We start from the raw sequence: 144,179 nt of genomic DNA on the forward strand, positions 1-144,179 counted from the left end.
GGTGCCCATGCCTGAGTACCAAGAACCTTGTCCCGTATCTTCTACTCTCAGATCCAGGCTCTGAATAAACTGAGTTTTCCTATGTATGCCCATGTGGACCACGACTTCCCAGTTATACAAAAGGTCAGCCAAAGCCTGAAATAGATGGCCATGCCCTGTGCATGGCACCTGTGGAAGTGTGTGCCCTTGGAAATTTCTCCAGGAAAAGAAATGATGTCAAATAAAGACGTGGGGGGAGTTCCATGGTGGTCCAGTGGTTAGGACTTGGTGCTTTCACTGCTGTGGCTTGGGTTCAGTCCCTGGTCGGGGAACTAAGATCCTGCAAGCCGCACGCCACAGACAAAAAAATATAAAAAAGACCTGGGACTGTAGTTTAGTGAACGGGTATATAGGTAAATAATGAAGACACTAAAGCTTCTTGCTTGCTTGTGTTTCTGGAGTGCCCAGTAGAGTGTTTTTCACATAGCTGTTGTTCAGTAAATGTTCTTTAATAAAAAAGGGAAAACGTATTTGATTAAAAGAAATATTTGCTTAATGTAATTTAAGAACCCTCTGAGCAGTTTGGATTCACGTAAAAGCAGTTTACGCAGAGTACACCGATTTCGTTGAACAAATAATATCTTGGGAACAAGACAGTGTGTGCACTGTACTTAAGCCAAGATGAGATTAAAATATCCCTGCAGGTGTAACCTGGACCCTGAGACTGAAATGTGAAATCATCAAGGAGACCAATTTCTACCATGCTTTCATGTACCACTCTAAATATTTTGAATGTGAATACTCTTTTCCTCCTTGAACCATTTCTTCTAAATGAATTCCCAGAATTCAGTGGAGACACTGAATCAAAGGCGGAGTATGAACAACGTCCTGGTTCTTATACGGATGGCCAGAATGCCCTCTGCGGGGATGGCCCGGTGAAACGTATCAGTTTTCCCGCTCCATCCTTCCGTGAACGCCACGTAGGTAGCACCAGGCTGTACACTAAACACGTGTATGTGGGCGGCACAGGAAAGAATTGAAGGGAGACAGTGATGCCCCCGTTTACAAATACATGACATACCTGACGTGTTGAATCAAGGAGCGGAGACGTGCAAAAGTAGTTGCTCCGAAAAGTGGAAGGAAATTCTGACACATGTTACAGCGCGAATAAACCTTGAAGACATGAAGCTAAGTGAAATAAGCCAGTCACAAAAAGACAAACACTGTACGGTTCCACTTCTCTGAGGTATCTAGAGTAATCAAATTCATCCAGACAGAAAGTAGAAAGGTGTTGCCAGCGACTGGAGGGGAGGGGTGGGGGCGGGGGAATGGTGAGCGGTTTAATGAGCGCAGAGTTTCAGTTTTGCAAGAGGAAACATTCTGGAGATTGGTTGCACAACATTGTGAATATACTTAACACTACTGAACTATACAATTAGAAAAGGTAAGGTGGTAAATTTTATGTTACGTGTTTTTTACCTTAATTGAAGGAAAATAAAATTCATTATAGCTCATAAAAGAGCCTGCCAACTGATGTCTCTTGCTGTCTGCACTGCCCTCTGCTGGTCAACGATGCCCACGACGCAGGGAGGAGCGCTCCCGGCTTCCAGAATAAAATCAACTGCTCACCACTAGGGGGAGCCTTTTATTTTATTGCTACTCGGCTTTTAAAACTGGCAGAAGTATGCTCAGAGGGTAAAACCTCGATCGAAAGCCTGCACCATAAACCAGGAGGGTTGAAAGCTACCGCCATCCTTCACGTTTTCTCCCCTTACGCTTGCCCCTGTGGTTGTATGCCCACATCCTCTCAAAAGTTATTCCAGCCTCTATCAGATAAACCATAACCCAGTGACTTGAAAGATTAAAAGCTACGATTCCAGGAGAAGGGGGATGGGGAATAAATTAGGAGTTTGGGATTAAAATATACACAGTACTATATATAAAATAGATAACCAACAAGGACATACTGTATAGCACAGGGAACTATATTTAATATCTGTAATGACCTATAATGGAAAAGAATCTAAAAAAGAATATATATATATAATGGAATCACTTTGCTGTACACCTGAAACTAACACAACATTGTAAACCAACTATATTTCAATACAAAAAAATTTTTAATAATGAAAGTAATAAGATTTAAAAAAAATGTAAACGCTCTCAGGGGAATTTGCTGGTGGTCCAGTGGTTAGGGCTCTGCACCTTCACTGCAGGGGAACTAAGATCCCGCATGCCATGCGGCAGGGCAAAAAAAAAAAAACCCAAAAAACAAAAACCTCTCAGGATATCAGGATGTATCAGGATAGTGATTTTATCAGCGTAACGCACATTTGATCTACTGGCTTGCAGTGCACATCACAGATTGTTCTGACCCTTGGTGGAGTTTTCCCTAAATTGCTAGTCTCACCTAAAAAGGCCCATTGGCCGCAAAACAGGTTGAATTCATGGAATACTCTTCAGGAGGAGACCAGAAAAAAATCAGTTTCCACTCAGGAAGCTGAATGTGTTCCTTTCGACTCCAGCAGGGAACTAGGTGATTTCTACTTCCCACTGTGGAAATGGGAAGGCAGTTGAGTGAGACAATGCAAAAAGCCCATAAAGGAGTGGTTTTTGAGATAAGGCTTGAAAGTTCATATTTGGTTGACTACTGCTGTGTAACTAGCCACCACAAAATTTACTGGCTTCAAACAATAATTCTTTATCATTCACTCTTCTGTGCTTTGACTGGGTTCAGCCGGGCACTTTTTCCTTCCATGGGAGGTTGGCTGGGAGCTCCTACATAGCCTCCATGGAGACGGCACGAAGGCTGAGCTAAACCAGGACACTGGCAGAGCAGGCCGTGCATCTCTCCAAATAGTCACATGGTCTCTCCCTCTCTGTATGGCCTCTCCAGGAGAATAGCTGGATGGTTCAGGGCTCTCAGGAGTGCAGGTTTCCGGGTCTTACATTTAGGCCCTAGTGAGGACACAGCTTACTGTCTGCCACATTGAATTAGTTAAAATGAGTCACAGGGCCAGCCCAGATTCACTGTGGGATAGGACCTCACAGGGGCATGAATCCTGGGAGGGGTGGTTAATTGGGGACCATCACTGGAGACTGGTTACAATAACGGTGAGAAAAAGATGCTGAGATATAGAAGGATGAGCAGAGAGAAGAGCCTGGATAAAAGCACAAAGTATCTAAAGACACAAAAGAATGGGCTAAAGTGTATGGTTTGTAAAAAAGAGTCAGTGGACAATTGGTTTGTAAGTGAGGCAACAGTCAGACTACTGGGGACCTTGTACGTTAGGCTCAGCAATTTGGACTTCATTTTGTCCAGTAGTTCGCAAATCCAACTCTGCCATAGAATCTCCTGGGGTCCAGGGAATGCCAGCTCCCCAAATACCATCAAAAAATAACCAGCTGATGAGACAGGGAGGACTCCATCTCAGCAGAGGTTTGGCAGTGTCTCAGAGAGGGAAAGGCAAGGCTAGAATTAGTGAGAACTGGAAGTTTGGTTTAAGGCAGGTCCCTCAATGGAGAGGAAGGGTTGTCTTGACTAGGACTGGGTAGAGGTCACAACACAACAGTCTAAGGCAGGCAGCAAAAGCAAGACAAGGCAAAGGAGTTGTGCGTTCCTTGAGGCGTTGATGGATATTCTGAAAAGAATAATTAAGCAACTTGTCTAGGCAAGAATCGCCTGGTATAGTAAAATTATGCTAATGAACAGATTGGAATACTAGGTTAACATGAAGAGTAAGCTCTGTGGAGTACAGGTAGTTTGTGTCTCAGAACCTTGTCAAAATACAGATTCTCAGAACTCATCTTCAAAAGTTCCTGTTCAGTGGAACCCAAGAACCTTTATGTTTCACAGGCTTCGTTGGGAATCAATGCTATAAGCTGACGGGTAGCAGGGCGGACTGTCCCCAAATATGCTGCTTTGGTATATTGCTTATTTCAAGCTAAAGGCATTTGGAAAACAGCAAATGCAGGAAGAGGCTTTCTCTGAACTTTCCTTATCTGTCTAAAGAGAAATCTTCCAAAAGGAACTCAATTGTCATAAACCCCCCTCCCCAGGAGCTCAGCATCTAGGAAAGATGTACTACTCAGCACAGGAGAGGAGACTACAGGTCAACACCAGAACCAGATGAACTTTATCACAATCACACCTCCCATCTGTCTTCTAAGGACCCATTCATCTTTCCTAAAAATCACTTGTTCTCCCTCAAGAGGCCTTTGTGGCCACCTCTTCTTTTCCTGTTAAAAGGATATGTAAGCCTAAATTCTAAAGCCAACCTCTCTGAGCTATTCATTTCCCCCTGGGTGTCTCCCATGTATCCATGAGGTAGACATATTATAAACCTGGTTTTCTCTGGTTAATCTGTCTTTTATTACAGGGGGTCTCAGTCAAGAACTCAGAGAGGTGGAGGGACATTATTTTTCCTGCTCTACAAAGCCGTGAAGCACTGTAGGTTAAGATGTAACGACGGCATAAACAGGTTAATTCAGTGACGCTGGTCAGGGTTTTCTAGAGTCTGTACCCACTGCCAGCTTTCCTCATCTCTTCGATGATTCTGGATCTTCTCCAAGCTAAGTTGCAGAGAATACGTGTATCCGTCGCCAGGTGAGGCAGACCCGGGAAAAACCCACGAGGAAAAGTATCACAGGAAAGGCAGGGGTTGTGCAGGAAGCAAGGATTCCCAGGTGTCTTTGGAAGGAGGGGAGGAGTGGGGACTGGAAGTTTCTTTATCCTACGAGTCCCTTGGTCAGATGACTCTTGGGCGTCGATGGCAGAGTGAGGGTGGGTTTCCACACAGAGGCGATAGGAGTCACTTAGAAGTTTAACCCAGAATCCCCATCAGCTTGAATTCAGGACGATTGAGTCCTTAAGACTGGAACTTAGGACCCCTGGGCTGCCCCTGACATTGAACACACCAGACTAAAAGTCCCCCAGACTTTTCAGCCTCTCTCGCCCTTAATCGGCATAATCTTGGTTAAATCACCGTGCTCCTCTCCACCCCCTCACATTCACAGATGTTTACAGAAAAGAAGTTCAAGGAGATTAAGTCACTCATCGAAGATCCCAGAGCCACTAAGTGCCACGCTCTATCCCAAATCCAGTTCTGCCAATCTCCAGCTAACTTCCCCCTCTGCTTCTTTATCATTATTGCCTCTTTCCCTTCGACAAGCAGCATGATTTTTTTCAAGCAGCATGATTACTTGGTCCTTGTCCTTATTTGAAAAATATATACGCAGATAATGCTGCAGTTAATAATGTTGTGATTCTGTTGAAAGGAGTTTCTTCCTCTGTGTTGTTATTTAGGACCACTTTGCATCCTCCTTCATCCATTCATTCATTCATGTATTCCCTCCTCAGATAAGCGTCTAGAAACAAGTAGGGTGTGGAATGAGACTGAAATCAAACAGGACTCTGGAGCTCTCCTGGGTACAGAAGCCCCTCAATGTCCCCTGTTTCTTGTTTGTAGGAAAAAAAAAACAACCAAGTTTTGAGTCTTCTAGGCCTTCCCCAAGTTCCAAAGAGTAGGCTCAGCAGTTAATAGGCTAATACAGTCACAAGACTCCTAGTTCCTCCTGAAAGGCTATAGATAACAATCTGATACACACCTCTCAGTTCTTCTACAGAAACTAAGATCCACCCACCCAGGTGGATGATAGTGACCACCTGCTGACCACAAGCATGTAGACCCCAGACTAGCTGGAACCAGAAGGTTGAGACTCCGGAGACATCGCCCTGTTACTTCACCACCAACCAATCAGAAGAAAGTCACACAACCTGAAGTCCTCATTCCAAATTCTGCCTTTAATTCTTCCCCCAAGACTATCGGGGAGTTCAGGTCTTTTGAGCAGCTCGCTGCCCATTCTCCTTGTTTGGCGTCCTGCAATAAACCTTCCTGCGCTCCAAATTCCTCACTGGTGTCGGGCACACAAACTCGGTTTCGACCATAAGACCCCTACATGCAGGGGCCAATATTTAGCCAGTAACCCCAGGAAGGCCACTTGCAGCTAGTGTCCGTTCTGACTGGCTTCACCGGCAACTTGCAGGGTGTTAAATATTTGGACTGTTGTCTCTGCCTATCTGCCAGGGTAATTGCATGTGTGTCCCCTAGGACTCTCAACTGGAATTGGCACTGCCTCAGGCTGTGAAGCAGGGTGGGGCCTGGACCGAGCCTGGTTGTCAGGACACAGGGACTCAGATCTGGCCCTGCTACAGTCCTTGCGCACCACACGTTCCCTGGGAATCCATTTCTCCACAGTAAAATCAACATACGGCCTGGTACCATTTGCGCAGAAGAAAACAGTATGTGTCCATGAGCCTGGGTTCACACAAGGAGACATGTCTGGAAGGATATATACCCGCCTGATCACAGTGGTTATTTGTGGGGAATAGAACTGGGTGAGGAGGACCTTTTCACTTTATCTAATCTCTTGACTCTTCATTTTCCACAACAATCATTTGTTGTGATTTTTAAAAGTGAATAGCTAGAAAAGTTCTATTTGTTCCTGTTTTGCAGGAAGTCACACTTTTCATCCCTGGTCCCACGGGGGCCTTGACGTCTGACTCAAGGCTGTCCTGCCTGCGTGTTCCTTACGCTGCCTCTGAACAACCGGGGGATGTGAGTGCGGAGCACCGTTTGACCCTCTTGGTCTCGGCCAAGGCTGCCCAGGGCTGGTAACAAAACATCGTCACGATTTTCCTCGCCCTCCTCTTGCTGGCATCTGATCCACGTCAGCAAAGGCTTAGCCACCATTCAACCAAAGCATGCTTATCTTCTCTTGTATCCACTGCCATAAAACACACACAAACCTGCCCAAGGTCCTGGGAAAGAGCTATCACCCAACGTGATACATTTCCAGTTGCTTTGAATTTATGACTTGAGGTGTTTGTTCCTAAGTCACAAGCGCGGAACGTGGGAAAGCAGTGTGATTACTTGTCCCTGTCATAGGAAGATACACCGGGGGGTGGTGGTGGGAAGCTTTACTGCTTTCCCAGAGAACGGGAATTTGCTTCTCTAGCAAATTCTCCATCCTAAACTACCTTAGGATAAATAAATGACACTTTTTGATCAAGGAATTGCAAACATAGAGATCAGAGGGAACCACACGGTGGTAGAAAGAGCACTAGACTTTGGATTCAGACCAACTTGGGTGCAAATTCAGACCTTAAACAAGTCACTTAACCCATTTCACTGAATGAACACCCTATTTTGTGCCAGGCAACTTGCTGGGCATCTTACATCCAATAGCTCAAGCCTGAAGAGCTTTGTATTGCTTTCATCATGTAACAGAGGAGGGAAGTGGGACTCAGAGAAGAAAGCCACGCTAGTGGGAGGGCTCAGCTGCTGCGATGACGGAGCCCAGACTCCAATTCAGATCTTGAGATGTCAAGGCCAGTACCTATTCTTCCAGAAATTACTGTCTTTCCCATACACGATGGGGAGAAAAGACCTCTGCCCCAACCACACCACTGCAAACAGGTGTAACCAGGAGTGATACCACAGGGTTCAGTGATCCCACATGCCCTTTCCAGGAGCCTTCTTTTTTTTTTTTTTTTTTTTTGCGGTAAGCGGGCCTCTCACTGTTGTGGCCTCTCCCGTTGCGGAGCACAGGCTCCGGACACGCAGGCTCAGCGGCCATGGCTCACGGGCCCAGCCACTCCGCGGCATGTGAGATCTTCCCAGACCGGGGCATGAACCCGTGTCCCCTGCATCGGCAGGCGGACTCTCAACCAGTGCGCCACCAGGGAAGCCCCCAGGAGCCTTCTTGAGCCCCAAAAGCCCTAGGAGAGACAAAAATCAAGATGACCCTGACACTGAATAGGAAGAAGAAGCCCTGAGCCCAGATCAGTGGATGGAAACTGTGCTTTGGCATCAGATGAACCTGGATTCGAATGCTGCCTCCCCTGGGTACCTAACTGTGACACTGGGTACTTCCCCTGACTTCTCTGGGCCTGTTTCCTAATGTGTAAAAAGAGACTGGTGAGATCTTAGAATGGGATTATAAAGCACTAGCTCAGGGTGTCATTTAGAGCAGCTGCTGACCGCAGGGGGACAGGGGCCCTCGAGAGCTCCAAGCAGATGGAAGAGGAGGAAAATTCTTGGGCCCTGGACTGTTTGTGAAGTGTGCTAAGCCCCCTTGAGAAGCTCTGTCCTGCCCATATGTCAGGGCTGTGGAACACTGGCACAGCCATACTTGATTTTTTTTTTTTTTAGAGCTGCCCTGAACCTGCTCTAGTCCAGAAAGGGGCTCTTTTCTGTAATATCTGCTGAAGGCCCACAAGGAAATCAGCCTGGAGTGAATGTGACCTCCTAGACACAGTGCCCACAGGTCAGCTGGGGAAAGGCCCCGTTTTCCTGGGCTACTTCCTCACCGAGGCTGAACTTGACACTTGGAATAATAGGACCCTAACTGCGTCCAGTGGCTAAGAGAGAGGTGGAGACTGAAATACCAGGTATTCAACAGATGAGGTTGGATTTTCTTCGCAGAGATGAATTCAAGAGGGCCTTCGGGCAATTCGCCACTCTAATTTACTCTTCCCGGGCCCAAAGCCTGGAATTAGTTTCACTCCCCTTGGTGCTTCTGATAGGAGACCTGCCTGCTATTCTTTCCTCTGAAGACTTCAGGAGAGGAACCTGGGAGGGGCTTGAGGTGGGCTGAGTCACTGCCTTGAGGCTTAATTAGCATCAGCTCCCAGGCTGAGAATTCCCCCTCTGCGACCCCAACCCTGGAGGAGCTAAGGCGCAGCAGGCTGCCCAGGCGAAGCCCTCCTCCAGCCATGGCCCTGTGCCTTACCTTGCGCCCTTGCTGGTCCTCCTCTTGGCCAGGTGCGGTGTGATGGGGGAACAGAGGGCGCCGGGCTTCCAAGGCTGCAGGCAGACCCTGAATGTGTCCGTGCTGGGGGCGCTGCCAGGAGGCGGCTGGGACAACCTGCGCAACGTCGAGCTGGGGCAGGTGCTCAGGAGAGACTATTCGCAGTGCCTCACCACCGAGGACGGCGAGTACCTCATCCCAGACCGCGCACAGGTGGTCCCGCGGCGGCAGAGTATAGTGGAGACCCGCACGGAGCTCATCGACCACCGGGTCAACGACACTGACGCCTGGGCCGCCTCCATCAACGCTGAGCTCTCCTTCCTCCCCGACCTCAATGCTAAGTTCTCCGTGGACTGCCGGAACGTCAGGAAGTACAGCCTGGAGTACCAGACGGTCACGACCAGGGTGCAGATCCGCCACGTTATCTACTCTGTGAAGGCCCCGGAGAACCCCGACTTCCAGCCCGACTTTCTGCGACATCTGCTGACCCTCAGCGACCACCTGGAGAACAACCAGACCCGGGAGGCCAAATACCTGGCGGAGATGCTTGTGCTTAGGTACGGCACGCACGTTCTCACCGACGTGGAGGCCGGGGCTGCCTTGGTGCAGCAGTACCAGGCGAGGCGGGAGCTGGTGGATAGCGAAGCCCGAGACAAGATCAACATCACGTTCGCCGCCTCAGCCTTGTTCTTCCACGCGGTCAACGCTGGGGATGGGGTTTCCTGCAGGTGCAGAGCCGGCTTCTCCAGAACTACGGGCGGAACACGGTGGCCTCCAAGATGCACAGCCACGGTGGCGTGCCCTTCTACCCGGGCATCACCCTGCAGAAGTGGCAGGAGGGCATCGGCAACCGGCTGGCGGCCATCGATAGGTCGAGCCCTACCCTGCCGGTGCTGCTCCAGCTGGAGGCGCTGCCCGAGCTCCCAGAGGCCCGCGTGGCGACCGCGCTTGCGCCGGGTGGCGGCCGTGCGTGCGCCGGGTGGCGGCCGCGCGTGCGCTGGGCCATCCACCGCTACTACGCGGTCAACACGCGTCCCGGATGCTTGAAGCTTGGGGCTCCCGTCTTCGACCCCCAGGCCAATGTGGACGATGGTTCTTGCGGAGGCCGCTGCCGCGCCAACTTCAGCTTCGTTGGTGTCTTCCAGGAATGCGAGGCCGTGTCCGGGCGGCGTGCCGATCACCTCTGCCGGGCCTATCACATCCCGAACCCGCTCACCGGCAAACCCTCTTGCCCAGCCAACTACACGGCCAGCGCCCGGAGCGGCGGGCTGAAGACGTGGAGCGACGCCGGTCCTGAGTGCCGGCAGCACTGCCGAAGGTGCCGGCTCTTCTTCCGATGCTGCTCAACGGTGTGCGCCACCCATGAGCATCGGAATGCCGTGCGCCTGGCTGCCTCCTGGTGCGAGCCCTCGGGGGCCTCCCTGCCCACCACTGCGGGCCTCCTCTTTGGAGGCCTGTATAGCCCAGGCAACCCAAACCCGCTCACTGGGTCCCAGGCTTGCCCCTCCCACTTCTACCCACTGACACTCTTTGGCGACCACAAGGTCTGTGTCAGTAGCGACTCAGAGCTGGGTACAGCCCAGGCAGTCCCCTTTGGGGGTTTCTTCAGCTGCCAGGCGGGCAACCCCTTGGCTGGCCTTGTGAAGGGCCAGAGCCCTGGGCTCATGAAGGAGGTGTTCTACCAGGACAGCCCCACGGATTTCCCCATGAAATGCCCAGCAGGGTACGGCCAACACCAGGCTTACCTCAGCCACGGCTGCCAAATCCTCTGCTGCCTCAGGGCTGGGGTCCTCTTGGACCAGCAGCAGGCAGCTGTTCGGATGCCCCCAGTTATTCCCCGTCCCCCCTTGCTCGACAGAAGCAGCACCCCCAGGCTCTCTGTCCTGGTTGACTCCAGTGGTCAGCGGGTCTGGGCGAGGCTGCAAGGCTCTGACCGCTGGCAGCAGGCCAATATTAATGACCATCCCGGTCAGCCAAGCTCTTGAGCCAGGCTGGCTGGGGACCCAGCGTGGGGGCCATTGTTGGCTCCTGGGTGGGTGCCACGGTGGCCTTGGTGGCTCTTGCTCTGTGGGTAAGCTGTGGCTTCGGGTTCTATAAGAAAGGGGGTCACAGGAGGCTGCAGGAAGGCATCCTGACGGAGGAACAGAGGGCCTATGGGGCCACAGAAACCACTGAGAGCCCAGCTCGGTCTGAATGCGTACAGAATGACAAGAATTCTGTCTCGACTTTAACAAAACAGGACTGCTGCATCATTGCTAGTCAGAGCTCTAGCCCCTTCTGTTTCTTCTACTGCCTAGGTAAAAAGATGTAAGATACCTAATAATAGAACGGGCCCCACTTCCTGAAGGTACCAGGACTAAACTGTACTTCCTCAAGCCCGCCTCCAAATCACCTAGCCCAAGCTCAAGTCCTGTAGCAACCTCTCCCTAACGCCCTCCTGCTGAGAGGCGCCCCATTCTCCTTGGTGTGCTCCCATGTTGGGCGCCTCCCTTGCTGCAAGGAGCCAATAAACCCAACTTTGTTCAAATACAGCTCTATTCCTGGTGTTCTCTGCTGGAGGGGTGGGCGAACAGGGGAGACAGAATCAGCATTGACCCCAGGACATATTATGTAGCTTTGAAGTTAGAATTTTTTTTTTTTTGTAACTGTTATAAAATTCATTCTGTCCATTTGTTTTCCCAGAATCATTGCCTTGAACCCAAAAAGTTTCCTCTTGGGCTTGGTTTAACTCAGAGGGTCTTTTTGTTTTTTGTTTTCCAAATAGGACCTGACCTACTTGTGGATGAATTAAATTGTAATCAGCAAAAATGAATTAAGTTGTAATCAGCAAAATTTTTTTAATGACAGCAAAAAGTACATTGCATGAAACAGCTATAATAATTATTTTGTGAAATAGGTTAATCACATAAAATTGCCCATATCCAATATATTTTTCTTTTTTTTGGCCACGCCACGCAGCTTGCGGGATCTTAGTTCCCCAACCAGGGATTGAACCCTCAGCAGTGAAAGCGTGGAGTTGTAACCACTAACCACTGGACTGCCAGGGAATTCCCTCCAATCATTTTTGATTCACCAAAAAATGTCAGTTTTGTATGGTTTATATGGGATCACAATGTAAGATGTGATACAAACTATCAAGATATGATCACAGTCAAAACACTGGAAAGTCAAGGGAAAACTCTTCCACTCTTCCATTTCATTCTATGTTCCATGAAACTTAGCTTTGGAAAACTAGAGTCGTCACCCCCAATGGAAGAGTTTTTCCCTTTGGAGATCCTGTTTCTCTCAAGTACACCAGAGTACATTTTCATTCTTTAACCCAAGACTGCAGTCTCTTGGGACCAGTGTTCAGTTTTGCAACGTTCCTAGAACACAAGCCTCATCGCAATTTAAGCCCAGAGTGTGGGTCAGTAGTTGTCACAAGGACAAACAGGGTGTCACATTAAACCCTAACCTTGGAACCACAGGGCATGCAGGACCTAACCCAAATGGGCCCCTCATGTGTGAATTTTAGAGCCAATTCCAAAGGTAGGTGGAGAGACCCTAGGGAGCCGGCAAGCGTGGCCTCACAGGGTTGACAAGACCCCATTTCCATGACCTGAGTGACCTAAGTGAGTCATTTTTCTTCTTGGTGTTTCATCTACTCTGGCTACAAATTGGAATATATCAGGATATTGATGAGATAGTGCAAACTCTGAGTCCTGAGAGGAAGAGGCAGTTGAAATCCAAATAACTCTAGATGTTTGAGATCATTTCTCCTACTGGTCTGATACGGGCACATTGGAGCCGACTGTGAGCTAAGAACTGACCGACTAGTGGCTCTCCTGAGCCTTCTCCAGACTCGTGGTCACTACCATTTGTAGAGACTTTTTCTGTTTTCCACAGAACTTAAGGTAGATAAGTAGTGCTTATGCTATGGATGAGGAAATTGAGGCTCACAGAGGTTGACTTGCCCACAGTCATGTGACAAATAATAAGAATAATAGTGGCTAGTGCCTACTACAGATTTAGAATTCATTCTTTGCAAAGATTACTTCATTTATTTCTTTGCTTAGCACAGTAGTAAAGCTATGGGCTTGGTCTGGGTCAAATATGGGCCTCTGGAAATCCCTTGTGCCTCAGTTTGGTCCTCTATAAAGTGGAGTTAGCATGTTAAATTCCTAGGTTACTTGAGAAGATTAAATGAGCTAATGGACACAAAGCACCTTGGAACAGCCTGGCCTTTCTAAGTTTGAAATTGATGACACTAACACTTTGGGATCTTATTTGCCACTGCTTTAAGAGTGGGATACCAGAATCAAATCTGACAAACTGGCCTCAACTCCCAGCACAGCTGCTAACTAGCTCTGTGATTACGAGAAAATTGTCTCACCCCTCTGAGAACTAATCTCATCTATAAAGTGGGGATAATCATAAGACTGATGTCATACATTGTTGCAAGGATTAAATGAGACAATGCAAAGAAATACCTTGGTACAGTGCCTCACAGCTGGCATGTCACAATGTGCGGGACTGGGTACACAAAGTTGTATGATTGGGGCTCACAGTTGAGTGGGTAAGACACCCACAAAACATAAATTACCCATTGTAAAAATGTCATAGAGCTTCAAAGAAAGCATTATGGGAAAATGCATGAGGGTCGCAAATTCTAACTGGGAGGGTGCTGATAATGTTTCTAGCATGGGACGGGACTCTTGTCTCAGCCAGGCCCATTTTCAGATTTGCTCAGTTCTGCTGGCCCAGGAGAATCCTTTCAACAGAAACCGAATGCCCATTTCTGATGGTCTCAGTTCATTTCCTGGAATAGCCCTCCAGGCTCTAAAAACTGAGCTCTCCGACTGATACGAGCAAGATGGGGATCAGGGCATAATAAAAGATTTTGATGTGGAATAAAGAAGAAAAGGGGCAAAATGAACCATCCTATGAGTAGGGTGGCTATGTAAGTGATCATCGAAATCTGGACCCTGTTGAGACCAAAAGGAGGCACTATAAATAATTATATAGGACATGTCAATCAAAAGATACGTCGCTCCACTTTTATAGGTGACTGTTTGCCATTGGGTCCAGGTCCACTTTATCACCCTGATCTCCAGCTAGTCTCTCCCCATGATACACATTCCCTGTGCTGATTCCCACATCATGTCAATTCCTGGCTGATGAAATATATATATATATATATATATATATATATATATATATATATATATATTTTTTTTTTTTTTTTTTTTTTGCGGTACGTGGGCCTCTCACTGTTGTGGCCTCTCCCATTGCGGAGCACAGGCTCCGGACGCGCAGGCCCAGCGGCCATGGCTCACGGGCCCAGCCGCTCCGCGGCATATGGGATCCTCCCGGAATGGGGCACGAACCCGTGTCCCCTGCATCGGCAGGCGGACTCTCAACCACTGCGCCACCAGGGAAGCCCCTGGCTGATGAAATCTTGCTCATCAATCAAGACTGGGTTCAAAGGTCACCTCCCTGAGAATACACAAGAATACATTTCTGTTCGCCCCCTCTCCCCCTACCCTCACATACTCCTTCAATTTCCCAGGAAGAATTTGTCTCTTACTCCTCCTAACCTCTTTAGCAGCATGTAACTACGAGCCTGTCACTTTGCACGAGTTCTCCTTCCAACCCGCTCATGAGCTCTTTGAGTGGGAGAAAAGGAAGGTGTTGTGTTCATTGCAGTTATTTCCAGAGCTCAGCATCAGGCAGAACACCTGGTAGCTGCTCTACAAGTTTGCTGAATGAAAGAAAACCAGAAGAGATCTTGGGAGGCCCCAAGTGATTAGACCCAGCTATCAAATCCTTTTAGTTTATCTGCCCTTCTGGGATTCTTAACTGTATTATTTCATGATTGAACAAGTTTTTTTTGTTGTTTTTCGTCTTGAGTTTCTTTGGGTTTTGGTTTTTTTGGTTGCACCGCACAGCTTATGGGATTTTAGTTGCCCTGGGATCGAACCCGAGCCCTCGGCAATGAGATCGCAGAGTTCTAACCACTGGACCGCCAGGGAATTCTCATGAATGAACCAGTTTTAAGCCTCATTTTGCCCAGTCTAAGTGCTTGAATAAATACAAAGATAAATAAAACTCAGTTTTCACTGTCTCAAAATATTCTAGGCAAGTAGACAAAAAGTAAAAATAAAAAGGATGGGAGAGGGAGAGGTGGTGGCATGGGGTAACCACCACATCTCCAAGTTCCTTTTAGAGCTCTGAGTAACAGGGTGGACAGCCTGCTGAAATTCCATCCCAGCTGATGATAAAATGGGGGCTGATGGACAACTTGCTGTCACGGAGCTGCTCCTTGGATATCACACAATGTCCCCTCCTGGAACAGGCTTCTCTTGAGCAACTGGGTTGTTGCGATCTTACAGACACTGTAAGTCATATAAAACAAAGAGACCTTTCTCCTTATTTTGACTTCCAGAGAGCCTAGAGCCAAATTTTGGCCCCTTCTTCAACATTCTTGTTGCTAAACTCAACCTTAGTCCCAATTTTTCTGTACTTATATTCCCTCTTGATTAACTCATTTTTCAAAATTTTGTAAGATAGGCATTTACATAAAACACCGTGTATTATTTTTAAAAACTAAAGAAATGGATAACAGAACTGAGCAGTTGTGGAGGAAGATTCACGAGGGTGAACCTGGGAAACCTCTGAGCCCCAGCTTCCAAGCCCTCTCCTTATCCCAGTCGCAGTTTCACTACCTATAGCTTTAGCCTTGGTCCAAATCATCCTGTGGTGTTTGTTCTCTGTACTTCATAGAGAGGGACTGTTGTAAAGCAGATAGTCTCTGGTTATCTCAAGGAGTTCCTGAAAATTTGACAATGAAAGCGAATTTTAAATTTAATTTTAAAACTATGGTGTTGTTTTTAAAACAGGTTGGAAGGGGACTTCCTAGGGGTCCAGTGGTTAAGACTCTGTGCTTCCACTGCAGGGGTCACGGGTTTGATCCCTGGTCAGGGAACTAAGATCCTGCATGCCATGAGGCAGCCAATAAATAAATAAATAAATAAATAAAATAAAACAGGTTGGAGGTGCAAATAAAAGTGGCTGTGTGTTTGTTGTAAAAAGAATGTTGCAGCATTGAAAGGCTGGGAATCACTAAGTTATAGGCAAAAAAATCAGCAAGGTTGGGGGCTCAAAAATCAGACTGGGGTTCAAGGAACCTCTGCTGAGCTTCATGGTTTGGAGAGTCCAGGATGGGGAGAGCTCAGGAGGTAAGGAAGAAAGAAGGGTTTTCTGTTCTTTCATTTAAATCATTCATTTATTCATTCTTAAGGGGCTCCTAAGAAGGATGACCCTTTACTAAGTGGGGAAGATAAAAAACACTGGAGGAAAAAATATAGGGGAAAAATCTCTGTGACTTGAGTTAGGCAAAGATTTTTAGATATGATACCAAAAGCACCATTCATAAAAGAACAAATTAATAAATTGGACTTTGAAGGAAACCAGAAAGTCATCCCAAAATATGCTCTTTGACATAAAAATGATTTTGAACTAAAGGCAATTAAGAAGCAGCAAATGCAGAAAAATCTCCCCCTTTTCTGCCTAAAAGCGGAATATAAATTCTATTTTTACTAAGACAGACTCTTATCAGCCCAGAGAAGGCACCAGGGGAACCTGCAAACAAACTTTACTCCATTAATTTTCCTCCCATATATTTATCTTCCCATAGTTCCCCCCCGCCCCCAGAAGCCTAAGCTTTCCTGTGTCGCGTCATTTCTCTACAAATTTATTATTCTTGTTGACGATGCTACATAAATTGGAATTCTAAGCCGCCATTTTGAGTTACTTCTGGTTCAGTTTTCTCCTGAGTGATGTACACTGTATGCTTTTTTAAAAAAAATATTTATTTATTTAATTTATTTGGTTGTGCTGGGTCTTAGTTGCAGCAGGCGGGCTCCTTAGTTGTGGCATGCAAACTCTTAGTGGTGGCATGCGAAATCTTAGTTGCAGCATGCATGTGGGATCTAGTTCCCTGGTCGAACCCAGGCCCCCTGCACTGGGAGTGGGGAGTCTTAACCACTGTGCCAGCAGGGAAGTCCCCACTGCATACTTTAATAAACTGTTGTTTTTCCCTTTTTGTGAAGGGTCTCAGTTGAAAATCTAAGGTGGGTAGCGGTAAAGTTTTGCCTCCCTTGCAACTTCCTCAAAGTTAAAAACTGGGCTGAGAGGAGAAGGACCCAAAGCTCTGAAGCATAAAATTCATACAGATCTGGGGTCAGCAAACATGGCCAAAGCCTGGGACCTGTTTTTGTAAATAAAGTTTTATTGGCACACAGCCACACTCATTTGTTTACGTGTTTTCTATAACTGTTTCCATGCTGCAGTGGCAGAGTTGAATAGTTGCAACAGAGACCTCATAACACAAAAGTATAAAATACTTACTATCTGGTCCTTAAGAAATAGTTTGTTAACCCTTCATATAAAGCACAGACTGTCCAATGGATGCCAAGATGTACTGATCCCTTCAACACTACAGTAACTAATTGGGGACTGAGGTTGCCAGATTTACAGTCCTTGTCATGGTCCACTTTCCTCCATCCTAGAGCACCCTTCTCCTAGAACCCAGATCCTCTCCAAGTTAGCAACATTATCATTTCTGTCAAAAAGGTTGGGAAACATCAATATAAACAGCGATCATTCTTCTACTACACACCACCTTCCATTCCCTTCATCACTATATCTACCTGCCTCCCTCCTCTCATTCAGGTAACCTTTGATGAGCATTTACATGATGCCAGGGAAAACACAGTCCCTGGCTTCAAGGAGCCCACACTCCAGCAGAAGAGAGACATAGACATAAATAACCAATATGCAGGGTACTAAGTCGTATAATAGCTATGTAAAGAAAAAATGTATATTTTTTGTATATTCAAATACCTCAGTTTGAATCCCAGCTCTGCCAATTCCCAGCTCTGCAACTTTGGGTGAGTCACTTAACCTTTCTGAACTTGAGTTCTCTTATCTGTAAAGTAGAAATGATTATAACCTTGAGTGTGATGGGCTGTTGTGAGGATTAAGTGAGCTGCTTTGTGCAGAGCACCTAGTTCAGTGTCAGAGCTCCATATTATTATTAGCAGCAGCAGTGGTCGTCATAGTAATCAGTAGTAGAAGCAACGGTGATAGTAGATGGCGTACCAGGTGCAAGTCACAGCAAAGACGAGAGGGCAGTGATACAGGTGTATAGATCAGGGATGTTTTCACAAAGCAAGTGATATGTGATCTGGATCCTGAAGCAAGAACGGGAGTTAGTCATGTGGAAAGGGAGGTAGGGGCACAGATAGAATAAAATGAATAAAATGAAACACTTTAGAGATGCAAATTTTCCCAAGACAGGAGATGTAGAATGGGGTGATTTCCTGATGTGCCTTAAGTCTAGTAAAGCTGTAGTGACCATCAGAATCAGATCTGCACTTGGATTTGGACAAGAGAACACTTTCAGTTCCCATTACGACTAAGGCAGAAGAACTGACCTGACCTTTGGTGATTTTTATTTTTCCTTTCCTTCCTTCTTGTCAAGGTTTCTTTTATGCTGACTTTAAGAGGGTCATTGATCTAAAACCTTGAATGGTTCCTCACTGCCTATAGAATGAATCAAGATTCTTTAGCATGGGGTTCAAGACCCTTATTGTTGAGTCCCAACATTCCCAACCAGCTTCAATCTCAGTCACTCACCTCCCAACCCCTTCCTCCATGCTACCTGTGCTCCACATTCAACTCAACATATGTGAAAACCAGGCTTGCAACCTCCTGTTACCCCCAGTATCTGTTCCGCCTTCTGTGTGTCCTGCCTAATTTATTCACTCTCCTCCTAGTTGGGAGGGGGTGTTTTTGGGTTCCTCCCTCTTTCTAGGACTCACTATCCTTCTCCCCATCTTCCCATTCCAAACCTCTGTCATGATCTTCAGAGATTTTCTCTTTCGTCCACTCCCACTGTCAGTTTTAATTCAGGTTTTCCATCATCTAGATAATATTTTGCTTCTAGTCTCGCCCCCATAAACCTATCTGTGCATAGTGGCTTGAGCGCTCATTTTAAAGATGTCAACCCTAACATGTCACTTTACAGCTTAAAAATTGTCAATGGTTTCCCTTTGCAGTGTTGATCCCTTTAGCCAAAGACCTCCAGGACAATACCTATAGTCAAACAAAGTTGAGTTTATTGGCTGGTTGCAATGGGCACCTCAAAGAAGAAGGGCTAGAAGGGATTTGAAGCTATAAGCTTTGGAGTTGGGTTAGTTAGTTTTGGGAAGGATTCAATGAGGCATAGTTTTGTTCTGGAGTTGGGTGCTGTCAGAAAGCAGGGCCGGTTCTATGACTGGTGTCTTGGTCATTTTTATCTAGGAGGAGCTGTTCTTTGTTATCTACGTGGAAATACTCTTCACACATTGACTTCTGTCAGAGTTGGCTGTAAACCTGTTGCCTGTGTTCAGCAGTTAGAAGAAAATCCAGTTCCCTTTCCTCACAGAATCTTATTAGTAGTGAGGGAGAAAAAAGGTAGCCTCTGATGTCCAGAATTGAAATGACGATCACAGCTGGTCTGCCATAGTGTTAGAAGTCAGCCTGGGGCTCACAGCCAGTGATCCTAAACACGTTAAACAACCCCATAGAATAGCGACCTCACACAGCTCCCTGAGACCATGATAAATGCAGCAAAACAAGGTCACTTTATAGTTTTATCTAATCACACACAAAAGCAAGGTCACTGGGCCACCGACAAAATACCCAGTCATGGACTAGAGCAAATTCCTTAGGCCCTCCCCCAAATCACCAGCCAAAGACTAAATCCTATATAAGTTCTTTCTAGAACTCTCTTGCTGAGAGAGAGTCTCCCACAGTGTGCGTGCTTCCTCACTGCAACAGGTGATAAACCCACCTGTTTAATTACAGGTGTGTTTCTCCTGGTCTTTGGCTGAGGGCCTTGGCACAGGCATGGTTCCCCTGCTCACCTGGTTTCAGCCATGTTAGCCGTCTTTCAGGCTAATGTGGCTTTGAGGACAGAAAGCTCATTCCTGCCTCAGGGTTTGCACTTAACCGTTCTCTGGGACTTCCCTGGTGGCGCACTGGTTACGAATCCGCCTGCCACTGCAGGGGACACAGGTTCAAGCCCCAGTCCAGGAAGATCTCGCACACTGCGGAGCAACTAAGCCCGTGCACCACAACTACTGACCTGCGTTCCAGAGCCTGTGAGCCACAACTACTGAGCCCGTGCGCCACGACTACTGAAGCCCGTGCGCCTAGAGCCTGTGCTCCGCAACAAGAGAAGCCACTGCAATGAGAAGCCTGTGCACTGCAACAAAGAGTAGCCGCCGCTCACTGCAACTAGAGGAAGCCCACGCGCAGCAATGAAGACCCAGCCCAGCCAAAAATAAATAAATTAAAAACAAAAAACAGTCCCCTGTGATTGAAATACCTTCAGGTCTACTGGTGGCTGCCTCCTTGTCATCATTCAGATCTCAGCAGGAAATAACCACTTGAGAAAGGCCTTCATGGCTCCTACTCCCAGTAATTCTGTATCACTTTTTCGAGTTCCTATATCATTTTTAACACTTGGTTATATTATTGTGTGTTTCTGTCTTCCCCCACCAAAATACAGATTCTAAGAGATCAGGGACTGTGTCGTGTTCACCTCTATCTCCTAGTGCTTCTAACATTTCCACAAATAGCTGAAACATATCTTACCTTGAGCAAAAGAGCATCTTCTTAATGGGTCTCTCTGCTTCCAGCAGCTTTCACCTCTAATACAGCTCTGACTTAGCTGTCTGAATTCCTTTTCTGAAACAAAGGGTAGATGCTAGCATTATCCCTCTTCAAAAACCTTTCATAGATTCTTTCTTCAAGGCATCATCCCCTCACTCCTTGCACCTCATCTTCCACTGGGGCTCTTGGGGGAACATTCTGGAACATGCCACATGCCTTCCAGCAGCCAAATTTTGACAAGTGCTTCTGCTTCTACCTGAGATGTTCTTGCCCATCCCTCACCCCCCCCCCCCTTATTTTTTCCTGAGGGCAAAATCCTAGTCATTTTTCAAAGCCTAGCTCCCAAAGTGCCTCTTTTTTTTTTTTTTTTTTTTTTTGCGGTACACGGGCGTCTCACTGTTGTGGCCTCTCCCGTTGCGGAGCACAGGCTCCAGACACGCAGGTTCAGCGGCCATGGCTCACGGGCCCAGCCGCTCCGTGGCATGTGGGATCTTCCCGGACCGGGGCACGAACCCGTGTCCCCTGAATCAGCAGGAGGACTCTCAACCACTGCGCCACCAGGGAAGCCCCCAAAGTGCCTCTTTTGAGAGGCTTCCTCCAATCCTTCCTTCCTCTGGGCTCCCCCAGCCCCTGTTTAGACTCTGGTATGACTAACCACACCCCGATTTCTGTCACAGTTGAGTGTGTACCTGTTGTCTTTCTCAGGAGACCATGAATGTTTCCAGGGCAGGGAAGCATCAGCTCTCTCTGTGCCCCCGTTTCTTCAGTTGTAACATAAAAATCTTTGTACCTACCTCATTGGGTTCTTGTGGGGAGTAAGTGAATGAATGCACATACAGCGATTAGATGGATGAATGGCTGAGTAAACACCATACAAATGTCTGCTACTATCATTAATATTCATTTCCGTATTCTTAGTGCTGGTCCAAAGTAGGTGTCATTATGCATTGTTCTTGAATTTGGTTGGAGTCTGGTAGAATGCTTCTGAAAGATTTAGAGCTTTATTGCTTAGAACCAGGTTGGGAACTTTTATTGGTCTATTTAAGTTATTTATGTAACTCCCAACCCTCCTTCCACCCCAAGCTTTGGGGATAGGAACTAGGGATTGCTAAGTAAGAAAAGAGAAAATAGTCCTAAACCTTTCCTAGTGGTGTCGCCTAACGGTTGGTCTGACCTAAAGATAAGAAACCTGCCTCAGAAATTTATTTTTAAAAAATTTCCCTGGGCCCTTTGTTCAAATGCTACTCACCTGGAAGAAATAACATATTTAACCGTTACCTACGAATGTGTCCCATTTTCCCCATAATATTAGGGGAGGGATGGGATACGGGACCACCAAATTATAGTAGAGATGGGGTCTGGGGAGGCAAAAGAAGTCTGGGTTATGAGCTGCTGTTCCCAGAGCTTCCAAAGGCTTGTTAGAAGGAAGGGTGCCAGAGAGCACTGGATGCAGAAGAGTGAAAGGATGCAAACAAAGAGAACTGAGGCTTCCTGAGATGATATTGGTCTAATGGAGAAGCAGGGAGGCCCAGTGGGGAATGCGCTGGACCAAATTATACTTGTAATTCTACTTTGTAGCCGGGACACCAGGGCACCTCTCTGGCTTCCTTGTGCAATGTGTTTAATGGTGAGATTGAACTAAATGAAGTTTGAGTTCCTTCTTGTGTTGAGGAGGGTGCTGGCCAATGGCGGGGTGACTCCGAGTCTGAATGCATGCTTTAACACATCCTGGGCTTGTGTGTTTCCTTGGTTCTTTAGAGAGCCAGCCAGGCTTCACAAGTCTGATGCTTGTGAAAACCATCTTAGTGGATGTGAACAGCCTGGTCTCACCTCTCCAGAGAGGTGGATGATTCCTGGAGGCTGTGCGTGAAACTGGGTCGGCCTCTAATGGCCAAAGGCCCATGGGCACAACAAACAGGGTGAAGTCTAGGCTGTGACCAGATGGATCCTGGGAAGCAACTGGTATTTCTAAGATAGTCTCTCCTCAGTCGAAAGTCTTCTGTTAATCCAAGCTATTTGAGGTATTAAGTATACTTGATGTTTGTATGTCATTTACAAGTTTTGTCAGATTCTCAGATTTGTCTAAACCATGTAACAGCCTGTGAAGTCATTTCCATTTCATAAATAAGGGAGCTCAGAAAAAGTGACTTGCCCCAAAGTTTGGAAACATAATAGGGTTTGTGACGGAGAGTGATTTTGTACAAGTCTGTAGCTGGCTTTATCCAAGAGAAGTGAATTACAGAGATGGAGAATGGATTTCAGTCTTAAGATGATCTCGATTACTAGCTGTACCGTGGCAGCTGGCTATAGTGGAATGAGCCTTGGAGCCAGAACTCTCCAAATCTGTCCTATACTAGAGGAGGGACTGTGGACAAGTTAACACTCATTCTCATTTCCCTTGTTTGTGAAAGAGGAGCAAATGACATAAGACAGGGTAGAGCTGTCTGACATAGTAAGTAAATGCAGTATTCCCTTTCATACGAGTTTGAACATGTGGATAAAAATACTCTTAGCCATGCTTTATATTTTCTCCTGTGTATTTTCCTCAACTTAGTTTCTGCCTTCAAACTGACTAGAAACAGGCTAGTAAGGATCCTTCTGTTTCAAAGGCTTGATTAGGGTTCAAATACTCGAAATTAAACCATATAAAAGGAAATATTTCTCATCTACAGGCTAGCTGATAAATGTAGGGGGAATCTACGTTTTTGAGGCTGACTGGCCTTGGGAGTTGATGCCCGTGGCCTGGCATCATAGAGATTTACCTAGCACGCTTGAGTGAGCCTGGCCCTGGCTGGGAGGATTACATTTCATCCAGTGTTGAAATCACTTGAAATTCCCCTTATTCATCCAGATACAGAAATAAAAGGAGCAACTCGTGGTCTTGCTGAGGCAAAATCTTTATTGTTAGCAATTACTGAATCCTTTATTCTTTCATTCTTGCATCTATCTGCCAAAAACAGACCCATCAAAGTAATCTATTATATAAAGAATCACATGCACATGGATTTTCTTATCTCACACCCCACAATCTCATCAAAAGATCAAATTATATCTTTACTCCATCTTTATCTGTAGACCTTAGAGCTCTATAGAAGCTTTTGAATGAAACAATGACATTTTTATCATTTTCACTTTTTAAATGTACCAACATCCAGAAGGTTCATTCTTGGGTCTGATGCTTGAAGCTGAGGTAGGATGAGGCAGGAGGACAAGCCACCCTTTTAAAATGCCCTGGTCTAAACATTGTTGGTAACACACACACACACAGATAAATCAATTCAAGTGATATCCGAAAACTTTTTTTTTTTTTCCTTTTCCTCTTCACCAATCCCTTTCTCATTCTGCTGGAGGCCCCTCTGCGTCCTGCATTTCTATTTTACTCAATAGGAGAAGTTGCTCAGCTACTTCATGAGGAGTTGAGGATTCACAAACAGAAGTCATTCTAAACAATTTGTCAGGTATGTCTCCCACAAATATTTACTTGTCCTCTCCCTCTCTGACCAGCGGTCACAACAGTGAGTCATCCATTGGGCTTTAATCCACAGCAGCATGAAATAACAGCAATTCCAGGACTATGACCTGACACTTTCCATTTTTATTAAAATTCTCACTTCCCTCAAAACCTGATTGTCTTAAAGTCAATTTTATTCCATGCTTGGACTTTCAGTTTGTGCTAATTTGCAAGTCTTTCCCAAATTATCCTTGTAAATCAATGCATGAAGTATTTATCAACTCTCATACATACAATTCCTTGACAGATTCAGGAGAACTGAATCTCTCCCCATAGAGAGGACTTTTCTGGAGGGAGTGGGATAGAAGGAATCCCCTTTATGAAATAAGAGTTAGGGGATGGGAACTAAATTTATGCCTTTTAAGACCTTATTAATATATAGAGTTATATGTATATGGCCTATTGTCAGTCCCTTATTCAGTTTGCTTCATCCATTTTAGATGAGCATGATGCAAAGTCTACAAACTCAGAGCCACACGTTTATGTCTTTGTCATTATGGCTAAGATCCCACATGCTGCAGAGCAACTAAGCCCGTGTGCCACAACCACTGAATCCCGCGCACCTAGAGCCTGTGCTCCACGACAAGAGAAGCCACCGCAATGAGAAGCCCGCGCACCGCAACGAAGACACAACACAGCCAAAAATAAAATAAATATAATAAATTTATTAAAAAAAAAAGAAATTTGAGTCATGCCTTTCTTCATTAAATAAAAAAGCCTAAAAGTACTATACAGATAAATCTAAGCGCTTCACATTAATAAGCAAGTATTTTACCAATCAAAATACTGCTCTTAAGCACAAGTAACAACTCAAACAAGGAAAAGCTCGAATGAAATAAGCCTCTATGCATTCACTGCAAAATTTTATACCATTACCAAAATTACAAACAAAACAAAACGATACACTTCTAGTGGTAGTGGACCCAAATGTTTATTATTGCCTCATTTTCTTCTAACCAGGCAACTCTTCTCTATTTCTCCCCTCATGACTTTTCTCTTTGTTTGGTACTCAGCCAACCTCTGAGACACAACTGAACTCCTCCCTCCTCCAGGAAGCGATTTCTGGCCCTCACTGATCTCCTTCAGCTCCATACCGCTTAAACCCATCCTACGATTCAGGTCTACCAATAGTATTGATCTCCTGTATGCCTACCATTTCCACAGATGCATCCTGGGGAACAGGGCCATACCTCCCCTGTATTGCCACCTTGCCTCACCCAGAGCCCTCTCAGAATATTGACTTCATGGAGTTTTGGACATAAACCCATGCAGGAAAGGACACAAGCTATGGCAGCTAGCCCCGACTCATGGTCCTTTTAAGAATATAGAAGCCTCAAATACGTGAACCAAATTGATTTGGGCCCCCCACCCAAGACCTTGAGTTTGAATTGATTGGTAGCGTGAAATAAATGATACACCTGAGAACTTCTGGATTCCCATTTGCACCACGAGTTCATAGGCCTGACTGTAAATGACCTTTTACATTAATGCCCACATTTACTAGTTGGTGCTTTTCATACCGTTTCTCTCAAGAACGTTAAATGCAGAACTGTGCCCTTTGTTCTGAAGCATGGAGGCTTTGCTCTGTATTGTTTCAGAATCACTGGCATTCCCACTGGGAACAGAGTGGGCCTCATCCTCTGCTCATGACTAAGTCCAGAGACTCTGTCTGGTGAAGGAGTTCTGTGACTTTTTAACCTGAGCAGTATTCTACCCATTGCCCGTGAATGCCCGGGTTACAGTGCCTGTATCACTGCACTGCTGATTACAATAAATGTGAGGTAACCTGGTAAGCTGTCCCCAACCCCAAACTCAAGAACATTAGTGGATACTTGAAAGCAAGCTGTATGACTGCACACTCCCAGCTTCCAAAGTTCAAAAGTCTGGTGGACTAATCTTAAGATCTCCACTGCTCTCTTCTTTGCCAAATATGGGCAACAAATACTGCCTTTAACATTATCAGGACACAGTTGGGGGTTGCTTTTTCAGTGCTGGGGATAGATTACATGGATACATTTTCCAACTCTCTGCAGCAAAGAGGTGCAGTGATAGACGTTCATAATCAGGCCCTTAAAGTGAAGGGCACTAGGCTTTGGAATGAGAAAGATCTGGGTTCAAACTCAGGGTGCCATTGGCTAGATGGGTAACCTTGAACGAGTTATAAATTTCTGTGAGCCTGTTTTCTCATCTGCCAAATGGAAATAACACCACCTCCCTCAGCAGGGTTGTGAAAATTATGATATACATAAAACTCCTGACATATTGCTTCAATATAGTAGATACTCAATAAATGTTAGTTACTGTTTTTATTATCCAAGAGTTTGAATTGACTAGAGTCCATGATTTTTAATTCACTATTTCAGTCTTTTCAGAAGAGTCATCCAGGACTAAAGTTAAAAGTATATGGGAGGCTGTTAAATGCCTGTAAAGGTTATTTAGTGGGTAGGAAAGATCACAGCACTGAGGTGGAAGGATGTTGTCCCTGCCCCCACTCCCTTATGGCCCCAACACACACACACACACACACACACACTCACACATCCCTCCCCCCCGCTGATGAAAATGCCTGTGGTTTTAAAGGTTTTCGAAACTAAGAATGGGAAAGTGAGGCCTCAGAAAACTACATATATTCCACTAGAGGAGAAAGCAAGTAAGAGAGAGAGAGAGAGGGGTAACGCTACATTTTCTTGTCCTTAGCAGTATAATGGCCCCCACGTCCTGGGATCCCAGTTTGACAAGATGAAAGGACTCGAAGGTCATGGACGGACCTCACTGTCCACTGTGAAAGCTCTTGCAGCACCTTTAGGCCCCACAGCTTCTTCTCAAAGAGACCACCATCTCCAACAATAAGGGGCATCCCATCAGCCTCACTGGAAGGGATCTTGTGTTCCAGGAGCACCATTAATTCTTCCAGCTGGTAAGCAAAGGCAGCGACTTGGAGGAGAATGGTATGTATTGCTTGATGGAAGTCATCTTCAGCTGGAGTAAAATGCACCCGTTGGTCTTCTAACATTCTGGCCAACATAACATGGAAGGTACGGTAAGCTTGGAGGTTCTCTTGGAGTCGCTCTGCCTCACTAAGCTCGCTCCACCGATCAGTGCTTGCCACTGGCACACCACGCACAGAGTCCAGGTTTATGTTCTCGTTCAGACCTTGGTGCTTCACCTGGTCAAGGATACAGAAAAACTTCACATCTTCTGTAATCACTCCACCAGTCTCACTCAATCTCTAAATCTCATATAAAATCTTATTCACTTCCCTGGTCAAGGATCCAAATTGTAAAGAAAATAGAGAGTCTAGATGAGGAACTCTTCATCTGGGAACCTTGACGGACTTTAGGAAGAAGCTATCCTCCCAGAAACTATCCATACTGCTTTGACTACCTGTTCATTTCTCTTGGGAGAATGTACAGCTTTCACTAGGTTCCAAAGGTTGAAAACCACCCACTGACTGTCTAGAATAATTTTTCCTTCCCACTTGACACTCCCTCCTGGCAACTGGAGTATTATAATCATACTGGAGTTTAAGTATTTTAAATATACCTGAAGACGCTGGCCACACCTAAGTTCTAAAACATAGGCATCGTAGAATTTCTCTAACAGCCTCTCCATTGCTCGCTGTCGATGGCGAGGACAACCCTTTATTACAGGAGTCAATTGCAATTATTTTTTGAAAAACTGGTATTTCAAAGAATCTGATTTCTGACTGCTGGGGTTTTATGAAGATAAACCAATTCTCAGAGAACCTAAATTCCGAACTCTCCACGGGGGCCTGGAGTGTTTCCACGGCAGGCCTTAGATGAAGACCGAGGGGGATCTTCCTCTATCAGAAAACCTGAGATCCATGGTTAGCTCCCTAAGAATCGGACACTTCCCCAGGTCCCCAGTGATTCTTCTACGAGACTTTTTTGATAGTGTAGGTGACCTTTCTATTTAGACACAGGAACACTTTTGATTGTATAGGGTGGCTAATAATGTAATAGGAGAAACTGGTTGGTTTATACTGTTCTTCTCCCAATCCTATAAACCTAACTCCATCTTTCGTTTCTAAGCTCAAAAAATCAGAACAATGTACATGAAGAACCCAAGCTTAGAGGCCTCATGGTTAATCTTTTCTGGCAGAATTCAGACAAGTAATGAAATTAGGAACAGCCTCCAGGACATAAAGCCAATTCTACATAGAACCCCATGTATATTTTCTAATTCAAGGAACAACATGTCTCCTGAAGAGCCTAGAGAAAGTAAGGTCGTATGACTTTCCTTAAGGGAAGGGGCCATGTCAAATGACAGGTGCCCAATATATAAATGACTATATGATTAGGGCTTTTGTAACTGATAACGGGGCTGGAACATGATGGTAAAGGGCTGGATCAGAAGAGATGAAGTGAAAATAGACGATAGCAAAATAGGCAACTTACATAAGATTCCGTAAGAGCAGTCAGGTCTGAACGGATCTTCCTTGCTAGCCAGACAGAGCGGCTACAGAGGTCCCGGCGGCGAGGGGTCAGCGGTGAATGCTCTGTGAAAGCCATCCCCTAACTCAACTGTTCCGGGAAACAAGTGAGCTGGGTTTGTTTCTGTCTATACTGGTCCAAATAAGAAATGTGACTCTCGGGCTAAATCCACTGGGCATTTCCCTACTAATGGAATTCGGCACCCACGCCCCCTGCCTGACTCAGAGGTGGCAGCAAATTCCTGGCTGTGGATTTCTGCGCCTGTGGAATCAAAGGCCCCTTTTCACTCAGCTTTCTGTCCTGCAGCGTCTGCCTCCAACTCTCTCCTCCACTCAGGGCCTAGTGTACTTGTTTTCATGTCATTGTTTTGCTTTTGCACTTGACAAGGTCATTATCACGCTGATCCTCATGACACCCCTGCCTGATGGAATCTATTTATATACACTTATAATCAGTTCATTTTACTATCACCCTCTCTGTGCTCCCCATGTCCTTTTCTTTCTTGGCCTGGTAAATTATTCAATAATATTAAGTTATTATTATTGATATAGCTGCCATTCATTAAGCATCTACCCTAGGCCAGACACTGCTAACAGCTTTAAAGCCTTTATTTGATCTTTAGAATAATTCTACAAGATAGTTTCCTCATTTTACATAAGAAATGGAGGCTTAAAGAAATTAAATAATGTGCACAAAATCTAATAACTAGGTTCAAAATTTAAATATAGGTCTTTGATTCTATAACTGTTTCTCCCACTGAGTTTCCAATATCATTCTCTAGGTAGTTCATATTTTGTTCCAAGACACAAAGTTTACATGAAATAGATCCTGTAAAACTACAGCATTTTTTCATTCCCATCCTTTTGCTGAGTATTTAAATTTACACTTGATTAAAAATCAGTTAAGGAAGCATCTGTAATCTCAATCATGGTGCCTTCCTTGTAGCTATAGGATGAGGAAGGTACTATTTTAGGCCTGTTCTCTTCCAAAGGACAGGAAACACCCAACCCTGACTTGGTAACATTTCTGAGGCAGTCTCACTTAAGTGACAACATGCTTTTCTTTTTCTTCCTTATCCCAGTCATACCACATTGCTTCTTAACAAAATAAGAGAATGAGCTGGACTGTGAAATGAAGGCAGAGTTTAAAAGCACTTGGAGAGTTGTTGTTCTATTGCATTTAACTCTGTAGGTTAGAGGATGACGCCAATTGGGTAAGAGTTACAAGTTTCATCCCCAAATGAATCAGTTTTCACTATTTTGTATCATGGACATTACCTCTAAATTGAAACACATGCCTTCTCAGGAGGAAATTTCCATACATAAACAATAATCGAGGGGGCTTCCCTGGTGGCACAGTGGTTGAGAGTCCGCCTGCTGATGCAGGGGACACGGGTTCGTGCCCTGGTCCGCGAAGATCCCACATGCCGCGGAGCGGCTGGGCCCGTGAGCCATTGCTGCTGAGCCTGCACATCCGGAGCCTGTGCTCCGCAACGCGAGAGGCCACAGCAGTGAGAGGCCCGCGTACCACCAAAAAAAAAAAAAAAAAAGCAATAATCGAGGGACATAGGGGAGAAAGAAATGAGGCTGGGGTGGCTGTCACAGTAGGCTTTTTAAGAAGGTAGGAGGATTCTACTTTTTTCTTTTTTTTTAACTTTGTATGGACATTGAGTTTTGTGAAGAAGCACTGATATTAAATGCTATCAGGGTTTTGTCATTATCAGAGCAAAATTAACCCCACAGCTTCCTTAACGTTCTCTTTACTAGATTAAGAATCCACCTTTCCTAAGGTTGAAACATGGAAAGGATTTCCAACTTTGTCAAATGATCATAGGATCATATGGCATCTCAGCATTAGAAATCAAGAACTGAACTAAGTCAAAAGTTAACTACCTGATTCTCAACAAGAGCAAACAACAGTATCCGCCACATAAAACCTGCTCTGAGGGCACTTGTTTTTCTTATTTGGCAGCATCAATTATTTCACCCCAGGATAACTGCAACTCAGTACAACCAAGGAAGACCAGTTGCTTCCATGAAGACAACTTTTATTTTTCTTCTTTACATATTTATTTTGGATATGCCTTACCTAGATTAAGAGAAAACAAGAATTTGAAAAGCAGAGTATCCCTTTTATTATAATTTCTTTTTACATAACCTTTTCAACCTAGATTCAGGTAACTACCTGTCTCTCCCACCAAAGGAGAAGGGTCCTGCATATTACAACAGGCAAAAAAGGCTTCTAGGAAATAAAATATTTTAAATTGATTCATTACAATTTTTCAGTTTTCTTGAGTACACTGGAAAGTGGGAAAAAGACAGGAGGGAAAAATGGTGCTTCAAACAGCCAGACTGTAATAACCTTAGCTAGGTTTAGTACACTCTTTATATTTTTTTCTCCAAACAGGTTCTAAGGAAGTTCAAGTGCTCTATGTGAATGCTTTTCCATACCTCAATATATCTATTTTTACTCTCAGTAATCTTGGCCAGTGTTTATCTAAATTCTCTGAAGCATATTAAGTCTCAATTTTACAAAATAACCCTGGGCAACCACAAACAAGGGGAAAGATGTATTTCTACAAGATGTATTTCTATATCTTGTAGAAATAATAATTGTATTAAGTACATTTTCAGAATTTAGAATTGCTAATTCAAGATGGAGAATATGCTGTGGGAAGAGTTATTAAAAAGGTAGCAGAATTTGATTAACAGTAGGAAATGTTGGGCTTCCCTGGTGGCGCAGTGGTTGAGGGTCCGCCTGCCGATGCAGGGGACACGGGTTCGTGCCCCGGTCCGGGAAGATCCCACGTGCCGCGGAGCGGCTGGGCCCGTGAGCCATGGCTGCTAAGCCTGCGCGTCCGGAGCCTGTGCTCTGCAACGGGAGAGGCCACAACAGTGAGAGGGTCGCGTATCGCAAAAAAAAAAAAAAAAAGAGTAGGAAATGTAGAATTTTAAGATTAAGAGTTCCTTAGAAGGACAATGAAGTAAACGTATGAGGAGCAGAATGGAAAAGGGAAAAGAATCTAGTATAAGATAGTTTACTTTAACCAACTCTTTACTTTGCTAGCACCCCTTTTCTCAAAAGGAAAAAATCTTAAGTCTGTGAAAAATATTTTAAAATTTATCGCAAACTGCTGTAATAATTTATTGAAACAAATTACAGGCAAATGAAGATGAGTAAAAAACAGAGAAAGGAGAAAGTTTCTGAGAACTAGCTAGCTGCTTTTGGTGGGGAGGAGTGTGATACAGGGAAGAATATATTTTCCCTCTATCTCATAAAGTTTTTTTTTTTTTTTAAATGCAGTTTGCTTTTGTGTAGGTGGCTAAAACATCTGATGACTAACAACTGCAAATGTAATTTATGGAGACAAAGGATAAGATAAATGTGACAAAGACAAAAAGTAAAGTGGGGTATAGATGCTAGCTAGTGAAACAGTACAAAATGGACTTAATACGGGAGTGGAACAACTTTGTTTTAGACCCATCCAGTCAATCTTATAATATTTTCAAATTTACTCAACATACCAAAGTCATCTCCAAATCCTTACTGTGGGCAGGAAAGCATACTCTATATCCCTTCTAACCTTATTCCATTTTCTACCCTCACACTGAAGGGGATGGCAAATCTGCAACACTGAAAAGAAACAACAGTACATTTAAGACTGCTCACTGTAGGTGTTTCACTCCCTATTCCCTGGCATCCCAACCACTGACACTAGGTGGGTGTAAAGTAAGCCTCTTTCAGAGATGACGTTTTGTTACCCTTCTTCTTGGGGAAAAAAAAAAATCAAGAGAGAAAACTGATAAACTTTGTAGTTTTAGTGTTTGTGAAAAACAAGCTGTTCCTTATTTTGTTCTCAGCAAAACTTCATTCTTTCCAACAGCCATCATACATTTCTGACAAACAATGAATAGGGCAAGCCTTTAATTCCAGTTTCTGAGGTACGTAGGAGAGACTGCCCTTCTAATTCTCTAAAAATGGGCCAAAATATGCTTTTGGTCTTCTGGAAGTTATGAAGTTGTACAAAACTGTCTTTCCCATGGACAGTAAGTAATCCACCCCATGAAAATCCCTACCTCGAGGGAAATGATAATTCCTACAACTTCAGGTGAAAACCAAAGCATTATACAGATTATTAACTTTGTTGAAGGTTTTCTTCTTCTGAAGTGTTATTAAAAGGGAAACAAAACAGAGCAATTTTCTTTTACTTACAACCGTATGACTCAGACTATTCCTTCACTGATGGCAGTGTCCTTCACTAATTGGGAGCTGGAATCAACCAATGATAAAGCAAAGCAAAGCCAAAGCCAAAGCCAAAGCCAAAGCAAGCAAGGGGCCAGAGCTGGGGTAACAGGGAGGTCTGTACAAAGAAATGATGGGGACAAAAAAGAAAATCAACAAATTCACAAGAGAAAACCTTTTATCTATAATTCAGACCCTGAACAACCTTCCTGACCCCCTCAAAGTTCCTAAATCTCGATGCTCTAAAAACTCAGACCACTAATTACCACAAACCTAACATCCTTCCCTAAAGAGGTTTCCGGAAAAGCACTAGGCTACTGTAGTGATTTTGTTAGTGCTGAGGACCAGCTTTCTTTAAAGGCCACTAGAGAGCTATGATTTTAGAGGCTGGCTGTGCTTCTTCAACCCTATATCTTGCCTTCTACAAGTACCTCTTATGCAAAGGACCCCATGTCAGAATAATCTAATCTCTCCCAGCCCCACAAAATATAGCAACAAAGACAAAAAAAAAAAAAGAGAAATCAGACTTTGTTAATAAATAAGGAATCTCAGGTTCCACAACACAAAAACACACATGTTCAAAGTGCAAATTTCTGCCACTAGTCTGGGACTTTTCTCACTGATATAGAACCCTGTCTTATGGTCAGAGAGACCATGTAGACAGTAGTTCCCTCCCTGTTGGGAGCCTGCTTGCAAAGCAAGTGAGCACCACTGAGAACCTTATGGAGGTGTTGGGAGGGGGACTGAGGAAGGTGGTGAGGTGAAGAGGCAGGAGGTGGTCCCCATGTATCCTTCCTTTCCTAAACCCAGGGGGAATAGAGGGAAAGGGGGTGAGAGATGTGTGCTGTTTTAACAGCTCACCCTGCTAAGGGGCCCTAAAGTGCCAAGTCAAGCTGTCAGCCTCCAGAGATTAGAAGTATATGATACTTTGAAGATAAATGTGCTGCAGGGGATAGAAGCCAGAACCATAGGGAAGCAGTAAAGGAGGAGAAGGGGTTTAGAGAATATTAATATATTATTAAGAGTTAAAAGCTGATCCAGAGCACATCAGAGTTACAGGCTGAAAAGGGGGATCTGCTGATGAGCAGGAAGTCTGCCTGGCTGGAACTGAGTATAAGAATAACCGTTACTTTAAGAGCTGCTGCTGCTTTTTCTTTGTCTAGCTTTCTGGTAAAGGCAACATCAATTTTATAAAGGGGACAACAGAGGGAGAAGAGGGGATGTGTGTGTGTGTGCGCGTGTGTGTGTGTGCATGTGTGTGCGCACGTGTGCTGTGATCCACAATGGAAAAAGCAGGCCCTTCAGTTATTTTACGAGATTTTAAATGCTTTAAATTTTTTTTTTTTTTGTCCTTTTTGTCTTTTAAATACAAAGTCTTAGCTGTCCCAGTGCCCAAAGTCTTCCCTTCCTCTAAGGTCCAGTAGAGTCTGAATCTTCAATCAGAACCTCTGTGGTAGCACCGAGTATATCCGAGTTCATGACCAGCCCTTCAGTGCCCCCACTGCTGCCACTTCCCACAAAGATCTTCCCATCAGCCATCAGGCTCACCCGTTCTGTCCCACTACAATATGACTTTGACATCCCTTCAGCTTCTAGCAGAAGGCACTCTCCAGACGTGGAGTTTCCCAAGGGCTCAGGAAGAAGAGGAAGACCCTGACCGTCTGCAGGTTGTGTCAGGGACTCTGGATTAGTGCCCAAGATATCTGTGCTGGTGATGAGGGCGCCTGCATTGGCAGCCAGAGCTTCGGCAATCAGCACCTCAGGGTGGCTTTTTGCTTTGTGAGCCACTACGCTGTCCTTCTTCTCAAATTTTTTGCCACAGATATTGCAAGAAAACTGGTAGAAGGAGTCTGCATCATGCTTCTTCATGTGCCAATTAAGGGATGCCTTTTGCCGGCAAGTGAATCCACAGATCTCGCATCTAAGGAGAGTGAAAAACGAAATAGCTGATCAAATAGAGAAATAAAGAGACTCTAATTTAGCGTCAGGGTGAGAATTTAGAGGTTACGTTTATAAGCAACAGTCAGTAATATATACTTCTTGTGAAAGATTAGGAAAAGTTAATAGATAGAAAACTAATCTGATTTTTTCCCCTTTCTGTTTGTTTGAAAAAGAGGAAAACAAAAGAAAACATGACTAAGTAGCTCCCCTAATCAATACCCACTCTTTTTTTTTTTTTTTTTGGCGGTACGCGGGCCTCTCACTGTTGTGGCCTCTCCCGTTGCGGAGCACAGGCTCCGGACGCGCAGGCTCAGCGGCCATGGCTCACGGGCCCAGCCGCTCTGCGGCACGTGGGATCTTCCCAGACTGGGACACAAATCCGTGTCCCCCGCATCGGCAGGCGGCCTCTCAACCACTGCGCCACCAGGGAAGCCCAATACCCACTCTTTAATTTGGTAGAAGTAAAATAGCAGTGCCGGCTGAAATGTCTGTAAAGGGTCTAACCCTCAAGTGGGGTATATGCACTGAGACCCCAGATGTTCACCAGTAAACAAGTACTCACTGTAATGGCTTCTCGCCAGTGTGAATCATCCGGTGCACTGCCAGATTGTGGGAACTCTTGAAGGCTCGAGCACAGTATTCACAGATATAATCTCGCTGATCTAAGAAGAAAAATAATGTGGTTATTTAGTGTTCCATTTAGAATCCCTCTTAAGTATTTTTTCCTAGCTTACAACAAGCAGATGATCAGGCAGGTGAATTTAGAGGACAAGCAATACTGTTTTTAATATATAAGCACTCTGGATAAACAAAACTTATAATAATATCATTTTTATCTCTTCTTAGTCCATTCTTTCAGTAGCATACGAACCTATTTTAAAAAACAAAAATAAAAAACACAGCTAGACAGAAATATGAGAACTGGAATCCTAATCTCAATTTTACCAGTAATCCAGACCTTGGATAAATTGGTTAGCAAGTAAACAACTACATTTTACATAAGTTTTATTCTTAAAACAGCTTTTTTCACAGACTGTGAAAGCTGAATGCTTACATATAAAGAATCTAGCGTTCAACAACAACAAAAGAAGTTGGCATTCCCTAAAGAAAAGTGACCCAAATATAAAGTGCTACTCATATCTTCTATTTCAGATTTTTTAAAAAGTTACCCAAGATAAACAATTTAAACTTCTCTCAAAAATTCTATGGGGCAAAGGAACACTGGACTTAATTTCTTATCAACTGGTTGGGGAGAAAGTGGACAAACAGATGCTCAACATACATTTGTTGAATAAATGGCCACTACCCATTTTCTATGCCTTTCACTTAAAAATTACTAGAAATAGTCGCAGTAAAAACACAAGGCTAAGTCAAAAGGCAAACAGTATCCAATTTAATCTTACATTCTATCCCAAACAGTTCTAAAACCAAGTGTGGGAGAAGAGTCAAGTTTCCCCCTGAGGACTCACCTGGGGATCTTATTAGATGCAGACGCTGATTCAGTTGGTCTAAGGCAAGGCCTGAGATTCTCCATCCCTTAATGGAGCTAAAGTCTGGTCTATGTTCTACATAATGAGTGGTAGGGTCTCAAAATGCATACTTCTAACTCAGGGACAATTTCTTAGTATCTCTCAGGTCTTGTCCACTTTTCCAGCTCCACAGTCGCATGACAAACCCATGTGGGGCATTCTACTTGCTTAAATAAATTGTATTTTCAAAGGGAGCCAGTAAACACTAATTTGGAAAAGGAAACCTCTCTAACACTGACATCATAAAACTGTATCAACCAAATATAAATATCTAGAATGGACTGAATTTCTAAAACACTGTTTGTCATAGTAGGCTTGTAATATTTAACTAAAACAGTCTAAACTGGTTGTCACAAATTACTTTTCTATAGGATAAAACAGTGTAGCAGGGAGAAGGAGTGGAGAAATGGCAGCTTCTATCAAGAAACAGTGGAGACAGCATACTCTCTGAAGAAACATAGTGTAATGCAAAGACAGTAGACTTTGGAGTGACTAAGACCTGAGTTTAAATTGCGGTGCTATCAGGTGCCCGGCCCTGTGCAGTAAACAGTACTTTATAGGTTATCTCATTTCATCCTTGTAATAACTCAGTGTTACTGGTAACATTATTAGCTTTATTTTACAAATGAGGAAAAGTGAGAAGAAATTAAGTAACGTTCCTAAGTCACACATTTAGTAAATGATGGAAAGGGTATATATATGACACTGACCATATAACCTTGTGCAAGAGACATGAAATCTCTGCTACTGGAATTCCTAGTCTTACCCTCCAAGGATTATTAAGAATATCAAGTGTCTGGCATATGCTCAATTACCACTAATACCCAGCCTAATTTGTTCCTATTAGCTACACTGCACTGAGACTGTCAAGTGGATAAAAATGAATGACGTCTGAATCCATTCTATAACATGAATTACAAAGACATTCAGTTTCTCTTTTTGAGTCAATAGCTCCTCCTCCAACAGGAGGTTACATGTGAATTTAGTAGCTAGCCTTTACGATTCCAATAGGAGCAGAAGTCGAGAGCTCCTCAGTAGGTAACATGAACGATGAGCAGCCCTCCTTCCCGTTTCAGCTTTCTCCACATACTCCTCATTTTCAGTCCAGGTAGTTACTACGAGTATCTGTTTACCTGAGACAGAATTAGAAAACCCCGGTTCTGCTAAAACTAGCTGTGTGACCACAGGCAAGTTACCTAATGTTGCTCAGCCTCTGGTTTCTTAGCTGTAAAACAAACTTGGTGATGTTGAATCAGTGAATTTAGCTACTTGATAAACATTTTATTTAAAAAATACCTGTATGATGTTTGGCATGTCGTAGAAGTTGCTTCTGGAGCCTGAAGAGTCGCCCACAGGAGGGATGGGGACATACGTATTTCTTCTTCAGCAAATGCTGATATTTAATGTGGTGCTAAAACAGTAAAAGAAAGTGAAGGGGGATAAAAAATAAGGATTCCAGAAAGCTTAGCTTAGCTCATTCCTTTGCTAAGTCAAAAGTGCTGAAGGAAAACCAAATACTCTGTATATGAACAGGAAGCAGTATAATAAAATGATTACGAACATAGGCTACAGAAACAGATAGACGGTGATTCCAGACTAGGTCTGTCATTCACTAGTGGCATGATCTTAGAATATAATACTTCCAGATGGAAGTATTATATGGAGGTAATGATAACTGTGTTGTAGTGTTGTTGTGGGAATACAGAGATCATATATTGTACGGTGCTTAGTGCAGCAAATAGTACATGACAAAAGAAGTGTAGCTATCATTATTATAGTAGAACCAGAATCAGAAAGTAAGGCCTTAGTCCATGTTATACTTGCTGCTAAATAAAGATCAAACACTTCTTAAGCTTTAGTAATTATTATTTCACCTTCATGTTTTCTGCCAGACCTAAATACAAGCTGTATCTTTACTCATTAAAAAAAATCTGGGACTTCCCTGGTGACGCGGTGGTTAAGAATCCGCCTGCCAATGCAGGGGACACGGGTTCGAGTTCTGGTCCGGGAAGATCCCACATGCCGCGGAGCAACTAAGCCCATGCACCACAACTACTGAGCCTGTGCTCTAGAGCCCGCGAGCCACAACTACTGAAGCCCACATGCCTAGAGCCCATGCTCCGCAACAAGAGAAGCCACCGCCATGAGAAGCCCGCGCACCGCAACAAAGAGTAGCCCCTGCTCACCACAACTAGAGAAAACTCACACGCAGCAACGAAGACCCAAAGCAGCCAAAAATAAATAAAATAAAAAATAAATTTTTAAAAACATGCAGAATGCCCAGCAATTTATAAAATTATTTTAAAAAACCCTGCTCACTTAAAAAAAAACACCTAAAAACTAAAAATTTTAGAATCTATTCTAAATAGGATTCAAAAAGTCATTGGTTTTAGTTGCTAATTTTATTCTTTAAAAATACACATTAAAATAAAATCTGTTCCACTGTGTCTTGGTGTGTTGTTATGCAATCATTTCTTGTATCAGGAGTATTTACACCATGAACACTGGAATATTCCAAGATCCCAAGGAAATATTTAAGCTCAGGTTCTAAATCACTTAAAAACAACAACATAAAAAAAAATAAAAAAAAATAAAAAAATAAAAAAAATAAAAAATAAAAAAATAAAAAAAATAAAAAAATAAAAAAAATAAAAATAAAAAAAATAAAAAAATAAAATAAAAAAAAAAATTAAAAAATAAAAAATAAAAAAAAAAAAATAAAAAAAAATAAAAAAACAACAACAACAACAACAACAACAACAACAGAAACTCAACTGAAGTAATTTGACGTTTACAAAAAGATTTTCCTTGACATTACACATTTAATGATAAAGCCTACACAAGTCCACAAATTGTAAACTCTCATGAAGTATGAGAACTAGAAATGGAACGTAACCTGCAAGGCTACCTTATTTAACAACTTCACTGACCTGCAAATAGCGAGGGTGAGCAAGAACAGTTCCACATCCTTCCATCTCACAACGGACATACTGGATTGGAGGCTTTTTTCTATTAGCAATATGTAGGAGAAAAGTTAGCAACAGAAAAGAGGCATTCTGCACAGTGGCCAAACTGCACTATAGGGAATAGGTATTTTACAGTATGAAGAATTAAAATCTCTAAGTTTATAGCTTGCACAGAATTTATGTTAGAAGTAACCAGAAATTGCCAAATGTTTAGAGTTTTTAGAAAAGAGCACAAAACAAACTAGTAACTCCCCAAAAGGCAAAGAAGTGTTAAAATTTTTAGAAACTTTAAGATCCTGCAATGGAAATAAAAACATAGTAACTCTGCATCAAGGACACTAATGAAGTTGCTTTTGTGAAATTTTTAACTAGCCATTCCCACAGGATAATTATGAGGGCTGAACATGTGAGTGAAGTGCCGACCACCAGAAAGAAGGCACAACACAGCAGGAGTATAAATTACTCACCTCCTTTTGGGTAATCGTGGACTTTTGTCATCTTTTCGCCTTCTTCCTCTCCTATAATTAAAGAGCAGAGTAACTGTCCACATATTCCAGATTGAAGCTTATATAGTAAAGAAGAGCTGAGGACATACCCTCAAGACCAAAGAGCAGGTGGCAGAAACAAAGGATAACCCAGAATACATAAAGCCAAAGACATATCTGGCAAACCAAACAAAGATTTCACTCTGAAGCAATTTCACTTACAAATAAGTCTGCACCACAAGTTAAAATATATACCTTTCATAAACTACACATTTCTATGGAAGATTTGGATAAACCTCAAGGTTACTACTTGAAGACTTGTTTCAGTGAGAAGTCTATCACTTATATTTAATCAATTTAAAAAGTAGAATAAACAAGTCTATTATCTAAAAACCCTAAGAACATAAACTAGACTCTCCTTGCAATAGAGACAAAAGCCTAGACACTTAAAAAAGCTATTTCTGCAACAGGAAATAATTGCTAGCCAAAAGTTTTCACCTGATCAAGGTTATTATTACATCATTTGCTTTATTTGCCCCTCTTCTGAGGATCCATATTTGCCATACTCTTCTTGCTGCCTCTACCTCCTCGGCACCCCTAGAGCTATTATTGTCCTACCCACTCAACTGAACGTCTCTTAAGTATTGCTTTGAATTAAACTTTTGAAGCTTTTGAGCAGAGTCTTTCCAATGAAATTGTCAGCTGCTTGAGACAGCAATATGCATATGTCAATATCATTCCTCACACTCCTACCCTTTTTCCACTAGTGGCTTGAAAATCTGTTAAATTTCCATTTTTAGTAGGAATTGCCTACTCACTTCCTAGGAGGCTCCTCATCTTCTCTAATTTCATTCTCTTCTTCTTTCACCTCTACCTCTACTTCCACTTTTATTTCTTTCTTCTCTTTCTCTTCTTTCACCTTCCCTGATTTTCTCCGTGGCTTTGGGGTTTCCCTGAAAATACAAATACATTTCAATACTGGTATCCAGCAAAGGACCCTTTCAAGGACAACTGTGACAAAAGGGTAAAGCCAGGAGTTATCAATGATTTATTATAAAATTATGCTCCTCAGGCTTCCCTGGTGGCGCAGTGGTTAAGAATCGCCTGCCAATTCTGGTCCGGGAAGATCCCACATGCTGCGGAGCAACTAAGCCCGCGTGCCACAACTACTGAAGCCCACACGCCTACAGCCCATGCTCCGCAACAAGAGAAGCCACCGCAATGAGAAGCCCGTGCACCGTAACGAAGAGTAGCCCCTGCCTGCCACAACTAGAGAAAGCCCGCTCGCCACAACTAGAGAAAGCCCACACACAGCAATGAAGACCCAAGGCAACCAAAAATAAATAAATAAAATAAATTTTAAAAAGAGAATATGTTCATAATATATAAAATGAATAAATGCAAAATTTAAAAAATTAAAATAAAATTATGCTCCTCAGTCCATGAAATGTGGTTTCCAGCCAGCTATTCCTCATATGTACATCATACATATATTTAGAGCCTATGAGACAACCCGCCCCCTCTGCAAGCTAACAATGCCTTAGAATCAAATCTCACTATAGCTGTAAAGAGAAACAAAAGTAAAAAATTCTAAGTATTCAGGCAATTCATGATACCTTAAAACAGGCAGACATCATAATAATCTGAATATGATCAAAACAAAGTTCTATAAATGGAAGAGAGGGCTATATGAGGGAGTAATAAGATAATGTTAGATTCGCAAAACAAGTGCATAATTAATTACTCATTTAAAATTAAGTCCATATCCATTAGTTTGGCAACAAGGTGAAATAAAAGCATGCAACGATGCTTTCCTAACTTATTTTTCACTGACAAATCTGAGACATACCTTTCTAAGTGGGGTTTGTAGGTCTCATCCCTTGGATCATCTTTGAACGGTATTTCTTCTTCACTGATCAACATCTCGTCTTCCTCCTCTTCCTCCTCATCACTGCTAAAAAGAAGCAAACAGAGGTTAGAAATTCCAGCTGTATGAATTATATCTGACTTGATTTTATTCAGTAATTTATTTAGAGGTAGCTGAAGATTTACAGTAAGTTATCTAGGATTTTCATGCTTATGGTGTAGTTGGACTGCAATCTAGCTGCTTATCCTAAAGAATAATAATTGAAACAAAAAATACATAAATCCTAGACATGCTATCACTCCATTAAAGGCAAGGCAATGATGGCTCAGTGACACTAAGAGTTAAAAAACAACTGACAATTATTTCAAGTAGAAAACAACTTCTGAGTCGTGTGATATGACTGACTGTGTTCTACATCCCCAAGGGCTTAAATACGAAATATGAAAAGTTTCTTACCTAATGCCACCTGGAGACTGATGCTCTTCTGCAACATCTAGAAAAAGTCCAAAACAAAACTTTATCTATGTAGGAATAGATATTTTCTCTCTGCAGCCAAGAGACTCAAACCAAATTACTGCCTAGGGTAATTACACAAAAGGAGAATTATCTGCAAAATGTCAAAAAGGAATCCTTCCTATAACACCACACTTACCCCCGAAAGTTAAGCTGTTCTGGTAAATGTTCAACATTACGTTTAAAATCAACAGGCAACTGGTTAATAAATAACCATACTCTATATTCACTGTACCATAATCAAGCTGATCTGTATTTGGTTCTGACTTGCAGATGAGTTGCAATGAACCAGTCTTGGACCTAGAGCTTCGGGTGTTCTCTGTGTCACGATGCCGAGAGGCAGCTGTCCTGCTACTGCTACGCCAGCCCCGGCTAGGCTTAGTTGCAGCAACGGAAACTTCCTGAGGGACGGTAGAACCTTCTTCCTCTTTCTCTTCCTTGGGATCTAAATGAAAACATACATCATTCTTTTAAAGTTTATAGTTAACCAGTAACAATCTCTGTATATCTACTCTTATAAATATAGTCAATGGAAAGATGATAAATGGTATTTTTTCTCCCCCCACCCCGGGGGGGAACCTCAGAATTTTACTGATATAATAGAAACAACAAGACGAGAGTAAAATTTGATAAAACTTATCCTTATTGTCATCAGTCTAAAGAAAAAACTTTGTATGTTGCAAAGTAGTTATTTTACATTTATAGTATATTTTATATATATACTAAAAAATAATGCTAAGAGAAATATACCTAAGATCTAACCTTTTGTTCTATATTTTAACCTTTAGATCTAAGACAGAAGAAACTAAATTGAGTGAGTGGTCCCAAAAAGACCAGATCTACTATAAGAAAGAAGCACACGTCTAGACGATTTAATAATCAAACAATGCTTCAAGTAAGTACTGAAGAGGAATTCCATAAAGAGGAATTCCATGGTAGGAATGCCTTCCCTTGATTCTATTCAATAATTTTACTTAGTATATTAAAAGTGAGACTATATTGACCATGGAAGATCCTTTTAATAATCTCAGAATGGTAGTCCTTTCTAAGAATAGCACAGAATTTAGGTCTTAAGACTGATACATCTGACTATATAAACATAAAGTTTTCTGCATGGCAAATTCCTCTATAAGCAGTCTAACAGCCCAACAGAAAAACGGCAACTCAGTAAAAACATATGGTTTTCAGATATATGAACAAACAAAAACAATGACAACAAAGCTCAATCCACTCATAACAAGAGAAACTCAAATGAAAATCATATTGCTGTAGCATATTGGCAATGATCCAAATGTTTGTATTGGCAAGGCTGTAGGAAAATAGGAACTCTTAATAGAGATAACAGTGTGAACACCAGCAAAACCTTTCTATAAAGGACAATCTGGCAACATCTATCAAAATTATAAGTACATATACCTTTTCACATTCATTTCAACTACTAGGAATTTATCCTACAAAACTATAATCACACTTATAAAACCCACATCCATAAAGTGTCCAAATATTATATATATGTGTATATACCCGTGGTATAAATAAATAAATCTATGTATTTATATCTATATATCACAGCAACACTTCTGGACAAATTTCAAGAAATTGAGATAAATACTGGTCACCTTCCAGGGGAAGGTCCAAAAATACTTCCAGTAATTCCACCTCAAAGTATCTACCCTAGGAAAATGAACTGGCACATGGAGGTTCACTATAACATGTTTATAATAGCCAAAATATGGAAACAACCTAACTCTCCACATTAAGGAGCCACTGTTTATTAAATAAACCATGATATATCACCAAGATAGAATAAAACATATGGAGGTATCTGTAAAGAATGACATGGAATTACTGGCAAAAATGTTGTTAAATGGAAAAAATAAAACTTCATACACACACACACATATAGTATGGTAATTTTTTTTGCTTAACCTTTAAAAAAATGATCTGAAAAACTATAGTTTCCTCCACTATGGAACAAGGTGGTGACTGGGGGATATTTCAGCTTTAACTACACTGTTTGAAAGTTTTATGAGAACATATTAAGGTAATGAAATAACATTCATTTGAAATGCAGATATGAATAGCAGTGGGAACTTTTAAAAAAACGGACATAATTGTTAAATCAGATATACGTTTCCTTTGATTTCCCTTTCACCATTAAAATGTCTTTCTTACCTTTCTACTATCTGAGCTACTTCAAGTATCAAAATAATAATAATAAAAAGTTTACAGTTGAAAATATCTTAAAGATTAACTAGTCTAAGTACAATCCAATGAATTTTCCCCTTAAAGTAACTGGAATGCCAATGAAGACAACTTGTTCAAGATCACAAAGTTATCTAAGCAGACTTGGATTTTAAAATCCTGTCTTGAGACTAGTAATCAAGGAGTTCTACATGTAGGTCATGGCTGCTTTTAAGAAAATTTCTTCAAAGGGAGCAATTCAATACCCTCCATAAAGTACTGAACATTAAATAATGAGGAGAAAATTATTTCTTTTACTCAACCCAGCTACGCTAATTTGGACTTTAAACCTATTCCATAACTTCCTATACTCAATAAAGCTCTTTTATACTTCACGATGAAAGGACTGTATGCCTACATCTTCTCATACTGTGGATATTATCCACTGGACAAATAACAGCAATTTGATGAGAACTGCTTATCCTTATAAAGCATAATAGCCTATTTTATTGAATAACATACCCATTCCGTAAAACTCTATAGTTAAAAACAAAGCATTGTCAGAGAGTGACATCAGCAAAAATGTCCCTTTTCAGAAACACACACACACACCACACACCTGCCAGAATCAACTTTGTAAGAACTCTGGGATATAGTCATAGGTTTACAGCAACCAAGTAAACACTGAAGCAAGAAAAAAGTTAAACAAGCCACGTAAGGAAATCTCTGTCAAATCACACGTTGGGCACAAGCTTAACCAAGCAGAGCCTTTAGAGAGACCACACAAGACAAAGAATATGATTTTTTAAAATATGGTCAAACAGCTAAAGGAAATCACTGACAAAGAACTAAAGGAAATCAGGAGAATGATGTCTCAACAAATAGAAAAGTGCCAACAAAAAGACAGTAATTATAAAAAGGAACGAAACAGAAATTCTAGGGCTGAAAAGTATAATATCTGCAATCATTAAACAGCAGATCTGAGAAAGGAGACAAATCAGCAAACTTTAAGACAGGTCACAACTGAGAGCATCTAGTCCGAAGAATAGAAAGAGAAGAATGAAGAAAAATTAACAGAGACAAAGAGACCTGTGGGGGACCATTAAGCAAATCAACATACAGAGTCCCAGAAGGAGAGCAGAGAATGGAGCAGAAAGAATACTTGGAGAAATAAAGGATAAAAATGCCCCCAAATCTAAAAAAAACCACAAATCTACACAGACAAGGAACTCAACATCCTCCTTCCAAGTAATGTTACATTCACAGGTACTCAGCATCTTTTGGGGGGAAACAAACTGATAGCAAGTGGCTCCATCAATATCAGACAAAACAGACTTCAAGCCAAAACACTGTTCTAAGAGTCAAAGAGGGACACTGTATATTAATAAAAGGGTCAATCAATCAAGAAGATACAAGAATTATAAACCTATACATACCTAATATATGAAGCAAAAAATGACAGAATTGAAGGGAGAAATAGGTATTACTAAGATAATTTGGAAACTTCAATATCTTACTTTCAGTAATGAATAAAATGACTACTCAGAAATTCAAATAGGAAGAGGACCTGAGCAACACTATTAAAACAAAATTAAACCTAACAGATATATAATACTTCACCCCAAAACAACAGAATACACCATTTTCCCAAGTACACACAGAAGATTCTCCAGAGTAGACCATATATTAAGCCACTCAAGTAATTTAAAAAGATTGAGGGACTTCCCTGACACCACGCTTCCACTGCAGGGGGCAAGGGTTCGATCTCTGGTCGGGGAACTAAGATCCTGCCTGCCATGGGGTGTGGCCAACCACCACCACCACAACCACAAAACAAAAGAACAACATATCATAAAACATGGGCTGCAGAAAAAGCAGTGTTCTGAGGGAAATTTATAGACATCAATGGCTACATTAAAATAGAAAAAAAAAATCACATGTCTAATCAATAACCTAACTTCACACCTTAAAGAAAAAGGGGGCAGAAAGGAGCAAACCAACCCAAAGCTAGCAAAACGAAGGAAATAAAGAGTAGAGCAGAGCTATCTAAGAAAATAGTAGACCAACAGAGAAAAATCAATGAAACCAAAAGTTAGTTCTTTGAAAAGATCAACAAAATTGACAAACCTTTAGCTAGACGGAGGGGAAAAAAAGAGGAGGCTCAAATTACCAAAAATCTGAACACACTTCTAAGAAGTGAAGACGCTGAATTAGTAATCAGAAACCTCCCAGTGAAAGAAAAGGCCAGGAGGAACCACTTCCCAACTCATTCTGTAAGGCCAGCATAACTCTGATACCAAAGCCAGACAAAGACATCACAAGAAAACTACAGACCAGTATTCCTGCAAACCAAATCCAGCACATATTAAGACTATGCAGCACATTAAAACTATGATCAAGTGGGATGCATCCCAGGATTATGAGAGCAGTTCAACACACAAAAATCAACTGATGTAATATACCACATTAATAGAATGAAGGAAAAAAGAACCCACACGATCATCTCAATTGATTCAGAAAAAGCATTTAACAAAATCAACAAACTTTCAAGATAAGAATGCACAATAAACTAGGAATAGACTAGAACTTCCTCAACCTGATAAAAGGCATTTATCAAACCCCTAGAGCTAATAAACTCACTGGCAAAAGACTGAAAACTCTTTCCCTAAGATCAGAAACAAAATAAGGATGCCCTTTCCCTCCACTTCTATTTAACACTGTACTGGAAGTTCCAGTCAGAGCATTAGACAAGAGAGAAAAAAGGCACATATATAGGAGGAGGAAGTAAAACTCCTCTATTTGCAAATGAAATGACCTTATTTCTAACGAATCTGCAAAAAAAACCCCAAACTATTAAAGGTAATACACAAATTTAGCAAAGTTGCAGAATACAAGATAAACAGACAAAAATTACTTTAACTATACCAGCAATGAGCAATCCAAAAAGGGAGTTAAGAAAATGATTCCATTTACAATTCAATCAAAAAGAAAAAAACTACTTAAATATTGCTGAAATGGCAATATTCCCCAAATGGATCTACAGATTGAATATAGTCCCTATCAAAATCTCAGCTTCCTTTTTCCCAGAAATTGAAAATGTGATCCTAAAATTCATATGAAAATGCAAGGCGCCTAGACTAGCCGAAACAATCTTAAAAGTGAGTTGGAGGACTCACTTTGTCCAATCTCAAAAGTTACTGCAAAGCTACAGTAATCAATCAGTACTACAGTGTGGGACTGGCATAAGGATGGACATAAAGACCAATGGAACTGTACTGAGAGTCCAGATATAAACCCATACGTCTATGGTCAAATAATTTTCGACGTGGTTGCCAAGACCATTAACGGGGAAAGAATAGCTTCTTCAACAAATGGATATCCACATGCAAAGAATGAAGCTGGACCCTTACCTTATACTATACACAAAAATTAACTCAAAATGGATCAAAGACCTAATTGTAAGAGCTAACACTAAGTATCTCTTAGAAATGAAGAAAATCTACGGAATGGAAAAAAATATTTGCAGGTCATATATCTAGAGTCTAATATCCAGAATATAAAAAACTCTCAATTTAACAACAAAAGACAAACCATCCAATTAAAAAATGGGCAAAGGAATTGAACAGTTATTTCTCCGAAGAAGATATACAAATGGCCAAAAGTCACACAAAAAGATGCTCAATATAAGTCATTAGTGAAATGCAAATCAAAACCACAATGAGATTACCACTTCATACACACTAGGATGGCTATAATAATAATTTTAAAAATGAGAAATAACAAGTGTAGGAGAGAATGTGGAGAAATTGGAACTCTTGTACATTGCTGGTGGGAATGTAAAATGGTGCAGCCACTGTGGAAAATATCTGGTAGTTCCTCAAAAAAAATAAACATAGAATTACCATACTACCTGGCAATTCCACTCCTGGGTATATACCCCTAAAGGTGAAAACAGGTATTCAAACAAATACTTGTGCATGGATGTTCCTAACAGTACAATCCACAAATGTGGAAACAAGTGAGATGTCTGTCAAACAATGAATGGATAAACAAAATGCAGTATACCCACACAATGGAATGTTACTCATAAAAAAAGGAATGCAGTACCTTTGGGACTCACATATACACACTGCTATATTTAAAACAGATAACCAACAAGGACCTACTGTATAGCACAGGGAACTCTGCTCAACATTCTGTAATAACCTAAATGGGAAAAGAATTTGAAAAAGAATAGATACATGTATATGTATAACTGAATCACTTTGCTGTATGCCTGAAATTTAACACAACATTGTTAATAAACTATACTCCAATATACAAAAATAAAAAATAAAATAGATTGTTTTTAAAATTCATAAAAAAAAGGAATGAAGTACCAATAGGTACTAATACATGCCACAACACAGATGAACCTTGAAAATATTATGCTATAGGACAAAAATCAGACACAAAAGTCACATATCGTACAATTACATGTACATGAAATATTCAGAATAGAGGTAAATTCAGAGTAATGTTTTAAGGTAACTAAGGTAAAAGCAAATTAATGTTCGTTAGAAGCTAGAAATGGGGGTGGGGTGGGAAATGACTACCTTTAATGGGTATAGGGTCTTCTTTGGTGGGGACAGAGGTGATGGTGGCACAATACTATAAATGTACTAAATGTCACTGAATTCTATGCTTTAAAATGGTTAATTTTGTTACATGGATTTCACCTTAAAAAGAAAATACAAAGGGAAAAAAAGGAGCACTCCAGGTTCTCAGAGTAGAAACTGACAACAGAGGATAACCCACACATTAGGATAATCATGACAAGATAGAAAAGAACCAAGTTCTGTCTGTGTGATGCTTCAAAAACAATTTGTAGTTGTTTCTCATAACAGTAGGTGACTTTGAAGAGGCTCCTTGATACATAAGTGATAAGAATAGAAAAGAGCCACAGTAGCCCAGGTGAAGGAAGACACCAGGCAAGCCACTGCAGGCACAGTGAATACAACTACGTTCTGGAAAGAGAAAGAAGGGACAAATCAAGAGTGGCTGATGCTATGAATTGAGATAAAAAGATACTGGTACTACTGGCAGGAATGTTTCTCCCAATTCTTCTAGGTACCAAAAGATGAAACATAAAGTAAATTTTCTCAATCCTAGAGCAACCAATAATCCTTTCAAAACAACCTAACATCAAATTCCAAAAGGTGACAGCCATTTTCATCATGACAAAATACTTCAAGTCTTAAGGTTTATCGTAACATGACCTGGTCCTCCTTCAGATTGCCTCATTTTCCTAACTGAGGCTTAGAGAAATTAAATGACTTACCCAAGATTATAGAGCTAACATTGATTTGGGGTAAATAGGGAATAGTTGGTTGATAGGCTGGAAGAAACCAGAGTAAAAGTCTCATCTCTATTTAAATATTTACGTTTCTTTTGGGAAACTAACAAACCTTAAATACTTGTTAAGTGCCTAATATTTTTTCCCTTTTTCTAAACTTAGTCCTCATAATCCTGCCAAGTAATTATTATTTTTATAGATGAGGAAAGCAAGTAACTGACTTTCCCAAGCTCACATATTAAATCGTGGAGCTGAGATTTGAACTCAGGTATATCTACGTCCAAAGTCTATATTCTTTCTACTATACCACACCTAATCATTAAAAGAGGAATGGGAACGTGCCAGTCCAAGAGCTTAATTCAGATTTGGTTCATTTCCACCCAGCCTTAGGTTCAGAGCCAAAAGAGAAGCTCATTTATGTAAGATACTGACCTAAAAGACCACAAGAAGAATTACTTCAAGGAAGTGAATTCTTAATCTAAAACTGCATGTTTAGAACATTCACAGTATCACTACTCACAGTAGCTAGCTAAAAAGTGGATCAACTGATGAACAGATAGATCAAATGGAGTATTTCCATGCAAAGGAATGAAAATATTTATACATGCTACAACATGGATTAACCTCAAAAATCTTATGCTAAGTGAAAGAAGCCAGATTCAAAACAAACCTCACATATTGTATGTACAAGTTTATATATAAGATGTCAGAAAAGGCAAATCTATATAGACTGAATTACACACTTAAGAATGTGTGAATTTTAAGGTATGTAAATTATGCCTCAATAAATATTAATAAAATATGCACTGCAGCACTAGTCATAAAGGCCAGTAACTGAAAACTACCCAAATGCCCATCAGTAGTAAAATGGATAAATTGTGATACATTCCCCCACAATGGAACACTACGTAGCAATGAAAATAAACAATCTATAACAAATACAACATAGAGGAATGTCACATACAGTGAGCAAAAGAGGCCCTACAAAAAGAGAACATAATGTATTATTCCATTTATATAAAATTCAAAAACCTGCACAACTAGTTTGTGCTGTTCAAAGTCAGAATGGTGGTTATACATAGGAGTGGTTGATCATGTTCTGTTTCTTGAGCTGGGTAATGGTTACATGACTGGACTTGCCTTGTGAATATTCATGAAGCAGTACACTTCCAATAAGTGTACCTTTGTATACGTATGGTATGTCTTGAGCAGCCAATCAATCAGTAAATAAAATCACCTGTAATTGGGGGGACACCTGAGAAATATCAAATGTCCTTCAATCAAGTAATAGTTAAATAAACACAGAACATACACGTGTAGTCATCATGGTTGGATGCCCACCAAGTATCTAATTCATCTCTTCCTCTCTCCTTAAAGAATCAAATCCACTATTAAAAAGAGGGTAAGCTAATGGTTTTGAAACTGTAGTTTGCAACCTCCTTTGGGTCCCCAATACCCTTTCAAGAAGTTTTCAAGGTCAAAATTCTTCACAAAAAAACCTGTTGGGATTTTGTTTTTGTTTTTTGGTGGTACATGGGCCTCTCACTGTCGCAGCCTCCCTCATCGCGGAGCACAGGCTCCAGACGCGCAGGCTCGTCGGCCACGGCTCACAGGCCCAGCCGCTCCGCGGCATGCGGGACCCTCCTGGACCAGGGCACGAACCCACGTCCCCTGCATCGGCAGGCAGACCCCCAACCACCGCGCCACCAGGGAAGCCCAAACCTGTTGGGATTTTGACTTGGATTATACTGCATTTATAGATCGATATGAGGAGAAATAACATCTTAACAATATTGAATCTTCAAATTCATGAACAAGGCACATCACTCCATTTATTTAGGTTTTTAATTTCACTCAGCAATGTTTTATACTTTTCAGTGTATAGGCATACTTCACATCTTTTATCAGATTTATCCCTAAGTGTTTTGTATTTTTGATACTATTGTAAAAGATATTTTAAAAATTTTATAATTTCAATGTTTTGCTGCTAATACACAGAAATACAATTGATTTTTGTATGTTGATCTTATATCCTGTGGGGTGACTTCAAGAGGCCTTGCAGCTTTTGGACCATTGACCTGAGCCTACCATGACATGAAAATGTGAACTGAAAGGCCACTGAGGAGAGGGACAACTGAGAAATAACAAATTTTTGTATCTTAAACCACTAAGTTTTTGAATGGTTTGTTATACAACAATGCATAAGAGTTTAGAGAGTCACAGTAAAGAAAATGGGGTTTAGAAATTTTCAAAGAGGTAAAGTTACAGAATCAGTCAATAAGAAGGTAGGATGTAAGTTGGGAGTTCAGGATCAAAGAAGTAAGCCACACGCAAGGAAGCAGGCAGGCAAAAGACAACCTCAGTTACCTCTAAGGGAATTAACTGCACTGAAGCTAAAGGGGTATCTGCCTGGATGTAGTTAGATCAACCTGGCTAGTTTTAATTCAGAGGAGCTTGATCCTTCTTGGACTTAAAAGGTCAGGGGTCATTAAATCAGAGAACTTTTTTTTGTCAGAGGTTCTCATCCACCCATGATCTCAGTGTGAGGATAATGTTATGCTTGCACGTAGAGACGGGTGTCTCTTCAGGGGTTTCAGATTCTTATATGCTGAGTGTCGGCTTGCCCACTCAGGACCTTAGGCTTCTTCTGCTTCAGTTTTCTTCTACCAGGGCATTCTGTTGCAACTCTCAATTGGTTCTGGCAGGGAAAGGAATCTCAATATAAAATCACTATTATATATAACAGAATAAACTGTGTTGAGATGGTTCGGATATGCTGAATCATAATCAGCAAATCGTTATAAAGTTATTTTTTTATATGTAAGGGACAGAAAGACTCATTTACCTGAGTGATGAAACATCCCATAACTGAAAGGAGCTGATAATCAAGGCTTTCTAAGCCTATGTCACAATCCACACTAGCCATAAATGAGGTATGTCTGCACTTCAGGAAGAACCACAGGAGGTCTGGATGTTTGAATTAGAAAAATGGTTTAAAGGTTATGGGGCATTGCCAACATGGAACAAGATGTTGAGCTGATCATTCTCATACTGAGAGAAATAATATGGTTCCTGTTACCTTAAGATAAAGGGCTAGGAAGGAAATAGGATAGATAAAATGCCTATCTAAACTACTGTCAGCCTCTTGAGACGTAAGCATTATAATAGTCAGAACTTGAGTTTCGGAAACCAGATCGTACTACTCTGTGTATTTCGATAATTATCTCTACTTCGTTTTCCATAAATAATTAGTAAAGCCCATTTTGAAATATTAGCCAATCTCAGCAATATTAAAAGAAGTCAGGGAAAGCGAGTCCTTTTAATGTTTCAAGAAAGAATTGTGAAGACAATGTTCTGTACATCCTTTGCACAGAAACTCAAATGGTAAAAATTAAGTTAGATTTTTCTCGTTAGAGTGGGAAAAAAAGGTGGGAATTCCTGTTCTATATATTAAAGGATGACACAAATATTGTTTAAAAATACTGGAAATGAGAGGATAAGAAATAATCAAAGTATTCCAACTCAGGAAAACAGAAACACTCTGATGAAATTAAAGCTATGAAAGTTATTAACTAGATAAGGCAAATAGTCAAAACTTTAAACAATCTAAGTAACTTCATAGATCTGTTATGAACTCATTTGGTGATTCTGTCTAGGCAATCTTTTCCAAACATCACTACGCCGTAACAGGAAGAGTAACTAAAAACAGTAAAATGATTTTGAATAAAAGATGAGACCCAAACTTTTATACAATCAAATTTTCAAGCACCCAGGATTCCAAACTGTTTCCCATAAGCTCTAATTTCATGAGCTATTCTTTAAATGGAGGAAAAAAAAAGAAAAAAAGGAGGGGGTGTCTTATAGGTAATTCTGCATATTTTGGTATTTACATTGCATAGTACCCAAAATCAAAGTCTCTGAGAAGTCCTGCAATAAATAACTTTGATGACTCAAACACTGCCCACATTTATTTGACTCTGTAATATTTGTTATTATCCCATGAAACTCTTGAAACATTTAATAAAGATACTACTGTCACCTTTTTTACAATTTATCTTGGGCAGTTCTGGTTGGAGGTTTGAAAAGTGAAAGAAATTAAAATTAGCAGACAAAGTAATGCTGGGATTATTAATAATTACATTTAGTCAAACCATTCCTTTACTTCATTACCTTAAGTATAACATTGGTTCAAAACAAAGACCGGAATGAAAACATAAAGCCAAGTTAAAAAGGCATTAGCCAGGCCCCATCCCTCAGAATTTCTGCTAACATTCTTGGAAGCTCCACAATGATGGTGATAATCTCTGGCAGTGGTAAACCAAGCTTTCATGTTTTAAGCGATCACTTGTTGAATGAATTAATAAACACTATTCGCAAAGCAACTTTCCATTCTTTTACATATACCCATCAGGGTTAAAGAAATGTAGTAGGAACAGGGACCTACACTAATATGTTTCTTTACTATTATTTCAGCTTGAAAAATGAACATGGCATTTTGCAATTTAATAATTTAGAAACAACGGCAAGCTGTTTTTTTGTGTGTGCCAAGTCATTTATTCTAACATGTCCAAAGTTCTTATCTTTAGTTGAAGGGCAGCACATAATTTCAAGTTGTTTGGAGTAAATAAGAGTAAAAACAATCCTGAAAACATCTTTTCAATGTAAGAAAACAAAAAGATAGCTGTACCTTTAGAAAATCAACCTCCATTTCTTTATTCACTATCTAGTTGTATAAGATAAGATATACTTCTGTACCTATATATACTGTTCATACGAGTTGAACAGCTACTGTACAAGTAAACTAATGCAGAGACTGAGATGGGGGTTGGAGAGTATTTCTTGGAAATTTTACAAACTTAACAACAGCTACCTTTTATTGAGTCCTTACTGGATTCAGTGTATTGGATTATTTGCAATAAAAGGAAGAACTTGAATTCAAACCCTGAGCTCTAACTCTAGATCCAGAGTATTTAACTAGTGGATTAAAGTGGGATTGATTTAGACTGAATTAACCACAATGCAGTTTTAATCTCTCCTCAACTGCAAAACTGTACATAACATGCCAACCTCTGGTTTAAGAAACTGACACAAACAGTGATTAATTTATCTCCAGCAGGGTTCAAAATTTCCACCGTATTCTGTGACCTCGCCTCAAGACAACCCAAAATAATTTCTTTAGACGTAGTCTTTAGACACAGGAGGTACTTTTAGCTCTGATAAAGGCAGGTTGCGGTTTTTGCTTTTTGTCTTAATAGAAACTGCTCTGGTACCTGACTGCCACCTGTCTACATTTCCCCCTCATCCTAAAATTTCTAAAATGATCTCTGAGTAAGGAACACAAGACTTTCCATTCTTAGCAGACATATTCTAATTTCTAAGTATCAACAGCAACAAAATCCAAAACTTGCTAAACAAAATAGTCATGCAAAACTTTCTACACAAAAAACTTGCCTAGTACAAAATACTTACGCCTGGTATACTATGAAATATTAGCCTTAGATTCTAAAATTCAGAGAAAAAAGAAACCTGGTCACTGACGTCTAATTATTTACACACCAGCCACCAATTCAAGTTACTGGTTCCTAACCACACTGTCATTCTTCTCAATGGCATCAATTCAGGTTTTACACTTGCCTTATACATATTTGCAAAGCATTCTTTGTAAAAGAAAAGTCTACGTAAGAAAAGTAAGTATTTATGTTATATATATACATAATGAATTAACTGATCAATCCTTTAGGACTGGACCAAGACCAGACACTGTAAATGAAATATGCTTAAAAGTATCTCTGTTCCAGTTTTAAGAAGGACGCTGTGTATCTGAATGCAGCATCAAGGAACACAGCCAATAACTAGGGGAAAAAAATTTAATAAATGAGCAACTGGCCCAACATGACAGGGGCAATTTTAATAACCCCATCTGCAAAGCCAGAATAGTCTTTTTAAAAAAGCATTTAAAAGGATAAAGTGAACATCAGCTTCCCTTCATAATCCAGATAAGCAGAAGAGTACATTTAATACATGTATTTGGTTTGCTTTTTGAAAGACCTAATGACCCGATTTAATTATTCACCAGGCTAAAATCTTAGAAAACTCTTCTCTCCACATTCTTCAAACTGCATTTATAACATGAGTCTCTACAAGCATCAAGAGTTTGTCTATACTCTACTCTCTATACTCTGTATATATAGTCTACATATACTCTGTCGATATATGCTGTCTATATCATTCCTCTCTGTTACTTTACTGAAAAACCAAATAGTTTTAAAAATTGCAATAAAGTGACATCAAATAATCTGATTTCCCATTATTAGGTTTCTAAATAATGCCAAAATGTTCCACTTGCCCAAACCTGCTGCTAACTTAAATAGGTTCTATCTACTCCAGTAATTCTTTACTAAATAAAAGTCACTTTTAAATAGGAACAATTTGAATTATTAGGCTGAAGCTCATTCTAATTTCTATCAGATTATAAAGCAGTCATATAATGTACATGAGGTAAGAATGACTCAGTCTTACCTTTGTCAGATGATACTTTTTCTGTGCATCTGAAAGAAAAGAGAATCAAATATTAAATGAATAATCTTGCACACTTTCTTAAAACACAAATATTTACCTCTTTCAGGTTCATCTCCAGAGTGATGCAGAAAACATCTAGAGTAGTACTGTCCAACAGAACTTTCTGGAGTGATGAAAATATTCTACATCTGCACTGTCCAATACGGTAGTTGCCATGTGGCTACTGAGTGCCTAAAACAGCTATGTAACTGAGGAACTGAATTTTCAGTTCTGATTAACGTAAATTTAAATAGCCACATGTAGCTATCATATTTGACAGCACACAGCTAGAGTATCATTCAAAAGTTGTTTTTAACTGTAAAAAGATATTAATACAAAGAAAATATTGCTAATTTTGTTGTATTAAATGGTCATAAGAGAAAAATGTCCTTATTCTACACAAATGCAGTAACTTGGGGTGAAATGAAATAATGTTTGAGATTTCCTCTAAAACACTTCTACCGAAAGAAAACGAGGGGGAAGGGGGATAAAGGTAGCAAGCATGGCAAAATCTCAATTGTTAAATTTAGGTGATAAATACTGGGGTTTCAATATACTATTTCTCTACTTTGTGTTTATTTGACAATTTTCATAATAAAAATTTAATGAACCTAAAAGAAAACCCTAAATTTATTCATTTGTTAAACCCAAGTCAAAATCTATTTCTAAAAAGGCAACAGATTGGACCTCAGAAATAAATGTAACTTGCACTTTACAAATTGGAGAGGAACAGTAGAGGCTAATGTGTAATAAAATACTGGCTAAAAAAAATGTCATCCCCATGTTTTTAATTCAGGAAAATTTCTATCACACATAACTGTCGAGTAAGGTATAATGAATCCCCTCACAGCCATTACCCACATTCAAAGTTGACATGTCTTGGATCTTTGCCATAAAGATGCCACACAGCATCTCTGAGCAGTACAGTTTTCTCTTTTTCTCTGAAAGCAAACCTAACACAAATGAAGACTCTTATGTTACAAAAGAATATCTAAACAAATACAAAAGCCACCGCATAATATAAATATTCTGTTCTCTTTAGAAAGACTAGATATCATTTTCTCAACCCATTTTTTAAATAAAGCTTGGTATAACTTTAAATTATGTTATTAATGTCCCAATTAACAACTAACACAAGAATACTGCTAACCATGTTAACTCTAAATGAAAAGTACAGAAACAATTGTTAGATCTTGAAACACTATACAATTAACTTTCTGAAAACCTTCTGGAATGGTTCAATGTTTCTTTTACCACACTGATCACTGTTAAGAGGAAAACTCAGGATTTCAGGCTTAAATACAATTGAAGCCTTCTCCAAAGAGTCAAGAAAAGTTTTTCCAATTCAGAATATTACTGCCTCTTCATTCTCACTATTATGACCATTGTCTTTTCCTTACAAAAGCAGCAAGAAGGTATCATGCTAAGGTTTACTACCATTTTACTTTCAGCAAGAAAATAAACCCAAAATGGAACTCCATATACCAGAAAACAGAGCAGTATTTGTTTCCTTCATTTGTAACCCATCTGAGCCTGTAGGTTTACCTCTAGTAATATTCAGTTTTAGCCTGTATTCCCTGAGGTGAGGAAAGAACACCTTTCCTCAACAGCTAAATGAGAAATTAAAAAAAAAAAAAAGTATTTAAGTGTTAAATTCTGAAATGCATCAGATAACTAAAGGACTTATTATCACATGGGAGAAAGAAAATAAGCCTTTTACATTTAAAGTAGTCTTATTTTAACAATATATTGTTTCCATATTAGCAGAAAGCAAGAATGTTTTAACTTATGAATCAGAAATAAGCTGGAGTGTGTGGGTGTGTGTGTACATATATAAATTCCCATATACATATACACACACACATATACATTTTTAAGTTAGATGAGTATATAAACATCTGTATTTGAAACACATATACATTTTTAAGTTAGATGAGTATATAAACATCTGTATTGAAACATAAGAATGTTAACTCCAGAGTTTATTGGTTAAAATACAGCAAATGAAAAGCCTAATTCTTAGTACTGATATATAATCTTTCTTCAAATTTGGTTTATCTTTCCTTAATATTAGCCTTTAAGTTTTAATTTATAATGATTATAGATTTAACTTCATGCCTTTATCTTGAGCACATTCACTGAAAAATTCTTTATTTCCCTTCACAAAGAGTTCCTACTCTTTTCATTAATTTCTGAACATTTCAATGCAAATAGAAAAGTTGTTATAAGCTTAGGAAAGTTTCTAAAAATGATAATTATCATCTAACTATAAAGCTCATTTCACAAATCATAAATTATCAACTAAAGGTGAAGCATATTTAAGGAGATTAAGTGACTTGCCCAAGGTCACTTAGTAAGCAGTAGAAAGCAATGTTTTTTCCTCTGTTATTTTGCTTTGTAAGAGGAAAAGAGGTTACAATCAATCCAAGTCTCTGTATTTACTGACATTATTAAGCTACTGTACACTCTGCTGTCTCTTCTATCAAGAGAAACAAATGTAGGTTTAACAGCTGATGACTGGAAATTTATTGGGGGAAATGTTATTTGGAAAGTAGGGCTGAATCAAGGTGAGAAGGCACTAGACCAGGGTTCAGTAAACTGAAATGTCTTAAAGGACTGTTTCTCACTTAATTAGTTTCAAAATTTATTTTATCATTCTGAAAACCTGTAAACCATGTACACATTTGACAAATCTCCACTAATCAATGCATCTTCCTCCTTTACTGCAAAGTCCTTGAGGATAAAGTCCATGTCTCATTTTCCTTTATAAACCCTGGGTCAACACAGTACCAAGACCAGTTACTGCTCAATCAAGGTTGGAGCTGAAATGCTTTAGTTCTTTGATTTCCAGGGCATGCAGTAAATTGAAAATGTGTAACAAAAAAATTATTACAATGAAAATGTATTGTAACAATCCAATCAAAACTGGATTATATATATATATAATTAAGAGAGAGTTCTGAGGCTAAGTGAAGGTAAAAGAACACTACTCTCTTTTATGATATTGGATGACAGAGAAAGGGACTTTAAGAATTAAGACTATTCTTCCCTCCCCACAAGGAATATTGTGAAGAAAAAAACTGAAGGGGTTTAATTAAGTCATCTTCATCCAAGTTCAACTACAGTAACATTTATAATGTGGAAATAAAAAAAGACTCATTAGTACTTTTTTGCCAAGAGTTAGGGAACGTAATAAACCATGACAGCCGGTAAAACTACCACTCTATGTATAATCTTAAGAGATCATTTCTATAAGTAAAGCTGGTGGATCAGTAGGAGGGAAACGTGGCAAGGAGATATAGGTATGGATAGATGAAGATAAAGGGAATTAAAAAAAATATATTAACCTTCCTGTGTATGGTAACAGAAAAAGAATTAAAAATCCAATTTCACAGAATTTACATGAAAAAGACCACTACACACTAGTTTTACCTTTACCAAAGACATCACTGCTCAAAACAGTAACTTTTAGTAAATATTTCCTACATATCATGCTTTGTGTTAAGTGTTTCACAGGGTGTACTTAAGTCTCACAAACGCAGCTCATAGAGATTAACGTTATCGCCTATAGATAATAAAGTTGAGGCACGAGCAGTTTAATTTGTCCAAGGAATTTATATCCAAATAAGGCTAATGATATATCTCTTCAAATTTATGAGAATACAGAAGCTTAAATTTTCTGTGACCATGAAATTAATTTACAGCAATTAGAATCCTAATTGCAGCTGAACCATTTGTAAGTACATATTTTTGTTGTCCACAGAAATTTAGTTTACACAATTCTCTAAATTATGTTAATTTAAATAACATCTAATAATTTGAAAGCACATATAATACACAATAACCCTTTGAATTTTATTTCTCTTTCTGAGAGTCTTCTAAGACAAGCATGCCAAGGTCACAGACTTCACTCTTAATTTCATAACAGGAGTGTTCTAAATCTATCGGGTCTGTACAAGCAAAATATTGCCATGCTCTCTGCTGGGGAGGTAGGGTGGTGGTGGAGGTGGGGGGGCATTTAAAACTGATTTCTCCCCCCACCTTCAACTTTCCCTGCTTTTACTAATTTTTTTCACTTGAAAGTCAAAAGACACAAATGCCTTCAGTAACGAATTCAATGGCTAACGTGATTAATTTCTAGAATTTACAAACACGTGTGCCTCAGTATTTTCAGCACAGAAACATTTTAATAAACAATTTAAAACATTTATATTTCTGATCATCTTAGTTTCTCTATGATCTCTAGGTAATAAAGAAATTACTTTCAGATTATTCTAATTTTTAAGGACGAAGTTCCTACATTAAAACATATGCAAAAACAAACACATAAGCTACTTGTCAAAAAAACTGAAAGAAAACGCCACTCATCTTGTTACATGAAAGACTCTATACTTAAAAATGGCAAGCCACGTTTTACCCGACTACTAAGTCCCAGGTTTTTAAAACGAGTGAAAAGTGATGTGAAAATTCAGTAGAGTGAAAAAAGCTACATAACGATACTAGTACAACTGGCTCTTGAGCTAATTAATGGGACGGGGGGCGGTGAGGGGAACGACACAATTTTGAAGGCTAAGATCTAAGCTCATGCTGTAGATTTCCTAATGGGGATGTGATGTAATACAGGAGAGCCGCCCTAAGCGGGAAAGGGATAGGCTGACAAAGGGAGCGCAGATGCCAGAGTGCGGGAGAAGCCTGAGGCGGCAGGGAAGAGGTGGGTCACTAAGGAGCAGAAGAAGTGTATCCTACAAAGGACGCCTTCAGGGAGTGGGGAAGTGGCCGGACAGACAGGCAAGGGGGGCGGAGGAAGCCAGAGAGAAGTGATAAGACCGCTAGGGAAGCGGCGTGACATCTGCCATGCGAGCCGGCAGGGGGCAGAGCAAGCAGTATGTCACGTGGAGTGATCGCTACGGGAGCCGAGAGGGTTGCGTGCGGGTAGAGGGGGGTCTTTCCCACCGCCTGAAAGACTGCGTTACTCACAGGAGTCGCGGACTCTTCTTGCCCTGAGCTGGAGACGGGGGCTTCGCGGCCTGGGACTGCTGCCCTGGGGCGTCGGGAGGCCTGGCGCTGGGGCTGCTCCTCCGCCGGCGGGGATACTCGGCCTTCCTCCGGCGGGACACAGCGGCGGCGGCGGCCGCAGCGGCCCGGCCCCGGTCCCGACCTCCCCTCAGCACGCGGCTGCTAGTGGTCCCCCCAGGGGCCGCCGCCGCCGCTTCAGGGGGCTGTTGCTGGGGCTCCTCCGGAGCCGCCTTGGCCGCCGCCGCCTCTCCCCCTTCCTGGTCCTGCTGCTCCGGGGGTCTCGGCTCTTCCGTCTCCCCCGGCATCGGGACTCGTCCGCCCCCCACCCCCTAGTCCCAGGCGGCGGAGGCGGAGGCGGCGACGGCCGCGGCGCTGCTCCCCCCGCCCCCCGGAGCGACCGGCTCACTCTCACTCGGCGCTCCTCGTTCCCCCCCTCCCCTCCGCCCGGCTCCGAGGGCGCCCCCCCCACCCCCTGCCACTCAAGGCCTTCTACCGCAGGCAGCGCGCGCGCGCCCGCCACAGACGCGCAGCGGACCAATCGGAGAGGAGGAACGGCTTCTTCGCCCCGCCCCCCAAGGTCTCTCACGCAGCGGCGTACCGGTTCCCTCCCCCACCCCTCCCTTCAACCAATCAGGAAACGGCTCCAAGGGAGCGCGCGAGGTTTTCTTCCCCGCGCACCCGTTCTCACCGTTAAACGGCTGTGTCTCGCGACAATGCCAAAATGACCTTTCTCCCCCACCTCCGGAGCTCAATGCGCGCTAAGGGCAGTGGGAGGGGCAGGTCTCGCGAGGAGGTTGGTGGGAAAAAAACGCACCTCTTTCCCCGCCTCGCGCGCACCCTGGAATGGCTGCGCGCGCACCTGCCTCCCTAAGGAGCCGCTAATGCCACAAGGGCTCTTTCTATCCTTCTTCCTTAAGCCGCGGAAGTAGCCTCGGCGTTCTTCTGCCCCCACCCCGATCCCACTTTCCTGTCTGTAGCCTTTCTGTCCCCAGCGCCGCCAGGTCTTGCGGGGAGAAGGGGGAAATTTTTTTGAGCTGTCGCTTCTCCTTTAAGAAAAAAAGCCCCGTCGGCTGCCGGATGAAAGTCTCTGAAAAAATGGCGGCGGTAGGACAGAGGCGGGGTCGTGAGGGCAAGGAGGGCCCGCCTTTTGGCGCATGAGCATGGTTAACTTGCCCAGGGGCATCCTGGGAAATGAAGTTCAACTTATTCTACGCCTTAGGAAAAAAGATACGGAGCCAGAGGCGGAGAGGATGCTGGGAGTGTTTGACTGATGCGCGATGGGAAAGGTAGTTTACTCTTTTTGAATTTACTCTTCCGGGGAGGCAGTGTTTCCGGGTTAGGCCTCAACGCCTGCGTAGATCTGACTACAATTGTGGGCCCAGTGGCTGGTGGGGTTTGCCTGGCAGGGTTTTCCGTAGTTTCGTACTTGGTGTTGGCGAACCATTTGTAGGGTGGACACGTAATAGCCCTCATCTTTGTCTGGTTAGGTGGCACCTCATCTGGGACCGCTTAGCGTTTATATCTGCAATATTCGTCTTCTGTGTCTGACCCACTAACCTGTGAGCGTCTGGAGGTCAGGGATTGAATCTGGTTCCGTTGGATCCTAGGGGGGCTAGCACAATTCCTACCACTCATTTGATCCTTAATAAAAGTTTGTAGAAGTAATTGTAGAATTGCTTTTTTACTAGATGTTGTCGGGGCCGAGGAACGGGTATCGGCTGCTTAACTTGGCTGTGGTCCCTGGGCTGGAAGGAAGGGAGGTGAAGGGTTGTTAGCGTGACCTACCCGGAAAACTGAAGGCCTCCCTCACACTCCCCACCCTGAAACCATCTGCTTCTGCGGTTTTTAAATGTTTCTGCTGCACAGGAAGCATGGTCAGAATAGCAGCTTTGTCAGAAATTACTTTTCTCTCCGCTAGCATGTGAAACTAAATTGCCCTAACGCATCAAACGGGAGTTTCCGTTTGCTTGTCTCCAAGTTGCATTTGGTGATGGCTGTGAGCTTTTTGCGTTGCTTCCTTTTTTCCTTTCATCCATTATAATCGAGGAGCGATTTGCAGGAACAGTTCTTACCCCTGGAAACTAAAGCATCCGGGGTTAAAAATCTCCAACGTAAGTGAATGGAAACAAGATCTCGGAATCCAGTTCTAAATTTCACATTAATCATTTAGTTAAACTTCAGATGGAGTCCAATATCTGCAAGACAAATGCTGAAGAGCATTTTTCCTTCCAGGATTTTGGCTCAGTTACCACTTCAGATTGGGCAAATGTTCGTATTCTCTGTTGAGTGTTTTGCACTTTCATGCGGGTAACGGCATTTCAGTTGTCAAAACTGTTGAGCATAGTGTGGATGGGAATTTTTCAAACCTATGTTTGCAGTGAGCAGACTTTTAGAATGGCACTGACATCCAATGGCTGCTCAAAGTAATGCAGAGATGGGATCTCCTTTACATTAAAAACATTTTTTTAAAGTCTTAGAGTCACAATGGAATGGAGAATGAATGATTCCTTTAGATTAACCTTAAAAAGACCACTGTGTTGTAGAGGAAAGATTACAGGCTTTGAAGTTAAATCTGTTATAGTAAGTAACAAAGCCACCTACTAATTATATTATCTTTAGCAAGTTTCTATTCTTTGTATCTATTTAACCACTGGTAAAAATGGGGATAATATCTATTTCACAGGACGGTAATTTTAGTTCTTTATGTACTGCCTTCTCATAGTAGGCCTTTTGTAATTGTTTTGTTTTATTCAAGGTGAATAAAATCACAGTGGTTAAAAAAAAAAAGTGAAAGTTAACCTCAGTGTCACTTTTTAGAGAAACTAAGACAATATAACTAGGCAGGAATTGTGCTTAATCGAGAATGTCTGCAGCTTAGAACCTGGTGTCTTAAATCTTCCAGTTTCATTCTTCATGACCCCTATAGTTGTTTGCATTTTGAACCACTGAAATAAACTTGGCCCTGAGAATCCAAATGTGAACCTGGTCCTGAGAATCCTGTTCTGCCTTTTTTTTTTTAATCTTTTTATTCTTTATTGGAGTATAGTTGATTAACAATGTTGTATTAGTTTCAGGTATATAACAAAGTGATTCAGTTATACATATACATGTATCTATTCTTTTTCAAATTCTTTTCCCAATTAGGTTGTTACAGAATATTGAGCAGAGTTCCCTGTGCTGTACAGTAGGTCCTTGTTGGTTATCCATTTTAAACATAGCAGTGTGTCCATCCCACACTCCCTAACTATCCCTCCCCACCACTACCCCTCTGGTAACCATAAATTCAGTTCTCTAAGTCTGTGAGTCTGCTTCTATTTTATAAATAAGTTCATTTGTATCTCTTTTTTTTTTTTTCTGCCTTTAATGGGTTGATGATCTATTCAGAAAACCAGGTAAGCACAATTTCTGGATAATTAAGCAAAATGAATTGGGTGCTAGTTAACTCTGATGGAAATTTTATGAAGGAGATTGTGCTTCCGTGGTCCCTCAGGGGAAAAAAAAAATCAGATTCCATCATGCACAGTTACAGCAGGATATCCACACTGGGCAAAAACACAAATGCAAATCTGCCATTCCCATGAATTCAAAATGAATCCAGGCACATAGTAGGTTCTCAAATTTTTCAAAACTAGTTTTGATTCTTATCACCCTGGCCAATGCACAGCCAGAACTCAAATCCAATTACTCACCTTTTATGTCAGGCTCATTTTTTAAAACTCTGACCTACAAAAAAGAAAAAAAAAAAAGAAAGAAACTCACCAAATCAAATCAAAAGAGAGGAAGTGCTAAGCAAATACAGGAACCAAAAAGGGTTATAGAGGCTGCTTCACGCTGGCTCATTCAGTTCCTTTGCGGTCCTCTTCTTCAACACATGCCAAAACAGTTCCTCACAACCTGTGGTACCAGAGCATCTTGGGTGTGTGACGATGGAAGAGTTGGGTGAGTGAGGAGCTTCTTGGAGGAGAAACTCTGAGGGAATGAAGACTTGGCTGCCATCTCCATGTGTGGTGGGGTATACTTCTAGCCAGAAGGAGGATAGTGTTGGAAGATTTTATTTTCACTTCTTTCCTGACCTCAGGCCAACCAAGAGTGAAGCATGAGGAACTATGTTATTTTGGGGAACTATGGGTTTGCTGTTTGCAGAGGCACAATAGGCAGAGAATTTGGTGCTAACCACAGAGTAAACGCTGCACAAATACTTTGGGGCTGAATTGTGATTGAAATTGTCATTTTATTATGAGCATTTTGCCTCTTGGGGGCTGCTGGAGATCATAGGGTGGTCACAGAGTTGGCAAGTTCAGAGATGTGATTTGGGGGGAAAAAGAAAGAAAAAGGAGGGGGGTTAAAGGGTGTTCTGAGAAGAAATAGAATAGAAGTACAAGAATGAGGGATTCGCAAAGGTTGGAGAAAGGCCAGAGCAGTTTCATTTGTTCCATGGTTTAGTATTAAATAAGATACAGCACTATTACTCCAGTGCTTTCACTGCTAAGATGTTTATTGAGAGCAATTCTGAAGGAACAGATTACCATGGCCTGCAAATATGATACCTCCTTCCACTCCAAAGCAATTGAAACCAGCAGTGAAGCCATTGACCACACTGCTCAGAGAGATCCCTGATTTAAAACCTTTGGAGTAATGTAAGGTCTGTCAATCTTGGGACTCATTCCATATCTTTTGCCAACTTTTGTTGCTGTCATCCTTATTAACACTGAGTCACCTTTACCCAATGTTCACGCTGCATAATTACACGGTGTCCTGGGTTTTTGTATGTTTGGGGTATGTCAAAAGTGCCAATGACAACAATAAAAAACATCTTGCATGTTGTCTTTATAAAAAAAATGTATTTTGAGGGCTTCCCTGGTGGCGCAGTGGTTGAGAGTCCGCCTGCCGATGCGGGGGACACGGGGTCGTGCCCCAGTCCGGGAGGATCCCACCTGCCACGGAGCAGCTGGGCGCGTGAGCCATGGCCGCTGAGCCTGCGCGTCCGGAGCCTGTGCTCCGCAGCGGGAGAGGCCACAACAGTGAGAGGCCCGCGTACCACAAAAAAAAAAAAAAAAGTATTTTGAGAGCTGGAGGAGTAGAGGAAGGAAGGAAGGCAAATTACAGGAGGGAAGAGATGTTAATGAGAAGGAGAAGGGTATTTAATGTTTAATAAATATTGAACTGTTTTGGAAATAAAGTCTATTTTGATAGTTGGAGTAGAATATATTTTGGATTTGGGGTAGACTCCCAGTTCTTATCCTGTGTGAAGGTTGGAGAAGTTCACATTTCTGTACAAGTTCCTCCAGAGTCCAGTTCTGCTTTTTTATTTTAGGGCTACCTCATGGCTTTAATGTAGGTAATCGGCAAGGGGAGTAATGCTTATTCAGTGTAGCTTATTAAGCTACATTTGTACATATGTTAATCATTTTAGTGTTCCAAGCAACCTTCTGAGATAGGTTTTATCCACTGTTTTTTTTCAAATGAAAAAACTAAGAAAAACAAAATAACTTGTTCAGTGTCACTCTTAGGAGCATCTGACACCAAAACCGATTAAGTGACAAGGTGTTCTCCCATTTTAGCAGTTTGTTGGCTCTGGTGTTCCAGCCAATAGGATAACCCAGATAATTTAATATTTTTTTAAAAAGTAGATTTGTGCAGTTTTGCATTTCCTCAGCAGGATGAATGGTAGAGAAATTTGGTCCAGGAATGTGGAAAGTACCAAGTGGCCTGGAAGGTAACATTCATGTATGTTATCCAGGTGGCTAAACATCATTAGGATGTTAATAGCTACACCTCAATCGCTTCTTCAAATTGTCATCGGCTCAATAACCACCCAAAAGACTTAGGGTGGGTGTTTCCTCTCCAATGTGGAGAAATAGCATGGAGGACAAGTCAGCCCAGGCGGGCCAATATTTCCTCTCTGCAGTACTGCCCCCAAGGTTAGTAGTTTATATCCACCCAGAAAGTCTTACTTAAACCCTCATTACATGGGGATGCTAGATAAAGGGGAAGCGGGAGCAGACTCTGGCTCTGAGTGAAGTCGTTACAGTCTAGTGAGACCTTCAAGACACCTCACTTACTTCCCTTCCTGTGAATGTTGACACTGTTTGATTTCCACAGATGAGGCGCTATGAAAATGGACTGCAGCGTGTTCAGTCTGATACCCCCTACCCTGCACCAGTAATCCCATATTTGTTATGCTGAAATTAGGCATCTTCAAATCACAGCATCTGGCCAAAAGGGAGATAATCTCGGGGTGTTGGTGATATGTACACTCATAGGAAACAGGAAGAGAAAGGCCTGTTAACTCATGACCCAGAAAGGAGTTTTAGTAACTCTGGTTAGCTGGCGCTTCTAAGGGTAACCTTCTACTCCTAGTGGTATTGTTTGCTTCTCTTGCAGAGGGTCTTCCCTCTCCCCTCATCTTTATTGTAAATGCCTTTTTTTTTTTTTAAGATTTAATTTTATTCATTTTTGGCTGCGTTGGGTCTTCGTTGCTGTGCTCAGGCTTTCTCTGGTTGTGGCTAGAGGGGGCTACTCTTAGTTGCGGTGCGTGGGCTCTAGGCACGCAGGCTCAGTAGTTGTGGTGCAAAGGCTTAGTTGCTCCGCGGCATGTGGGATCTTCCTGGACTAGGGATCGAACCCGTGTCTCCTGCATTGGCAGGCAGATTCTTATCTGCTGTGCCACCAGGGAAGTCCCAATTTTTTATTTTGAATCCAAGAGGAACCATGACTTCTGTTTGGAGCAAAGCTTAAGAAATAGAAAAGAAAGAAGCTATATCTTAATAAAGGGCTATAGAATAAAAATTTGGAACTCAGAGATTTGGCATTCAGTTTGGCTAGTAAAGTCCTGAGAGAAAAAGTTTTACTTTCTATTTCTACCTTACTTTTTCTTTTCTTTCCTCTTCTTTTTAAAAACCTTTTATTATAGAGAATTTTAAAATTTACAGAAGGAAAGAAAATAGTTAAAGAGATCTGATGTACCCATCAATCACCTTAAACAATTATCAACTCTTGGCTAATCTTATTTCATGTATACATCCACCCATGCCTTCCATTCCTAGATTATTTTAAAGTGATTTCACACATTGTATCATTTCATATGTAAATATTTCAGCATAAATATATATATATACATTTATACAAATAACCATAATACCATTATCATATCCATAATATCCTTAATAGTTTCTTAATGTCATGAAATACCATTATCACACCCAAAATATTAACAGAAATTACTTAATATTATCAAATATCCTATCACAACTAAAATAAGTTAACAGTACTTACTACTTATTGAATTTTCAGTCACTGTTCAGTATTACTAATTGTTTCTTTCTTTGTTTGGATTTTGCTTGTTTATTTAAGAATCATACATTGAAATCGGTTGTAAGTCTCTTATGTCTCTTTTAACCTATTGGTTCCCCCTCTATCTCTTCTTTTCCATTACAGTTTATTTGTTGAAGGATCATTTGCCCTGAAGAGTTTAGCTCAGTTTGCTTATCTCTAAAATGGTGCATAAAATTCATTATATTTGTGAGCTAGATTCTTGAGAAAGATCTGTAGAGGATTTCATTTGTAAGAAATGTTTAGATCTTTTCTTATGCCATTAAGAAATACCCATCCCCGAATATCTGAAATAAAATCTTTTTTTTAATGACCTGTAAAGTTCATTTTCCTCAGCTGAAGACTTTAGAGCTAGGCAGATCCTTAGAAATAATATAATCCAGTGTTTTGCAAAGTTGAAAAACTACAATCTGTGGTAAGATATCCACTGGAGATCTACTAGTGGGTCTCGATCCGCAATTTAAAAAAATACTGTTGTGATACAACTGCTTTATTATGTAGACGAGGAGACAGCTTCAGAAAGGAAAGTGTCGTGCCAAGATGATCCAGGGAATCCACATGGGAATGGGGTCTGGAAGTTTTGACTTGCAGGGGCCAGGGATCAGGTAGCCCAGGATAAGCCGGGTTCTGCACTCAGTAGCAGTGTGGCCTTAAACAAGGTATTTGTCTCTTTCTTAATCTACAAAATAAGGACAATGCTATCACTTGCCTCAAAGCATGAGGATGACTAAATATATAAATATATAATTAAATATATAAGAAGTATATACACTCCTGAGCACAATGCCTGTCCTGTGTTAATTTTATTATTAATATTAATTTCCTCAAAACAGAAAGGTAACAGTGTAATACTCATACAATAAAGTCCATTGGTTTTTCCCAAGAAAACTACTAGAGAAACAAATCTCAGCTGTTTGGATTGCAGCATCTTGCTTGACTTTGCAACATCTGTTTCCCCTCTAATCCCTTTTTCTCCCCACACCTTAAATGACAGAATACTTATACTTTGCTTGGAGAATTTTGTTATGTGCTGGGATATAAGAAAAAAAATTATCAGGATTAAGAATAAGTTTTACTGTACAGGTATGTTTTGGAAAACTGTAATGTAATTGCATATATTTTTCTGATGGGAAAAAATATGTAGCATTTACATTTTTCTAATTGGAGATCTTCATGGGTGATCCACTCTAAATAAATGATAAAAATGAATATGCTGCAATATAAAAAGACAAATTGTAGAATAAGACTATGAAATTGAATGCAACCGTAGGAAATAAGAAGCAGGCTACAGTATGTAGAGGGCATTAAACATCTCCTGGTAGAATAGACCATATTCTTGAAGTCAAATAAGGAGTAAGGGAGGATGTTTGAATTTAGCCTTCTCTTAAGACCCAAGAGAAGAGGGAGATGAATGGAGGCACAGTGGGGCTATTTAAGAGGATAATTTTTCCAGAAAACGTACATATTCTATGTCATGATTCCCTTGTATCTTTTGATATAGATGCCTTGTTGGAGGAACTGGAATACTCCACCCTCCAGGAGAGTGATGAATACTCCAACACAGTTTCTCCTCCCCTGGATCAGCATTCCAGAAAGGAGAGTAACCATGCTGAGACCTCAAGTGCCCCTTCCATTCCGGATGACTCAAGTCCCTTTCCGGTAACTTTTCATTTATTGGAGTACCTTGAATATAGATATTTGAGTGCATTTCTGGAAATTAACTGTATCTTACATAAAATGATGCAAAAGGAAAATCATATATCCAAGAAAGAGAGAAGAATTACTCAATGATAAGTTAAAGGTGGTTGTTTTCAGAAAGAAGAGGAGAATGGAGAAAAATCATCATAAAAGAATAAACCTTTGAGAACTTTTTTTTTTTCCTGAGGGCCTGGTAACAGGCAGAGTATTCCCTAATTCACTTGGGATATTCTGATATCACCATCTGGGTATCAGAGATGCATGTTGCAGTTTGACTGGACTGGCACTTAGTAAGGCCAGAGGTCACCTGGGCAAGGCCAGGCAGCAGCTCAGCCAGATCTTCTCAGGATTTTTTAGGATAGCCACTTTCCAGCTCTTATTTTCTGCTGAATATATTAAGAAATTCAATTAGTATATCTAGAGATGACGAAGCTCTAGGGAACCATCACAAACAAACTAAACTTATAAAAGATTATGTATAAAACCCCCCCAGAAATCCAATTTATTAATTTCTGGTTAGAGTTTAAACTATCAAGTAGAACAGATACTAGTATTTGCTGATATATGTATTCCCTTCCTATGGATAAGTCTACATGCATCTACTTTATGATTAGAAGGTTACTTGATGAGAATGGATTAGTGTAAGAGGAATTAAGTAGGTGCTCTTCATAGCTGGTGTTTCTCAACTATGATATTCTGATTCATCCTTGTACACTAAAGGAAATCACTAGTAGCACAGACTTGAAATTTGAGCCTATGGGTAGGTTTCCATTTTAACTGTTCTTCCTTCCAGCTACATACATACAGTTTTAAGGACACACATTTATCTCTCTACTAAGGAGCTATTGTCTTTGTTCTCACTGTGAGATTATAGCCATAGATTCCTAACTGATCCCCTATCCTGACCGCCCCCCTGCAATTTATTCTCCAAAAAGCAGCCAGGATAATCCTGTAAAACTTAAATCAGATCATCTTATTCTTCTACTCAGAACCCCAAGATGAATTCTCATCTCATTTGGAATAAAAGCCACAGTCTTTACACTGACTTTATGGGGTGACCTACGTCTTGGTTCCCTTGGAGGAGCCTGGGTTTATGCTTATTTTCTTGACATCCTGTTACTGACTTTACCTTTTACCCCAGATTTTCCATTTTTTTTGTGTGTGAAATCTTTAAAATTAGTATTTGCATTAAAGTAAACCAGCATGGATTAATAGACCTCCATTTGGTTCTTCTGGCTTCTCTCACAGTCTCATGTAGTAGCATATAAAACACACGTGCAGTGAACAGAGTTCTTATTTTATTGTAGCTGGATCTAAAAGACTAATGACCACTTGTCTCTCATTTCCTGATCTTGATAAGACAAAATCTAACTGACAGCTCCCTTTGAAGGATAATATGCAAGGTGCTGGCCGTTAAAGCTAAGAGTTCAAGCACAGCCGTCAGGGGCAGCTAACTCCTCTGGTCTCAGGTGGTGGCAGGAAAAACCTTGAGGTTTTTTTTTTCCCCTGATGGCCACTTGGTATAGCACCACTCATGCTGTGCTGTGGTCCATGTGGTGGTCTGTGAGATGCAGGGAGCCTCTTCAGGGTCAGAAAGAAATATGGGAAATTGTGACTTAAGGTCATAGAAGTTGTGTCTAGGAAATAGAGGCTGAGCATTCTTGCCATAGAGTACAGTATAATCTAAATGTTCTTGTTAAATCAGTTTTGTCACTAATTGTATATTAAAGCTATAACTGTTAGTTTTATTATTTGGTAATGCTTTTAAATTTTGCAACAAACCAAACCAAAAACCAAACCAAACCAAACCAAAACCAAAACTGCACGTTTAATTGTCTCAAGAAACTTGGCTCAAACCAAAACCAAAACTGCACGTTTAATTGTCTCAAGAAACTTGATGATGGGACTTACCTGGTGGTGCAGTAGTTTAGACTGTGCACTCCCAATGCAGGGGGCCTGGGTTCGACCCCTGGTCAGGGAACTAGATCCCACATGCATGCCGCAACTAAGAGCTCGCGTGCTGCAACTCAGGAGCCCATCTGCCGCAACTAAGACCCAGAGCAACCAAATTAAAAAAATAATAAAATAAAATAAAGTTGACAATGGATGTGTAATCTAAGTATTTGTTAACGTTTACCATCCACTGTGGGGGGAATAGAATTATCACTGTCCATTTGAAAACCACAAGACACAACTATGGGGAAGAAGCATCAGGATCTACTTCAAAAATTAATGTCTAATTTAAGAAGAATGGGCCAGCAGATGATAATTCAATATGTGAAGCTGCAGGAGGTATGTTTACATGTCATTGAAAAGCACACCTTTCCATTTGGATCAAATTACTCTTCTAAATTAATTTTGCTCATTTTCAATTCCAAGTTTTCTTGTGCTTGTAAGTAAAGTGAATTAGTGATGATTAATTAATTGATTCCCTTTGCAAGCCATCAAATAATACCAGATTAAAAATAATAATAACAGATTAAATCAATTAGAGACCTCAATTAGAAAATTTAATTTCAAAATGGTTTAATTTTTACATCCAATTCAAAGAATCGAAGCAAAATATTTAGAAGTTCATTCTTTTGTCTAAAATGAGATTGTTAATGCCATTGTAAATTTAGTTGAAAAGTTCAAGAATGGAGATAAAATGTTGTTTTGGGGTGGTGATAATACTAATACAGATTTTGGTGGAGCAGAGCATAGTGGTAAAATCAATGTTCTTACATACTTAAAAGCCTATGGAGCAGATATGTACTTGGAATTGGTTGTGATATGCACAAAATTCATGACTGCATCCAAATAAGCTTTAGTATCCCACCAATCAAAATAGAAACTGCAATTGTTAAAATTTACAAATTATATATGTATGTATATTTGTACACAATCAGAGTATATATATAGCTCATCTACAAAACTTTTGTGACAGAAGCTCTTGTTGAATGTAAAAATATATTAGTGTGGTTGTATGTATTTTCTCTCTTCATTGCCTGTGAGCCTGAGCCTTTGAAAAACCACTTTGTAAAGCAGCCTAAATTTAGGCCACATTATGTGCAAAATCAGTTGGAAATATTTAATCAAATTATTCAATGAATGTAGCATGAAAAGTCAGCTTTTGAAGTTTTTAACAAGTTGCAATTATGTGAAACAAAGCTTACAGAAAGGAAGAAGCTCACATTTCTCCCTACAAAAGCCTGGGAGGAATTCAACAAATCAAAAGATGAGAGTTCAAATGGTTTAATTACCTAACTTGAAAATCGTGCTTTGGAAACATCTTGACTTTGATGGACCTCCTGATCTTAATTGGATAAATTTATATTCCCACCAGAATGGGATGAAATTGTAAAGGCCTGTGATTTTGCAGTATCTACATTTGATGAAGTGTTAAAAGGCATCACAAATAGAGACAAGTTAAGAGCTCTGTCCTGTAAAAATATTATTGAAGAAAGGTGGGCCGAATGGAGGCAGAAATACAGCACATGTGAAAATATTGGAGCTGAAATAATTACACATTTTAATATAAAAAATAGAATTCAGAGTATCTTCCATTTAGCAGAATCTGCTCTGAACTTATAGGTTCATCAGCATCTGGAGAGAGAGTATTTTCTCAGTTGAAACTATTATGGGCTATGGAGAAGCAGTGTTAACAATTTCAAATATACTAACCATAAAATGAAGCTTTGTAGAGGATTGCAATTTTATAAAAAATATAAAAATAAATAAGATCATATTGAAAAGAAAGACATTTTTCAGAAAAATTTTCACATCACAATGTTAAAGGCAACAATGGCTAAGTAGCCAATTAAGGTATATATAAATATATCTATATCTCAAGAATAATTATTTACTTATGCTATTTTTAAATGTTTCAATAATCAATATGAAAGGTTTAAAATTTTTTGGCTTTCATGTTCATAGCTGTGTGTCATTTAAAAATATTCTAGAAAATTTTATTTTGAATAGAATTAGTTTATTGGTTCACCAATATAATAAAATAAAATTTTTGGTCCATAAATACATATTTAAAAAAATTAATGTAATATTAATTATTTTTTAGTCCCCTCTTTCACTCTCACAGGTGTCCCAGTTTGAATAATGAATTATATGGTCACCCTACTTGCATGACTTGGCCCCTTATACTCTTTGCCCCTATCTCACTGGTTCACTCGCCTCCTATCTGTTCCATAGATGCTGCAGGGTGCTGTCTATCTGGATCATGTTACCCTTGATATCTGCATGCTTCCCTCACCCCCTATAAGCCCTTGTCCAAGTGCCCCTTTCTCAGTGAGTCTTTCCCCAACCAATATATTTATAAATGCCATCCCTCCCCCATTTCTTATCTCCTACCCTTCATTAATTTTTATTTTTTTTTATATTAATTTATTATGTTTCTCACCACCATAATGTAAGGCTCAGGAACCATTTCTGTTCCTTTGTTTTGTTTTGTTTGTTGACTCCTGCATCCCCAGCCCTGGCACATGACAGGCACTCAATAAATATTTGTTCGTGAAATAAACTACTGGCCAACTACCCTTTAGAGTCACTCATTATTTCTTCTGGTATGTTAAACTTAATTGTGTTATAGTCTTCCCCTAGACACCATCCTGTCTAGTTAAAGGGGCTTTGCTCTGACTCATTTTGTTTGTTTTATGGTTCTTTTCTGAGTACCATGACTTCTCTATGTCAGTGCTTTTAGGGCAGGGAGGGGGACACCGTATTTGTTCACATGCCAGCTACTGTGCTTAGAATTTGACCTTTCTCTGTGGGATGACTGGTACTCCTCTGCCTTGTGAAAGGAGATTTCAGAGATAGGCTAGTTATCGTCCCCTTTAGAAGCTAAAAACATCTTCTAACTCTGGGTGTAGATAAGTACCAACATTTTTTTTTATTTAAAGAATTATTTTATTGAGGTATAGTTGATTTACAATGTTGTGTTAATTTCTGCTGTACAGCAAAGTGATTCAGTTATACATATATATACGTATTCTTTTTTGTATTCTTTTCCATTATGGTTTATCACAGTATATATATATATATATATATATATATATATTTTTTTTTTTTTTTTTTTTTTTTTTTGCGGTACACGGGCCTCTCACTGTTGTGGCCTCTCCCGTTGCTCCGGACGCGCAGACCTAGCGGCCATGGCTCACGGGCCTAGCTGCTCCACGACATGTGGGATCTTCCCGGACCGGGGCACGAACCCATGTCCCCTGCATCGGCAGGCAGACTCTCAACCACTGCGCCACCAGGGAAGCCCCACAGTATATTTTTTTTAACATCTTTATTGGAGTATAATTGCTTTACAGTGGTGTGTTAGTATCACAGGGTATTGAATATAGTTCTCTGTGCTATACAGTAGGACCTTGTTGTTTATCCAGCATCCAACAGAAATTCATTCTTTCTTCTCTTTCACTTATATGTCTTAGGTGCAGCTCGTGTATACTACCAAAATCCAGGAGCCCCATGTCCACAGGTATTTTTTAAATTACATATTTAAAAAATTAAGTTTATTAGATAATTGTTATCACCTGTGTTTGGACCATAATTTGCTTTGTAGGTGTTTATTATTAGAATTCCTACTACCCTCCCCCTCTTTCCATGATCTGTGAGCGGAGGTGGATTTCTGCCCAGCTGACTTGGCACTTTCTCAAGGAGCCTGGCTTTTAGATGGGTTGTCCAGGCTGGTGGGCTCTGCTATTTCCTTTACCACCTGAAAAAGTATAAATAGTCCAAGTCACCACAGACGTTTTGGCCCAGCCATTTCAGATATCATGCTTCAGTTCACAAAAGAGAAAACACCTAAAGAAATTTCAGCAGGATGCCGACAAAATCAGACCTAGGATCAGGGCTGCACTAAAACAGTGTGTCTCCATGGAAGATTAATGAATATATACTTCTTTCCATATTTGCTCAAAATGTATTTAGTGATGGAGGGATTTCCTTTTAATAAAAGTTACATATTGAAACAGATCCACTTACTAAATTATCTCTTCTGGCCAAGGCAGAATTGACAGTCTAAAAAAATTAAAAGGCCACTTTTCCTGTCTCTCTTCAGTTATAGCTTGCAATTTTTTAAAAAAAGTGAGACAGCGTTCTGGGAAACAAAGGGTTGAAAATGTAGATAGTAAAGGTCCATGCTTGGTGAAGAGTACTACACCACATATTACTTGGTTTCAGAATTGCAACCAATAGTGCACACACGGTGTAAAAATAAGGGAAGGACCTGTGCTATCTTTTGAAGTCTTTTTACAACTCCTCACTTTAAGTCACTTTCTACTTTGATGGGAGTGAAGCCAGTTTACTAATACGTATGCCAGCTTATTCCAGTTCTAGGAAGCTGCCTGGTGGGCCTGTCTCATAGGCCTTCCTGTCTCTCCCCCTTGTAAAAAAATGAAAACAAAGCAAAACAACAACAACAACAAAACAGTACCTGGTACAAAATAGGCTCTCAGTTAATATTGTTTTTTTTTTAATTGAGAAAACCAAGACTTTAATGGAAATACTAATAAACACAGGAACGTATACGATGAGAACCAGCCCAACCAACAGCCATTTTCCTGTGTATCTGGCATTGTGATCAGTTGATGGCATGCCAATGGTAACTTATTGACACCCCCTCCTCTGTGGTACAAATCTGTGATCTATTTCCCATCAGACCCCTTTCTCCCTCTTCTCTTGCTCTGTTCTGTACTCCAGGGGAGCTGAACCCTGCAGGTTGGGTTTTCCAGGCTCCAGGGTCTGTAGGCTTTTACTGGTTTCAACCAATGGGAGGCACTGTGGAGAGACTGGAGGGTGAAAGGCAGGGAAATTTAGGGCCTTTGCTCCCCCAATCTCTCTCTCCACAGTGTCTCTGTCAGCAGTTATATCTACTTTTATGGCTTCAGCTGGAGAAAAACAGGCCTGCTGTGGTTCCAGTTTATGCCTGTTAACCTGGACTCCTGGGCTCTGGTAACTTTGCCTCTTTGCTTTGTCCCTTTGGCCTCATGGCTTCCTGCTGTAGCTAATCTCTGGGTTCCCTCAATTTTTCTGTTTGCTTCTTAGCTCTCCCATCACCTGTGTAATCAAATTTCTGGATTAACTTCCTTCTTCTTACTCTTAGTGTTTGTATTTTCCTGAGTGGACCTTGATCGATGTATTTAACCATTACTGAATGATACTTATTGTGTAGATCTGAGTGGGAGAGTGATATGAAATCCAGGTGGCCTAGTAAATATGTAATGGACTGATGCAAACCCGAGGCTGGTATAATTCAGAGCCAGCAAGGCTACGTGTACAGATGAAGCATGAGACACAGAAACAAGATTCCTGCATTGTTTCCAGCATTTCCTCTGGCTTGCTTAAATTAACCAAACATTAGTTTCAACTTTAAAAGTACCAATACCTTAAAATACTAGTCATGAATATAACAATATGATAGTATTTAGAAATGTATCTTTTATATGAACAGAAAGAATTTTGGTAAGAATAGGGAGGGAGACTTCATAAAAATATTGCAGAGGAATGAATGGGGAAAAAAATTGAAGCCCCTCACTTGAGAAGTCTGGATTTTTTTAAATGCATCTCTTGTATTTGTATTAGTAAAACCTCTGAGTAATGAAGTTGTTGCTGATGGCATGCTAAGCGCCTGTATCATCTTCAATAGGTCTGGGGACAAATCAAAGGAGCTCTGATTTGAGGTTTCTCCCTTTTCACAAACATTTCCTGTAGTGAGGCAAACATCAACTCTTCAAGGTCTCTTATTTCTTATTTAGAAGTTTATATTGTTGACTCAATTACTCTTAGGGTATTTTGGCAATGATCTGTTTCTCTTTATACACTGCACTAGGAGTCTAGTTAGAAACCAGTAAGAGTTCTTTCAATAAGCACAAGTATACCCCACCTGTGAGATGGACAGGTTTTTATGATTATACAGACCCATATAAGAAACTACATTTATTCTACACTGGGGCACAGGGCAGAAGAATGTGTTCCCAGTCCTGCTGCCTTTTGTATTTCTAAGACACATGCCTGTGGCGGCAATTACTGAGGGATTATGCCTGAAAAGAGTTGTGAGAGAGAGCTCCTCTGTACTTTGTTGGAAGCCTCCAAGAACTAAATCAGTCACTTGTAATCAGTCATCTGACCATTTTTGTTCTTAGATTAAACACCCCTACTCCAAAAAAACAAAAAAACAACCCAAACTTATGTGGGGCAGGAGGCCATGTTGTACCTAAAAGGCAAAGTCTTTTAAGAAGGGAAGAGATCCACTTCCTCCTAAATTTTCCTTGTTAAATGCTCAAACTGAGTCAGTAGCAGGACATGTTGTACCCAAGAGATAGTCTTTTTTTCTTAAGAGAGGAAGATAAGCATCTTCCTTCTAATTTTTCCCTAGCTGATAAATACATAAAAATAAGTAAAATAGTAAGATTTTGTTGTCATTTTTGAAAATATATTTAGTGAAAGATGTAGAATATTTGGTTTTATTTATTGCTGTGTGTGTGTGTGTGTGTGTGTGTGTGTGTGTGTGTGTGTTTGTGTCTCTGTCACACACACACACAGTTTGGTGGGTTGTTAGCTAAGCTTCTTGGTTAATGTTGATTGCAAACATTATTCCAGAGTCAGTTACCTATATAACCCAGTGATTCCACTTCTCAGAGCGTACTCTATGGAAATAAATATCAAATATTTATGTAGCAGTGTTGATTATAACAGTGAAAATCAGAAGCAATCTAGGTGTCTAACAATAAGTGATTGATTTAATACATTATGACACATTATGCATTTGGAAACTATATAGCCTTTATATATCATTTAAAAAGATAATTTAGTGATAGAAAACACAAGCTTCACAGTCTGCAGGCCCAAACTCTGTTATTTGCCATCTGTATTGGGTAGAGCAAAGTTTTTCACTTCTCTAGGCCCCAGTTTTTTCATCTGGGAGTGATAAAACTTACCTTTAAGGTTTTTATGAGGATTTAAAGAGAACATGTGTAAAACCCTTTACAGAGTGCCTGGTGTAGTATACACACTCAATAAATGTTAACTATTACGTTTGCAAAGATAAGAAAGTGCATAAGGATATGGAAAAATGTTAACTTTAAAACATGAAAAAAACAGTAATATTCAAATTTTCTAAAATCATACACAATCACAGAAGAGTGTAAAAGTATAAGCCAGTATGGGGAGGGGGAAGGGTAAACTGTGACAAAGCGAGAGAGAGGCATGGACATATATACACTACCAAATGTAAGGTAGATAGCTAGTGGGAAGCAGCCGCATAGCACAGGGAGATCAGCTTGGTGCTTTGTGACCGCCTGGAGGGGTGGGATAGGGAGGGTGGGAGGGAGGGAGATGCAAGCGGGAAGAGATATGGGAACATATGTATATATATAACTGATTCATTTTGTTGTGAAGCTGAAACTAACATACCATTGTAAAGCAATTATACTCCAATAAAGATGTTAAAATGAAAAATAAATAAATAAATAAATAAATAAAATAAAATAAAAAAGTATAAGCCAGCATGTCTAGAGAATTAACTGCCTCTCAAAAGGAAGATTATGTGTGGTTTAGTTTTTTCTTTGTATTCCTCTGCAGTTTTAAAATGTTCTACATTTAACATATTAATTTTATATTTAAAAATAATTTTAGTAGGACTCACAACAGTGTAACTGTATTAATGTAGTATATGGAAGGTTGTTTATGGAATCGTTATTTATGAATGTGTGCATGTGTGTATAACTAAGATACACGTGAGAATTGTACTGCTGATGCCCCATCTGCCACCCCTACCGCCTCACCTGTTTTCATCATTGTTTCTTTTCTAGTATAGAGGACCTTTGTTTTGAAAATACAACTTCATGTACACAATTATTTTATAAACTCACATATATAAAAAGTCAGAGAGGTATCTTCTGCTTAATATTGCTGTAAACCTAAAACTGCCCTAAAAAATAGTCTTTAAAAAAAGTCAAAGAAGGGACTTCCCTGGTGGTCCAGTGATTAGGACTCTGTGCTTTCACTGCTGGGCCCGCGTTCAATCCCTGGTTGGGGAACTAAGATCCCGCAAGCCACACTGGCACCACCAAAAAAAAAATAGTCAAAGAAATGTGAGATATACAGGGTAAGATGTGAGACCACCTCCAGTAGAGTCTTTCCTCCCACCACCTAATTACCAGCTCCTTAGGTAACTGTGCCGGTAGGTATGTCTTCTTACAGACCTTTGTGTATGCATATTCATACTTATGTATCTGTGCTTTTAAAATTACATAAATGGAAGGATATTTTTCATACTGTTCTGGGCCTTGCTTTTTTAAGTTAACAATATAAATTAGAAGTCTTCCTTTGTTCATAAAATTCTATGTCGGCATTCTTTTTAGCACCTGCAGGGTTATTCTATAGCATGGGTGGACCATAATTTATTTGACTGTATTTTCATTTAGTTTAGTTTCAATTTGCTCATAAAAACTATTCTGTTTTTGTGTTTTAAGGAATGTTCTCGTACTTATATCTTTATAGATATGTCCAATTTTTCTGTAGGATAGAGTCTTAGAAGTGAAATTGCTGCATCCAAGGGTATATGCATTTGAAATATTGATAGATGCTGCCTTGCAAAGGGTTTTATAATTTATGTAGCTACCTATAATATATGTAAATATATCTGTGTAGATATAACCCTGACTTTTGCCAACACTGCATATTGTCAATCTTTCAAAACTTTGATTCATGGGGAAAAAATGGTATCTCACCATTTAATTTCCATATTAAAGATTGAGATTGAGTATATTTTTATGTAGTAAACATTCAAATTTCTTTTTCTGAAACTTACTTTTTAAAAAATCCTTAGCTCAGGTTTCTCTTGGGTTATATTTTTACTATTGATTAATCAACTTTTAAATATTTGAATATTGTTTATGTTTTAAATATTTATTCATGTTAAATTTTTTAATACTATCTTTATCAATATGTTTTCTTTTTTGACATCACTTCAGTTTTATGCCTTTCTTAGGAAAGTCTTTATCACTCCAAATTATTAAAAAATCCTCCATTTTCTTCTAGTATTTTTGTTTAAACATTTATATCTTGAATTCATTAAAAACACATTTGTGTGTACAGTGTGTTAGGGATCTAAATTTATTGTGTTCCAAATAGGTTATCATGTACCTTGATTCTAATAGTCTGTTTCTGATTATTTGAAATGCCATGTTTACCATATGCAAAGTGCTCATAGGTACCAGAGTCTGTTTCTGGGTTTTCTAGTCTACCCTACTTTTGATCTACTTGTCTGTTTCTTTACCAACATCACACAAATTAAATTATTATCACTCTATAGGATACCGCATCTACTGGGACAAGTCATCCCTGTTTGTTTGGTTTTTTTTTCCTTCAAAATTGCCTTGAGTGTTCTCGCTTGTATTGAATTTTAGCATCAGCCTATGAACTTGAATAATTTGGTTATAATTTTTGTATGGATTACATTGAATTTATAGTTTAATTGGGAGAAACTGACATCATATTATGCATCTTTATTTAGGTAGGTCTTCTTTTTAGTGATTTTTCTTCATAGAAATCTTACACATTTCTTGTTAGATTTATTCTTTAATACTTGATATATTTTTTTCTTAGTATTGTGAACACATTTTTCTCCTCATTGGATTTTCAAATCAGTTACCCCTGGTCTATAGGAAAGACACTAATTATTTCATTTTATTCTTGTATCTTGTAGCCATCCTGATTTTTAAAAATTCATTATAATAGTTGTTATATCATTTATCTCTCATTTTCTAGGAATATTATTATATATTTAAAAAGAGTGAGAGTGCTTTACATTTTTCTTTAAAATATATAAAACTCTTATTTTTACTTTTAAATGCATTTGCTAATGCACTCTGGAATAATATTGGAGACTAGCAATGACAGTAGGAGCCTTGTCCTCCTCTTCCCTTAATTAGAAATGTGTTTAGTATTTGACTATTAAATATGAGGCTTGTTATAGATTTTTATAGACATATTTTGTCAGGTTATGGAATTTTTCTTCTTCTCCTCGATCTTCAGCAACAGGAATGGTGGTTAAATTTGTTTTCAATTGCTTTTCAGTACGTCTCAATGTGTTTATAAAGATTTTCTCTTTCTCTGTTAGTATAGTGAATTATAATAATCCTTTTTGTAATGTTGAACCATTCTTGGATGACTGGTGTGCACACTACCACACACACACACACGTACACCATTCTGTCTTTGGTTTTAGTACCAAGTTTCTGAGATAATCATTGAACCTATTGGGTGATTTTTCCATATTTTATTATGTACTTGGTAATTTATACAACGCTCCCAAAAAGCTGTTAGTTTTTTTGGCTTGTTTTCTGTTTAATTGATTTATGCTTTTATTCCTTCTGTTTAATTATTATTTTATTTTTTATTTTTTGCGAGTCTTGGGTTGGATGTTTCATTTGCTTCTGGTCTTTTTTATTTTTCAATATTGCACCTAAGTCTATTTATATTTTTGCTTTCAATAACATTTTGCTTTCAACTCTGAAGAGCATGTGTGATTTTATAGCTATTTCTAAATAGTTTGAAAATTGTTAATTTTTTCTTTCTCCCAAGAATTACTTAGAATTACTTTATTTTTACTTAAGTAGATAGAATATGGTCTGTATGATTTACTTCTTAGAATTTATTAGACTCTATTTTGTGTCCTTACATGTGGTTCATTTTACTAATGATTATGCAGGTATTTGAATAAAAATCTGTTTACTGTTTCTGGGGCCCATGGACCAATGTCTTCTCTGTATCTATTTATTTTTATGTATTTTATATATTATATAAATGTTATTATATGTTATATAAATATATATTAAACATATAAATATATAGTATGTATATTATATATTTATTTTTTGTCTTTCACTTGACAGTAACTGAAAGAAGATATACTTTATAATTTTATTTTATTTTATTTTATTATTATTTTTTGCAGTACACGGGCCTCTCACTGTTGTGGCCTCTCCTGCTGCAGAGCACAGGCTCCAGACACGCAGGCTCAGCGGCCATGGCTCACGGGCCCAGCCGCTCTGCGGCATGTGGGATCTTCCCGGACCAGGGCACGAACCCACGTCCCCTGCATCGGCAGGTGGACTCTCAACCATTGTGCCACCAGGGAAGCCCTATAATTTTAAAAAGAATGCTGTTAAAATAAAATATACACATTGGACCGTGGTCTTCAAACTCTTTTCAGAGGCTGCTTTTTTCCTGGTCGTTGGGGGAGAATGGCCACCCAGCTATAGGTCCGGCATTTTTCTTCATGCACTTGAGAACAATAGGCAGTTTTTGAGACCAGAGGGAGACATGGAGACAAAGGCAGGGAGACCTTGTTCAGATGTTTAGTACCTAGTTTTGAAAAATAGTCTCTGTCTCTAGTTTTAGTCATATCTAAGGGGTTAATAGTTAAAACTGCATTTTCTGGTATTTTATACATGGCCTAACATTTATTTGAGTTTGATGTGTTGGTATGATTTTTTGTTTTCTCCCTATAGTGAGGTCCAGGAGCCAAAGGAATCACCACCACCTCCTAAAACCTCAGCAGCTGTGCAGTTGGAGGAGCTGATGGCCCACCTGTGTGAAATGCAGACCCAGGTGAGCACAGTCCCTGCGATACAGCCTTCAGGGTCTTATCTCTGTGAACTCAGCTCTGCATTCCCCCTTGAGAAACTCTCCTAAGTCATTATTTATTTTGCCATACTAAATTTAATTCAATGGATGAACTCAAATTTGTACTATGTATTTTTTTTAAACTGAAGTATACTTGATTTACAATATGTTGTATTAGTTTCAGGGGTACAGCAAAGTGATTCAGTTGTGTGTGTGTGTGTGTGTGTGTGTGTGTGTGTGTGTGTGTGTATATAACTGATTCTTTTCCCTTATAGGTTATTACAAAATATTGAGTATAGTTCCCTGTGCTATCCAGCAGGTCCTTGTTGGTTATCTGTTTTATATATAGTAGTGTGTATATGTTAATCCCAAACTCCTAATTTACCCCCCTTTACCCCTTTACCCCTTTGGTATCCATAAGTTTGCTTTTTATGTCTGTGGGTCCATTTCTGTTTTGTATATAAGTTCATTTGTATCCGGTTTTTTTTTTTTTTTTGCGGTACGCGGGCCTCTCACTGTTGTGGCCTCTCCTGTTGCGGAGCACAGGCTCCGGACGCGCAGGCTCAGCGGCCATGGCTCACGGGCCCAGCCGCTGCGCGGCATGTGGGATCTTCCCGGACCGGGGCACGAACCCGTGTCCCCTGCATCGGCAGGCGGACTCTCAACCTCTGCACCACCAGGGCAGCCCTGTATCAGTTTTTTTAAGGTGTATTATCTGGACAAAAGATACTGTGATATGGGTTCTGATCTCAAGGGGCTTGGAGTGTGCTTGATAAAATGAGGCATAAAACTCTGTGACACCTATAGAATAAAAGAAAGATCGTTTGCCACTAAAGCTGGATAAAGTGTGGCAGGGCTGTTAAAGAGAACCCCCTGAGTGGGATGGAGGAGACCCGTGGGAAAGCTGGGTCAGGGCAAGGGAGAGCAAAGTGTGGCTTTGACAGTAGGAAGGATGAGTCCTAAACTCATACTGAGATAAAATCTGCCCCCTTGTTCTAGTCTCCAGAGCATGGGTGGCAAGCTCACTGACCTGGCAGGGAATGGAACTGACATAAATGGACCTAAGAATTTATTAAGGGAATTATCATCTAGAATTCATTCTTTTTTAAAACTATTTTATGTTGGAGTATAGTTGATTAACAGTGTTGTGTTAGTTTCAGGTGTACAACAAAGTGATTCACTTATACATATACAGGTATATATTCCTTTTCAAATTCTTTTCCCATTTAGGTTATTACAAAATATTGAGCTAGAATTCTTAAGGTAGAGAATCCATCCATTCTGAATTGGTTGGGGGATATGATATGCACCCATGAAATGACTATGAAATAATTTCAGGGCAGTGTATAAAAATGTGTGTGATTGGAAGGGCAGGAAGCTTATCTCTGTGGCTCACCTTTGGACTTCCAATGCCCAGCACTGTTCCTGATACATTATGAATAATGCATACTTATTAGAGGGACAAATGAATGAATATCAGAAACAAGGTTTCTTTAATGTCTGCAGTAAAGCTGGGTGCATTCCTCATTGCACTGTATATCTGAAAATACTAGAAAAAAAATCTTTCTACTTTTTACATACCCTTTCAAAAGTATTCTGGAATATACCAGCAAATAGCTATAGATGTAAATGTACGATGTGTAGCTATAGATACATTATTGTGTTTTTACTTAGGTACTTTCAGGCCTTTTCCATGTTAACCTTTTGAACACTACTCTCTTCAGCATTAACTAACATTATATAAGAGAGGAGGAAGGAAATGTGTCATCTGATAAGATTCTTGAAGGGAAATGAGCATTTTGGATTAGTGAGATAATGTGAGGTTATTCCAGGCAGTAAAAAGTGGATAAGTAGAGGCGTGAAGGCAGACAGTAACATCACATTCAGGAGACTGCAGGGAACCTGGCTGACTTTAAACAATGGAGGCTTTTTACTGAGGAATAAAAGATGAGATTGGAAAGGTAAAGCGAGGGCAGTGGATGGGAGACTTTGAATGTCCATCCGATGCTGCAAATTCCATGCTGGAGGGGCTTCCCTGGTGGCACGGTGGTTGAGAGTCCGCCTGCCGATACGGGGGATGCGGGTTCGTGCCCCGGTCCGGGAAGACCCCACGTGCCGGGGAGCGGCTGGGCCCGTGAGCCATGGCTGCTGAGCCTGCGCATCCGGAGCCTGTGCTCCGCAACGGGAGAGGCCACAACAGTGAGAGGCCCGCATACCGCAAAAAAAAAAAAAAAAAAAAAAAAAAAAAATTCCATGCTGGAAGCAATGGAGAATCATTGTAGTTCTCTGATCAGGAAGTATTAGATAGATGGTTGCAGTAGCCCAGTTGGAAAGGAGTTGAGAGAGATGGAATCTCAGGACAAGAGTTGACGAAGGATAAGTTGGGCAATTTGTAATTTGTTCTGTTTTGTAATTTTAGGTTTTTCCTTTGAACGTTTTATAATAACTGTTCTGGAGTTTTGCTTTAATAAATCCAATCCATCAGCAAGTCTTATCTGACAACTTCTCACTGCCTTCTCCACTGACACTGGTCCAAGTCGTTTCTAGTTTGAGTTGTTATAATGGTCTCCTGCCTAACTAGTGCGTCTAATTCCACTCTGGCTTGCCCACACCTAATTCCTCACTCGGCTACCACAAGGATCTTGTAAATCAGATTCTTTCACTCTCATGCTTGAAACAAAATGGTTCCATCACCCTTGGAATAAAACTGCAGCTTTTATCCTGAGGGCCCTATGTGGTCTTTGCCTCTTTTTCCATCATTTTTTCCTGACTCACTCCCTCTAGCCCTACTAGGTCAGCCCTACTGACGTTTTTTACTTTTCTTTTTATGTGTCAGACTGTCTCCTTCCTCTGGGCCTTCCTTCCCTCTGGAATGCTTTTCCCACAAATATCAATATTTCTAGATGTCAGTGCATCGCTCAAATATCTGCTCAGATATCACCTCCTTAGAGAGCCTTCTCTGATCACCCTCATCTAAATCAGTTTTTCCTCTCCATTCCACCCTCTCTCATTTGTCTCAATATATAACTTATATCTTATCTCCACCTGAGATATACATCATATATTTATTTCTTTAATTGCTTATTGTCTATTACCCAGAGAATGTAAACTGCATGACGGCAGACACTTGGTTGGTCTTGTACATTGTTCTATACCAAGAGCCTAGAGCAGTGACTGGCACAAACCAGGTGCCCAATAAATATTGCAAAATAAATGAATAAAAAGAAGATAAGGTTAATTGTTGACTTGTAGTCATCATTTGAGATAAAGTATCATCTTCATATATTCAATATCCTATTGCCAGAAAAGATTTGCAAACAGAGGAAGATTAGTCAGATTTCATTTGCCCTGAGGAACTTAGAATGAAAAGGAAATGAAAGCATTTTTATTGGTGTTACAATGTTAGATTCTCCCAGTGCCTTGGAGGAAGGTTAGCGAAAGACTAAGGGATCATGCAGAAGATGCCAGTGAGGATGATTCTCTTTATGGTTCTCTTCGTGATACAGGTTACAGTGAAAGCAGATACAAGCAAGAAACAGTTACCAGACAAGCAGGATCACAAGGCCTCCCTGGACTCAATGCTGGGGGGCTTGGAGCAGGAACTGCAGGACCTTGGAATTGCGACAGTGCCCAAGGGCCATTGTGTTTCCTGCTGGAAACCGATTGCTGGAAAGGTGGGATAGGCCAAGACGTTGATCCTACAGCCGTCTATGTCAGTGTGTATGTCTGTCTCCATCCCACTAAGGATTGCTCTTTCTCCTTATGTTCTAAGACAGTTTAGTAATAGTTACTGATCCCTTACAGTGCTCCGGGCACTGAACAAAGCACTTTACAAGTATTCCTTTATTTAATGGTCACATTAGCCCTTCAGGGGTCACAAGCCCTTTATAAAGATGAGGAACCCGAGGACTCAGGGTCATTAACTGACATGTCCAAGGTCTAGTAGGAGGTAGAGGTAAGATCCAAACCCAGGAGAGTCTGGCTCCTGAGTTTGAGCTCTTAACCATTTTCTTGTACTGCCTTCACCCAGAGGAACTTTCTCACTGCTCCCTCTGTTCAGACATTCTGGGTGTAAATCAATTGATTTCGATTTTTAGCTGCACTCGGCTCCGTATCATGGCCACAAACTCCTGCTCGGGCATCATCCTTCACCAAAACCATTATAAAGGGCTTTGAGACCTGATTTTGCGTGGGGTGTGAGATGAGGTGTTCAGATCAGAGGAATAAAAACTGTCATTGGCCTTCTCCTCTTCCAGGGATCCCTTCCATGCCAAGATATAGTTAGTTATCTCTTGTCCATCCCTACTATGCTCCATTTTGTTTCTCCCATCCTCTGGGGCAGTATAGTGGAAATGATCGTTTATAGGCTTTTCTCAGTGTGATCACTCAGGAAAGTTGGGCACTGTTTTACTATCCATAAAGTACGGACAAGAGACCACATGGGTAGAACCTAGGTCTAGGCCTCAGTGTTGTGTAACTCCAGGGGGAGTCGTTTACATGGAATACTGTTGGAAGAGCGCCCTCCAGAGTCGTGCCCCCTGTGGACCCTAGAGCCCCCAACTGGGCCCCCGCTTGCCAGGCTTTGTTTTGTTCTCCAGGTGATCCATGCTCTAGGGCAAGCATGGCATCCGGAGCACTTCGTCTGCGCTCACTGCAAAAAGGAAATTGGCTCCAGTCCCTTCTTTGAGCGGAATGGCTTGGCCTACTGCCCCAAGGACTACCACCACCTTTTTTCTCCACGCTGTGCTTACTGTGCTGCTCCCATCCTGGATGTAAGTAAATCGCCCTTCCCCCTGCTTTCATGTATCCTTTACTCCTCACTTAGAGCTGGGGTCATGTTTTACAGCTCCGTAGCATTTTAATCTGTCCGGTGTGTTTCTTTTCCAGAAAGTGCTGACGGCCATGAACCAAACCTGGCACCCAGAGCACTTCTTCTGCGCTCACTGTGGAGAGGTGTTTGGTGAAGAAGGTATGACCCAGGGTGGTTACAAGAAGACCAGCAGAGCTTTTCCCTGATCTGCTTTGTCAGTCCTGGTTCTTGCCTCTACCATCCAAGTGCCCATTTCAGTACCAAATGCCATCCCTCCCTACCTTTTTCCAACATTGATGAATTTTGTTTAAATTGACTTTTTAAATCAAAGAAATACAAATGCATAGTTTAAAAATGCAAATCTTACTTCAAGAGTAATATTAAAAAGAACAGTCCCTTGCTTTTCCTTTTTCCACTGCCAAATCCAGTTCTCCTCTGTAAATTTTTTAGCTTCTTCTATTATTTATTTGTATGTTTTAAATAATATATTACTATATACTGATTTTTTTCCCCCTAGTTTTAACCATTATGTATTAACTTTCTACCAGGAGAGATGAGGATTTAGAAATTTTATTACTACCCCACCTACCCCCAACATAATTCCTCCCCCATTCTCTCAGTTAAAATTAGGTCATAATTATAGGTCAGATCAGTATTCAGTGTGTATATGTTGACAGTCACATAAATATTGCTCACAGCTGAGCCACGTAACAAACTGATATAGTAGAGCATGGATTTTGGGGTTAGACTGTCTGGTTCAAATCTGGGCTGTGGTATTTATCAGCTATGTGATGTTGTTCAAGTCGTTTAACCTCTTTGTACCTCACTTTCCTCATGAGTAAAATGGGCCTAATAATAATAATAATAATAATAATAATAATGCTTACCTTCTAGGGTCATTATGAAAATTTTAAGAGACAGTATCAGTATAGCGTTTACAACAATGCCTGGCACATGGAGGCTGGTAACGATGATGATTATCATTATCATGGTGTCCTTTTCATTTACACTTGTTCTTTTCCTGAAGTTAATATTTGGACCCCTTTTTCATTAGCTTAATTTTCATTGTACTTATCAGTAATTTATCTGACAGAGCTGTGAAACCCTTCTCAAAAGGGCCAGCCACATCTGGTAATATGTCAGTTCCATGAAGATGTCTCTTCTTGGAGACATCTGTCCAGGAGGCTTTGACCCTTCTGCTCCTGCCTAAAACGGTTTCTCCTCAGGCCTGTTGAGAAGCCGTTATTCTGGGCCGCTATCTTGGGAATTATTTTTACTATTTCCCTCTATCTTTCAATACATGTTATTGCCTTTATTTTGGTGGAGCACACCTCCAGTAGCTTCTGAGAAAGAATGAATAGGAGGTAAAAGTTTTGAAATAACTTGAATATCTGAGAATATTTTGTCTACCTTAAGTTGCCCTGACATAGAATTCTAGGTGGAAACTATTGCCCTTCATCATTCTGAAGACATTGCTTCACTGTCTTCCAGCTTCCATGGTTGAGAAGTTTTTTCTTAAAATTTTGTTCTTGTTCCTGATCCTTTCTATGTGACCTGTTTTTCCCCTTTTGCAAGCTTTTTTTCCTTCTGTTTTCTGAATTTTCTTGATTTTTTTCTGACTTCTTTTCATGTTTCTTTTGAACAAATATGATTCATGCATGGAATCAGAAAGCTTCTTTATTTTTTCTGTTTCTGTCCTTTTAGAATTAACTCACTGGGAAAAGTTTTCTTCTAAATAAAGATTTGGGCAGTCCCATGTCTTTTTTTATTGTTCTTAATAAACTCTTCTAAATAGAAAATCAATTTAAGACACAAAACACAAATCTAAGTCCTTAGGTAATTCAGTCTGTGTGAGAGCTAGAGCTTTCCAACTTTAAAGTGACAGCTACTCTCTCCCCTGGTGGGGCCTTTAAGCTGCAGGAGGCCAGGGAAGGGGGTTGTGGCCTTTCATTGGTCCTTTCTTGCTTCCACTCTCATACCCATTGCTAATCTTGATAGCTGACCCCTCCAGGGTTGAAACAGGGGTGGAAGAGGTGAGACTGGAGGGCAGGAAAGTTCTAACTTGTCTAATTTGCTTTGTGCTCTCCAGGCCTGGCAGATACTTAACTCTGACTTTCTCTTTTTACTTGGATGTTTTTGTGGATTCAGTCCGGATCCAATTACAAATTCTTGGTGGCCCTTTACATGTCTTGGCTGGCCGATCTCCCCTTAGTACCTGGATCTTTGAGGATCCATTCCACAGAGACTCTTTTCTGCAGGATTTTCATTGTTCCCTCGAGGTGATCACTTAGAAATGATTATGATGGTTCCAGATGAACTCTTTCACTCATAGTTTCACATATGGACCATGGGAAACTTGCATATTTCTCTTGCAGTCAGTGGGGACGGCAGTTAATTTCAGGCGCGTCACTCTATTCAGCGGCCATAGGCCCCTTCAGCCAGATGCTCACCTGGGCTGAACCAAGTACCGTCAGCTGTACCCCGCTAATGGCAGGGGACACATACCCAGCTCTCTGAGCGATCCCATGGAGTTCCCTCTCTTGACTTGAGGGTAGCCGGAACCATACCGCATGCTTCTCGGTGGTGGTGGTGGAGCACTCATAGCACAGTTTTCTCCAAGGAAATCCCTCTCTCAACTTCCCCTTCTGTTTACCTGTTTTGCATCCTAGGTGTGAGTGAGGAGTCTTGTTACAGTGGTCTTTGGCAAATGCTGCTGACCTCTGGTTGCCCATTTTTTATTTAAGAATGAGAGGGACACTAAAATGCTAACTGGCAGCTCTGTGGGTGAGGCGGAGCGTGTTGGCTGGTGGACTCAACTGTATGGCACTCAGGTAGGGTGCTCTGGCCATTGTGCTGCGGGACCCCTGGCTAGTAATATTTTAGGTCTTTCATCTTGAATAGATTTCACCAAAGAGATATTCTCCTTTGCTGACATTACAAAAGTTAGTGAGAGAGATTGGGGGATGGGGTTTTCACCATTCGGCATGCCAACTTTTATTTAATTCTCAATTTTTAGTAGAAAGCATGACTTCTTTTCTTATGATGTCCAGTATCCCTGATCAATGAGACCCTCTGGTTTGAAATTTATAGAAATAATCACTGCATCTTATGGTAAGATGAGAGATCTGATTTTCTGACAGCTCTTCAGACTTTCAACCAATCCTGTTTTCAGCCTTGAAGACTATTTTATGCATTCAGTTCCTGAGCTCCTTTGATGTTTTGGAGCTCAGGATGGCTTGAGTTTTACTGGCACCTCCCCTCTTCAGAGATTTAGGTTTCAGCTTGTTTTTTCTTTCTGCCAAGCTACATGCCACTCTAATACCTACTTTAAATTTTGGAGAATTTTATTGATATCTCATCTGTGGCATGTCCTTTCCTTTTCTCTTTTTTCCTATGAGCCTTTCTGTTTTAAATAATTCTTTAACTATTGTGGTGATGTTTCAAGAAGGCGTGAAGATAAACCTGTGTGTTGTGCCATTCTCCTGGAGGTCGGGTCCTAAATATCAGGCAGGTTATTTTGTATATTCCTAACTATTATTCATTTAATCCCCACCAAAACTTTGAGAGAATAATTTTATCCCACATTTTACCAAGTTATAGATGGAAACACTAAGCATCAGGGAGGTAAAGTGATTTTTTTAAAGTCATGCAACTCGAAAATCAAAGAATTAGAATTTAAATTCAGGTCTCATTTCAGCAAGTTCCATGTTTTGTTCTGCACCATCATAACTGCCCCTTGACAGAGACTCAATCCCTCTTCTGCTGTTGTTGTCTCTTTACTTTCTTGGCACCGACACGGTATACTTTATTTGAAGACAGACCTGGATAGATAGCACTGGTAAAATCCATTGTCAGAGTGCTTTGTAGTAATGTGCTTGCTCACTGAAGCTTGTTCAGTGCTTTTCACAAATCATTAGGTCTTTCATTTTTAGATTGCACTTTGGTTAAGCAGCATTTTTCATTGAGATTTAATCTAAGTCATGGTCAGTTTATATTGCACTGGTAGCCTTAGAAGTCTGAGGGTTTGTTGAGTAGAACAGTCAGCAAGTGAACACTGCTCACAGATGATTATGATGTGGAAGTTGCCTGAGAGCAGAATAACAGGATGCAGACATATTTCAAGAAGAGATGTAAGTTAGATACAAAAGAAGAATACCCTGTTCATAGATGATCAGAAAGTACCATGAAGGTAGCTAGTTCTTACTGTTTTTGACTGGGACCCCTTCTAACCAGACAAGGCTGATTTGGTCATTTATGACTTTACATGACAATATGAAGCCACACTTAAAACATACTTATTGAGACAAGTGACAAAAAAGGCCATTTACTAATCAGAAGCTCCTCTTGGGTTGTATTTTTGTTTTCATCCTTTGTTTTCTGTAAATGGGTCTCCTGCCATATGGTTAGTCCATTAATTAGTCCAAGGCATCCTGCCTTGCCCCAAGTCACATAGTCACACACAAAGTTTCTGTAATGACAGCTGAACTACTGAGCCTCCTGGGAAATTCAATTCGTCTGCATTTTTGTTTCAGTTCAGAGAATTCCTCTTTAAGGTTCAGGTTTCTAAGCACATCGGGCCTTAGCATCCTCAGTGCCGATGTCTTTCCTTTTCATTGTTCATTATCCAGGCCATGCAGGTGCTCCCTAATTTCCCCTGTGGCTAAGAGCCTCACCAGAGTATCAACACCCTTCTTCTCTCTAAGGCACTTTTAATTGTTAGTGTTTCTCATCCATCCTCCAGAGGTAATTGGCCCCAGAGAGAGCCTCCAGGAAAGTTAGTGCTGAAACTTCCTCAATTTATTGGATTACTAAATGCAGGGGTATCACAGCAAGTTTGGCTGATTGCTTTTGATTCGTCGCCTGAGACTCACCTGAGTTGAAACGGAGGCTGTTACTTCTCTGCTGTCTCATTCTTGAGACCAGATACCCTGTAAATGCCTAGGTGAGAGTCATTCCTAGGTCAGTCGGAATGTCTTATAATTTTCTCAAGTAACGCCTACTTATAGGCAAGCACAGTTTTACGCCATTTGCTTTATGAAGCATCAGCGTCACCCTGGGGACTTGTCAAGAATACAAATTTTCGAGCCCCGTCCCAAACCTACTGAATCAGAAACTCTGGGTGGGGTGGGGCCCAGCAGTCAGCATATTGACAGACTCTCCAGGTGATAGATGCACGTTAGAGTTTGTGTGCCACACAAAAGCAAGAAAGATGGTGTAGGTGTTGGTTTGTTTTTCTTAAATAGCAGGACTGCCTGCTTTCAGTTTATTTCTCTATTTACTTATGTATGTATGTATGTATGTATGGTTGCGTTGGGTCTTCGTTACTGCGCGCGGGCTTTCTCTAGTTGCGGTGAGCGGGGGCTACTCTTGCTGCGGAACACAGGCTCTAGGCATGCGGGCTTCAGTAGTTGTGGCACACGGGCTCCGTAGTTGTGGCTCATGGGCTCTAGAGTGCAGGCTCCATAGTTGTGGCACAGGGGCTTAGTTGCTCTGTGGCATGTGGGATCTTCCTGGACCAGGGATTGAACCTGCGTCCCCTGCCCTGGCAGGCAGATTCTTATCCACTGTGCCACCAGGGAGCCCCCATGCCTGCTTTCAGTTTTGTATTTGATCAGACTCTAGACATTCTTCAATAAAGTGAAAAAGCGAAGTGAGCTCTTCTGTGTGTCAGGGGTAGAAAAGAATACAGGACAGCTTATAAGATTATTAGTTTACATTCTTAGATATAGAGACCTCAGAAGTCTATTAAATTGTCTGCTTTTCAAAGAAAGCGTAGTTGAACAAGGTAAGGCATATCAAGAAGTGACCGCAGATGACAGACCACTGCAGCTACATGATTTGGGCCCCAACCCTGGCTACGCCTATTGCCTGTTTGGGGTCTGGCTGCTACCGTCAAAGCGTATTTCTAGAAATAATGTTTCTTGGATGGGCTGCTTTCGAATCCACAGTGCATGTTTTGCTTACACGCTATTTTGGTGGGGCACAGTTAGAGAGCTCTCATATTTACAAAGTTATTGGGTTATGATATTTGGGCTCAGCTAATACTCTCAGTTCCCACAGAGAGGTCAAGGTCGGAATGCATTTAAGCTAGGGGTGTGACATTCCAAGTTAGGCTTTGAAGTTAGGCCTAGATTTGAATTTCAGCTCTTCCACTAACATTGGTTATACGTAATTTCTTTGAGCTTCCTTTTTCTCACTTGTAAAATGGGAGGAATGCTGTGAAGAATCTAATTTTGATTTAATACTGTAGGGAGAGCCCTCAGTTGGAACCAGTACAAAGTACTTCCCTGCACAAATGGGATTGCTAATAGTCCTCTTCATTTTAGGTAGACTCTCCTTGTAAATGCTAAAGAGAGTTTCTTCCAGAAAAGTTCACCTGTTTATACATGTTCTAGTTAATCTTGAAGTGGGGCAACCCTCTTCTGAAGCTGATGGTCTCAATTTTGCTATTGTAATATTGTTCACATGTCTGCTCATTCGTTAAATATTTATTGAGCAGCTACTACGTGTGTGTCAGTTACTATTCTAGGTACTAGGGAGACAATAACAAAAAACAAAGTTCCTGCCTTCATGGTGCATGTATGCTAGTGAGAAAGACAGACAATAATCAAACTAGCCAACTAACTAATTAACTAACTTGCTCTATGTGTCAGGAGAGGTTGTGGGGAGAGTGACAGGGTTCTGTTTGAAATAGGGTGATCTGATCAGTTGTTCTCTTAAGCAGACTCCTGAGTTAAGTGAAGAACCAAACCATCTGGGTATCTTGGGAAGTGATTTTTGAAGCAGAGGGAATACATCACTTGAATAAGTGCTTGAGGATGCATTAGTTTATTATATTTTTCTTTTTCTTAATGTAAAGACAATAAGAAGACTTTGCATAAAATTTCATTTATAATCTATTACCTTCTTAACCTAATGCAACAAAAAATTTGCCCTACCAATATTTTTCTACATTTATTAATATTTATGAATACAAAAGTTATAGTGCATCTGAAGTTCCTTTTTTTTTAACTTAAGCATTTCTCCATGTTGTTTCATAATTTTATAATAATAATTTAAATAATATCAGTTATTCCCTTAGGGCTTTCTTTATGTAAACAAATTATAATGGATTATATGCCTGAAGATGTTCATTGAAGCATTATAGTTCCAAATACTGAAAACAACTGCAATAAATGTGCTTGTAATAGTATAGTTAGATTACTTCTGGTGTCTTAGTAGTGTTGTAATGACTATCTATTTTTTTTAATTAATTTATTTATTTATTTATTTGTGGCTGCGTTGGTTCTTCGTTGCTGCACACGGGCTTTCTCTACTTGTGGCGAGCAGGGGCTACTCTTGTGGCTACCACAACTCTACTGTTGTGGTGCGCTTGGCTTCTCGTTGCGGTGGCTTCTCTTGTTGCAGAGCATGGGCTTTAGGCACATGGGCTTCAGTAGATGTAGCACACAGCTCAGTAGTTGTGGCTCACGGGCACTAGAGTGCAGGCTCAGTAGTTGTGGCGCACGGGCTTAGTTGCTCCACGGCATGTGGGATCTTCCTGGACCAGGGCTCAAACCCATGTCCCCTGCATTGGCAGGTGGATTCTTAACTACTACACCACTAGGGAAGTCCTGTAATGACTATCTTTAAACGTAGAATCTTCTTCTCTTGAATTATTTGTACGGATTAATTTCCAGGATTGAGATATTTATATATTTAAAAGAAATCTTTTTTTTTCTTAATCTTTATTGGAGTATAATTGCTTCACAATACTGTTAGTGTCTGTTGCACAACAAAGCAAATCAGCCATATGCATACACATGTCCCCATGTCCCCTCCCTCTTGAGCCTCCCTCCCATCCTCCCTATCCCACCCCTCTAGGTCATTGCAAAGCACTGAACTGATCTCCCTGTGCTATGCTGCTGCTTCCCAGCAACCAACTATTTTAAATGAGGTAGTGTATATATGTCGATGCTACTCTCACATCACCCCAGCTTCGCCCTCCCACCCCATGTCCTCAAGTCCATTATCTATGTCTACCTCTTTATTTCTGCCCTGCAACTAGGTTCATCAGTACCATTTTTTTTTTAGATTCCATATATATGTGTTAGCATACAGTATTTGTTTTTCCCTTTCTGACTTACTTCACTCTGTATGACAGACTCTAGGTCCATCCACCTCACTACAAATAACTCAATTTCGTTTCTTTTCATGGCTGAGTAATATTCCATTGTGTATATGTGCCATGTCTTCTTTATCCATTCATCTGTTGATGGGCATTTAGGTCGGTTCCATGGCCTGGCTATTGTAAATAGAGCTGCAGTGAACATTGTGGTACATGTGTCTTTTTGAATTATGATCTTCTCAGGGTATATGCCCAGTAGTGGGATTGCTGGGTCATATGGTATTTCTATTTTTAGTTTTTTAAGGAACCTCCATACTGTTTTCCACAGTGGTTGTATCAATTTACATTCCCATCAACAGTGCAAGAGGGTTCCCTTTTTACCACACCCTTTCCAGCACTTATTGTTTCTAGATTTTTTGATAATGGCTATTCTGAATGGTGAGAGGTGATATCTCATTGTCGTTTTAATTAGTGATGTTGAGCATCTTTTCATGTGCCTCTTGTCCATATGTATGTCTTCCTTGGTGAAATGTCTATTTAGATCTTCCACCCACTTTTTAACTGCATTGTTTGTTTTTTTTGATATTGAGCTTCATGAGGTGTTTGTATATTTTAGAGATTAATCCTTTGTCTGTTGTTTCATTTGCAAATATTTTCTCCCATTCTGACGGTTGTCCTTTTGTCTTGTTTATGGTTTCCTTTGCTGTGCAAAAGTTTTTAAGTTTAGTTAAGTCCCATTTGTTTATTTTTGGTTTTATTTCCGTTACTCTAGGAGGTGGGTCATAAAAGATCTTGCTGTGGTTTATGTCAAAGAGTGTTTTTCCTATGTTTTCCTCTAAGAGTTTTATAGTGTCTGGTCTTACATTTAAGTCTTCAATCCATTCGGAGTTTACTTTTGTGTATGGTGCTAGGTAGTGTTCTACATTCATTCTTTTACATGTAGCTGTCCAGTTTTCCCAGCACCACCTATTGAAGAGTCTGTCTTTTCTCCATTTTATGTTCTTGCCTCCTTTGTCATAAATTAGGTGCCCATACGTGCGTGGGTTTATCACTGGGCATTCTATCCTGTACCATTGATCTATATTTCTGTTTTTGTGCCAGTACCATTCTGTCTTGTTTACTGTAGCTTTGTGGTATAGTTTGAAGTTGGGGAGGCTGATTCCTCCAACTCCGTTTTTCTTTCTCAAGATTGCTTTGGCTATTTGGGGTCTTTTGTGTTTCCATACAAACTGTAAAATTTTTTGTTCTAATTCTGTGAAGAATGCCATTGGTAGTTTGATAGGGATTGCATTGAATCTGTAGATTGCTTTGGGTAGTATAGCCATTTTCACAATCTTAATTCTTCCAATCCAAGCGCATGATGTATTTCTCCATCTATTTATGTCATCTTTGATTTCTTTCATCAGTGTTTTATAGTTTTCTGAGTACAAGTCTTTCACCTCCTTAGGCAGGTTTATTCCTAGGTATTTTATTCTTTTTGTTGCAGTGGTAAATGGGAGTGTTTCCTTAATTTCTCATTCTGATTTTTTGTTGCTGGTGTATAGGAATGCCAGAGATTTCTGTGCATTAATTTTGTATCCTGCAACCTTACCAAATTCATTGATTAGTTCTAGTAGTTTTCTGGTGGCATCTTTAGGATTGTCTATGTATTATATTATGTCATCGGCAAGCAGTGACAGTTTTACTTCTTCTTTTCCAATTTGTATTCCTCTTATTGCTTTTTCTTCTCTGATTGCCGTGGCTAGGACTTCCAAAACTATGTTGAATTAAGAGTGGCTAGAATGGACATCCTTGTCTTGTGCCCAATCTTAGTGGAAATGCTTTCAGTTTTTCACCATTGAGAATGATGTTTGCTATGGGTTTGTTGTATATGGCCTTTATTATGTTGAAGCAGGTTCCCTCTATGCCCACTTTCTGGGGAGTTTTTATCATAAATGGGTGTTGAATTCTGTCAAAAGCTTTTTCTGCATCTATTGAGATGATCATATGGTTTTTATTCTTCAGTTTGTTAATATGGTGCATCACATTGATTGATTTGCATATATTGAAGAATCCTTGCATCCCTGGGATAAATCCCACTTGATCATGGTGTATGATCCTTTTAATGTGTTGTTGGATTCTGTTTGCTAGTATTTTGTTGAGGATTTTTGCATCTATATTCATCAGTGATATTGGTCTGTAATTTTCTTTTTTTGTAGTATCTTTGTCTGGTTTTGGTATCAGGGTGATGGTGGCCTCATAGAATGAGTTTGGGAGTGTTCCTTCCTCCACAATTTTTTGGAAGAGTTTGAGAAGGATGGCTCTTCTCTAAATGTTTGATAGAATTCACCTGTGAAGCCATCTGGTCCTGGACTTTTGTTTGTTGGAAGATTTTTAATCACAGTGTCAGTTTCATTACTTGTGATTAGTGTGTTCATATTTTCTATTTCTTCCTGGTTCAGTCTTGGAAGATTATACCTTTCTACGAATTTGTCCATTTCTTCCAAGTTGTACACTTTACTGGCATGGAGTTGCTTTTAGTAGTATCTTAGGATGCTAAGGTGTATTTCTGCGTTGTCTGTTGTAGTTTCTCCTTTTTCATTTCTAATTTTATTGATTTGAGTCCTCTCCCTCTTTTTCTTGATGAGTCTGGCTAATGGTTTATCAATTTTGTTTATCTTCTCAAAGAACCACCTTTTAGTTTCATTGATCTTTGCTATTGTTTTCTTTGTTTCTATTTCATTTATTTCTGCTCTGATCTTTATGATTTCTTTCCTACTGCTAACTTTGGGTTTTGTTTGTTCTTCTTTCTCTAGTTCCTTTAGATATAACATTAGATTGTTCATTTGACATTTTTCTTGTTTCTTGAGGTAGGCTTGTATAGCTATAAACTTCCCTCTTAGAACTGCTTTTGCTGCATCCCATAGGTTTTGGATCGTCATGTTTTCATTGTCATTTGTCTCTAGGTATTTTTTGATTTCCTCTTTGATTTCTTCAGTGATCTCTTGGTTATTTAGTAACGTATTGTTTAGCCTCAATGTGTTTGTGTTTTTTACGTTTTTTTCCCTATAATTGATTTCTAATCTCATAGCATTGTGGTCAGAAAAGATGCTTGATATGATTTCAGTTTTCTTAAATTTACTGAGCCTTGATTTGTGACCCAAGAAGTGATCTATCTTGGAGAATGTTCTGTGCGCCCTTGAGAAGAAAGTGTAACCTACTGTTTTTGGATGGAATGTCCTATAAATATCAATTAAATCTATCTGGTCTATTGTGTCATTTAAAGCTTTTGTCTCCTTATTATTCTATCTGGATGGTCTGTCCATTGGTGTAAGTGAGGTGTTAAAGTCCCCCACTATTATTGTGTTAACTGTCAATTTCCTCTTTTATTGCTGTTAGCAGTTGCCTTATGTATTGAGGTGCTCCTATGTTGGGTGCATATATATTTATAACTGATATGTCTTCTACTTGGATTGATCCCTTGATCAATATGTAGTGTCCTTGTCTCTTTTAGCATTCTTCATTTTAAAGTCTATTTTATCTGATATGAGTATTGCTATGCCATCTTTCTTTTGATTTCCATTTGCATGGAATATCTTTTTCCATCCCGTCACTTTCAGTCTGTATGTGTCCCTAGGTCTGAAGTGGGTCTCTTGTAGACAGCATATATATGGGTCTTGCTTTTGTATCCATTCAGCGAGCCTGTATCTTTTGGTTGGAGCATTTAATCCATTCACGTTTAAGGTAATTATCAATATGTATGTTCCTATCACCATTTTCTTAATTGTTTGGGTTTTGTTTTCGTATGTCCTTTTCTTCTCTTGTGTTTCCCACTTAGAGAAGTTCCTTTAGTATTTGTTGTAGAGCTGGTTTGGTGGTGCTGAATTCTCTTAGCTTTTACTTGTCTGTAAAGCTTTTGATTTCTCCATTGAATCTGAATGAGATCCTTGCCGGCTAGAGTAATCTTGGTTGTAGGTTCTTCCCTTTCATCACTTTAAGTATATCATACCACTCCCTTCTGGCTTGTAGAGTTTCTGCTGAGAAGTCAGCTGTTAACCTTATGGGAGTTCCCTTGTATGTTATTTGTCCTTTTTTCCCTTTTTCCTTTTCCTTTTCAATAATTTTTCTTTGTGTTTAATTTTTGCCAATTTGATTACTATGTGTCTTGGCATGTTTCTCCTTGGGTTTATCCTATATGGGACTCGCTGTTCTTCCTGGACTTGGGTGGCTATTTCCTTTCCCATATTAGGGAAGTTTTCGACTATAGTCTCTTCAAATATTTTCTCGGATCCTTTCTCTCTTCTCCTTCTGGGACCCCTATAATGCGAATATTGTTGCATTTAATGTTGTCCCAGAGGTCTCTTAGGCTGTCTTCATTTCTTTTCATTCTTTTTTCTGTTCCACAGCAGTGAATTCCACCATTCTGTTTTCCAGGTCACTTATCCGTTCTTCTGCCTCAGTTATTCTGCTATTGATTCCTTCTAATGTAGTTTTCATTTCAGTTATCATATTGTTCATCTCTGTTTGTTTGTTCTTTAATTCTTCTAGATCTTTGTTAAACATTTCTTGCATCTTCTCGATCTTTGCCTCCATTCTTTTTCCGAGGTCCTGGATCATCTTCACTATCATTTTCTGAATTCTTTTTCTGGAAGATTGCCTATCTCCATTTCATTTAGTTGTTTTTCTGGGGTTTTATCCTGTTCCTTCATCTGGTACATAGCCCTCTGCCTTTTCATCTTGTCTGTTTTTCTGTGAACGTGGTTTTTGTTCCACAGGCTCTAGGATTGTAGTTCTTCTTGCTTCTGCTGTCTGCCCTCTGGTGGATGAGACTATCTCTATACTGATATTTCTAATATAAGATTACAGGTTTTTTCCTTTACTGAAATTGTTTTATATTATGCTTGTATCTTTTTTTCACACTGAAAACCTTGCCTAGCAAGGGTGTTACCAAATTACTATAACTGATTATTTGCTTTCTTATAAATCTACCCATATTATTTTAAAGAAATCAATATAAATGTTGCAAAAACAAGATTATTGAAAAAAGCTTAAAATTTCTTTGTAGCTCTTTTTGTCTTTAGGATAGATCCAGTGTGACTATACAGTCAAAATACTGTGTTTTAAAGCCACATGAATGAATCATTGCCTTTCTTTAGTCATATCATCAATTTGATATACAGTTAAATTAATTTGCTTAAACTTGATTTAATTTTTAGGGATTGATTTTTTTCTATTTTATTTTATATTTTTTAAAAATTTTATAAAAAAATACTTTAAATCATGAATCCAGTTAGGAACTCTTGTATTAGCTATATTTTTCTGAGATATAATTATCAGATATTTTCCTCAGTTTGTCCTTTGTCTTTGTCTTTGCTTATGATATCTTTTCATCATGCATAAGTCATTCATATGTATTTTTAATGTAGCTAAATTTATTAGTCTCTAACTTGCTTTTGAAATGTGAGCCGTTTTTATTACAATTTTCTCATTCCTCAATTAAAGAGGAACCTATCCATATTTAATTCAAGTATTTGTAGGGTTTTCATTATTATATTTAGATCTTGCATCGATTTGGAAATTATTACTTAATAGTACTTTATTTTTTAAATATTAAGCACTAGGGATATAATGTGACCAGAGCAACAATATCTAGTTTCTTTCAGAGCAAATGTTCCATTGATGTACGACAGACCACAAAATTTCATATAATGGAAAATGTTATAAAGACAATAAAAAAGATGAAGTGTAGATACAGGCTAAAGAGATGCCTCTCTGATAAGATGATATTTGAGCTGATTTCTGAAACACAAGGCGAAGCTAGCCATATCAAGGCCTGGAGCAGAACTGTACAGGCTGAGGGAATACTCAGTACAAAGGCACTGAGGAGGAATAGACCTTAATGCTTATTAAATGCTTAGTATGAACCAGGCACAATACGGAAACCCTTTACCTGCATTATCTCATATATTTCTTCTAAGAGCCCTTTTGGGTAGATATCTATTAGCACCATTTTGAATATGAAGACCCTGAGTTTGGGAGAGTTTAAATTATTGGCCTCTTCTCAGTCGCTAACTTGGTTTAAGCTCCCACAGTGCAGTAGTGAACCCTTGATTTTTCTCTCTCCAGGCTTTCATGAGAAGGACAAGAAGCCGTATTGCAGGAAGGATTTCTTAGCCATGTTCTCACCCAAGTGTGGTGGCTGCAACCGCCCAGTGCTGGAAAACTACCTTTCAGCCATGGACACTGTCTGGCACCCAGAGTGCTTTGTCTGTGGGGTCTGTATACTCACTTATCTCTTGGATTTAGGGAAAGTCAGGGTTCTTCTTTCTGAGAGGCAGCTGGTAAGAGGGTTCACAGCTCGGGATGAGAACTTGACAGGGGCCTTCTTAAAAGAAACACAAAACACAGCCTCCATTGTGGGCATTTGCTTGTCTGTCTTGCCGATGGGCAATATTCTAGCCTCTATTTGTCAAGAACCCGAGTGAAGTCCCGCACTGGCAGGAAACTGGCAGGGATTTCAAGGCTGAAGTTTTGCTGATGCTTTTACTGCTTGACATCTGCCTCCCTTTTCTTTTTCTTCTCTCCACCACCCCACCCAGGACTGCTTTAGCAGTTTTTCTACTGGCTCCTTCTTTGAACTGGATGGACGTCCCTTCTGTGAACTCCACTACCATCACCGCCGAGGAACCCTTTGCCACGGGTGTGGGCAGCCCATCGCTGGTCGCTGCATCAGTGCCATGGGCTACAAGTTCCATCCTGAGCACTTTGTATGTGCTTTCTGCCTGACGCAGCTGTCGAAGGGGATCTTCAGAGAGCAGAATGACAAGACCTACTGTCAACCCTGCTTCAATAAGCTCTTCCCACTGTAATCTCAGCTATACCTACACCCTCTTCTGATTTGCTATAAAATTTAAACCAAGAGAGGAAAGAGTACATTTGTACTTACTGACCTTCTGCTCAATAGGCTTACAGAGAAAGCAAAGATGATGAACAAATAAGGGAACGTCTAGATGTTACATGACTAGGCTTGTGGTATTAAGTTTTGATTTAAAGTCTTACTTTTTTTTTTTAATCAGGTACTTGAATTTAGATCTGGGACCAGCTGTCTAGTGCCTCTGCAGATGTATTTTCCACATGCACACATTCATTCCACACTGGTTTACTCACATTTCTCCATTTTCACCCCTATGATGACTCTACTCAGATATTCTCTTTTCTGGCCCTCGTAACTGGGTCTTTTAAGCTGCCCACATTTCCCTGTGACTCACTTTCTCACAATCACTGCTGCAGACTTTATTCTTGCTGTTGGGAATCATGATATCACTCTTAAGCTCCTTGCATTTCCTTTCAGTGTATTTCTTTTTCAAGAGAAAGTAGATTTTTAACTGGACAACTTTGAATACTGACATCATTGATAAATAAAGTAGCTTGTGGTTTTAATGACTCAATGTCATATTACTTTGGTAAATAAACTTTCTGCTTCCCATGTTATATACTAGGCACAATGTGCAATTAAATTTGTATCATACCTCTTGTTTACTTCCATACAATGGACACTTCGTTTAAATCAAAAGAAATTAAAAGGGGGGACTCCTAGTCACTAACTTTTCTCTTAATTTGGGCTCATAACATTCACTTTATTTTATTTTTTGCACTTTGGTGATTGATTAAAAGATGGCAAAGCTTCTTAAAAGTTTTTCATCACTTTGTTTACCTATGGAAAAAGTGATTTCCACTAGGCAATTCCAAATTCATATTTGCATATGTATGCATATCTCCAAACTTATAAATTTGTATCTATTTGTCCAATTTTCTTGTATATCAATTATATCTCAATAAAGCTGTTTGAAAAAATGAAACATGCATCTTCCTTAATTCATATTTGTCTCATAAAGACAAACAAGATGGCTGTTCTTAGAGCATCTCTGAAGAAAGATGCTATAAAACCTCATTTCACCATTTTCCAGTTAGAATTAGGAAATCCCAGGCCCACCTAAAAAAAATCTCCACTTAATTATTTTTTCCTCTGAAAAATATTATAAGTAAAATTGTACAGGGCTTCCCTGGTGGCGCAGTGGTTGAGAGTCCGCCTGCCGATGCAGGGGACACGGGTTCGAGCCCTGGTCCAGGAAGATCCCACATGCTGCGGAGCAACTAAGCCTGTGTGCCACAGCTACTGAGCCTGCTCTCTAGAGCCCGCGATCCACAACTACCGAGCCCATGAGCCACAACTACTGAAGCCCACGCGCCTAGAGCCTTGCTCTGCAACAAGAGAAGCCACCGCAGTGAGAAGCCTGCGCGCCACAACAAAGAGTTGCCACCACTAGCAGCAACTAGAGAGCCCGCGCAGCAACGAAGACAACAACGCAGCCAAAAATAAATAAATATATTTAAAAAAAATTTTTTTTAATTACTGAGGAAAACTCCTTCACTGGAGGTATTTTTAAAAATAGGGCTGAAGTTGGTGTCTTTAGATTATTAATGTGGGCCCAGAATTTCTTGGAGAACTGAAATGGATTAAATGATTCTTGCTAAGCTGTATCATTTTGGTCTCCTTTATTGGAACGGATGATAAGGGGCTTTTGAAAATTAAAAGGAAGTAGTAACAGTTAGGAACTCCAAAGGCATCCAAACTACGTGGGAGGTCACCCAGGTAGTGAGCCAGCAGCTGGGTTTTTGTCCTGTTGGGCTGGCTGAGAACCAGACTAAGCAAAGTATATGTTCGATCTCTAAACATCCTCTTTACTGCATGGGACTCTGTGATGTCATTTGCAGATGTTAATATGGTTGCTTTGGGAATTTGACAAAGGAAACTTGGGTTTTAACCCTTAAGAAAGAACATTCAGGGGCTGACTTTTTTTTTTTAAGGATTAGCTCTTTTGAGATTTCAGTAGAATCTATGTATTTAAAAGTTTCGAAGAAAAACCAGAGTTTACTAAGGTGAAATTAAGAAGTGAAAACTTTTTCTTTTCATGATGAAAGTAAGTGGTTGTATATTTGTTCAAAAGGAGATGCTGCCTTCAGAACCAGGGTTTTAGCAACAAGGAAACCACTCAAAATTTTAAAGTTCGCCTGTTTAAAAAAATACTATTATCACACTGATATATACCTGTTGACTCTTGGTTCTGAGTAAGTTATAGCTTTTAAAATATAAACACAGGGAACTCTACCTAATGCACTGTGGTAACCTAAATGGGAGGGAAGTCCAAAAGGGAGGGGATACCTGTATGTGTATGACTGATTCATTTTGTTGTGCAGTGGAGGCTAACACAACATTGTAAAACCACCATACTCCAATAAAAATTAATTTAAAGAAAAATGTAAAACCTACCCTCAAAAGACAGGTTTTTCCCACCTGTGAGGCTATATATTTTTATAAAATAATGTGCCATAGATTGGGGACTCTGTTCTCAAGGAGGAAATCCTCAGTTTGGCCAATGATTCTTTGCAATAAGTACAGAGTCCTCCAAGGTGGTACTTCGATAAAGATGGCCATCATTTTTCTGTATGAGTTCTAGCACGTAACCTTGTAGGATGGCTGCTGGCTACAGGCTCCCTGTTTGTGACCAGCAGAGGGAGAGAGAGTACTTTTCTCTATCTTTGCAAGCAAAAGTCCCGAGATCATCCTAACTGTACTAGCTTAGGTCACATACCCACCAGTGATTTTTGCTGGGGAATTGTACTACGCAGCTTGCCTTAAACCAGACTAGATCATTTCCAGAGTTAGGGGCAGGACTAAGTTTCTAAAAACACAGGGGCTCTGTGGAGGAGATGTGAATATTGAAAAATCTGGGTACTGGTAAAAAGAGGGCAATCTTGAATTTATATGACTCTATGTTCAAAAACAAAAATATTAAAGAGCTTCTGAGTTTCAAGATAATATGGAAGGTAAACTAGATCTTTCCAGTGCCCTGAGGGAACATGCCTGAGAACTTTACAGGATGTTAAAGCAGAGGAGAGCCAGGAACAGGATGTTAAAAGCAACATATGGCAGAGATACTGACCTTCCCTAGGCCCTGGGGGGTGGGGCGGGGCACGGCATCAAGAAACATCAAAAAGCAGCTTCAGTGTGAGAATCTGAGAAGAGAGATCTTCTAGCTGAAATAAAGGTGAGAAGGAGTGACAACTCTCTCTAGGGGCAAGTGTCTCAGGTGTGAGCAGGTCCTTAATAAGGGCAGACGTGGCAGCCACTAAAATATGAAACTAAAAAGGTGACTACTTACCCTCAAAATATTGTGGAGGTTGTGTTATTAGATAAAACTCTCCATCAGGGCAGCATGTAAGTGCTGAGACCCCAGAGGTCAAAGGGGAAATGGAAACCTGGGATCCCCTGGAGGAGGAAGAAAGAATTCTCAGATCAGTGCTGGTGCTTGAGTTGTGCTTGTTACAAATGTATAATTTTGCCCAGAGGCAGCAATGTCTCAATCTATTTGGTAAAATACTGTTAACGTAGGAGGTTCCTCCTCCCCAGTTTCGGTAAATGCATAGTGTTTAAATCAACTTCCTGTGAAAAGACATCTCGTAACTGTATTTAGGTTGACAGGCCATGGATTCTGATACTTGCATAGACTTTCTGGCATCCTGGTGAGAGCAATCCATCTTGCCTCCCTATTTTAGGTATCACCAAATCTCAACAAATACTGCATTCTAGGAATAACATTTCTGCCTGGGAAAACTATCCCAATTCCAGTGAGAGATATCTCAGATCACGGGTGTAAATGATACAACTCCTATAGCTGAGAATGACCAAATCAAGAAATCAGACAGGACTTTACTTCCTGTAAACTTTAACTCAGAGTTGGTGAGACAATTTGATTTTGGATTTTATTGCCTTTGGACTTTGATATGCTATGTTGCATTATATGACGGGGCTAACTGGGGATATGAAACAGAATGGAAGTACATTTCTCAGCATCATTTTTTTTCAGTCTAGTTTCTCCACAAGGAACTGCACGGCTCCCATGTTTCAGTCCATGTGCTTAGGTGGGGCTGACTTTACGCTCAGCTCCAAGTCTCAGGCCTGACCAGTAAACGTTCTTTGTTCTTCTGGATCAAGGTGATTGGATCAGGGGTAGATATGTGACCCTAGCAAAGCCAATCAGATTGCTCCCCAGGACCTTCCCTGGACTTATTGGGAAAGAGGTCCCTGATTTGTTTAGGATTCTGGCTCGGAGGATATCAAAAGCCCTTTGCTGCTGAGAAGTAGTATCTTTAGCATCACTTGGGGAGCCTGAGAACGAAGCCTACACAGAAGAAAGTAGAGATAAATAATGGAGAGGCAATGTCTTCTTTTTTTTGAGCCACTCAGTCTTAGCATATCAGCATCTTAGCGTCAGACTGGGAAGCTGTAACTTTTCTTTTTTTGCTTCAGCCGATTTGAGTTGGAATTGTGTCACCAATTAATTGAGTAAGCAGAACAGACATATTCTTCCTTTTGTAAACTTAAAGTATTGTGAATAAATGAACGAGTAAACTCTATAGTGGTACAGAATGTACACTGCATGTCACCATGAAAAACAAATAGACCAAAAAACTATCTGCTCACTGCCCAGTACTTTTTACATTAGAGCACAGTGAAATGCTGTATTTTAAGTCTGAGGCATCCTGTGCATAGCTCATATATTTAGAAAACAAACTTCTTGTTCCTGTCCAATTTGTTAGTAAAGTTGAGTAATGTGTATCAATATCACTAAGGGGGCAAAAAAGAGGGAAGGGTGCTGCCATCTTCTGAGATGCAAAAATGTGTTGAAAATCATGTTATATATGCTCCTTTGTCTAGTGCCCCTGCATAGAAAATGAGTAGATCTTTAATGTTACTGTAATGCTGTGTATTTGTAGTGAAAAATAGTTTAAAAAACTTGATGCCTTACTTGCAAACAAAAAAGGAAAAACATTGGAAAATTATAAGAGAATTATATTTACCTTTACCCGAAAGTTGGTACTTGAAGAAAATTAGGTTTATAAGAGCTTGAGAGAGACAAAGAAGACATTTATAGAGATGCTGAGAGGAGATTGTAGGGATACTTTTTAGTGCTCTGGAGGTTGAGGGTGATGGTTTTCATTATGTCCAATGACACTGGGAAAATATGACTTTCCCTGTCTGGTGCCCTTGCATTTTCAGATATGAGTTAGGAAATATCGGAGGCTCAAAAATAAGGTGGGGGAGCTTAGAGAGAGAGATGTTTTCCTAAAATAATCTGAACATTTTGAGAGAGAGGGAAAGAAGGAGGGGAGAAAGTTATGGGATATACAAGAGAACTTGTGAGTTGGACAAGGTGAAATTTCCAGAGCTTCCAGTAAAGAAGGAAACATGGGGAAACAAGAAGGGTGACATACAACACACTCTGTGGGGAACAGTGGTTGTAATGGGGATCCCGTCACTCAGTTAATTCCCTTACGCAAATTGCCTGGGGACACTACCTTTCATCCTGGAGTGTCTTTTAGTTTGGGCTTTCCTAGAAGTGGAACCTGAGACTAGAATTCGTGTGCAATAATCTATTTAGGAGGGTGTTGCTGGATGTACAGGTGGCGGGGGGTGAGGGAATGAGACAGCAAAGGACCAATTCAGCGTTCGTTAATGAACAGGTTGCTGCTGGGGAAGTTGGAGCTCAACACTCTTTGTGACCTCTGAGGTTTATTGTAGACCACATGGGATGCCAGCTAGTCCCCCCCACCCCACCTCTGCCTCCCTCTATGCAAGCTGGACATGCTTCTGACCAAAGAAAGCCTTTAGTCTGAGTCACAGGTGCTTGCAGTAGGAAGCATCAGCGTGCCCCTGGCCATGAGTACCACCAGATACGGAAACTTAGAGCATCTGTTGGGGAAAGTTATAAGGAGGTAAGCATGTAAGAAAAAATTCACTGGAAAGGTCTTCGAGTCACTGATGATCACACTTGGAATGGGTCGTAAGCCATTTGTTTGCAGAATTTTAAAATGTTCCCAGTTCTAGAAAGCTTAATGCATTACACTAGCTTACAGCTAGTGTAGTAATGGCGGAGGGGATTTAGGGAGGAAGAGGGTGGGCAATGGGATTATTATTTCCGTTTCACCTATGGAAAAATGATCAATTACATGAATAGGCCAAGATCACTCAATTTTAGTGATAGCACTAGAACCAGGCCAATGTCTGTTTAGTATCCCTTGCCTGGGACACTTTCTCTTAGGCTTTACTTCAACAGTGTAAAATACATCTCAGAAATATGTCCCATGAGGTGAATTTTCAAGGGATGAGTGAGGGCACCAGGGCAGGAAGGGTGATCCAGTGGTGCAACCTATGTTGTTTAGGGGTATAGTGGCAAGAACTGTAGCCTTGGTATCAGACAGACCCAAGTTCACAGGCCAATTGTACCACTTACAAATTATGTAAACATTAGTTAAGCTATTTATCTTCTCCGAACTTCAGTTTCATAATATGCTCAGTGTGGGTAATAATACCTCCCACGTGGGTTTGCTGTGAGGATTAACCAAGATAATAAGTGCGAAAGAGCTTTGTAAACCTCCAAGAACCATACATAAAAGGCATTAACAAAATAGTCCAAGAGATATGCAAGGAAGTCAGTATAGCTTCCCTCTGCAGAATTTCCATGGAGACTGTGAAACCATGGCAGGCTTTTAGTTGTTTTTGGATGATTTTAGAAATCTTTTTTAGGGATAAGGATGAAAGCTGATGGAATTGAAAATGCTGGGAGATTAGGAGAAGAGCTTCAGTGTGAGCTAATAATCTTCCTTTGCAGCAACATATTGACAAAGTAATGCTCAAGACAGAATGATTTCCATGGCACAGGAAATCCATCCAGTTAGCTGCTTCCCCTAGATAGAAAACAGCGAACCCAGGTTAAGGAAGCAGAAAGAACCAAGGGAAAAGAGTTCAGGAACCTTCCAAGGCCATGATGTTCACTGCCTGTCAATGGCTTAACCATAATTCAAGGGAAATTCTCAGGCATCATTATTACTTGTATTAGTTTTGCCAGAGGTGCTATACCAAAACACCACAGACTGGATGACTGAAACAGCAGAAATTTATTTTCTTATAGTTCTAGAGGCTGGAAGTCCAAGATCCAGGTGTCGACAGGTTTGGCGTCTCCTAAGTTCTCGTTCCTTGTCTCGCTGATGGCCACCTTCTCTCAGTTGTCCTCACATGTCCTTTCCTCTGTGCATGTGTCTCCCTGGTGTCTCCGCCTCTTCTTATAAGAACAACAGCCCTTTTGGATTAGGGTCCCACCCTTATGGCCTCATTTAATCTAAATTACCTCTTTGAAGACCCTATCTCCAAACACAGACACATTGGGAATTAGGGTTTCAACACATAGATTATTTTTTCTTTCAATTGAAGTATAGTTGACTTACAATGTTGCATTAGTTTCAGACAAACAGCAAAGCAACACATGGACTTTGGTGGGACACAATTCAGTTCATAATATTACTTAAAAGGATACAGTGGCAAAGATATAATTCCACATGCTTTCTGGTCATAAGCTTGGTGGCTTCACTCTGTTATCTAATTCCAAACTCATCAACAGGCAAATTTTGATCCTTTTTTTTTTTCTTGATCTTTTTTTTTTTTAAATAGGCACTTTATTATAAACACAGGTCATAAAGTCCCAGACTTACCATTAGCCACATAAATATAGACCCTGCTCACTGTTTAATATTATCAAGCTTGTACAACTTTAGCATGGTTTTGAGGCCAGCAACCTCAGTGTCTATCTAAGTGGGGGTCTGATCTTGCTGAGATGTAATATCACTATTTCTGTTCTCATTACCAGCAGCTTTCTTTTGTTCAATGAATACAGTTCTTTGATTCAGCTCTTTTCTACACTGAAATCGAATTTTGTATCTGTTCTGATTTTTATTACTTCATCCATAACTTGTTTTAATTGATACAGTTCAAGTTTCATTTTCTCATTTTCTGCTTTGAAGGATGGAAATTTGCTCCTCTTCATAATAATCATATCCTTTTTCACATTAGCAACCTGAGACATTATCGGCTGAAGAATGATGTCCTGCTGCATCTTGGTGACATATCTTTGTAGATGAGATCCATGTTGGCCTCCATGATCTTGACCAATGCAGATGCAATGATTTCTGCTTGTCGAGTAGTAAACCCATTTCCTTCAAGTAAACACACTAAGGCATGGGTTTATGGTTCATTTGGGACTGATATATTTGAACTTTAGTTAAAATATGGTGACAGCTTTTATTTTACAATTTTTTATTTTATTTATTTATTTGTTTATTTTATTTTTGGGCTGTATTAGGTCTTTGTTGCTGTGCATGGGCTTTTCTTTATAGTTGTGGCAAGCAGGGGCCACTCCTCGCTGGGGTGCGTGGGCTTCTCATTGAGGTGGCTTCTACTGTCGCAGAGCACAGGCTCTAGGCACGTGGGCTTCAGCAGTTGCAGCTCACGGGCTCAGTAGTTGTGGCATGTGGGCCCTAGAGGGTGCGGGCTTCAGTAGTTGTGGCTCGCGGGCTCTAGTAGTTGTGGCTCGTGGGCTCTAGAGCACAGGCTCAGTAGGTATGGCACACGGCTTCGTTGCTCCGTGGCATGTGGGATCTTACCGGACTGGGGCACGAACCCGTGTCCCCTGCATCGGCAGGCGGACTCTCAACCACTGCACCACCAGGGAAGCCCTGGGGACAGCTTTATGATGTGGGTCTTGACTTCAGGTATAGGCTTCTGTCCAGCTCTACTGCTTACTAGTTCTGTTACCTTGTGCAATATCATTTGACTTTTTATCATCTCTTTGTTCATTCACTCAGTGGACATGAACATCTCTTTTGAGATATATTGTGGAAACTAAAGCTGCGTTAGAAGGGTAGCTCTAAGGATGATCAGAGTTGAGAAGTATTTTTTGGATGTTTGTGTGCTGAGAGGACGAAGGTCACAGAGATGGCGATATTGGAGGCTTAAGATGAATGAGGTAATCAAACTAGATACAACAGGGGACAGATGAGATGGAGGCTGAGATGAGGTGTTATCCTCAGGAATAAGGATGGTCCGTCTTCTCTGAGTTTACATATGCAAATGTGCTGTGATACAGCCGATGGCTGTTGGTTTCCTCTTTAAAGGCAAGGGGGAGATATATTTCAAAGCACCAGTTTAAACTGTTTATTTTTCACTAACAAAGAAGCCCTCAGGGTTTGCAAATCTACAAATAGATAATTTTCCATTTTTATTAATGAGAAGCATACAGTGCTTTTTAACATTACCACGTCTGGTGATCGGAATGTTAGTTTGGTGAGTTAAAGACAAATAAATTTGCCCTAAGTGAGCTCCTCAAATGACATCCCTGTTCCTAGTCCAATTTCTTAAATAGAAAATCAGGTAGGATTTGCATAATTTGGTAGGCAGTTACTGTTTACAGGACTGTTCTAGGTTCCAGGGGAAAACCTAAGATAGTAAGACTTAGTCTCTGTCTTCAAGGAGCTTACAGTCTAGGCAGAGTCACACATTCAGCCCTAATATGAGCTTGTCCATACGGGAGGGTTTCTTCCTTGGGAGCAGAGGTCAGGGCAGTGAAAGACGAAGGACCTACAGGTGGGAAACGTGGAAGTATTTGGTTCTGGGAAAGGAAACAAAAGGAGGAAATTTGGAAAAGTGATATAAAGAGAAGGAGGCACACATGTTTCTCAGAACCTCAGAAAAACTTCATGGTAGAGAAGGCTCTAATTTGAATCTTCACGTGGAAGCAGGAAAAGAAAACTGGGGCATTCCAACCTGGGGCAGGGGTGTGGGGCAGGGCAGAGAAGCATGAAGTAAGGCAAAGGGGAAAATATGCCTGATATGGTAGGTGGAGAAAAGAGCTCCTTTATTGAGGATCTAAGGTGTGCCTTTCCGGGTGTGCGTGGATAAAGTAGGATACTTGGTAGTAATAAAGAGAATGAACATAATCACACTACTCTATATAAAACAGATAATCAACAAGGACCTACTGTATAGCACAGGGTACTTTCCTCAATATTCTGTAATAACCTATACGGGAAAAGAACCTGAAAAAAATGAATATATGTATATGTATAACTGAATCACTGCTGTACACTGGAAACTAACACAATATTGTAAATCAGCTCTACTCCAATATAAAATAAAAATTAAACTAAAAAAAGGAAGAGAAATAAAACTGCAAAGGTTGGTTGGGGCTAGTTTGCTTTGAATGTCAGGCTGGAGAGGCTGCACATTAATCTGTAGGCAACATGCAAGTCATCGAAGTTGTGAACTTGGTGGGTTGAAGGGAGAATGCAAGGCAGAGGGAGGTGTGACCACGCATGAGGTGAGGTTCCAAGCTTCTCACGCACGCTCCATTGTCCCACCAGATTTTATCTACAAAATACATATTTGAAGATAAAATTATTAATAATTTGAAGATGACAACTGCAGAGCATTAAACCCCAAGGATGGGGCCCTTCTGAGCATGGGTCCCCATGTGACTACACTAGATGCATGTCTGTGAAGCAGGGTCTGGAGTGGCCTTTAAGAATATTGCTTCAGGGGCTTCCGGGAAGATGGCGGAAGAGTAAGACGCGGAGATCACCTTCCTCCCCACAGATACACCAGAAATACATCTACACGTGGAACAACTCCTACAGAACACCTACTGAACGCTGGCAGAAAACCTCAGACCTCCCAAAAGGCAAGAAACCCCCCACGTACCTGGGTAGGGCAAAAGAAAAAAGAATAAACAGAGACAAAAGGATAGGGACGGGACCTGCACCAGCGGGAGGGAGCTGTGAAGGAGGAAATGTTTCCACACACTAGGAAGCCCCTTCGCGGGCAGAGACTGCAGGTGGCGGAGGGGGGAAGCTTCGGAGCCACGGAGGAGAGCGCAGCCACAGGGGTGCGGAGGGCAAAGCGGGGAGATTTCCGCACAGAGGATCAGGACCGACCGGCACTCACCAGACCGAGAGGCTTGTCTGCTCCCCGCCGGGGCGGGCGGGGCTGGGAGCTGAGGCTCGGGCTTCGGTCGGATCCCAGGGAGAGGACTGGGGTTGGCGGCGTGAACACAGCCTGCAGGGGGTTAGTGCGCCACGGCTAGCCGGTGGGGAAGTCCAGGAAAAAGTCTGGACCTGCGGAAGAGGCAAGAGACTTTTTCTTCCCTCTTTGTTTCCTGGTGCGCGAGGAGAGGGGATTTAAGAGCGCCGCTTAAAGGAGCTCCAGAGACGGGCGCGAGCCGCGACTAAAAGCGCGGACCCCAGAGACGGGCATGAGACGCTAAGGCTATTGCTGCCGCCACCAAGAAGCCTGTGTGCGAGCACAGGTTACTATCCACACCCCGCTTCCGGGGAGCCTGTGCAGCCCGCCACTGCCAGGGTCCCAAGATCCAGGGACAACTTCCCCAGGAGAACGCACGGCATGCCTCAGGCTGGTGCAACGTCACGCTGGCCTCTGCCGCCGCAGGCTCGGCCCGCATCGTGCCCCTCCCTCCCCCCGCCACCCCGGCCTGAGTGAGCCAGAGCCCCCAATCAGCGACTCCTTTAATCCCGTCCTGTCTGAGCGAAGCACAGACGCCTTCCAGCGACCTACACGCAGAGGCAGGGCCAGATCCAAAGCTGAGCCCCTGGGAGCTGTGAGAACAAAGAAGAGAAAGGGAAATCTCTCCCAGCAGCCTCAGAAGCAGTGGATTAAAGCTCCACAATCAACTTGATGTACCCTGCATCTGTGGAATACATGACTAGACAACGAATCATCCTAAATTGAGGAGCCGTGTGGATGAAAGGCTCTTGGTGCTGCAGTCAGGAGTCAGCGCTGTGCCTCTGAGGTGGGAGAGCCAACTTCAGGACACTGGTCCACAAGAGACCTCCCAGCTCCACATAATATCAAATGGTGAAATCTCCCAGAGATCTCCATCTCAACACCAGCACCCAGCTTCACTCAACGACCAGCAAGCTACAGTGCTGGACACCCTATGCCAAACGAGCAGCAAAACAGGAACACAACCCCACCCATTAGCAGAGAGGCTGCCTAAAATCATAATAAGTCCACAGACACCCCAAAACACACCACCAGATGTGGACCTGCCCACCAGAAAGACAAGATCCAGCCTCATCCACCAGAACACAGGCACTAGTCCCCTCCACCAGGAAGCCTACACAACACACTGAACCAACCTTAGCCACTGGGGACAGACACCAAAAACAACGGAAACTACGAACCTGCAGCCTGCAAAAAGGAGACCTCAAACACAGTAAGATAAGCAAAATGAGAAGACAGAAAAACACACAGCAGATGAAGGAGCAAGATAAAAACCCACCAGACCTAACAAATGAAGAGGAAATAGGCAGTCTACCTGAAAAAGAATTCAGAATAATGATAGTAAAGATGATCCAAAGTCTTGGAAATAGAATGGACAAAATGCAAGAAACATTTAACAAGGACCTAGAAGAACTAAAGATGAAACAAACAACGATGAACAACACAATAAATGAAATTAAAAATACTCTAGATGGGATCAATAGCAGAATAACTGAGGCAGAAGAACGGATAAGTGACCTGGAAGACAAAATAGTGGAAATAACTACTGCAGAGCAGAATAAAGAAAAAAGAATGAAAAGAACTGAGGACAGTCTCAGAGACCTCTGGGACAACATTAAACGCACCAACATTCGAATTTTAGGGGTTCCAGAAGAAGAAGAGAAAAAGAAAGGGACTGAGAAAATATTTGAAGAGATTATAGTTGAAAACTTCCCTAATATGGGAAAGGAAATAGTTAATCAAGTCCAGGAAGCACAGAGAGTCCCATACAGGATAAATCCAAGGAGAAATATGCCAAGACACATATTAATCAAACTGTCAAAAATTAAATACAAAGAAAACATATTAAAAGCAGCAAGGGAAAAACAACAAATAACACACAAGGGAATCCCCATAAGGTTAACAGCTGATCTTTCAGCAGAAACTCTGCAAGCCAGAAGGGACTGGCAGGACATATTTAAAGTGATGAAGGAGAAAAACCTGCAACCAAGATTACTCTACCCAGCAAGGATCTCATTCAGATTTGATGAGGAAATTAAAACCTTTACAGACAAGCAAAAGCTGAGAGTTCAGCACCACCAAACCAGCTCTACAACAACTGCTAAAGGAACTTCTCTAGGCAAGAAACACAAGAGAAGGAAAAGACCTACAATAACGAACCCAAAACAATTAAGAAAATGGGAATAGGAACATACATATCAATAATTACCTTAAATGTAAATGGACTAAATGCTCCCACCAAAAGAAACAGATTGGCTGAATGGATACAAAAACAAGATCCATATATTTGCTGTCTACAAGAGACCCACTTCAGACCTAGGGACACATACAGACTGAAAGTAAGGGGATGGAAAAAGATATTCCATGCAAATGGAAACCAAAAGAAAGATGGAGTAGCAGTTCTCATATCAGACAAAATAGACTTTAAAATAGAGACTATTAGAAGAGACAAAGAAGGACACTACATAATGATCAAGGTATCTTTCCAAGAAGAAGATATAACAATTGTAAATATTTATGCACCCAACATAGGAGCACCTCAATACATAAGGCAAATACTAACAGCCATAAAAGGGGAAATTGACAGTAACACATTCATAATAGGGGACTGTAACACCCCAAATTATTTCAGATCAGAAATAAATGAAAAAGAAATGAAGGAAACGATAGCAAAGATCAATAAAACTAAAAGCTGGTTCTTTGAGAAGATAAACAAAATTGATAAACCATTAGCCAGACTCATCAAGAAAAAAAGGGAGAAGACTCAAATCAATAGGATTAGAAATGAAAAAGGAGAAGTAACAACTGACACTGCAGAAATACAAAAGATCATGAGAGATTACTACAAGCAACTCTGTGCCAATAAAATGGACAACCTGGAAGAAATGGGCAAATTCTTAGAAATGCACAACCTGCAAGACTGAATCAGGAAGAAATAGAAAATATGAACAGACCAATCACAAGTAATGAAATTGAAACAGTGATTAAAAATCTTCCCACAAACAGAGGTCCAGGACCAGATGGCTTCACAGGTGAATTCTATCAAACATTTAGAGAAGAGCTAACACCCATCCTTCTCAAACTCTTCCAAAATATAGCAGAGGAAGGAACACTCCCAAACTCATTCTACGAGGCCACCATCACCTTGATAACAAAACCAGACAAGGATGTCACAAAGAAAGAAAACTACAGGCCAATATCACTGATGAACATAGATGCAAAAATCCTCAACAAAATACTAGCAAACAGAATCCAACAGCACATTAAAAGGATCATACACCATGATCAAGTGGGGTTTATTCCAGGAATGCAAGGATTCTTCAATATACGCAAAACAATTAATATGATAAACCATATTAACAAATTGAAGGAGAAAAACCATATAATCATCTCAATAGATGCAGAGAAAGCTTTTGACAAAATTCGACACCCATTTATGATAAAAACCCTCCAGAAAGTAGGCATAGAGGGAACTTTCCTCAACATAATAAAGGCCATATATGACAAACCCACAGCCAACATCATCCTCAATGGTGAAAAACTGAAAGCATTTCCACTAAGATCAGGAACGAGACAAGGTTGCCCACTCTCACCACTCTTATTCAACATAGTTTTGGAAGTTTTAGCCACAGCAATCAGAGAAGAAAAGGAAATAAAAGGAATCCAAATCGGAAAAGAAGAAGTAAAGCTGTCACTGTTTGCAGATGACATACTATAGATAGAGAATCCTAAAGATGCTACCAGAAAACTACTAGAGCTAATAAATGAATTTGGTAAAGTAGCAGGATATAAAATTAATGCACAGAAATCTCTGGCATTCCTATACACTAATGATGAAAAATATGAAAGTGAAATCAAGAAAACACTCCCATTTACCACTGCAACAAAAAGAATAACATATCTAGGAATAAACCTACCTAAGGAGACAAAAGACCTGTATGCAGAAAATTATAAGACACTGATGAAAGAAATTAAAGATGATACAAATAGATGGAGAGATATACCATGTTCTTGGATTGGAAGAATCAACATTGTGAAAATGACTCTACTACCCAAAGCAATCTACAGATTCAGTGCAATTCCTATCAAACTACCACTGGCATTTTTCACAGAACTAGAACAAAAAATTTCACAATTTGTATGGAAACACAAAAGACCCAGAATAACCAAAGCAATCTTGAGAACGAAAAACGGAGCTGGAGGAATCAGGCTCCCTGACTTCAGACTATACTACAAAGCTACAGTAATCAAGATAGTATGGTACTGGCACAAAAACAGAAAGTTACATCAATGGAACAGGATAGAAAGCCCAGAGATAAACCCATGCACATATGGTCACCTTACCTTTGATAAAGGAGGCAGGAATGTACAGTGGAGAAAGGACAGCCTCTTCAGTAAGTGGTGCTGGGAAAACTGGACAGGTACATTTAAAAGTATGAGATTAGATCACTCCCTAACACCGTACACAAAAATAAGCTCAAAATGGATTAAAGACCTAAATGTAAGGCCAGAAACTATCAAACTCTTAGAGGAAAACATAGGCAGAACACTCTATGACATAAATCACAGCAAGATCCTTTCTGACCCACCTCCCAGAGAAATGGAAATAAAAACAAATGGGACCTAATGAAACTTCAAAGCTTTTGCACAGCAAAAGAAACCATAAACAAGACCGAAAGACAACCCTCAGAATGGGAGAAAATATTTGCAAATGAAGCAACTGACAAAGGATTAATCTCCAAAATTTATAAGCAGCTCATGCAGCTCAATAAGAAAAGAACAAACAACCCAATCCAAAAATGGGCAGAAGACCTAAATAGACATTTCTCCAAAGAAGTTATACAGACTGCCAACAAACACATAAAAGAATGCTCAACTTCATTAATCATTAATGCAAATCAAAACTACAATGAGATATCATCTTACACCAGTCAGAATGGCCATCATCAAAAAATCTAGAAACAGTAAATGCTGGAGAGGGTGTGGAGAAAAGGGAACCCTCTTGCACTGTTGGTGGGAATGTAAATTGATACAGCCACTGTGGAGAACAGTATGGAGGTTCCTTAAAAAACTACAAATAGAACTACCATATGACCCAGCAATCCCACTACTGGGCATATACCCTGAGAAAACCATATTTCAAAAAGAGTCATGTACCGAAATGTTCATTGCAGCTCTATTTACAATAATCAGGAGATGGAAACAACCTAAGTGTCCATCATCGGATGAATGGGTAAAGAAGATGTGGCACATATATACAATGGAATATTACTCAACCATAAAAAGAAACGAAATTGAGCTATTTGTAATGAGGTGGATAGACCTAGAGTCTGTCATACAGAGTGAAGTAAGTCAGAAAGAGAAAGACAAATACCATATGCTAACACATATATATGGAATTTAAGGGAAAAAAATGTCATGAAGAACTTAGGGGTAAGACAGGAATAAAGACACAGACCTACTAGAGAGTGGACTTGAAGATATGGGGAGGGGGAAGGGTAAGCTGTGACAAAGCGAGAGAGAGGCATGGACATATATACACTACCAAATGTAAAATAGATAGCTAGTGGGAAGCAGCCGCATAGCACGGGGAGATCAGCTCAGTGCTTTGTGACCGCCTGGAGGGGTGGGATAGGGAGGGTGGAAGGGAGGGAGACGCAAGAGGGAAGAGATATGGGAACATATGTATATGTATAACTGATTCACTTTGTTATAAATCAGAAACTAAAACACCATTGTAAAGCAATTATACTCCAATAAAGATGTTAAAAAATATTGTTTCATTAGAATGGAGGTGGAAATAGTTGAGGCTATGGTGCAGTAGACTGAGGATAGGATGGGAGATGATGTAGATGATAACTGTAAGGGTAGAAGGAGGGATATTCATAGAGCATAAGGGTCTATTAGGGTGGAAGAAAGCCTTTTGAGGAAAAAGGGGAAAGGATAGGTAAATTAAGCGTGCTTGCGGACACATGGATTAAAAGCAAGTAAGAGAAGGTATGAAGGATGGGACTAATTGCTACAGTAAAGATCTCACAAGAGTAAGTAAAGATTGTATCAACGGTATAGATGGAGGGGGTGGGAAAAGAAGAGGGCAAGGTCCGAGCTAGGAAGGCAGAAGGCAGCCTGAATTTAGATGGAGTGGCTGATGTGACATTAACATCAGGTGGCCCCAAACTTAGTAAAGAAGATGATGTCATCCGCGGAGAGTGCAGATACCTCAGTGGGGCTGAGGACTCAAGAGAAGTTCGGGAAATTCTGGGGAAATTGATGGATGGAAATGAGTCAGGAGTCTTAGAGCACGGGTTTCAATTATGCTGTTAATCAGCGGCGTGGCTTTAGGCTGATCACTTCATCTCTATGAACCTGTTTATTCCTCGATAAAATTATATATTTACAAGATAACACATAGTTATACAGTGTTCAGTATTCTAAGTACTTTACATCTGTTCACTTAATTCTCACAACAATCCCATAATGAGAAGGAGAGGAATGGAGAGGCTAAGTGACTTGTCTGAGCCATCCAGGCAGTGGTGGGAGAGCTGGGGTTTGAACCCGTGCATCTAGCTCTAGGGACTGTACTTATCACCTCTGAGCCATGGGGTCTTGGGTACCTTAACACCTAGTGATCTCTTAAGTCTTAAAAGGTGCTGACATCCCATGTGTCCATAAAACTAACTTTTTTAGATGGACTGGTAGCTTCTTCACTCTTCTTGTAACCCTCGCAGGAAAGGCTTGCAATGGCCGCAAGGTGGCAGCATTAACTCAGAGATACCTGGCCTTGAACTAACCCCGAAGTCAGAATTGGCCCCTTTCTTCCCCTTTATTTTTCTCAAACCCCAAAGTATACTTATTTGAAGGTGAAGTCACAGCTTGATCTTGTGAGGAGCCCAACGGTGAAGGAGCCACAGAAGTCAAAGCAGAAGTATCCCCATAGGAATGAAGAACCTTTGAGAGGGAAAAGGAAGACGATAAATCCAGGAGCACAAGGAAATGATGAGTTATCCGTTTAGTAAGCAGCTGATTCTGGGTCTCTCACTCGCCAAGAGCCAGTACTATTCCATTTTACCATGTTAATAGTCTTCATTTTAAGAAGTTTAATTTTTTTAGAATATTAAATGCAGATAAAGGAGAGTACTAAATTATTTTATAGAGTCAGATGTTTTGGCTAGATTGTCACAGTTGTTAGATGTTGGACCTACAAGGTGAAATTTTCTCTTTCCTTCTCTCTCTTTTCTTTCTCCCCCTTCCCCTTCCCTCTTCTCTTCCCTTTTTCTTCTTCTTCTTCTTCCTCTTCGTCTTCTTCCTCTTCTTCTTCTTCTTCTTCCTCTTCTTCCTCTTCTTTCTCTTCTTCTTCTTCTTCTTTCTTCTTCTTCCTCCTCTTCTTCCTCCTCCTCTTCTTCTCCTTCCTCTTCCTCTTCTTCCTCTTCCCCTTCTTCTTCTTCCTCCCCTTCTTCTTCTTCTTCCTCTTCTTCCTCTTCTTCTTCTTCTTCTTCCTCCTCCTCTTCTTCTTCCTCTTCTTCTTCTTCCTCTTCTTCCTCTTCTTTCTCTTCTTCTTCTTCCTCTTCCTCTTCTTTCTCTTCTTCTTCTTCTTCCTCCCCTTCTTCTCCTTCTTCTTCTTCCTCCTCTTCTTCCTCCTCTTCTTCTTCTTCTCCTTCCTCTTCCTCTTCTTCCTCTTCCCCTTCTTCTTCTTCTTCTTCCTCCCCTTCTTCTTCTTCCTCTTCTTCTTCTTCTTCTCCCTCTTCTTCTTCTTCTTCCTCTTCTTCTTCTTCCTCTTCCTCTTCTTCTTCTTCTCCTCCTCCTCCCCCTCCTCCCCCCCTCCCCCTCCCCCTGCTCCTCCTCCTCCTCCTCCTCCTCTCTTTTTAATCTTTCTCCCCCTTTCTCTCCCTCTTTCTCTCTCCATCCTCCCTTTGGTTGTTGTAGTGATCAAATAAAATAACAATGAGGAAAGTCTAGTCTTCGGGTTGGATGTGTGGGTCAGAAGATTAGATCCTACAAAATTTGAAGAGTGGTGCAAAAACATCCTTGGCCTCTTAACACCTAGCTTGCTACTTACTTGGCCGCTTCTTATTTTATCAAAAAAACTTAAATTTATTCTAACAGAAATTTTTTTATACAAGGAAAAGAAAAATTGTAAATAAGCTTCACTTTTGTAGCTGACTCTATTGGAACATGCATTTGTGAGTCCCTGTGGGAAGCAGGACCCTCTTCTGGATTCTGAGAGCAGCCCTGTTCTTCTACATTGATTCCCAAAAGGAGCAGTAGAGCACGGTGTAAAACTATGTAGACTTTAAGTCAGACAGACTTGAGCATCTCCTTACTTCCTGGAGTGACAAGCTGCTCCAAGTTTGTGTGTTGTATCCCTTGCTCTAGTCTTGGAATCAGTCAGTTCTCCAAGGAGTTCCTTTTATTGGAGATTATTATTAGAAACCAAGGTTAGGGTGTTAGGTATATACTGAAGTTTTCACAACTGTAAAACTGGAAAGATAATATCAATACATTTCTCGTAGAGTTGGGTGAACAGTAAGTGAAAAAACACACTCATATAGTACTTAGCAAGGGCTGAAACACAGGAAGCATCCAATATGTGATCATTCAGTAGGGGCTGGAAGAGAAGACTGCTTCCTGTAAGCTCCATGCTAAAGCGTATTTAAAATCAAGTTGATCGGAAAAAAATTTCATGAAACTGTTTTGATCCATAAAAGTCCTTGTAACTTGAGGTTCCTTAGAGATGGATTTAGGCAAATGGAAATTTTGATGAAGTCTCTCATCTGTATTTAAAATTAGAAATTTTGGGCTTCCCTCGTGGCGCAGTGGTTGGGAGTCCGCCTGCCGATGCAGGGGACGCGGGTTCGTGCCCCGGTCCGGGAGAATCCCACATGCCGCAGAGCAGTTGGACCCGTGAGCCATGGCCGCTGAGCCTGCGCGTCTGGAGCCTGTGCTCCGCAACGGGAGAGGCCACAACAGTGAGAGGCCCGCGTACCGCAAAAAAAATAAATAAATAAAATAAAATAAAATTAGAAATTTTAATTTCTAATTTTAAATATAGATGAAATTAAAATGAAAATTAGAAATTTTAATTTTAAATAAAAATGAAATTAAAATGAAAATTTCTCCCCGTTTAGTCTTAGAGAAAGTACCAAATCCCACATTCTCACAGGACGTCTTCTATAGGCTGAGTGGGGATGGCTGGACCCTGCAGCTCCTTTGAAGGCATTTTTGATGGAACTTGATCACCAGTCATTTTAGCCCTTGCTTGAAGACCTGGAGGTCCCCCTGGGCCTTTAAGCCTTTCCACATCACAATGTTTCATTCCCTCAGGAAAGTGGTGGGTTTTTTAGGGGTTTTTTTTTTTTTTTGGTTTTTTTCTTAGCTGTCTTTTTTTTTTAAACATCTTTATTGGTGTATAATTGCTTTACAATGGTGTGTTAGTTTCTGCGTTAAAACAAAGTGAAACAGTTATACATATACATATATCCCCATATCTCTTCCCTCTTGCGTCTCCCTCCCTCTCACCCTCCCTATCCCACCCCTCTGGGTGGTCACAAAGCACCGAGCAGATCTCCCTGTGCTATGTGGCTGCTTCCCACTACGTATCTATTTTACATTTGGTAGTGTATATGTATGTCCATGCCACTTTCTCCCAGCTTACCCTTCCCCCTCCTCATATCCTCAAGTCCATTCTCTAGTAGGTCTGCATTTTTATTCCCGTCTTGCCCCTAGGTGGGAATGTAAATTGATACAGCCACTATGGAGAACAGTATGGAGGTTCCTTAAAAAACTAAAATTAGAACTACCATAAGACCCAGCAATCCCACTACTGGGCATATACCCTGAGAAAAGCATAATTCAAAAAGAGTCATGTACCACAATGTTCATTGCAGCTCTATTTACAATAGCCAGGACATGGAAGCAACCTAAGTGTCCATCGACAGATGAATGGATAAAGAAGATGTGGCACATATATACAATGGAATATTACCCAGCCATAAAAAGAAACGAAATTGACTTATTTGTAGTGAGGTGGATGGACCTAGAGTCTGTCATACAGAGTGCAGTAAGTCAGAAAGAGAAAAACAAATACCGTATGCTAATACATATATATGGAATCTAAGAAAGTGGTGTTTTGATTACTCGTTTGCATGTTACTGAGCTCTGGATTGGGGTTGAGTCCCTCCAGAGCCTCCCACATCTCCATAGATGCCAGCTTCTGGATGATTCCAGGCCTCTCATACAGTGTGGTACCTCTCAAGCTCTGAAGCAACCTGCAGTCGCAGCTGAACTGCTTTTCCACTTACGTCGTAGCCTCAGGAAATCTTTTACGCTTTGAAATCTGAGGTCTTCTGAGACTGAACAGCTTTTCTTTTCCTTTGCAGGCTTCAAAAACCCCCGTAGTTGAAGGCAGTTCTGAATTAAGGTCTCAGAATTCCCAAGGAACTAGGTATGTTTTCCCTGACTTCTTTTTTTTTTCAACATTCTTCGTACTGTGGGTAAAAATAATGGGTTTTTTTAAGGAGAAAGGGGCTCAGAAGTAGGTATAAAAAAAGGACTCAGTTCCATTTTCCCCACTTCCCTCTGCCACATGAAAAACTGAGACGATGAACCTCTCCTAGGTAATTTTTGGGTCATCTTTTCTTAAACAGAAACTGATATAGTCATTTCTAGGTAGAATGCTGCTACCAGCTGGTGTTAATAAAGTCTGGGACTCAAGTTCATATGACTGACCAATAGTTTTCCAAAATATTTTTTTGTTGAAGTATAGTTGATTTACAATGTTGTGCTAGTTTCTGGTATACAGCAAAATGATTCAGTTATAGATACATATATTATATATAATATATATATGTATATATAATATATAAATATATATGACCTTGTCATTTATCTATTTTATAGAGAGATAAATATTTTATATTTTGTATCTGTTAATCCCAAACTCCTAATTTATCCCTCCCCCACCTCCTTTCCCCTTTGGTAACCATAAGTTTGTTTTCTATTGATTGACGGATAGTTTAATGAAAAGGTAAATTAGTTTGTATTGAGCACCCACCATAGACCACACAGTGGCTAGATTTTCTCATATTTTATCTTCCTTAATTCTTTATTGTCTCTTTTTTCATGGAATTTAGTCTTATGGTTTTCCGTTGAGATTCTTCTTTTGGAAATCCCCCAATGGGCTGTGATGGCTGAGGTGTTCTTCAAACACCTTTAGAAACAATTTTGATAACACTTTTATTTTCAGATTATCTATCTTGGTGGTTTCTACTTTTATAATCCCTTAATCCTTGAAGTTTTAATGGTTTTCAGTTTTCAACACACTTTCTTATTTGTTATTTATTTATTTAGCCACGCCACACGGTTTGTGGGATCTTAATTCCCTGACCAGGGATCGAACCTGGGCCCTCGGCAGTAAAAGTGCATAGTCTTAACCACTGGACTGCCAGGGAATTCCCTCATATTTGTTATTTATTAAATAAAGCAGTTGATCACAGGCTACCTTTAAATATTTTCTTTAAATGTCTTTACTTTTTCAAGTCTCCTTCTGATATTTATTTTAGACCTATGCAGAAAAGGTTGGCCTTTGTAGGACTTTGGTGGGAGGGAACACAGCAGCAGTGGCAGCAATGGGATTTAGATTCAGGTCTTCAGGGGTGGTGCTGGGCAAAGCAAAGCTTTCCTCTCTCTGCCCTGACTCCAAATTCTCTTTGCTGCTCTGGATCCAGACACATTTATTAATAGTGACACAATGCATAATAGAAAGTGTTGTCCATCAAGAGAACATAGAAATACTTTGAAGGTTAATTGATAGTATATGAAGATGGCAGTCTGGGGCAATTCAACATAGGGAGTGCGTGATAACTGTTAGAAATCAGACCTACAGCTTAGGTACGTATAATTGGGTGGTCAGTATTAACCGTGAAAATGGATTAAATAAGCATTTGAGAAGATGTTTTGGAATAGAATTCAGAAGTCAGCTGCCTTTCATTTTTGGAGTTTTTCTGCGTCGTTTACCCTACCTTGTGTTGGGGAAGAGGTTGGTTTATGAAATAGGAAGGTGAGTATCTCTTTAGTTGAAGGACCACAGTACTCGGCAAGCAGTTTTCCCTTCCTAGACTCCCCCACCAATGAGCAGCAATACTTGGCTGGAGTCCTAGATCTTGAACTAACTGCTTTATCTCACCAAGTCTCAGCTTCTTCATATATATACATCTACACATGCATATGGGTCTGTAATATATGTGTATGCTGTAAAATATATAATATACATAACTCATGGAATTGTGACTTAGTAAACCATGAACACAAATAGAGTTTTATAATCTCTAGAACAGTGGTTCTGCACCAGGGATGACCCTGTGGACGTCTGGGACATTTGGCAGTATCTGGAGACATTGTTGTTTGTCACAGCTGGGGAAGGGAGTATGCTCCTGGCTTCTAGTGGATAGAGGCCAGGGATACTGCTAAAGCTCCCACAATGCACTGGACAGCCTTTCCCCTGCCTCACCCCCGCCTGCAACCAAAGAACTGTCCAGCCCATAATGTTTTTCTTAAATTAATTTTTATTGGAGTATAGTTGATTTACAATGTTGTGTTAGATTCTGCTGCACAGCAAAGTGAATCAGTTATACATATACATATATCCACCCTTTTTTAGGTTCTTTTCTCATATAGGTCATTACAGAGTATTGAATAGAGTTCTCTGTTATACAGTTGGTCCTTATTTACTTATCTATTTTATATATAGTAGCATGTATATGTCAATCCCAATCTCCCAATTTATCCCTCCCCCTCCGTGTTTCCCCCTTGGTAACCGAAAGTTTGCTTTCTACATTTGTGACTCTAATTCTGTTTTGTAAATAAGTTCATTTGTACCATTTTTAAAGATTCCACGTATAAGCGATACCATGTGATATTTGTCTTTTTCTGTCTGACTTTCTTCACTCAGTATGACAAGCTCTAGGTCCATCCGTGTTGCTGCAAATGGCATTATTTCATTCTTTATCCAGCACGTAATGTTAATAGTGATGAGGTTGATGGGTCCTGCTCTGGGGCTTTGTACAGATATTGCAGTTAAGAGGCCCCAGGTTCCTAATATATATCAGGAAACTGCCTGTCATAGATGATAGGATACTGTGTCTGCTAAATTATAGAGTACACACACATGACAAAAGTCGAAAGGAAAAAAAGAAAAAAGAAGGACTGGCTAAATGTAATGAAAGTGCTGCTGGTTGGAAAGTTAATTGACACATTACTGAATGGAAATCTGTCAATAAGCAAAAGAAGGATAAAAATATAAAATGCTAGGAATTTATCTTAAGGAAAAAGAAAGGGGCATGAGAGGACATCTACAGGGGTATTCCCTGGAGCACTGTTTATAAAGGTGGAAAATGGAAACCAGGACTGGAGTTTTATCATGGTTCCTGACCAATAGCATTTCCAAACTGGCTGAGCCAGTCTTGTGATACCAGCTGCGACACTCGTGTGTGTAATCGTCATCTGAACACGACAGGCTGGGCTGTCTCCATTTGTGGTATAAAAAAGGCTCCTTCCCAATCTGATCACTGCACTTGCAGATAACCAAGGTCAGGCAGAGCTGAAGCCTTTTCTCCCTTAAATCCCTTCTTTTTCCCTTTCTCTCTTCCTCTGTCAGAGCCTGTTGTCACCCATTCTGCCACCAGGGACAGGAAAAACCTATAAGCACATCAGACTGAGGGAAAACAATAGGAGAGAGAGACAGGTCACTAGAATTAGGACACAAGTCTTGCTCCAGGCCTGCCCAGCCCCAGTCTCACTGTTAATTCTGAATATTTTTTATACTACGAGTCTTAGCTAATATGTTGGCAGAAAAGGTGGACCCAGCTAGACAAGAGAACAAGAAGCTGTTTGTGGTGGGGTTAGTTAGCATGAAAAATGTTTAAACACTTTGCTATTGATGTTCTAATTAATTCACCAATATTTAGGTATGTGATCAAGGGGTCATGGTAGGCTGGGCGGTTGCTCAGCTAATTGTGTGAATCAAGTCTCAAGTGCTTTGGGAGAGCAGAGAAGGGAGAACTTAATGGTAATCAGGATCAATAACAAAGACTTCTGATAGGAAGTGGAGAGGTATAATCTCAATTTAAATATATAAAGATGAAATGCAATTGAATTACTGTTGAGGGATAAACTTCTAAAGACATTAAAATTGTGGTTAAGAGCTTTGGATTTGATATCAGAGAGACCAAGGTTTTAATTCCACTTTCAAGACTTACCAGTTATGTGACTTTGGGCGATATTTTTCTCTTCTTCTCTTCTTCTCCTTCTTCTTCTCTTTTTTCTTCTCCTTCTTCCTCTTCTTCCTCCTCCCCCCTTCCTCCTCCTATACCCCCTCCTTCTTCTTCATCTTATTATTATTACTATTATTTCATCATAATAGCTCTCCAGTCTTCATCTAAAAGCTACTAGATTTTAGGAGCAGATAGTAGCCAGAAAAAAGAGACCAAGTATAAAATATACTGACAACTGGAAATAATCTAAGTAAAAAGCAAAGCTCCATTTGCATATTTTATATCATGGAGCATTGTTGAAAAAGGTGAACATTTTGAAATAAGAGTATCGTATATACTCCTTGGGTATATTTTGCACAGTTTACACATTTATACAGTTTCTCCTTGTGTAAAATGAGGAAAATAATATGATCAACCCCAAAGAGTTGGTTTGAGGATTAAATAAGTTAACTTCAAGTAAAGCTCTTGGAGCAGTGCCTGGCATACAGTAAGCTCTTACTATGCTTAGTACCATATAATTCTATTGGCATACGGGAAATCTCTGTAGAGGCTATACTCTTAGGAGTGGAATAAAAAAACAAGGAATGAGGGATTTATACTTTTTACTTCATGCTATTCTCTTTTTGATTTCTTAAAAACTGAATAAACAAAATCTTAAAAGCTAGGCTACAAGACATATCATATTTTGTTTCATATGATGTAAACAGGTAGAATAATTCAAGCTCTGAGCGTATGGACATTGGGTTCAGAAGTATAAGGATGTGAATTTAACTCTGACCCCTACTAATTAGGTTATTCTCGTCAATATTAAGCTCCCAAGAAAGTAGGCATAATAGTACTTATCTCACAGGATTAAATGCTGTAATGTAATAGAAGGGTCTAGCAGGTGCCTTACACAGAGTACTTTCTCAATATATCTTAGTTTTCTATTTTTATATCATCCCTCTATACTTTCATCTGTTTCACTGGCTCCTCTCCTTTAATTGCCAGGCTAAATTGAAGTTAACCTCAGTGGAGAATAGCACAGAAGCAACAGAGTTCATCCTCTTGGGATTCACAGATGACCCCAACCTCCAGGTTCCCCTCCTCCTGGTATTTTTGTTCATCTACCTCATCACTTTGGTTGGGAATCGGAGGGATGGTGCTGGTCATCTACTCAGACTCCCACCTCCACACTCCAATGTACTTCTTCCTCAGCAACCTTTCCTTTGTCGATCCGGGTCACTCCTCAGCCGTAGCTCCCCAGACGGTGGCTGCACTGCACTCGGGAAACAAACTCATCTCCCACAATGGATGTGCTCCTCAGTCCTTCTTCTTTGTGGGTTTTGCCACCGTCAAGTGCTACCTCCTGGCCTCCACGGCCTGTGACCCCCGTGCAGTGCTGTGTAGGCCCCTTCATTACACCAGCACCATGATAGCAGGTGTGTATGCCCTCCTGAGGATGGGCTCCTATGTCTGTGGCTTCCTCAATGCCTGTGGCTTCCTCGATGCCTGCATGCACTCAGCAGACACCTTCAGACTCTCCTTCTGTGGTTCAAATGAGATGAATCACTTTTTCTGTGAAGTCCCTCCACTCCTGGCTCTCTCGTGCTCCAACAGAGGCATGAGCAAGCTGGTGGCCTTCTTTGTCGTGGGCTTCAATGTTTTTTTCACCCTCCTGGTCATCCTCATCTCTTACTTCTTCATATACATGGCCGTTTGACGGAGGCATTCTGCGGAAGGAAGGAAGAAAGCCTTCTCCACCTGTGCGTCCCATCTCACGGCCATCTCCATTTTCTATGGAACAATCATCTTCATGTACTTACAGCCCAGCTCCACCCAGTCCATGGACATGGACAAAATAGCATCTGTGTTTTACACGGTGGTGATTCCCATGCTGAACCCCTTGATCTACAGTCTTAGGAACAAAGAAGTGAAACATACTCTCTGGAAAATACTCAACAAACTTAATTCCCAGTCTTTAAGTGTGAGTAGGAAGTAGGCAGGTAACTAAGGGATAAACCTTCCCCCCAGACCTAGATGCCACCCCAACTTTTGAGGTTTGGCAGATTTCATTTCTTTCTTCTCCAAGAACAGTGGTTACTTCTGCTGTTAGGAAAAGTAAAAAAAAAAAGCAGCCCTTTGAAATGTCTCACTCAGAAAAATAACCTTATATTTAGTGAACAACACCCTGGGATGTTTAAACTCTTTCCTGCATTAGTTTCCCGACACGGTTTAAAGCAGAAGATCAAAGCATAAATTGAGTGCACTGACTTTCCCTCTCCCTATTTTAATTGGAAAAAATTTTCCATTTGTTATTAAAACGTGGTGTAAGGACTACATCTTCATTGAATAATAGTTGTCAACTGGAAGGCACAGCCTTATGCTTTTCGTTTCTTTGATCCGTGAGTTTGAAAGTTAAAGTGTCTAATGCTGACAAAGGATGTTTCAATATTTTTAATAACGTCTCAAAGATGGTTGTAATTGAAAGGACAAGGCACTGGACCAAGAGTCAGGTGACCCAGTATGAAATCCTTCTAACCCCGATCCTTCTGCACCCACTCTCATTCCCATCCTCACTCATAGATTGTGTACTTTTGCGTTCTCCATCTCCTTCTGTTAAAGTGTTAGGACAACTTTGGTAGAAAACAATAAGCCACCTTGTGTATGTATGTTTCAGTAGATAAATTGTTTAAACTTTAACCTGAATAAGTATATCTCTTTTTAGAGTTCCTGCACTCTGTTCTATGCTTTTGGCCTTGGTCTAACATAATAACCAAAACTTACAGAAGGTTTAAAGAAAAAACTTTTTTTCCAGGGGCCTTGAGAAGGGATATTTGTCTTCTGAATTAAATGCTTGCATTTCTCGTCATCATTAAGTTTGGTGGATCTATTATGAATTCACACAATAGATTTTTGTGCCCTCATTGCTTCTGTTTTTTCAATAATTCAGTTCACCTCTGGATCCCTGTTCTATTCAGATGTTCTGTAATTAGATGCAGCAAAAATTAAAAAGCCTGTGTTAATGTACTTCTTAAGATGGGAATGGCCTGGTGGTGCACAGCACAAGTCTACCTTCAGGTCTTGTTTCCTGAGCTAAGTGGTGTGAGCGGATACGTGTGGGTGGGAAGGGAGCGGTGATTCATTTCACTTCTCACATATCAACTGCTTGATGTTTATAGCTACGATTAGTCTACGCTGCCACATATTTCATGATTTCAAGATCTCCAAAAACAATTTTTTTTTTATCTTAAATGTGAACACCAGAAATCTTGGTGGGCTAAATCAGGGAGCTTAGAAGGTCATATTAGTTTCGAGATGATCAAACTCCATTACGCACAGGGCAGCCTTGGTCTGAAGAGGGTTGATCATGGGTCTTGTGGAGAGAGAAGCAAAGAGGGACATTAGGCTGACCTGTAGGAAAAACTTTCTCAAGCGCATGGTCACCATCACCTAAAGGGATTGGGAGCTTCTTCTGGATCCAAGGCCTTGACAACCTAGACTTGCCTCATCCATCCTCCCACCTCCCTGCCTTAGCAGTGAGGATTTTCCAGTAACACACAGAAGAACAACCTTGAATGGCCAGGATCCACTTCACCAAGGAGTCCTTCTCGTGACTTATAGAAGTTACAGAGCTCAAGGTACCCAGATTTGGAGATGAGTCTGGGAAGCATCTATCCGAGCATTGAGTGTGTTCCACTCAGAGCTCAGCTTCTTTTCCTACTTGATAGATATCATTAACTCCTTTTCCTCTTCTTCCTGCTCCTCTTTTCCCTTCTCCTCTTCCTCTTTTTCTTCCTTTTTTCCTCAACCTCTTTCCATCTTCAGCCCAAGCAAGAACTTCCCTCACCACTAAGCAGTAAGATCCCTATGAAAAATTAAAGTCTATAGTTTTTATATTAAAACTGTTACAGTACCTAGTAAGGTGTGTTTCTGGGCATGTTTCTTTCTGCCTCTATATCCCAATTTAGGCAGAAAAGTATGTGGATCTCCTAAGAGTTAAAGGCCTAATGACTACATATTACGTTTTCTATTGAAGTCATCTCAAACTAGCACTAGAGTTGACTGCAAATGGGTATGAAGGTCCTAGTTCTAGTATCAAGAGCTGGATGAAGATTCTTACCCTTCTTATCAGTTGTGTGACCTTGAGAAAGTCATTTGATCTCTTTGAACCCAACATACAGGATAAACTGTGAAGATACCATGAAATAAAGTATGCAAACATGCCCATCATAATGCATGCATGATTTATACAGCTGAGAGTCCTGCAATAGCTCTCACTTCTCTGTTCTTGTACTTCCCACTTTTGGCTCCTGAGCTCCCCCACTCTGTCCACCCCATCCACGTCCAAGCCTTTATGTCCATTCATTGTTTAATTTCCTGTCCTCCAACCTCCCAGTCCTACAGCAGACACATTTCAATCTGACATCACGTGAGTATTCATTTACATAAGCTGCTCAGAAGGAGATGTCTTGTTGCCAGTAAGACATCAATTTACAGAATACAAATTACCCTGGGGAACTTTTCACGTCCACATGGGAAATCTCTCAAATGGAGACAAAATGCTCATTTGGTTTTTAACAACACGCACCCTCAAGTTAGCTCAAGTTAGCACAGTAAAGGCACAGGAAGACTTCCTTCCTGAAACGTCCAAAAACAGAATGTGAAAACACATATATAAGGACAATTATTTACATCAGGGTAGATTATCCTTTTGAAAAAGGATTCATGATTGAATTATTTTAAATAGGAGTCTCCCTTTGTGCATGAAATAATTTGTTTAGCTTTTATGTATATGGAAAGAAAAATTAAAATATTAAGAGTCCTGGACGATTGAAGCCAACATTACAGAGTCATAGACTCTTTAGCCAAGAAAGAGTCTTTAAAAATAACCTATACCAGTTCTCTCATTTTACAATTGAAAACCCTGATTCCCACAGTTTAACTTGCTTAACCTCCCACGAACCAAATCTTCCTTGACTCTTATTCATCCTTTACTTTCTATAAAGTTCTTGATGTATCAAAAGACATTTTTACTTTCATTTGTTCACTAGGAGACAGATTTTTGTGCTCCAGTTTTGCAGTTGAAGAAATCAACTCTTTGAAAATCTTACTTGCCTAGCAGTAGCAAGAGGAGCCCAGATTTGAACATAAGTCTTGCTTTCCTGCCCAATTCTCTGAGAAAAAAAAGTAGCCTTGTATTTCAGTAAATTTCAATAGATGACTTATTTGATGTATAAATCATTTAAAGACAGTCTTTCATGATATGTCCCTGCTGTGTGGAAAGGCATGCTGCAGAATACAAACACATTTAAGAATATGAGGTATAATTTCTACTTCAACAAAGCAAATCCTCCTGCATATATGGTGACCGATGTAATGCACTTTGAGATTCATGACTCAGTGTTCAACAACTTTGTTGGCAGGAATTTTTCCTATATTCTATGAAATATGCATCGATCAGGGCATATCAGTCTTGATAGTTGGAATTGGCTCTTTGAATGCTGCATCCCACGGGGATAGCCAAGCCCCAGCCAATCCTTACTGGGCACAAGCTGCAGGAAAGGCATGGTGTGAGACTGTGAAGGAACCAGTAATAGACTACATTGTTCCTGCTTCAGGAGAAGCTTGCAAATAGTGCAGTGGAACAAGGCACATACTTCAAGATAGATGACCACTCAAGGCATTTGTGGTTATTGTCAAGTGAGTAGTATAGAAAATAATATTTAGAACTCTTCAGAGATGAGAAAGAATACTGTGGGTGGAAAAAGCTCCCTGGAGGAGGTGGACCTTGAGCCAGAATCTGAAGAGATGATACAGAGAGTCCAGAATTCCAAGACAGGAGACTTGGATTCTAGTCAAAACTCCACCACTTACTGGTTCTGAGATTGGCACAAGCCACTTAGCTTTGAGCCAAGTTCCTCCTCATCAAAGTGGAGATAAAAGCACCAGCCATGCCTTCCTCAAGGGTGTTATGAGGGTCAAATGAGATATTAAAAATTACCACCCTTGTTCTAAGGACATTATTGCTGCTGGTAATTCTATTATAAGCAGAGCTGAATGGGGGAGTTCCTGACCTATAGGGACCCATCTGAACTCAGGTGTGGAGATGGCATTGCATATGGCAGGATCTTCTGTTGGCAGGAACTTGTAAGAAAATAAACTAGTCAGATTAGAAGTAGGTAAATCACCAACTCCTCAGTCCATTACTTCTAGTCAATTAAGACTCCTTCCCATCAAAGTGAAGAGCCTGGGCTTATGGGAACAACTGTGTCCCCACAGAGAAATCATGCTTTTTTTTTTTTTACATCTTTATTAGAGTATAATTGCTTTACAATGGTGTGTTACTTTCTGTTTTATAACAAAGTGAATCAGTTATACATATACATATGTTCCCATATCTCTTCCCTCTTGCGTCTCCCTCCCTTCCACCCTCCCTATCCCACCCCTCCAGGCGGTCACAAAGCACCGAGCTGATCTCCCTGTGCTATGCGGCTGTTTCCCACTAGCTATTTATTTTACGTTTGGTAGTGTATATATGTCCATGCCACTCTCTCGCTTTGTCACAGCTTACCCTTCCCCCTCCCCATATCCTCAGGTCCATTTTCTCGTAGGTCTGTGTCTTTATTCCCGTCTTGCCCCTAGGTTCTTCATGACATTTTTTCCCCTTAAATTCCATATATATGTGTTAGCATACGGTATTTGTCTTTCTCTTTCTGACTTACTTCACTCTATATGACAGACTCTAGGTCCATCCACCTCACTACAAATAGCTCAATTTCGTTTCTTTTTATGGCTGAGTAATATTCCATTGTATATATGTGCCACATCTTCTTTATCCATTCATCTGTCGATGGACACTTAGGTTGTTTCCATCTCCGGGCTATTGTAAATAGAGCTGCAATGAACATTTTGGTACATGGCTCTTTTTGAATTATGGTTTTCTCAGGGTATATGCCCAGTAGTGGGATTGCTGGGTCATATGGTAGTTCTATTTGTAGTTTTTTAAGGAACCTCCATACTGTTCTCCATAGTGGCTGTACCAATTCACATTCCCATCAGCAGTGTAAGAGTGTTCCCTCTTTTCCACACCCTCTCCAGCATTTATTGTTTCTAGAAGAAATCATGCTTTTACAGAGAGACTTCTGTAGGATACCACCACTCAGCTGTGCAGATCCAAGCCCTAGAGTCCTACCTCCTGTTCATAACATGGGATTTCTCAGTGGTTGGTCTGTGATTATTTCACAAGCAAGGTATGTGTGTGTGTTAGTTGAGGGGGGCGGGGATGGATAAGATTACTGTAGTGTATTTAATCAGCAAAAAGTTAGTGTGCGTGTGTTTGTATAAAATGCTTTTGTTTTAAACTATCTACAGATCAGTGAGAAGAGTCAGACAACCCAACAGAAAAATACAAAATTTAATTTTCCAGTCTATTGTTCATGTTAATTTGGTTCATCTCTGGTTTGGGGTAAAGATGAACAAGGCTGATGTGAACATTTTTGTCATGTATGTCAGTGCACATATGCCTTCAGTTCTCTAGGGTGTATCTATTTTAAAGTATAATTGCTGAATCATAGCCTATATACAGTTTCAACTTTACTGAATAAAATGTGTTATTTTCCAAAGTGATTGTGCCAATTTATACTCCCATCAACAGTGTGTGAATTCCCACTGCCAACACTTGATATAACTGGGGTTTTAAATTATGCCAGTTTGGAGAGAGGTCAGTGTTTTCTTATTGTTGTCTTAATTTGCATTTCCTTGATTACTGATGAAACTAAACACACGTGTTTCTTTTTTTTTTCAAATCTTTCAGCCATTTTTCTATTGTTATGTAAAAAGAAAGCACACCACAAACAGATACAAATGTATGGGAGTGGATGTACAGAGGCTGCTGCTCTATTCTTGACTTAGGTGGTGGATATATTGGAGTTTGCTATTATTAAACTAAAACTAGATGTTTTATGCACTTAAAAATATATATGCCTGTCTCACAGTAAAAATGTTAAAAAAGGTAAGTCAAACATAGCTCCTAAAATCAAAGCGTTCATGTACCTTTCTGTTATATACTTTTCTGTATAAGATATATTTCACAATAGAAATGTTTAAAAAAGATATATCAAACAGAGCTCCTATATTCAAGAAGTTTATAGTATAAACTAAAGTGAGGACAATATCTACATATAAGTAACTTAAATTCTATGTGGAAAATTATAAACAACTACAAGAGATACACATAAAATCCTATGGTATTTGTTTTTCTCTTTCTGACTATATGGAATCCAAAAAAAAAAAATGTTATGAAGAACCTAGGGGCAGGACAGGAATAAAGATGCAGACCTACTAGAGAATGGACTTGAGGACACGGGGAGGGGGAAGGGTAAGCTGGGACAAAGTGAGAGACTGGCATGGACATATATACACTACCAAATGTAAAATAGATGGCTAGTGGGAAGCTGCTACGTAGCACAGGGAGATCAGCTCGGTGGTTTGTGACCACCTAGAGGGGTGGGATAGGGAGGGTGGGAGGGAGGGAGACGCAAGAGGGAAGAGATATGGGAACATATGTATATGTATAACTGATTCACTTTGTTATAAAGCAGAAAGTAACACACTATTGTAAAGCAATTTTACTCCAAAAAAGATGTTAAAAAAAAAAAGTGCTATGGTAGAATAAAGGAAGGATAGATCCCAGAGTGGGGACTTGAAGAACATAACATTTGTTCTGGACAAGAGAGAGATACAGTGAAATGGGAAGGATGGTATGCAGATGTATTCAGCAAACAGTATTCTGTTTGTCTGGAATGTAATATTCTTGAAGAGAAATAATAGAAAATAAGTTTGGAATGCTGTAAGTTGGTGCCCAACTGTAGAGGCTCTTCTCTTTCAGATTAAGATTTTCAAGTTTATACTATAGATTCTGACTCCACTAAAGAAAATTTAGATATTGTGCAGATGTCAGAGCTAAAGGCAAAATCCCAACTAGTGTAGGAAAACATTTAAAACAGGTTTGCTTATGCATCTGTGTTAAAACAAAGCTTTTGTTTGCTTTAGGCAAATAATTCAGCATTTTATAGGCAAGCACATATCCACCTAAAAAGTTATTCCAGCACCTGTTGGAACAGAAATTGGTCATTTTTTTTTTTGATGTATCCAGAATCCACTTTTCTTCTTAAAAACGTTCTGACTTTCTTGGAGAACGATCTCTTAATTATTGGGTTGATGGAGGAAGAATTCCCTGTGCCCACCCAAGTTTATGGAAACTGAGGCTAGGAGAGTCTTTCCTTCCCTGCCCCCCTAGAGAGAGAACCCTGAATGGTAATGCGCAGAGATATAGAGAGGCAGGCATGAGTCCTAAGCTCAGCCAATAACAAGTTCTCATTTCCCCCCATTTAAATCTGAAGCAAGTGATGCAAGGGCAGCATGTAGGCTTGGAGGTGTTTGCCCCGTTTGTGGGACTCTCATTAGGCCGTTCTAGCCAGGACATGGTTTCTTGGCTGCAGACTTCTGTTCCTTAGCCTCTGAGATGCCCTTGGTTCCTACCTTGGATCCAGTTTCCCTTTGATTCTGTGAATGTCTTGATATTCTTTCAATCACCCCCGTTTTTTCCTTTATATTAGCCTGAGTTGGTCTCTGTAAAAACAGATAACTGATATATCTAGCATGTGAAAGACACTCCTCCAGGGACTGTACGGTGCACAAGAGACAAACTCCCAGCCTCAAGAAATTGAAAAATAGAGTAGAAATGTAAAATGTTAAAAGAATAGCGAAAAAAAACCCCTCAATAATATGAACCCATAAATGCTTCAACTGGCATTTCAGTAGGAAAATGAATAATGCTGAGAAAGCATTGCCACAAAATTTAACCTACTTCAGGAAGCTAAGTAATTACCAAATCATCCAATTTTTAACCAATTTTTCATGCTGACAATGTGGATTAAGATCTGGAGTTATTGGTACATAGGAATAAAAGAGACCACCGTTGCATGTTTAAGACAAGGAAGTTGAGGCCCAGGGAGGGGAAGTGGTCTCACATCCAGAAAGTGGCAGAGCCAGATCTTGTGACATATTCCATCACTGCAGAGGCCACACACACCACAGTGCTCCTGGCTGGTGGCCACAACCCACTCTATGCTTGAGAACACCCACTTTTGCTTCTCCTGGGATGTTTCTGGTAGAATCACCCTTTGTTCTTATAAACACATGACTGGTTCCCTCCTCAGATAATGTCACTTTATACCTGCATGACACGTGGGCCTGGCTAGAGCTGGACAGAAGGTCATATCCAAGAGCCAACCTGTGCCTTTCAAGTTAATTGTAGCATCTTCTCTTTGGGTCCCTAGTTGGCTACTCTTCACATTTCCTATCTTCAATTCCAAGCACCCCTTATGTCAATAATAGTAAATATATATATATATACATATATATATATATATGTGTGTATGTATATATATATATATATATATATATATATATATACACATTCTTTTTTTATATTTTTTTCCATTTTGGTTTATCCCAGGAGATTGGATAGAGTTCCCTGTGCTATACAGTAGGACCTTGTTGTTTATCCATTCTAAATGCAATAGTTTGCGTCTACCAAACCCAAACTCCCAGTCTATCCCTCCCCACCCCCGCCTTGGCAACAGGTCTGTTTTCCGTGTCTGTGAGTCTGTTTCTGTTTTGTAGATAGGTTCATTTGTGCCATATTTTAGTGATATCATACGGTACTTGTCTTTCTGTTTCTCACCTATTTTACTTAGTATGATAAACTCTAGTTACAACCATGTAGCTGCAAATGGCATTATTTCGTTCATTTTCATGTCTGAGTGGTATTCCATTGTGTATATGCACCACATCTTCTTCATCCATTCATCTGTCGATGGACACTTAGGTTGTTTCCATGTCTTAGCTATTGTAAATAGAGCTGCTATGAACATAGGGGTGCATGTATCTTTTTGAATTAGAGTTTTGTCTGGATATATGCCCAGGAGTGGGATTTCTGGATCATATGGTAGCTCTATGTTTAGTTTTCTCAGGAACCTCCATGCTGTTTTCCATAGTGGCTGCACCAGCTTACATTCCCACCAACAGTGTAGGAGGGTTCCCTTTTCTCCATACCCTCTCCAGCATTTGCTATTTGTAGAGTTTTAGTGATGGCCATTCTGACCGGTGTGAGGGGGTACCTCACTGTAGTTTTGATTTGCATTTCTCTAATTGGACCTCATATTTGAACTCCCTCCAGGAATTGCCTTCAGCTGAAGGGAGACACCTCACTCAAGGTAAGCCACATCCAAGACTGGTCAGTGAGGGATACAAAGGCCTGGCCCCTTATCTCCTTGAGACAGTTCCTAAGGGCCATCCCAGCCCCAGAGATCCCCAAGGGATTGGCTGAGGCCTTTGTTGCAACTGCAACACAATCACAGTCCAACTTCTCGCTCTGGTCCTGCTGCCGTCTCTCCCTCACAGGTGCTGTTCCTAAGAGCATTCCCCAGGGAGCCACCTGCATGCAAATCTCAGCCTCAGAGCCCATTTCCCAGCAAATATGATCTAAGAAGTCTCCTCACACACTCTAAATTCTGTGATAGTTTCTGAGGGTCGAATAATACTGTTCTACATTCCTCAGGATCGTGATTTCTGTTGCCAGCAATCGCAGAGATAGAATCCTAACTCTCCAGACGTTTTCTGAAGAAAGAAGAAAATAGTAGCCCTGAGGTTAGTGCACACAACATTCATAACACCCTACAGATGTAAAGAGGCTTAGAGACCACACCCCCCTTCCTTAAATATTTTCTGAGGGTTTTCTGTGTGCTAAAAGCTCTGCTGAACACTTTTCTCACAATTACTCTATTAGCATTTACTTTATTATCCTAGTTTTATTTTTTATGTATTTATTTTTATGTACTTTTTAATTGAAGTATAGTTGATTTACACTGTTACAATGTTAATTTCTGCTCTACAGCAAAGTGATTCAATTATGCATATATATATTCTTTTTCATATTCTTTTCCATTACGGTTTATCGTAGGATATTGAATATAGTTCTCTGGGCTGTACGGCAGGACCCTGTTGTTTATTCATTCTACATGTGATAGTTTCCATCTGCTGACTCCAAACTCCCACTCCATCCCTAGTTTTATAATTGATAAAACCAAGCCTTAGAGCTGTGGAGTAACTTCCCAAAGGACAAAAAGTTGGAAAAGTGTCACCATATTCTACTAAATGGTAAGTGGTTTGAGGACAGGCACTCTGTCATCTTTACTTTTGAATCCCTAGCACCTAACTTAGTACCTGGCACATAGCAGGTGTTCAATGCATCTTCCTTTATTTTTATTTTTTTTAACTTTTGATTTTGTATTGGAGTATAACTGATTATTAACAATGTTGTATTAGTTTCAGGTGTACAGCAAAGTGATTCAGTTATACATATACATGTATCTATTCTTTTTCAAATTCTTTTCCCAGTTAGGTTGTTATAGAATATTGAGCAGCGTTCCCCGTGCTATACAGTAGGTCCTTATTAGTTATCTATTTTAAATACAGCAGTGTGTACATGTCTATCCCAAACTCCCTAACTATCCCTCCGCCACACCCTTCCCCACAGTAATCATAAGTTCGTTCTCTAAGTTCACGAGTCTGTTTCTGTTTTGTATGTAAGTTCATGTGTATCATCATTGAAAAAAAATTTTTTTAGAGAAATATCGTATGATATCGCTTATATGCGGAATCTAAATCAATGCATCTTCCTGAAAGGATTAATGATTAAACCTTCAAGGAAAGGGAATTATAATTTTATTGATCACTTTTATCATGCCAGATATGTTCTCTATATTTTAATGTACAGTACCTCTTTAAAATTCACAGTACATCTGTGAGAGGGGAATTAATTTTTTTCATTTTCTAGATGGTGAAACTGAGGTTCAGACACACAGGTGCTAAGGGGTAGAACCAGGATTCTCATCCACTCTGCTGGCTCTCCATGCTATCTTGACCTTCCCACCACCTCCTGTTTCTCAGATGGGGAAGCTGAGGTACAAAATCTGTAAGCAGCTCTACCCCAGTCAGTAGGTCTCCCGCTCGGCACACTCAGCATTCCAGCTGCCTTTTCCAAATGGGGTCGGCAAAATGTCATTCTCACTTAGATGGCAAAACTCCTCACCAAATATAAAACTGAAAATGTAGGCCACTTGCCCATGTGATTGTGTTTCATAACTCAGAGCTAAAAATAGCCCTCAGCTTGCTTGGCCTGCTTATAACATGTTAAAACCTCATATTCAAATTCACTCGCCTCTTGGATTAATGTCAAGATTATGACTTTCCAGGTTGCTTTCCCTTCCCATCTCTATCTCACCCAGCAGGAAGTGGATTAGCCTTGTCCACGTTATTTTCCACATGAATTACTGAGTGCTTATTTTCAAAGGGGAATTTTGTGACCTTATTGTCTTTGCTGTACCTGCAGAAGCCATTTTGGAAGGCAGGAGAGAGGTGGTTAAGGGCACAGGCTCCAGGGCTGGAGGGGGGGGTCAAGGCTGTGTATTCTTTTTTCTTTTTAATTTAATTTTGATCTTATATTGGAGTATAGTTGATTTACAATGTTGTGTTTCAGGTGTACAGCTCAGTAATTCAGTTATATATATATATATATACCCATTCTTTTTCAGATTCTCTTCCCATATAGGTTATTACAGAATATTGAGTAGAGTTCCCTGTGCTATACAGTAGGTCCTTGTTGTTTATCTATTTTATATATAGTAGTGTGTATATGTTAATCCCAAAACCCTAATTTATCTCTCTCCCTCACATTTCCCCTTTGGGAACCATAAGTGTGTTTTTGAAGTTTGTGAGTCTGTTTCTATTTTATAACTAAGTTCATTTGTATCATTTTTTTTTTAGATTCCACATATAAGTGATATCATGTGATATTTGTCTTTCTCAATATCATGTGATATTTGACTTCACTTAGTATGATAATCTCTAGGTCTATCCATGTTGCTGCAAATGGCATTATTTCATTCTTTTTATGGCTGAGTAATATTCCAGTGTATATATGTACCACATCTTCTTTATCCATTCACCTGTTGATGGACATTTAGGTTGCTTCCATGTCTGGGCTATTCTAGACAGTGCTGCAATGAACATTGTGGTGCATGTATCCTTTCGAATTATGGTTTTCTTCAGAGAAAGTCTATGTATTCTTGAGCCAGGCATGAAACCTTTGTCTTAGTTTCCTTGTCATTGAAATGGAAACAAAATAATACCTCTTATTTCCTGGGACTGTTGTGAGGATTAAGCAACAACAAAAAATTCATGGTCAATGTTTAGCTCAATTCCCAACACATACCACACACACACACACACACACACACACACACACACACACACACACAGAGTGCACAAATAGAACTACTGAAAACAAAAATCAACAAAACAAAAAATCACCACCACTTAGCATGACCAACTTGTTCCAGTTTGCCTGGGACTTTCCAGCTTTAGTACTGAAAGACTCCAGTCTTGGGAAACCTCTCAGTCCTGGGAAAATTGGAACAGTTGGTTACTCAATTCCCCATCAATGAAACAAACAAAATGTTCTGAGTTATTCATGAAGCTTTTATTGATAACTAAAACATTTCAGACATTTTGATGGTATTTGAAAGGTAAGCATGACCAAAAAGTGAGTCCTTACAAAATGCTCAGCTTAATGAGAGAGAATCATGAATTATACATGGCAAAATATATACAGTCCTTCTGAAAGCTGGCACGAAATGTTCAAAGAGTAGAACTCTGAAATGCGTTGCTCCTGGGGGATACTTTGTATGAATTTCATGGATTGCACACTTCTGTCTAATAGGGAATTTTTTTTCTCCGGATACTAATGCTGTCGGGGAGTTAATAGGTTTACACAGGAAAAAGCATTTCCACGAGGAGGTAAGTTAAACAGCTTTCTTTACTGCAGTACTTCTCAGCATTTTTAATAGGCTAGTGAGCATTTGAATCTCTGGGATGGGGGTGTTTTAAGTATTGTTTCCAAACTTTAAGAATTTTGACAACACAGAATTATTTTTAGGGTTTATGGAATGATACCAGCGTTCCACGGGGCTCTGACAAAAAGAAAATCTAGGAGTTATCTGGCATTGGACATACAAAACTAGGACTAGGGAGAAAAGCGCCAAACCCCAGCTCCTCGTAAATAGAGCAGCTGTGCTTCAGTCATAATAGTTTGAGCTGTGTTTCTTTAGCCTTTTTGTGGTTCATGAACCTCCTTTCAGAATTTGATGAATGCATATGCACAGAGGAGGAAGGCCCCAAACTAGAGGCTTGAACT

The 144,179-nt window shown here is 40.4% G+C and overlaps 5 protein-coding genes, 1 non-coding gene and 1 pseudogene across 16 annotated transcripts; 3 read left to right on the plus strand and 4 right to left on the minus strand.

Annotated features, from left to right (window-relative positions):
- The first annotated feature begins 8,814 nt into the window (after positions 1–8,814).
- Positions 8,815–10,775, plus strand: LOC101272061 (macrophage-expressed gene 1 protein-like). Its single transcript, XM_012537036.1, has 2 exons — positions 8,815–9,408; positions 9,519–10,775. The coding sequence occupies exons 1-2, from the start codon at positions 8,815–8,817 to the stop codon at positions 10,773–10,775; spliced, it is 1,851 nt and encodes a 616-aa protein (XP_012392490.1).
- Positions 10,776–26,543: 15,768 nt separating this feature from the next.
- Positions 26,544–30,334, minus strand: CNTF (ciliary neurotrophic factor). Its single transcript, XM_004264155.3, has 2 exons — positions 28,420–30,334; positions 26,544–27,167 (listed from the first exon to the last, which is right to left on the minus strand). The coding sequence occupies exons 1-2, from the start codon at positions 28,531–28,533 to the stop codon at positions 26,679–26,681; spliced, it is 603 nt and encodes a 200-aa protein (XP_004264203.1). The 5' UTR covers positions 28,534–30,334; the 3' UTR covers positions 26,544–26,678.
- A 1,398-nt stretch (positions 30,335–31,732) lies between these two features.
- ZFP91 (ZFP91 zinc finger protein, atypical E3 ubiquitin ligase) lies at positions 31,733–61,502 on the minus strand. Of its 2 annotated transcripts, none has more exons than XM_012537370.3 (11): positions 61,053–61,502; positions 56,037–56,065; positions 42,234–42,443; positions 41,942–41,978; positions 41,468–41,572; positions 40,437–40,571; positions 39,601–39,651; positions 39,098–39,176; positions 37,464–37,578; positions 35,201–35,300; positions 31,733–34,618 (listed from the first exon to the last, which is right to left on the minus strand). In XM_012537370.3, the coding sequence occupies exons 1-11, from the start codon at positions 61,394–61,396 to the stop codon at positions 34,108–34,110; spliced, it is 1,716 nt and encodes a 571-aa protein (XP_012392824.1). In that variant the 5' UTR covers positions 61,397–61,502; the 3' UTR covers positions 31,733–34,107. The 2 variants fall into 2 exon arrangements, with proteins under 2 accessions (XP_012392824.1, XP_004264202.1); XM_004264154.3 differs by having other exon boundaries at positions 41,468–41,569; positions 61,053–61,396.
- LPXN (leupaxin) lies at positions 60,650–104,502 on the plus strand. 10 transcript variants are annotated; one of them, XM_049713763.1, is made up of 10 exons: positions 60,732–60,786; positions 62,311–62,377; positions 69,925–70,082; positions 75,548–75,594; positions 83,633–83,732; positions 87,254–87,421; positions 88,346–88,519; positions 88,635–88,716; positions 102,770–102,918; positions 103,243–104,502. In XM_049713763.1, exons 2-10 carry the CDS (start codon positions 62,362–62,364, stop codon positions 103,510–103,512), a joined length of 1,164 nt encoding a protein of 387 aa, XP_049569720.1. In that variant the 5' UTR covers positions 60,732–60,786; positions 62,311–62,361; the 3' UTR covers positions 103,513–104,502. The 10 variants fall into 10 exon arrangements, with proteins under 10 accessions (XP_033269225.1, XP_033269255.1, XP_049569721.1 ...); XM_033413339.2 differs by lacking the exon at positions 60,732–60,786 and adding an exon at positions 61,540–61,668; XM_033413342.2 differs by lacking the exon at positions 60,732–60,786 and adding an exon at positions 61,771–62,195.
- A 6,718-nt stretch (positions 104,503–111,220) lies between these two features.
- LOC101271814 (mitochondrial calcium uniporter regulator 1-like) lies at positions 111,221–111,779 on the minus strand (annotated as a pseudogene).
- Positions 111,780–125,985: 14,206 nt separating this feature from the next.
- TRNAK-UUU (transfer RNA lysine (anticodon UUU)) lies at positions 125,986–126,058 on the minus strand. Its single transcript has one exon. It is a non-coding gene; the product is annotated as a tRNA-Lys (tRNA).
- A 2,388-nt stretch (positions 126,059–128,446) lies between these two features.
- Positions 128,447–130,859, plus strand: LOC101271567 (olfactory receptor 1444). Its single transcript, XM_033408644.2, is given in 3 exon segments — positions 128,447–128,500; positions 129,869–130,015; positions 130,017–130,859. Coding segments are annotated over 3 exon segments (1,044 nt in total).
- Positions 130,860–144,179: the final 13,320 nt, after the last annotated feature.

This window comes from Orcinus orca, chromosome 8, assembly GCF_937001465.1.
Source record: "Orcinus orca chromosome 8, mOrcOrc1.1, whole genome shotgun sequence".
Classification (NCBI taxonomy): Eukaryota; Metazoa; Chordata; class Mammalia; order Artiodactyla; family Delphinidae; genus Orcinus; species Orcinus orca.

Bases quoted from the DNA above. Each gene is read 5' to 3' on its own strand.
- LPXN (XM_033413334.2), top strand. From the start codon at position 60,747: ATGCCAGAGTGCGGGAGAAGCCTGAGGCGGCAGGGAAGAG. The intron at 70,083-75,547 runs GTAACTTTTCAT...TATATGTCTTAG, and splicing joins ATGACTCAAGTCCCTTTCCG to GTGCAGCTCGTGTATACTAC. The intron at 88,717-102,769 runs GTATGACCCAGG...TTCTCTCTCCAG, and splicing joins AGAGGTGTTTGGTGAAGAAG to GCTTTCATGAGAAGGACAAG.
- LOC101272061 (XM_012537036.1), top strand. From the start codon at position 8,815: ATGGGGGAACAGAGGGCGCCGGGCTTCCAAGGCTGCAGGCAGACCCTG. The intron at 9,409-9,518 runs GCGAGGCGGGAG...GGTTTCCTGCAG, and splicing joins CCTTGGTGCAGCAGTACCAG to GTGCAGAGCCGGCTTCTCCA.
- ZFP91 (XM_012537370.3), bottom strand. From the start codon at position 61,396: ATGCCGGGGGAGACGGAAGAGCCGAGACCCCCGGAGCAGCAGGACCAG. The intron at 42,444-56,036 runs GTAAGACTGAGT...GTTTTCATTTAG, and splicing joins AAAAGTATCATCTGACAAAG to ATCCCAAGGAAGAGAAAGAG. The intron at 39,177-39,600 runs GTGAGTAATTTA...TATTGCTAATAG, and splicing joins CCACGATTACCCAAAAGGAG to AAAAAAGCCTCCAATCCAGT.
- CNTF (XM_004264155.3), bottom strand. From the start codon at position 28,533: ATGGCTTTCACAGAGCATTCACCGCTGACCCCTCGCCGCCGGGACCTC. The intron at 27,168-28,419 runs GTAAGTTGCCTA...ATCCTTGACCAG, and splicing joins CTGCTCTTACGGAATCTTAT to GTGAAGCACCAAGGTCTGAA.